The 113,416-nt window shown below is 39.7% G+C and overlaps 2 protein-coding genes and 1 long non-coding RNA gene across 3 annotated transcripts; 1 reads left to right on the top strand and 2 right to left on the bottom strand.

The window, feature by feature from the left end:
* Positions 1-55,683: 55,683 nt before the first annotated feature.
* Positions 55,684-59,606, top strand: LOC130914405 (ribonuclease P protein subunit p25-like protein). Its single transcript, XM_057833569.1, has one exon. It carries the CDS (start codon positions 56,336-56,338, stop codon positions 57,140-57,142), a length of 807 nt encoding a protein of 268 aa, XP_057689552.1. The 5' UTR covers positions 55,684-56,335; the 3' UTR covers positions 57,143-59,606.
* A 6,747-nt stretch (positions 59,607-66,353) lies between these two features.
* Positions 66,354-70,201, bottom strand: LOC130914416 (uncharacterized). The gene is made up of 5 exons (XR_009062911.1): positions 70,127-70,201; positions 68,889-68,978; positions 67,204-67,369; positions 66,645-66,855; positions 66,354-66,555 (listed from the first exon to the last, which is right to left on the bottom strand). It is a non-coding gene; the product is annotated as an uncharacterized LOC130914416 (long non-coding RNA).
* Positions 70,202-78,495: 8,294 nt separating this feature from the next.
* On the bottom strand, positions 78,496-113,202 carry slc12a4 (solute carrier family 12 member 4). The gene is made up of 24 exons (XM_057847161.1): positions 112,856-113,202; positions 97,440-97,534; positions 97,234-97,365; positions 95,238-95,384; positions 94,675-94,729; positions 94,437-94,567; positions 92,744-92,985; positions 92,432-92,646; positions 92,156-92,320; positions 91,230-91,328; positions 91,087-91,144; positions 90,825-90,999; positions 90,607-90,725; positions 90,083-90,181; positions 89,833-89,952; positions 89,636-89,740; positions 89,350-89,518; positions 89,088-89,283; positions 86,635-86,804; positions 86,432-86,563; positions 81,353-81,460; positions 81,091-81,281; positions 79,526-79,659; positions 78,496-79,448 (listed from the first exon to the last, which is right to left on the bottom strand). The coding sequence occupies exons 1-24, from the start codon at positions 112,983-112,985 to the stop codon at positions 79,357-79,359; spliced, it is 3,279 nt and encodes a 1,092-aa protein (XP_057703144.1). The 5' UTR covers positions 112,986-113,202; the 3' UTR covers positions 78,496-79,356.
* Between the last annotated feature and the right edge of the window lie 214 nt (positions 113,203-113,416).

The raw sequence follows: 113,416 nt of genomic DNA, 5'->3' as shown, positions 1-113,416 counted from the left end.
CTCGACCATTTACATTCTCTCTTCCTTCTCTCTCTCCAACCTTTTGTTTCCAGCCCCACATCCTCATGGCCAAATTCAGCCCGGCACAAAGGCCCGTTGCCATTTAATCGGTTTCATCAGCGTTTTTTATTAGCTAAAGAAGAATACACGGTAATTAAGGGGAGGGCTGCAAAGCGTGACGGTGAGGTGGGGAGAGAAGCTTCACTCGGCCGCTGATGTGGAACAAGACGGGAAGAAAAGGAGGAGGTGCGGGACCAAGGACAGGAGAGAAATAGCAAAGACAGCAGCTAAAAGGGCAAGAGCAAGCGATAAGGCAGGCTTGAATGGTAACAGGAAATGAAAGGCTCGGAGCATGAGGGTCACAATGATTTTTCGCTTTCCTGCACGGCACAGAGGCTGCACGTCGGCGGAATGGAAATGAGTCCTAATGTCCTGTTAATGCGGTCCGAGAAGAATCACACCACTGCCGATACGAGGCCTCGTCATCTGCCTAATCCCCTGTGTCCACTCCAATGGTCCATTCAGGACGAGTGCACAGTGAGGGCGCTATCAGAGTGTTGTTTTCATGCTAGGTGGAGTTTTATGTTCTTCACACCCTCCGAGTGATACTAATGAAGTGGATGAGAGATGCTTCTGGCACCTTAGGTGCTCAAGGGACCAATCGGATTTGACTTGGCTTCCCTTGATGTGCTTGACATCTTAAAATGCAACATTTTTATGAGGGCCATTAAACATGCAATTAGAAGTGAATTAACCTTGCAAAGGTGCTAGATTGTTGAGAATGTAGCAGGCATGCTAGAAGGGCAAAAGTCTAAGGGGCACTTTACATGGCGACTCTGCGACACAAAGATGCAATGACTGTGTTGCGGAGTGGCCTCGCGTGCATATGGTGTCGGCGAAGACGGAAGACGGAGACGAAAAATTCTGAATCCTGCCTCCAAAGTGGCAGAATTCGATTTGGGGGGATTAAAGGCTGAGTTATACTTCCGCGTCAGACCTACGCCATCAAGGAAGAACCGAGTTACGACCCTACGCCGTAGCCTGACGCGCGCCTCTCGAATTTTCTAACCTTCGCGTCCGGTAGACATGTACGACGTGGCGAAAACGGACTGTGATTGGTCCGCTCAGACTGTTGTTTCCGGTTTAGCGCCAAATCACCGCCATTGTAGAAAAGAATCAAACATTTTCTACACGCAAAAGTGGACCAAGCCGACGGGAGTATCATTGAAGAGCAAGTCTCGTCAAGACATTATTGTGATTGCCAAATGGCAAGGTCGGCGATCGGTAAAAAAAAAAAAAAAAAAAAAAAAAAAAAAAAGGAAGAACCACCGAGACGTGTGTTCGGAATCGAGTGGCCACAAACTGCCGACTTTTTATCACTTTATGTCGTATTTTTGGTTAGTGCACTTCATCATTTATTGTGTACATATGTTTGCTGTGATTCTGTGACTTATTTACGTGTCACACTTCAAGTATATGAAGAATAAAGCACAGATTTGGTGTCAAAAGAGTTGTTTTGATCTTTAATTTTCAATAACACACAGTTCACACACGATACATCATCACTGATTGAGAGTGCCTCGGTGCTATTTATGATAACGTTAAAATCAAGGCTCCGAACGCAGTTTGGGAAGTTCCATGGACGCCAGAAATCAGCTATGGCTTCCCACTGGCTGGTTGTAGGACACGGCAAACAAATCGGGCTGGAGGGCTTTGCAGACCTTGAACGAAGTGCTCGACGCCAGTTTGAAGCTAGCCGCCACAGCTAGCCGCCACAGCTAGCTCTCTCCACCCAAGTCTAAAACTCTCTGTGCGGCATCAAAAGTCGGCCAGACCGCCTCGAAACCGTCTTCTGCGTCACCTGCCCCTCAACATTTGTATGTTCAATATTTATTCAGTGTTGATGAGCAGAATATTTACTTTCCAGAGTTCCATCTTGCATTGTTTATTTTTTCTTCGACTAGCGGATGTCAACAAGCATGCCCCAAAACCGTACAAACATAACGCCACATCCCTCTAGTGGCTTGGCGGTGAATTACAGAGCAACTCGTTCCCTCACCGCAGAACTATCGAATGTCGAATGACGCCGTAGTCGCTGCGCCGTCACCGCAACGCAGGAGTATAACTCAGGCTTAAGGAGGGGGGCTATCTCCGCATGCATATCAAAGGCGCGCCGATAACGTTAGCACTCGTTCACGTCACATTGGGCGGGCGCAGCGGTGCTACTAAACATTAAAAACAGCAAATATGGCGGAATTTTGGCTTTAATTTACTTTTTTAATATTTTTTAATTAAATATGTTGAATGTTTCAATTTTTGTGCCTTTTTGAACAAAACAAAAATGCCATCGCTTTGAGTGGGCGGGCATATTTTTTTCCGGGCTGAGGAACTTTGGTGGGGTCAAAGTGCATCATTCGCTGTTGCCTTGTAAATCTGCACTGCCCCCTAGGGCCTGGCATGAATACTAAATCGTTTTCATGCGGAATTGCAACATTGTTCGAATGGAGACGGGCCCATATAAATGCAAACATGAAATTTTTCGTCTTCTCGGAGAGTCACCATGTAAACGGCTTGCCTGGCACGGCCAGACGGTTCTCCCTGTATTTTTCAAACACTGCGAGAATAGTCTGGGACCCAGCCCATTAACGGCCTCTCGAGCACGGACAAAATCAACCGTCCAATCAGATTAGTTTATTTGCATGACGTGTTCTTAGCGAGCAACGTCACACTTCCGCGTCCGAAGTCGTCTCCACAACAACACAGATGGCGAACAGGAGAGCCGAGAATATGTTCCAATCCACGGAAAATCAGTTTTAAATTACCTAAAACACATCGACACAAGTCCATGATAACAGTCTGTCTCGCGCTAGCCATGTTAAATAAACTCCGCTCTCCTCGTATGTTTAGTTCCGCGCGCAAGTCTCTCGTCCTGCCCTCGCTGCTTTACTAACGTCACGTCCGCCCCTCGCTGATTGGTCCACTCCGCCGTCTGTTTGCTGTGGGTTGCTCCGCCCTGGAAATTGTATCCGCTCAATGGTGGCCAGACTCAATAGCTAGAACAGCGGTGAGTCTGGTGTACCAGGATAGTAAACGGCCCCTTAATTGGGATTTTGATCATAATTATTCAAATTAATAGAAAAATGCTGGGAACGTATTTTCTTTTAATATATTTTACATTTCTGTACAAAAATATACTTGACTTTAGTAAAGGTCAGATGAATTAAGCCAAATCTCTAATTCACATTTGGATGTATAGCATTTATTGTCTATGTAGTTGCTCACTGTCAATGACTTTTTATAAATATGTGGCTGAAATTTATGGATTGCTTTACATTTTCTCATTCTTTTTTTCGGACACTGTTGCCCACTTTGCCTCTGTGAAATCATCCCGGCACTAACAAAGGCAAAGACCAGACTCAAAGTAAATACAGTATCCGCATAACTGTGCTTATATTAATTTTCTGCTGAAACAGCCAGTGGCCAGCGAGCAGAAGTTTGCCTAGAGCTGAAATATCAATTATAGTTTTCTCCTTGGCAGAGAGTGCAAAGCTTTAATCTTTGCACGGCCAATCAAAATGTTGCCGAGACTTAACTAAAAATGGGCAGCGGGTGTGTGGTGGAAGTAGGTCTGTTGAAGGGATGATGGGGCTGTTGGCCTTACGATAAAAGAGAAACAGTTCCAACAAGTTTTGATAAAAAAGTACAACACATGAAAAGGAAGGAATCCCAGTACTACAACTTTGGGTTAGGTCTAAACACGACCAGAAGCCGGGACTACTACACTGCCACTATACAATATGATATCTGACATTTGCTAATATAGGCCAATACACCTATGCGCAATATGGTACATATTGAATTTTTGTACCCTACATGTATGATGCCTGTTAGTACATCGCTGGCACATTTGTTTTGTGGGACAGTCTAAATGTAATTGCACTGAATAAAATGTTAAACTAAATCAACACAGGACACTAATTTAGTTGAATATATATTCCAGATGTGAATACCTGGGGAAAATGGCTAAACTGTCATCTCTAATCCCTGTTTCATACCAGGCACGTCGGCAATTGCGACACGTCAATGCACCGTTGAGGCTCACCCCCTATTTCAACTGGATGCGTTTTGTGAGCAGAGTGTGTATGGAGTGGCTCGATCGGTTTACGCAAGGATTGCAAGATCGAGCGAGAGTCCGAGAGTAGCGGGTATTTGAAGACAGCAATAAAACAACCATTTGCCTTTCAGACCCAGTGTGCTGGTCAGCTTTGTCTGGAAGAAATAAGGAAAATGAAGAATCACGTATTTCCAAAATCAAATGTCTCAATTAATCTTTTTTTTTTCTGTTTGTTTGTTTTGACGTCAGAATGAGTTGGTTTACTATTCTACACTATTGGAAGGAAGTGTATTTCCACTGAGAACAACAACAACAACAAAAATTATCATAGCAAGTCGAAATTATCAGAAAGCGGCAATAAGAGGTTTCAATTGGATAGCAATCAAATTGTTCGTATCCAAAAAAATAAATCTTATGGTGCATATTGAGATTAGGGATGCCTTTTTTCAAATGAATTAACATCCAAGAGTTAATTTCACACAAACCCTTTCAAATGAAGATCGAGGATAAGTGTAGAAGCAAACTGGGTTTACGCATATATTATAAGATAAAACGTCCACCAGATTCTTCTGCTGAGCAGCAGCAGCAGGCTTCCTGGCTGGCATGTGAAGACTGTAATTTTCCGCCACACTTCCCCTGCTGTTTCTTCCTTCTCCTCGCTCTGTGGGCCAGGGTGTGAAGATAGCGAGCAGAGAACAAGGTACGGGCCTCGCTACCTACACTCCCGCCTCTGCCTGTGATTGTTAATGCAGCAGCAGACGGCGTGGCCAACAGGTTAAAGTGGAAATCGGCACGTGTGCTAAATAAGATCATTCATGGCATCTTTGAAGACAGATAGATGGCGCCGTGTGGCGTTCACGCATACGTACACGTTTCTTCAAACATGCCACAGAGTAATGCACATACAAGGGTATGACTTAAGTGTAGTGCAAAACTGCAGTTTTTAAACCAAATGAGAACAAATCAATTTATTATATTTGCTTTAGTGGGCGACAAATAAATAATGTGGTGGTCCAGATTTGGACAACTTACAGTAATACAATTACACATACACTGTTCATTTTAGTATAACAAAGGGTAATGAAGCATTAAATTCTGAGCATCCCAGCGTCAGCATCGTGAAGCACCGCCCACCTCACTATTAAGTTGACTGGTAGTGTGACAAAATATCTAAATGGTGATATGTATTGATATTGTCCATCGCAAAAGGTTATCTATACGCTCATGCCAAGAATCGAGATATCATTTTAAAAAGGTGTCAATGTCAAAAAAAAAAAAAAAAGTTGCTACCAAAATCTTCCACCATAATGGTGTCTCACTTAACTCTATGGGTGCCATTGATGGCACTTGACACCTAGTCTGCTAAGACTGCGTGGGCGAATGAACATTCGTTCACTCGAAACCATTCACAGTCACTCTTTCTGATTTTCTAGGCATTTACAGGTAACTTTCTTTTCATTTTAGGGCATTTACAGGTCACTCCCTGTTGAGTTTCCCGGGTCACTTCCTGTTCTATAACCTAAAAGCAACAGGAATTGACCCATAAAATGCCCCAAAAGCTTAGGTTAGAGAACAGGAAGTGACCTGGGAAATTCTAGGTTATAGAACAGGAAGTGACCTGGGAAACTCAACAGGGAGTGACCTGTAAATGCCCTAAAATGAACAGAAAGTTACCTGTAAATCGGAAAGAAACAGAAAGTTGCTGAAAATCAATAGGTGAAACACCTGAAATGGCCCAAAATGACCTTGTCGCCTGGCATTGGCTGCCACTGACAGCCATAGACGTGGGAGGGGCCCATTTGATGGGGGAGGGATTCATTCGCTACCACCCTCCTAGTTCAAATGGATTGGACGTTTACTAGTGATAAACTTACACAAGAAGGATGAAAGCTTGTTTTTCTGTTTATTAGTTGTTCGTACAATGGCCTACAATGATTTTACTGACCAATATATTGATAATCGTTGTATCGCTATATCGTGGGATTGTTATCGGCAGCTTTGTATCGCAAATTGTATCGTATCGTGAGGCACCAAGAGGTTCCCAGCCCTAAAGTTGACCAATCCGACCCAGAGAAAATAAGTTGTTCTCTTTGATGATGTGATGTTCATGGCTTAACAACCATGTTGTGCTTTTTTGTTTTGTTTCCCTCACTCTTGCTCTCTTGCCAAGTAGCTCAAACTTTATTATCTTTCTGCAAATATACCAAAAATTCTCTTTTGTACGTGTCCACAACATCAAAGTTTGTGGTCTCCAACTTAGTTTCTAAAAGATCTAACCTTGTATTTTCTTATTTTTTAATTCTAATCAACATTGCCATGTCTAAAGAAACTCAATATTTTCATTTCTACCACCTCAAACTCTGTTTCCTGTTGTCCTTTCACTTCCACTGAAAAGTACATCATCATCGTAATTATGCCCATCTCTACCACTACCACTGTCTTATAAAATTTCACCACAGACTGTTGTATCACATGAGATAAAACTTTCATCCACCCGCTACAACTTACTTTGTTTTCCACCTGCTTACCACACGGACCATTGTTCTGGACTGTTGACCCTACGTATTTAAAGTTTTCCACTCTTGCAATCTTGTCTCTCTGTTACCTCACACTTCACAACAACCCGCACCTTATTTATGCACATATATTCTGTCATACTTCAGTTCATCTCCATGCCTCTCCTCTTCAGTGCATGACTTCACCTCATCAAATATTCCTCCACCTGCTCTCTACTTTAAATACAAAGCAAGTCATCTAACAATCAACATGGTCTATCCCTACTGCAAGGGAGAAAGGTAATCCTTATACATTACCACCTACAGATCAAACTCCTCTGTTACATATAGCACACCTCACCAATTTTCTTTTTGTCTTCACTATTTGAAAACAGCGGAAGAGTGGTGAGGCATGCGGTAAAGTGCTTGCCGATAATGCATCATAAACACGAAGCAAATTGGAAAAGTCCTTAAGTTAATGTTGTTGTTTTTGTGGGCTTTAAAACAACAGCACTATAAGTGTTACACTCAACTAATTAAATCGAATCAAGTTAATTGGCATTAAGAGTGTGACTTTGCAAAGGCTAAACATAAAACGCTGTTTGTAACTAGAATCTGCACTATGTGGTAGTGTTGGGAAAAACAATATCTTTCTCTTCCATCCACGCAAATGAACATGTTGCTTCACAAATTTACAATACTGCAACCCAATGTAAGGTCTATGGAAAAGTTGCAATAGGTATTCAACCTATATGAAAAGGATTTTTTACTCCAATAGGTCAAGGCTAAAATATCACTTCCACTATTATGCATCAATTTTCTTGATTAAAATGTGAAGTTAGAATTGTTTATATGCACTATTGAAAAGAAGATATTAGGAATAAAATCTGAATTCAATGTTCTCAAATAGTTGATTACCAAGTACAATAATTGAAACAGTCAACATTTTTTATGATTTTGGATGGTCTATGAGCAGTGTTGTTAATCTTACTTTAAAAAAGTAATTAATTAGAGTTACATATTATTTCTCCCAAAAAGTAATTGCGTTAGTAACTTAGTTACCTGAATGTAAGAGTAATTAGTTACTTGGAAAAGTAACTGGTGATAATTTTCAGGGTTTTTTTTCCTCAAAAAAAAAAGCTCACACAATGTGAAGTTTAAAGGGTTTTTGGGACAATTGGCCCTAGCCCAATTCTTCACCCTAAATCTAACTAGACACAGGAGTATTGCGGATATTGCGATAACAAGATAGTAACCTTTGCTATGTGTAAGTCATTTAATGTTGTGAATAAACCGTTAAAGTTGTGAAAATTGCTCCCGTTTTTGCATGGGTTCCCTTCTGTCTATTCGACATGTGTAAGTTTTAAAACTTTTCATCATTTAAAGATAGATTTAAGTTAAGTTTTGCCGATTTAGGAGTATTTTAGATAAAAAGTTACTTAGGTTCGCTAGGATGGTTCTCTACAACAGAGCTTTCTTGAGAAGTCTACTGCTTTAAGATGGCGGCTGTTTACTAATGCATCTAGTTCTTTATTATACTTGTTGCTAATGCCGCCGTGTTTGTCATTTGCATCTAGTTCTGTATATATGTGATATCTACCGAAGCGTTATGTGGGTGTAGTTTGTATGCTTTCGGCTACAGTCAGCTATTATTGGAGCCACCTAGCATAGTAGCATCGCGTTTGCAACGGTGTCACACTCCCGTGCCTCCTCCCCACTCCTGCTCTGCTCTCTCGTCTCCGTGAGTCCATCTTTTTCAGACTTTTAGTGTGTCAGTCAACCAACATTGCAACGCATAGTAACGCACGCCTTTCCCGCCTCAGTAACGGTAACAGCGTTGCCAAGATGAGAAAAGTAATTAATTAGATTACTCACTACTGAAGAAAATAACGCCGTTAGTAACGCCATTATATTCTAACGCCATTATTAACAACACTGTCTATGAGTACAAGCTCAAAATGATCCTTATGAAATCATAAATAATCATAAATTCCCTATAGAATTCAATGCATTATTTTAAAGGCAAATGCAGTGGTACCTCGACATACGAACACCTCGACATACGATTTGACATATGACGACATGTTCGAACTACAACGATTTACAACAGTGTCACAATTTCATTGTTTTACCGCAAGATGGTACCACGGCGGATTTTTTGCGAGCGAAATCAACATTGGTTCCAAGAAGTTTAGTGCAGGTGGTGAAAAAAGGAAAAGGATAGTGCTTACTATTGAAATTAAGACGGAAATGATTGAAAAATATGAGTGTTGTGTGCTCGTCAATGAACCGGCTAGACCAAAATATGTCTACAATCTCGACGACCCTCCTTCGACCTCCGTCCGTCTTTCTTTACAAGTTAAGGTGACATTTATTATTATTGTAACATCAGCAAGGAACTCGCGAGCTTTGTCAAGTTTATAATTATTTATTTCAGAACTTCTGCAACACAACATATACAATATTATTCTAATTTAAATTCTAAATATTATTATGTTTTAATAAACCACACAATACTTTTTGTCTGTTCTTGAGGAGGCGTTACCATATTCTAGATTGTTTATCAAACAGAACCGGTTCTATCAACTATTTACCTAAATTAAGAAATTCAGTTACAACTTTGATAACCCTTGAGTACAAAGAACACAACTTACAAATGTCTTTAGTATTTTTAAAGGCTTTTTAAGGACACCTCGTATCTCACTAACAACAACATGGTGTATAGGGCGACTGGCTTAGTTGGAAGAGCGGGTGGTTAGTCAACCCAAGGGTGAGCGATTTGATCCTGGCCCCACTGGTCAATGAACCCTAAATTGCTCCCAGTAGGCATACCTTGCACGGCAACGGTACCATCTACCACCAGTGTGAAAGGGTGAATTCCAGCTTCTAAAGTGCTTTGGAAATGATGTACTGAATTTGGTACCTGGTACTAGATAAAAGTGTAGAAACAAAGAGAAAATGTAAAAACACGTTCTCTTCATTTATAATTTACAGTATAGCGATTATAATATTCATATTTGCTTCACTCCAAATGTCTCCAAACTAACTCTGAGCTCATGGTGCATGGCGCCAACGGAAATCAATGTTAAATGGGGGGTTGTTTTGTAAACAGATTATTAACGGTGTGTTGTGTGCCTATTCCACAATATTATATACCGCTATGATTTTCGATAGACACCCCCACAGCTGAAAGCACAATAGATTTTCAAGCGCAAGCTCGTGAAAGAAATCTATTGGTAATTTCAGCCTGATCAATTATCCGCTCGAGCTCGTCACATTCTCCAATGGGCTCGCACTGATGTGCGACAAAAGAAATGCCACTTACTTCAGCTGAACAGATTTTCATAGTGAAATTGTATATTTCACCTCCAAAATCCATATATGCACCTTAGCTTCATGGACCACAGCATTAGATACGCCTGTGCAATATAATGCACTCCAATACAAGAGCTGGATAAAATTCTGCCTTCATCAAGAAACTGTTGCAAGACTATGTTTTTTTTTACCTATCATGTAATTCTCTTTAATATTGTGGTTGTCATTAGTCGAGAAGCTTTGAACTGTGCTGTACTTATTTTACGCTTGCATGACATTTTTCAATGTTACTTTAAAGTGCGTACAACAGGAGAAAAAAAAGTCTTAAATAGCATTATTATGTGAATTAGAATCATATTTTGAGACGATTCGACACATACAACAATTTAGCAAAGCACAGAAGACGAGAAATTAGTCTTTCAATCTGCCGATTAGCCACGCCTACCATTATAGGGCTCTAGCGTCCCCAACAGGTGGATGACGTCAGCGGGAGAATGGGCTCATCAGTTTTACTATTTAGCCCATTGAGGGGGAATTATTCAGAACGAGGAAAACGCGACGAAGAGAACCGCAAAATGTCATTGTTTCAGTCTCTCTGCTCTAATATTTTTATAGGATATTTTTTTTATCCAAGTATTTTTTTCCCCAAGAAGCTACATAAATGGCATGGTCATGACAAATAACAGTCTTGGGCTAAATGGAAAATGAAATAATAAAAATGCATTCATTCAGGACGACATGGCAAAATTACTCCATAATGGTCAAAACTGTCGATTTCACCTTTACTGTCGCATCTCCCGAACGATATTTTATGCCACCTAAGTCGGGCTTGTGTCATTTCCCTTTCCCAGCTCCGGAGAATGTAAACAAACCAAGAGGCATGACAGCTAGCCGACATGCTAACCCGAACCAAGTGAGAGTTTCAAAGTCTTCGAAGCGGAAAATCACACATAACTAGCCCGGATCATTTCACATGACGACTGGGTTGTCAATTGTCTTCGCCGATCGGCAACCCGCCCGGCGGCGAACAAGTTAGAGCTCGTCGTTCCCCTGCTGAGGGCAGAGGGCTCGTTTGCGGGGAAGAAGCTGGACAATGACTGCCGGACAAGCCGGCTGATGTCGGAGGAGCGTGTAGCTGCCAAATGGTTAACACGAATATGGCAAAATAATGCTTTACTACACGGCAAAGTCATAAACAGCAAGAGACTCATAGGAGGGCGGCTAGAGTTGTTATGCAGCTAACATGACAATATGTGTATGAGGAGAGCTTTTTACATGCCCATAGATGATCAAACGTAAGTAATCCTTTAGTTAAAGAAAGTTTGTAGTGTTTACTTTGTAATCGCTGTATTCGCACCTACTTTTAACACAAAGTTGCAATTTCTGATCGGTTGGAAAATTTGAATTTGAAAAACACCGGGCACATGAAGAGGGCAATAAGCCGAGTATACTGCTATCCCGGCGGGGGAATGTGCGACAAGCCTCCGGTCGTCGGCCGAGGGGACAAGGAGCATGTCAGCCACAAAATGCAAGCCACCTATATATTAAAATGATCCCAGTATTTGACATAATACAAAACACGATGTTTACTCACTTCCTCGTCCCATGTTCCCACAGTAGTAGGGCTTGTTTTGGCCAATATCCACCGGTGAATGGGAACCATTTGAAACCCCAAAAAGGCTCACAGCCTGTTCATCGTACAGCAAGATTTTTCTGCAGCCGTTCGGCTGCCTTGATGCGAAAAATAAACGAATTAATCCGCAAAATCAGCTCAATCCTTAGTCCTTCTCATACAACAGTACGGCTGTATAGTGAAGAGGACTCCTTCTCCCGTACACGTCACAGCGCCCTCTTCCTCAATGCAAGACCAAAGCCGGAAGTCTGTCATTTTTGTAGTGCGGGATTCAAAAAATTAAATAAATATATCAATCGCTTCTTCACACATCCAAGTGGTCCATTTCATTCAGGAGCATAAAATACCGCGTGCATTATGAAATAAACATGCTTTTTCGTGTCACAGTCACTTTAAAATCACCTAAACAGTAAGTAAAACTTCTCTGCTCAAGATTTTGGCCCATTCCTCCATGCAGATCTCCTCTAGAGCAGTGATGTTTTGGGGCTGTCGTTGGGCAATACGGACTTTCAACTCCCTCCTCACCCCGTGGCGTCAAAATGAAAACAAGAACGGGGAGCAAAAATCCCAGAACCACACGGGGGGACCTGGTAAATGACCTACAGAGAGCTGGGACCACAGTAACAAAGGCTACTATCAGTAACACAATGCGCAGCCAAATCCTGCACTGCCAGACGTGTCCCCCTGCTGAAGAAGTACACATCCAGGCCCGTCTGCGGTTCGCTAGAGAGCATTTGGATGATCCACAAGAGGACTGGGAGAATGTGTTATAGTCAGACGAAACCAAAATAGAACTTTTTGGAAGAAACACAGGTTCTCATGTTTGGAGGCGAAAGAATACTGAATTGCTCCAGCCACTGTGAAGCATGGGGGTGGAAACATCATACTTTGGGGCTGTTTTTCTGCAAAAGGACCAGGATGACTGATCTGTGTAAAGGAAAGAATGAATGGGGCCATGTATCGAGAGATTTTGAGTGAAAATCTCCATCAGCAAGGGCACTGAAGATGAGACGTGGCTGGGTCTTTCAGCATGACAATGATCCCAAACACACAACCAGGACAACAAAGGAGTGGCTTCGTAAGAAGCATTTTAAGGTCCTGGAGTGGCCTAGCCAGTCTCCAGATCTCAACCCCATAGAAAATCTGTGGAGGGAGTTGAAAGTCCGTGTTGCCCAACGACAGCCCCAAAACATCACTGCTCTAGACGAGATCTGCATGGAGGAATGGATCAAAATAACAGCAACAGTGTGTGAAAAGCCTGTGAAGAGTTACAGAAAATGTTTGGCCTCCGTTATTGCCAACAAAGAGTACATAACATTATTGAGATGAACTTTTGGTATTGACCAAATACTTATTTTCCACCATGATTTGCAAATAAATTCTTTAAAAATCAAACAATGTGATTTTCTGGGGTTTTTTTTCCACATTCTGTCTCTCATGGTTGAGGTTTACCCATGTTGACAATTACAGGCCTCTCTAATATTTTCAAGTGGGAGAACTTGCACAATTAGTGGTTGACTAAATACTTATTTGCCCCACTGTATGTGTATGTTTTAATCTCCACAAGAAGCCCAAAGGATAGGTTTGGGATAGGGATTGGAATTTGGACTAATTTCCCTGCCGGCTAGTCTCAGATTTTATTCACGATGTGAAATAGTCTACAAGCAAAAAACCTCACTGTCTCTCCCTGGTTGCTCAGCCTGTTCACAAAGAGGTAAAGGCGAGAATACCAAAGCCCCTTTCAGACTTACAGTGGGGAGAACAAGTATTTGATACACTGCTAATGGGTTTTCCCATTGGCAGTGTATCAAATACTTGTTCTCCCCACTGTATATCATGCTAAATTCCCGTGTAATATGGTTCGAAATTTCCCCGTGTCATGGCTTTTAGACATTGGGAGATGTACCGGGAATTACCCAGGTTGGACACTTTCTGACTTGTCCCGTGTTGGCGACTCTGTGAGTGAAGAGCGAGGGACGAAATTTCATAACCCAGACATTACGTCATTTTTGGTCAGCATCGTCACCAAAATAAAAAAACACATTTCCAAAGATGGACGATGGGCTGTCTCTTACTCGGTTCCAAGATTCAGTAGCAAATTAATTTCGTTACGAGTTGAATTTTGCTACCTTTCCAGTTTGCCATGTTGATAATCGCGATGTTTGTTTACAGCTTTTCATCTTACTGCGACGACAGAGGAAAAGACGACCGCCCGCCATGATGTTTACGTCATCAGCCACGGCTGCTTTCATGCATGCCGCGTCCCGGTGAAGTCCCGGACATTATACTTGGATGCGACATGGTTGATGTCCGCGTCATCTCTGTGTCATTCGAACTGGGAAAATGCTTTCAGACATAAGGGCTACGCTTTTAAATCCCGGGAGTTTAGCATAGGTCTGAAAGGGGCTCAAGATGAACGATGCTGCTTTTAATCTACTAGTAAAATACGAAACGTTGAATTATGAGTATGCAGTTAAACGATTAGATGTAGAGTCGTGCACATCCCAAGTTTGGGAGGACCTTTGAGCCAATTTTTTAGAATTGCTTGTTGATTAATAATAAATGACAAAAGGCTATTTCTTAAGGGCACTGAAAAATGTAGGTAACTTTATACTGAAAAAAGCTACACCTGAATATTGTTGTCTATTTAATTTGACAGAGGAATATAGTTTTGTTTTACAGATTTCATAATGTCTCCTTTAAAACTAGAAGCTACCTCCTGTGTTTTTACAAGTGAGAGAGTCATGACTACGCCTGCAAGATCAGTGCTTTTGGCAGCAAAGGCAAGTAAAGAAAAAAAGGGGACGTGATTGTGTGTGTGACTGCAGAATTGTCCAAGTGTGGCGGTAGTGGTCCTCAGTCACTTTATCAGTGCCACAGCAGCACTTTTTCCTTTCATCCGTCTGCCCAGCGACGACTCCCCACCCAAACAGAGCATGGAAGAAAAAAAAAAAAAAACACTCCCTCCCTCACCAGAGGTGGCTCCAACACACACACAATGGCCCAAAACCTCTCTTTGTCTAAACACACACCTCTTTTTCCATCACTCAATCCCGTATTTGTGGATTTGCCAAGAACTGAAGAATTACCACACTTGACCTGCTCTACACATGCTCTATCTATCCACTTGCTTAACATCAGGTGTAAACACCAGGCTTAGCCTGGTTAAGATAGATTTCTTTTTTTAAATGCTTCTCAGTCAACTTCCTAGGGTGCTATTTGAACATTATGTTATGTACAGACTGTAGCAAAAAATTCAGACAGGATTCACTATATTCAGCATTGGATAATGTGGATTCACATCTTCAGATAATTATATACTGTATGTATGGAATAATCACAGAAAGTTTCTGACAGTGCGACATTTTTACATTCAACACATAATGTATGGGCTGTGAGGTCAGTCTTGAGTGTTGGACTTCACACTCGGTCTATACAGTGGCAGCATTTTTACCAAGGGGCAACCTCTGGTGTGGGAAAATGAGTCCTGGGAAATGTTTTTAAAACCTTACAGTATCGTTTGAAATTGAACAATTAATTTAGACGTGCACTTGCCTTTTTAAAGATCAGGGTCGTTTGTTTGTTTGTTGTCATTTTCCATCACGCCTGTAAAAGTGACTGAACAGTATATTTTGTGCTGAAGCTTGATTTGAAGACGATTGTGAATTAATTTTAAATTGCACTATTTTCCACAAAAATCACAATTATCTTTTCTAAAATTATTCAGCCCCAATTGAGAGGTGTGATGTCAGAGTAGTATTCTCAAGTCCCCAAAAGTCAGTATTTCATCCATTGTTCTCCCAACTATACATCTCTAGCGGGAATTTACTTTGCTGGCCCACTCAGACGTGGAACGATCGATAAGCGTTGCTTGAATTAACAATCCTGTTCATGGATGGCTGTGATCACCAGGATGCCTACTCGAGTGCTGTGTTCATGTGTCACATGGGTAAGAAGAATGTTGCATCACAAACAAGAGTGCAACTAGCAATGAATCATACTTTGGATGTGTGTAAAACATTCAGGGTACTTAATACTGGAAAACTGTAAAAATAGCCAAGGGCCACGACAAATCATCTGTTATAGTTTTACCAAAACATCCAAGAGAGTCCATAATTTGAGCGTAACAACAAAACCTAACCCTAATGTGTCATTTGGATCCAGGTACATTTCTGCATTTACACAAAAAAGTTAGAAGTAGGTGTCAGGGCTGGTGTTGTCCGAGGAATATGCCACCTTTGTAATTAACAGCCATACTTATGAGTGTAAAACATAATTCCTATTGCATCTATAATTGTCCCAGAACTCTGATACTACGAGGGTACATCAATAAGTATCTGCACTCCATTTGATAAACAACAATAATAAAAAAGTTACAGTTACATCATTTTTCAGCATAGTTACCCATTGTTGTGCAAGCTTTTTGATACCCTGGAGCGGCAAGCCACATATGCACCGGCTCCATCTGTTGATCAGTAGCGAAACAACGACCTCTTAAGTATCTTTTAGTGGATCAAAAAGATGGTAATGCGATGGGGCAAGATCAGAACTGTATGAAGGATCCTCCAACATCTTGAAATGAAGATTTTGGAGAGTATGAACAGTGTGGGCGGCGGTATGTGGATGTGCGTTGTCATGCAACAAAAGACCGCCTTGTGACATTAGTAGTGGATGTGGCTGGGCGTCCTGCTTGTTCGTCGTCCTCCACGCTTGTCTGAACACTTTGTAACTGTTTACTTCCCAAAACGCAAAGCAGAATCAGGTGACAACGCAGAAACATACCAATAGCAATAGGGGTGTAACGGTACACAAAAATATCGGTTCGGCACGTACCTCGGTTTTGAGATCACGGTTCGGTTCATTTTCGGTACAGTAAGAAAACAAAATGCAAAATATAAATGTGCTAGTTGTTTATTACAAACTTTTGTGCTTTCAACAATAGGAACATTAGCCTATACAAAGGTAGAATCCTGCTCAAAAATAGAAAATACAATATTCTGAAATGTAGATATTTTGAAAAACTAAATAAAAATAAATAACTTTGGCTAAGACTTTTTCTTTAAAAAAAAATATCTGATGTGCAAAATTGAACAGTTGCAACACTGAACAGTTACAAGTTTCTCATATTAACTTTATGACCACAGCCTCAAAAAGTAAGGCTTATTAGGGCTTCAAACGATTAAATTTTTTAATTGAGTTAATCAAATTAAAACCATCTCTAAAATATGCCATATTTTTCCGTAAATTATTTTTGGAATGGTAGATAAGACAAGACGGATATATACATTCAACATACTGTACATAAGTACTATATTTGTTGATTATAACAATACATCCACAAGATGGCATTAACATTAACATTCTTTCTGTTGAAGACATTTACTTTTTCTCTGCAAAAACAAACACACAACAGAGCCTTAGAACAGTAACAAAAACAGTATTATTTATAATGTGTGCAAAGTGTGTGTAGTGTATACATAAATGTGGCCCTCTTCCCTACTCATCCTCTAGCCAGTCGCTGAGGCAAACCAACTTATTTACATTTTCTGAGAGTTGTCCCATCTATATTATTTTTTAATTTGAATTCCCCACCCAGAGGGCCAACCTGATTTTCTTCCATGTTTACATTTAACCGTTACCCACGCTGCTCACTGCAATTCTGAGTGGTGCAACGCCTTGGCCGTTTAATTGTTATCTTTTTTGAGACAGTCAGCTGATCGTCGCGTCCACCAGCTGGCTGCCTCCCCTCCCAACGTGACTTACTCTGATTGACGCCGGACGGGCAGACGACGTCGCCACCGCTGATGGGCCACCGGAGGAAGGGTGCCAACTTCAAAAACTAGCCGCTGTCTGTCATGTATCCATTGTGCAGCGCTTTGTTTACATTTGCGGCAATAACGACACTTGCTTTACGGCAGCTAAGCCAATACAAGGTAGTTTCACTTCAATTCAATTTGATTTGTATAGCCCTAAATCACAACAAGGTTGTCTCAACGGGCTTTGCAGAGGCAATATGATACACAATCAGAAACAGCAAATGAAGCAACAAAGATGAATAAATAAAGTTCAAGTCCTGGGCATCTCCCATCCTTAGACCCTTCATGTCGGCAAGGAAAAACTCCAAAAACTCCAGAGTCTTTGGAAGAAAATGAGAAACCTTGGGGAGTACCACAGTCAGGAGGGATCCACTCCCAGGACGGATAGACAGAAAGCACCAGGACTGCTAATGGGAATTAGCAGGCGAAGTTACAGTCCGTAAAGATGCAGTGGAGTAAAGGAACAAGAAGAGGTCCATCTAGCCAGATGAGGCGGGGGTAGCAACGAGGACGAGTTTGAGCTCGCATCCCCACGTGTGTGTTGTATTGTGCCCGAGTCTTGTTAACCAGATAAAGGCAGCGTTAACAAAAGTCATCTGACCGCTCGTCATTTTACAGTCAACACTCTGAGAGTTCGCAACTTCGCATTTGACAGGCTGTTTGCTCGCCATTCATTCACCTGTGCATTTGATCGCTATTTTGTTAAACTCCCGCTTTTTCGGTGAGGTATTTTATGTTCATTCATTATTGGATCGTTTTTGTTCACCACTGTAAATAAGAGCACTGCAGCAATAGAGGTAAACTGCCGTTTTCGTTCAACCCGTTTTGTTTAGTCTAGAAACCAGGGTAGTGGCTGTCTTGTTATTTCCTTTTTACAATCAGGGTTTACTTAGCGGGTGGGGTTTAAGTGTAGTTTCTTTTGTTTGTTGTTTTGGCCTGGGCTTACGCTGAAGCCAGCTTCTTCCGCATTTTGTATATTTTGTTCATTGCGAGTTCGACTTGTGTGAATAAATTTGTGTCCACTTGCAACTTGTGTGCGTGGCTCGTTTTACATAACGCCCTTAGCTAGCCGTCCGTGGGACGTAACAGTGGGATTATGGGATGCATGAGTGGGCATTCCGCGCTTGCATTAAATGCGTCAAATATTTAAACGTGATTAATTCAAAAAATTAATTACATTCGTTAAAGCGCTAAATTTGACAGCATTTTACATTACGTCAGAAACTCGTTCGGTACGCCTCCGATCCGAAGCGAGTAACACGTACCAAAACGGTTCAATACAAATACATGTACCGTTACACCCTTAACTAACAAGGAGGGTGGTGTCATCTAGAAGCTGACAAGGCATGCAAAGCCGTTCAGCCAATATAAAAGCAACTGAAAAAATGGTGCAGATACTTATTGACTCGCCATCGTACAAAGGTGGAAATCTGTGTCAGTGCATTTTGTAAAGAGAAGTGACCCAAAAACAAGACATGACAGGACAGAAACCATGACAGGATATTTTAAAATGGGAATTGTTGGAACTTGTTCAGTCCACAGAAAACAAACTTCATAGTCTATATCAGTTGTCTCCAACCCGGTCCTCAAAGGCCCGCTGTGGGTGCAGGATTTCATTCCAACCAGACAAATGACAACACTTTTTCACCAATCTGGTGTTTTACAAGTGCAATCTGTTGATTGCAGTCAGGTGCTGCTTGTTTTGGCAGAAACCTCATTGGTTCAACTGTCTGTGCTGGATCGGCACGAGCAAAAACCACGACCCACAGCGGGCTTTTGAGGACCGGGTTGGAGACCACTGGTCTATATGACCTTACGATACTTGACCATTCATTAAAGAGGCTCTAATGTCATGTTTAAATATATTAAACTGGTATAAGCATATACCAAATGGGAGTGTGCCCTGGTTGAAGTTTGTTATCAGGGTTGTCTTTTATTTGATTGCAATCGTGTTTGCAAGTTAAATACATATAGGTAGGTTAAATAGGGCAATTACATTCCCTCTTCGTTCTTCCTCCACGTCTACTAATGTCAGGAGTGCTGAACACTGAGAAAGGTTGTATGGAGGTTCTTCCTGGTTCTAAAATATGACACATTAAACATACAGTACATAAATAAAGAATAACAGGTAGTCCCCGGGTTACGGCGTACCCTACTTACGTGATTTCTACTTTACGACACGTGTCTCGTCCGCTGTTCTTTCTCCAGTCGTTTTTTTTTTCTTCGTCCGCCAACTCTCAGAATTGATGGTAAGTACAGTATATTATTTGTCATTTAATTTTGTTATTAGGTGTCATTTTATCTAAATAGTTTATCTCTACAGTAGTTACTATGCATATCTGGTATTTCATTATACTACAGTTAATGTGCGGTCCGCTTTCCTTTGTTGCAATTGGACTTGACGACACGCCAGCCCTATTCTCTGTTCGTTTCGAGGGTTACTTTCCATATTGGGAAGCGTGGGTGAATGCCAGTTAACATTTCAAGAAGGCAGAGAAACGGTAAAAGGCGCGGGCTCGGTGATGCCCTCTCCTGTTAGCTCACTATGAGCCCGCTAGCTTATTGAGCAGCGTGCATTTTCACCACTGGACTGGTGCCACTAATAGCTGCGGTTTTCCTTGTTGAATGGCCCAAAGTTTGGACCTTATTTCCTTCCGTATTATTGTGCAGGCATTGAGGTATGTTTTTGTCAGCAAATAAAGCGGTACCTCGACATACGATCGCTTTGATACACGGTCTTTTCGACAGCCGACGTGAAATTTGACTCGCCATTAATTTTACATCCGACGACATGTTCGAAATACAATGATTTATGATAGCGCCACAGTTTCTTTGTTTTCCCGCAAGACAGACGCATGGCGGATTTTTGTGTGAGAGAAATCATCATGGGTTGGAAAAATGTTAGTGCAGGTGGTGAAAAAAAGGGAAAAGGTGAGGTTTACCATTGAAATAAGGATGGAAATGATAGAAAAATATGAAATGGTGCGCGCGTCCGTGAATTGGCTTGACAATACGGCCGGAATATGTCTACTATCTCGACGGTCCTCCTCCGACCGCCATTCGCCAGTCTTTACAAATTAAGGTGACAATTATTATTGTGGTAACATCGCTTAAAAAAATCGCCAGCTCCGTCAGGTTTTTAATCATTTATTTATGAACTTCTGCAACACAACATGCCTACTGTCTGCCACAGCTGAACAAAGTGAAAGTAAAAAGTCACTCTGTCACGTCAGCCACCTTCAGTTACACCACGCAAAACACATCCTCCACATTAGAATCCGATTCATTATTTTATTTATTACAGGTATTATGATTATTATTATTACTACTATTATCATATTAGTATTCTGATTTTTTATTCATAATTCATTTGTTTTGCTCTGTGTAATTTCTATTTGCAATAGTAACAGCCGCATTTATTAAGGATTTAGTGTAAGTTTTCGGGCTGTGGAACGAATTAATGGAATTATAATGTATTCTTACGGAAAAATCCTGCTCGACATATGACCATTTCTACTTACAAACAAGGTACTGGAACAAAATAACTTTGTATGAAGAGGTACCACTGTATGTCTCTATTGATGAACAAAAAGCACAATTCTACGCTCTTTGTCATTATTGTATTTTATTTTCTAATGGTATGTTTATAGTTTGACTGTGACAAATTAATAAATGTCAGTTTTAAGGAAGTATGGTGTGATTACCGTTACCAGGGGGAAGTAATATCTATCTATCTATCTATCTAATTTGTTACTTAATTTTTATTAATATGACTTATAATACGTTTTTGGATAGTTATTTTGAGAGGGGATAATTTGGGTACTTAAAGGGTTAATTCCAATCTATTTATAATAATTTAATGCCACTTAAAAAAAAATAGCACTCAGACCCTCCATTCACAGCACAAGACAGGTTCAACAAAAATTAAAGGGATACAGTGTTAATCTTTCCATTTTCCAAGTCGTGTACTGTAAATTTAAACCAAGACGAATTAGGCTGTAGAAAAGCTATGTGAACGTTGACCAGGGGTCACGTTAACCGGATATTTTCCGTCGTTGACCGTTTTTTTAAAACGGTGACGGAAAAAACTGACGTCCGTCCGTCATTTTGACAGGTTGCAATTCACACCCCAGACCACAGGGTGGCGATATTAATTAGCTATTGTCTCTCTTAACGCATGACGTTGTTGGCTCTTCTGTCAGAATATTGTAGCGTCACCGGGGTCTGGCGGCGGCACCGTGATTGACACATCAACGCGAGGTTCTTATTGGTGCACCCGGTGTGCCAGCGTGTCATCCAATTGATGGACAAGATTGCCGCCCAATCACATGACGCCACAACTCCGCCCCCCTGACTGGAGCCGCCATATTGTGTGTCAGCTGTTCATGTTTACCGCTACGTACATGCCTCCTATTACGGCGTGTTTTTCTGCTCGTTAATATTAATAATCAAAATGGTGAAGGCGTGTGTGGCGGTTGGTTGCTGTAACAGAAAAGATAGACGGAGAGACTTGAAGTTCTACCGTATTCTGAGAGACCCGGGAGGATGAGAGCGAGATGGACTGCTGTAATTCGACAAGAAATCTGGGCACCAAACGATCACCACAGACTATGTAGTAGTCATTTTATATCTGGTAAGATGCATTTAATATATATTTAGAAGATTTTGAGCTGACAACCACAATTAAGATCATTGTGTGACGTTGGTGATTGGGGTCTATATCGTTGCCTCTTTTTCTTTGGGGGCGGAGTTGTTGGCGGTAAGCAGAGTAAAAAGGGAGAAAAATACCACGACTCCCGTGTCTAATTTTTCGCCGCCAAGCAAGCGTTACAATATTAATTAAAAATGAATGAAAACTAAATACTATTGAATATGTCATCATTATCATTTTAAAAATTTAAGTGACCGGTAAAAATAGACTATGACCGGATTTTTATGACCCTGTCAGTCAAAATGACAGACAACGAAAATGTCTAGCGCAACCTCTGCCGTTGAAATACTTAAATCACCAATTATCCCTTTAGAAAAATAAAAATAATAACGTTTGAAAGCAAGGATGTGTCGATGGAGGTGTATGGCTTTCATTGCTATGTGCCGTTTTGGTCATCACAAGTACACCACATACCATGTTAAGTCTTTTCACATATCAAAGTCACTTAATAATTTTTAAAAAGTGTACTTAGTACCCAGTGTTACCCTTTGTGGAGGTGCATCACAGCCCAGAGAGCTAAGGGTAACTCTAAAAAGCTTTACATCTGCACATTGCTGGGTTGTAAAGAAAAAAAAAAGATTGTATGACAAATCCAGCCAAAGGAAGGGCGAGAGAAAAAGACATTAGCACAAAAAGCTTCACAGTTGACGGCTTGCAGATTCGCTGACGCCTGTAATAAAATAAGGCCATCCGGGTGTGCAAGAGTTGACATTGCGTGCAGGTGTACAGTCAGGCATCTGCATAAAGAGCCTGCGCTTATGCCAGCAGCCATCATGGCCTCAACAGATTAGAAATTGTACGCGTGTGTACGGATTCGCCGCAAATAATGAGAAACGAGTTGAGCAGTGGGGAAAAATGGGCCTTGTCAATATGTGGTGCGCGCGATGCAGCCGGCGAGCAAGAGGATTTAGGGACGAGCAAGATTGGGAGAGACAGAGGGCGAGAGAGAGAGTGAAGGGGAGGGAATCAGGGGATGACTTTGTTTTGGTTTACTGCTTATTACCATCATAATCCTTTGTCCCGTTTCCCTATTCTGCAGTCTGGGCACACCTCTCTCGCCTCTCCGTCAGTCGCTGTGATTGCCTTGTATTTAAGAAGCCTTCTGTGAGCCTCTGTTCCGACAAATGCCTTTCCAATACCAATCACAGCTGAGTGCGCCTCATTTGAATGTGTGAAAGGGGTTTTGATTCCATCAGCAAAATGTTCCTCCAAGCGCAGCACAGACCATTCAATACCAAGCCTGCAAATATTTTCACCTAGTGTATACACACATATACTGTACAGTATGTGGATGTACAGTATCGGTATATACATATATAAGGGGGTTTTGTAAGGGATTTGACTCTTCAAAGCGCATTGTTCATTAATCCCTTTTATTCCCTACATATGGCCTCATTAGCCCTTCTCCTTTATGGTGCTTGGAACTTGTCACTCCTGCACCAAATGTTAGATGAAACAAGTGCTCGAGTGATCGTAAACCTAGACAAGAATGGAAAACAGGCTAATTGTGCTCACAGTTTTACTCTTTGAGAATGTTTTGCCACCTGGCCACCAACTAATGCGTACATGTACTCGACTTTGCAAGAGCGATACCAAGAAAGGGGTGTGCAAATAGCTCCGCCTTAGCAGCTGGTTGCTGACCTTCAAACTTATCGGTGCATATCGTTTGCTTGCTTTTTGGGTCTGTAAGGGGTTGGGATAATGTATCCCAATTAAAATCTTAAGCAAATCCCATTGCTTTATTACTATGGAGCTATGGAGTTACTCAACATCATTTTGAAGAGCTTTCTAAATCCCAGTCATTTCCTTAGACCGACATGTATCAGAGAGGCACAATTAATCCTAAACTTCAGCAGTGCAGATCCTGGTTTGGGCCTTTTGATCTTTGATGTAATATCCTGTAGCAAAAAATCGAACTTGTCAATAGAAGATTGTGGTGGAGGACAGACAGGGTTGCAACTAACTTATAATCAATTAATCGAACAATAAATTAAACGATTCATTGATTGATCAGATAAATGTCACTTTTTTCAATTACCCTCACAATTTAACTTAAATGGATCACTATTACCTTCAAAAATAATATTTTGTTACAGCTTCCTGACTTAACTATAGTTGACAACTGTACTGTTTTAAGTATATAAAACTTGTTGAAATTTTCATCATAAATTGTGAGTATAAAACATTAAAATAATTTCTCTGTACACAATCAGACAAAAATCCTGTTCATTCAAATGTAAAAAAGAAATTACTGCTGATTGACATTTTTTGTCTTTGTCTTGTGGGCACTGCGCTGATATAAATTGTGTCAATGACTCATTTATTTTCTTTAAACAAACCAAACAACAAAATCGTAAAAGGAGGAGGCAGACTGTAATGAAACAGTATATTTGATCAAACTGTTGTTCATAAATACAATCCACATCAAATTTCAAAGCACACTCTCTTGTATGAATATTTACCGTATTGGCCCGAATATAAGACGGTGTTTTTTGCATTGAAATAAGACTGAAAAAGTGGGAGTCGTCTTATATTCTAGACATTATACTCATTCAAAACGCTGGATGGCGCCAGATATCATTTAAACGAATGCTAAATTTGAGGAGTAATGTTCTGTCATGACAGATCTCAGCTACTCTCAAGTTTGACTAGTTTGCATTATTTTATTGCAATGTTTTTCCTTATTCAGATTTGTTTCAAGACTAGTTACAGTTAGACCTCACTTTGATGGTTAAAGCAGTTATTGCAATGTTGTTGTTTTATCACAATAGATTAGTTTATTTACATTTCAAAAACCAGAAGCCATTCATTTACGAATGGGATTGCATTTTAGTTTACATATTTAAATGTTCAGATATTAGGGTTTGAATGAGGCAAAATAACATTCTTTTTCTCTCAAATATATCTTTATAATCATTTGTTTCAGATGTACTGTAATTATTTTCTGTATAAAAAGTAATTTGGTGTTCAAAAAGTCTTTTTTCCATCTTGAGTCTTGAAAAAGAGGGGGTTGTCTTATAATCAGAGCCGTCTTATATTCAGGCCAATACAGTAGTTTGAATGGGAGTTTGTGTTTGTGTTAGATGAATGGGTTTATGTGTGTGATTTCTTTCTGTAAAGAAATTAGACTTTACTTTTTAACAATAACTCAAGTGCTAATATCCTTCTCCAAAACGCAATACAAACGGAAACTTAAGACACTGATTAGCATCATCGCTAACTAGCTTAGCACTCCGTGTTAAGTAGTAACGTCTCATCAACAAAGAATACATACATTACCCATAAACAAGGACTGAAATGGGACTGCTCATAGCTGCCGGCAAAAATCGATTCTCAAATTATTCGGCAACTAATTTATTAATCAATTTCAATCGATTTAATCAATTAGTTGTTGCAGCCTTATTGTTGAAGATATCAAAATTCTCCTCAGACACAAAAAAATCTAAAGTAGGAATATTATCGTTAATGTCATCCTTCTCTTAGCCAACGAGAGAGAACCATGCCAAAGAGAATGTCTCTGTCTCTTTGGTGTCATGCTGATCACGAGATGTTTGTTATGTACCGTATATCATTTCCATACTACTTAACCGATCTCAAATTTAAAATGACGACCCTTTCCTTAATAATATTTGCAAAATTGTGTCAACAGTGGACTGCAGAGACATGAGGTCCTACTAGGCATGCCCAATGAGAAAGATACAAGTCAAAGTGCACTTGGTCGTAATCAGTGTGCAGGTTTTTCAAATCAACAGACCATAGTTGGAATCCAGAACAGTAGTCTTCCTCGGGGCTGGCTTGAGAGCTTAGTGCTGATCCAAATGGTCCGTTTCCTCTTGGAATCAATGATTTAATGATTTTCCGAAAAAAAAATTGATTATGGAGTCAACCAAAGCACAATTTTTCACTTTCAGTCAATCCATCTCAGGTGACGTTATAGAAGCTTGAGGCGTTTCTGGGGGTTGTTCGTCCACGAGCTTTGATTTGGGTGGTAGAGGTTAAACCTGCATTTGTAGATGAAGAGGTTAACTCTGTTTACTGGCAATGATTCTCTAAAGCTTTCTGAGACTAACTGGCAATGCAGTGTCAATGGAGGGCAATTGTTATCAGAAATATTAAAGACAAAATACAGAAACCACTAGAGGCGTGCGAAATGTCCGATTCTTAGATTATTCGCGATTCGGCCGTGGAAGATTCGAGAACGATTCACAAACATCCAAATTCCGATTATTGAATTATACTAGGTAAAGCGGAAATAAAACACAGCACGGTCTTCAGGACGCAATGAGGAATGGACTGAGAGTAAATATCATGTTGAACTCATGCCACTAGATAAAAAAAAAAATAAAACAAGAATACCTGACTGCGGCCGTCAGCCGCTACAAACAGCTCCCGGTTGCTAGTTGCAACAAACATACGGCAACATACGGCTATGGTAGATATCACATATATCTAGCACTAGATGTGAAATGACAGATGATGGCCGTGTTAGATCATATACCAGGAACTAGATAAGAAATCACAGACTTTCCCGCGCTAGTAAACAGGCGCCATCTTAAAGCAGTAGACTTCTCGAGAAGGCTCTGTTGTAGCGAACCTAATTACTTTTTATCTAAAAAAAAAAAAAAAAAAAAAAAAACAATATCGGCAAAATCTTGACTTGAATCTATCTTTAAAATAGCTTTAAAACTTTCACGTCGAAAGTAGACAGAAGAGAGATTATGGAATAACGAGAGCCATTTTAACAACGGTTGATTTACAACATTAAATTAATTGAATGTAGTTAAAAGCTGCCGATACAGAATGGGGACTTGAGTATTTTATTTACTGTTTTTAACGGTTAACTTGATACTGAAATAGTTTGTTTAGGCTGAGAGGATTTTTGAACAATTAGGGAACTAGTGTACAAAAAATTAAATGCAGGGGGGAGGAGGGGGGGTTGGTGCATCAATAATCGATTTATAATCGAATCGGAGCCTCTGAATCGTAATCGAATCGTTAGGTGCCCAAAGACTCCCACCTCTAGAAACCACAGCAAAATGTTAGAGGTGTTATGTGTTACATACCTCAGCTCTAAATGATTCTTTTATTAGGGCAGCAGTATTACCCTCAGATAGAGTTGACCAACGTCATGGAACGGATTGTTTGACCTCAGAGACTGCACTGTTGTGTGATTTCACTCTAACAATCATGGCCTGTAAAGCACAGCTCCTCAAATAAAATCTCTATAGACAAGAACTGCAGGCAAAAATTGTTGTTTCTACCCAATATTTACCTGCTGAATAATAAAGCATGATTAAATGATGATGACTGAATCCCGGTGTTTGAGATTAGTGAATTCAGTTTGGCAAAGAATGGTATAATTTCCAATTGTGGAAGGGTTAAACTACATTTCTCTCTGGGATTTAGCAGAACACACAATTTGCTTTGCCTTAGGCAAAGATTAAGATGTGTGGCAAATAGCTGCTACATTGTTTTATTCCTCTGCAGAATGTCCAGGTTGTCTAAATCTATGCAAAGTGCATTTGCTGTTCAGATGTCGCATACTGTTTTACCAAAATCTTACCAGTCTTACAAATCTTCTCTTGCTTGCTAAAAATAACCATACAATTAAAATCCAGTGCAAGGAAGTTATAAATACAGTGCATTATCCAGAGCACTATTATATTTTTTTGTAACATCAAACCAATTTCATGGATGACATGGTGAACACCCAATTTATATACCTTTAAAAGGAAACATAGGGATGAAAATGTGCTCGTGACTAATCCTAACAGCACTCTGGGGCCTGGATATGCTCAGTCTCTAAACCCTTTGGTCCACCCTAAAGACTAACGTGACAAAGGCTACTAGGGAAAATAAGAATTGTCACACCTAGTAGTGTAGTGCACTTGGAGTGTCAAGGGGTAATGTTGTGCGGGGCTAACAATACTAATGGCACTTCTTTTGCAGTATGATAATTGTCAAGAAAAAATTGCTACCTAATTTCTCCCCGTTTCTAATTATTGGGCTCTTCAGCGCTAGCAGGCAGTGGAAGCGGAGCATTGGCAGGCAATTAAACTCCTGCAATTATGCCTCTATTGTAAAATACGGCTTTACCAAGGATTTGTAGGGCACAGAGTGATTGCTCAGTGACGCATTTAAATCCGGGAGGAATCTGGTATGGACCTGTGAGAAGATCCTTTAAGTTGAGCGTTATTGTTCAGAACAGGCTGTCAACACAGCCAGAAACAACCAAAATCTACAAAGGTAGCGAAGCCTATAAAGCTCTGGACCTAATTGCAGAAGGTTCCCCAAACTGGATGAACATACTATTCTAAGTCTTGTCCACACCACACTGTTTTCTGCAAACCTACAAGACACTGGGCGTTTCGTTCATATTAAAATTGGGTTATGTGAACCCCATACCTACTATTTCGTTGGGGGGAAAAGGACAAAGAAATCAATAAAAGATGCTTTTTAGTGAATTGTAGTCTACAAAAATACTATTACTAGTGTTAGGTGGATTAATGCAAAAACAGTATTGATCAGACTATGGATATGAGTGTATTATCGATTGATGGATACAACTAATAATATGATGTACTGTATACTGTCAGACAAATATTTCACTTTTATTTGAATTCTGAATATTAAACCGGGCGGCACGGTGGCTGAGTGGTTAGCACGTCTGCCTCACAGTTCTGAGATCAAGGGTTCAATCCCGGGCTTCGGCCTTCCTGTGTGGAGTTTGCATGTTCTCCCCGTGCCTGCGTGGGTTTCCTCCGGGAACTCCGGTTTCCTCCCACATCCCAAAAACATGCATGGTAGGCTGATTGAACACTCTAAATTGTCCATAGGTGTGAGTGTGTGCGTGAATGGTTGTGTGTCTCCTTGTGCCCTGCGATTGGCTGGCAACCAATTCAGGGTGTCCCCTGCCTACTGCCCGAAGTTAGCTGGGATAGGCTCCAGCACCTCCGCGACCCTCGTGAGGAATAAGCGGCATGGAAAATGAATGAATGAATGAATGAATATTAAACCCAAAGTATTTTCACATTTGTATTGAATTTAATTAGAAAAAAAATATCCAGAGAAGTTGTATGGAAGTGATTTTTTGTTTAATTTACTGCATGTTTTGGCATTTAAGTTTTAAAGCAGTAATGTGAAGTAATTTCTTCACATGCCAAATAGGGTCACAAGTAAAGTAATTAAACATTGTCCAACAAATAAAACATGAAAAAATAATTTATATGTTGTGTATTTGACAAAATAATCGTGTTTCCGAAGTTCGAGCCTGAAAGGGGACGAACCCGGAAGTGATACGTCACACCGGGAACGCGATGGCACCTCCATACATACGGTCGCCATACAAAGCCCTTCAAACAATGATTCAAACAGCGATATAAGCAATAGATCAAGTGCAAGGGAGGAGATCCAAGTTTTTGAAGAGTTGGAGGAAGAAGAGGAGATTGGAATTTTATGTTATTAGCCAGACGCTAATCAGGATGCAAACAATGTGCCTAGACTTCCTGACATGGAATGGATACAAGACCCATCGAGATTACAACATTGGTAAGATATAGGCTGTTATTATTTTCATGATTTGAAGATGCAGATATTTGCACATAATTTTATGTTTTTGTCTATCTGATGACATTGACAAATAATAATCAGACTTCATGTTCATTTTGGCAGATCCGGCAGCTCTCGTGCATGTAAAATAATAATATAAAAACGTTGGGGGGAAAGAAGGAGATGAGTCATTGTTATATCTTGACCGAGTGACCCACACGACACCTTTATTGGCTTTTACAACTTTACTCAACGTCTTGCCAAGTGACTCTGAACAACTTTTCTCTTTTAGTGAAGGAGTAAGGCACAAACAATAACACATCTAAATGACATGCGTACACTCTACTGGTGAACTCCCGTATTACAACTAAATATTATCCACTATATCACAGTCGCCGATGGCTTTCTCCACTTTACTGTGGCAACAATAAGAAAACAAAGTCTAATGGCGTGAGGAAATGTAGTTTCTTCACACAAGCGAACAGATTACAAAGCACCACTTCAGTGTTGTCCCGAGACTACATTTCCCACCATTCACTGCGTGGCCTGCACGCTCGCTGATTCGCTGCCAGACATCAAAAGCAACACTTGTCACCTGTCAGCGGCTCTCGCGAAGCGGCGAAACACAAACTAGAAGGCTTCAAAGCGATCACCGTGAAAGAAACGGCGAACGGTACAAATGTAATGCAATGCTTGAAGCATGAAGGTGGAAATACATAATACACAAATACAAATAAATAAATAATAAATAAACAAACTCGCCGGCGGTGTGTGTCTCTTACTGCAACATGACCGTGAATTAACGCGACGCCGACCTGCTTATGTGCACATCCACACCCCTTTCCCGATTGACAGTGGATTAACCCTTTTGGACAAGATCGTAGATGACGCACAATTTAAACACGCTTAACCTAGCGAACGCAACAACAACTATGATCGGGGATAGCCTCGGCTAACGTCGCTAGCTTATACTGTTCATTCCACAACAGTTGGCAGCTCTGCTTTGACAAAGTCATCAGTCATCTATCCAAAAATCACACTTACTTTTTGGCAAATCCTTGATCATAAGCAGACCGGTTAAGGAAGCAGGCATCTTCGAAGTGTTTGCAGCAGAGAACACTACTCGATGATGGCATGAAATTCATTCGCTTCGTGCGAACGAAAGATGTCCATTTACGTGCCCTGCTATCCTTTGGCCACTCATAGAACTTTTCGTTTGAGTGAGAACAAAACACCGCCACACACCGCCGTGGCATCTTACCGAGAAGCAATGCAACAAACAATACTGTTCTATGGCGGACTTCCCTCGCACTTCCCGGTGTGACGTAATTTCCGAAGACTTCCGAAGATTGCCGAAGAAAAGCATTTTCGTTGTCAAGGGCGTTGCTATGGGTTAAACAAAGATTCTGGAAGGGTTGCGTTAAAAAAAATAACGAAAATATGCTTATAATTGTTTAGCCATTGATATTATTCAAAAACATGGTTGGCCAACCTTAGTTCACATTTCCCCTTTAAGACATGCAAAAAAAGATTAAATTTGATATCCAACTTGTGATTAACTCATTCAATGCCAGCCCAGGTACATGTAAAATATTCAGAGTATGTTATCTGGAAGTTAGTAAAATAAACACGTTTATGTGCCACTGACGGCAACAGACATCGAATCTATTTTGACTAGGTTCATACCGCAAGTCAATGCACAAGTCTGTTTTTCTGACTCGAGTGAGGCATTAACTTAACAGTCTGAATGTGACAAGTCGCATTGAAGTGGACCATTTCAAATCCGATCTGGGTCACTTTTGTCGTATGTGGTTTAAATCCGCTCAGGGGCCACATTTTTCCTATATGTGGCGGCGGTCTGAACTGTCAAGTCTCCCAAATCGGAAATTATGGAGCAATTACGTGAGCAAAGAGTGAAATCAGCACGCAAGACGGCAGCGATTTAGCTGATCAGCTGATCATTAGCGTCAACGCTTAGCTTGAACTCGGCTTTTACTACGCAGGCGGCTGGTTTGACTACAGTCATAAAAAAATACAATGAAAGATAAGCCTGATAATGCTCGGTTTCTCAAATGAGCAATATTTCAGGTTTGCTTACATGGCCGAGTCAGGACAAACTGATGCACACACATAAAACGCTTATGTGTGTGCGTCATGCACGCACAGTGTATAGTTATTTGTTTTGATGCTTCTGCAAATGCGGGTCAGTTTGCTCAGTGCGTGTCGGACTGCGAATTAGTGCGCAAACGTAATACTTGAATGGGCTCAATGGACAAGGCCAGTCTGAACAAGCACGCCAAAAAAACAGACGTAAATCAGAATTGTGCATTAAGACATGCAGTGGGAACCTAGCCGTGGACTCTGAGGGGGTGGCAACGAATGGTTGATGCAGCAGATGAGTTAAAAATAGAACTCATACTCTGGATTTTAATTAGTAATAAGGTGGGGGGGCATTAAGTCATTTGTGGTGCCTCATCTCTTACCTTAATTAAACATTGTCTGTGCTCTTAACCCTTTTTAAAGGCAAACGTTAGAGTCAAAAACTGCTAAACTGCTAAATTTCCATGTTCCTCTGTGGGACAAATGGTTTTGAGAAGTGAACAAATTGAAAAGGTTGACCAGCGCCCCGGAACGGATTGTGATCGACCTCCCGCTGTACTTGCAAAGAGAGCATTTTCAGGGTGGTAAACTCGACAGGATTATAGCATTCATGGAAGCAAGCAGCGACCTGATGCAAGTGTGTGCTCTGGGAGGTTCTGAGCGAAGAAGGAGCAGAGAAGTGAGGCCATCTGGAAAACTACAAAAAACAGGACGATCTTGATGAGAGATTAGGCAGTGGCATGGAACAAAGGGAGACCCCCTACTTTGTCTCTATTTGTCTTACACAAGTCACTGATCCGGTGCAGTGCAGTCAAAAGGCTTTTGGAGAGCCTGAGCTGGAATACTTACACCGAGGCTTGAGTGGAGGAAAAAAAAAAATCAATATCCAAGTAAATGATATGGTGTCTAAACTCAAATGGAAGACAAAAACATGGACACGGATGATTGGACGAGCAGTCAGAAGCAGTGAAGCTGCAGAATATTGAGTCGTGAATTGTTGCTATGGTGTATCAATGCACATACTGTACTCTTTACCATTGCGGTATCCTGATGATAATAATGCTTTGAATTTATATAGCGCCATTAAGAATATTCAAAAATATGCTTTACATTAAGCCACAGTTGCCCTGGAGCAGTCTGACAGAAGCAAAGCTGCCAATTTGAGCCATCGGCCCTTCTGACCAACAGCAACCAATCGTTCATGCACTATTTTCACACAGGCAAGTTAGGTGAAGTGTTTTACCCAAGGATACAAAAACAACATGCAAAAGTAATAACTGAATTTGAACCCATAATCATTTGACTGATGGACAAACTAGTTTACCACTTGCACCAACATCTCCCCATGTTCGACGTAAAAATTATTCAAAATAAATGAGTGCAACTACAAACAACCCCACCTTTGGTCTGTTCGACTGGATGTTGCAAGAGTGCAGGGTTTTTTTTTTTTTATTCCCTACTAAATCAAACCATAAGTCAGATTGAGGGCTCAGAGGCAGAGCAATCACATATCAGTCAGGTTCCCAGGTAATTAAAATTTTAAATCCTCACAGAAGAAGGGTTTGATTGAAGAGGAAACTTTTGCATGATTACAGATGATATTAAACTGTATCTAAAATGAGTAAGAAGCCACAAAGGTTCTGAGAGACAAATTGAGACCAACTGATACTTTAGAGGGGAAAAAAAAAGATTGGTCAAACAATTTTTCCATTTTGCAATGTTTTATGCCTTTGGGCCAGGTATACACTGAATATTCCTATTTGTTGTCATCCTGAATGTCGATCTTTCCATTCAGGTGTAGCATTGTTTGTCTGCAGACCTACAGTGAAGAGGCACAACACTTCTAAATTGAAAAGTTGGACGTTGGATAGTGGCTCCGAGGCATTCATTATGCCTTCTGAATTTGCCTCTGCATGGTCTATTAATTCACAATATAATTGATCAACATTTTCTATAGCGTCCATTAACTTTTAGCCTGAGGGCGAGTCAAAATAAACGCAGACACAAAAGGCCATTATCAGCTGCAGCAGTGGTTGACAATTTAAATGGGTGTCATTCATCAAGACGGCAGCAATAACAAATAAAAACATCTGCAACAGGTTTCTGCTTGGACATTTTAAAAAAAACGAAAAAAACATTCATTTAAACTCAGGGGTGAAAGTGGCTAGAATTTGTTGCTGGAACTCCCCTACATGAAGGTTGCCACGGAGCCAGAAATTTTACTTATTTATCTATTTTCCTTTAATTTTTTTTGTTTTAATTTTTTTATGGGGGGTGTCAAACATCCTAAAACTACTGAAATGCAAAGAAAACTGTTTTAGCACAGTTATTTCTATAACACATACAAAAACCTGATTTTCATTCAAAATTGGATTTCTTTCAATGATTTGCAAAATAAAAGTTAACAGCAATAACCCCAACTTTCATCTCCTAATTTTTATTTTACCTCATTTCCTCACATGCTAAATGCCAAACAGGGATTCCCCTATATTCAACAGATTGTGGCGCACCGCCACACTAAAATGAAAGCCGCCACGCCTGGCAAATGAGATGTATTTTATTTATTTATTTAAATAAAAATTTTTTTTTTTTTTTAAGGCCGCTTCAAACTAGCGGCAGCCGAGTGGGAGGAGTTCAGCGGACACCTATTCATTGTGTATTGTAGCCTAATGTTCGTAACTATGCAGGCCCCCCCTTAAGAGACGCAAGGGGAACGAGTAGGAAGAATGGGAGAACGAGCGAGATAGCGAGAGATAGCGGTCGCATGTTGTAGCAGCCCGCTGTTATTTTGTTATTGTTTTTCTTTATTATTGTTACAACAATAAAGTGGGTAAGCAAATACAGACTTCTCTCCTTCTTGCCCATATCCGCGGCATTACAATAATTTGGATCGGACTTTTCGGCGAAAGTGAGCGGTGGACGGCCGTCTTGGACGGAAAGCAAACTTTGACTAACTTGCGCTGAGAGACTGCGGAGAGGCGGGGCCCAAAATAAAGCCTTGCTCTATTTTCATTGCGTTGGTCACAGTAAACGATTTATCAGTTCAAGCAGAGTAATATGATACATATTCACGGTACAAGAACGTCGTTTCTGTGTCCATCGATTGGTAAGAAAAGGCTGTTTGTACGAGTGACGTGTGGGCGCTCCCGTCAGGGGAGACATTTCACGTGGAGTGGCTATTTTTCGGCACAACACCGGCGCGCCAACTTCAGACAATTACGGCTGACGAAACTTTGATAAATGCGCCCCCCCACCCAAATTTCGCGAGCTCTGGGACACTCGAAAAATGACTCTCATACCTCTCCTTGCTAAGTTAATGGTACCTCGACGTGCCTTTGTGTGGAAATTTAGTTTACGAACAACGGGGAAAAAACTATTCACCTTCTCACCGAATCAAGTAAAACTCTTTACACGGCTATTAGAATTCCCCCAGTGCTCTAAATGGGTCAGTTGACAGAAGGACTGTTATTGTTGTGGTAATGTAGTACTTATGAGGGTCAAATAAAAGGAAAAAGGAGGACTACGACGGTGGTCTGCAACCCGCGGCTCTCGGGCCGCATGCGGCTCTTTAGCGATGCTTCGGAGCTTTTTTTTTTTTTTTTTTAAATGGAAAAAGATGGGGGAGGGAAATATATTTTTTTGTTTTAATAGGATTTCTAGGAGGACAAACATGACACAAACATTCTTTCAATTCATTAATATTGTAATGAAGTTAAACTTGTGGTGGCATAGTACAACAGAGTAGTCACGTGGTGCGTCATTCTCTATAGGATCCACTGCAGGGAAAACAAACATTTAATCATGAAGGCTAATTACGTATTTCTATAGTAGGCTAATATAGCTAGTATCGATAATTATAAGGCTTGTAAAAGGCTTTTAATTTTTTGTGGCTCCAGACATACTGTATCAGTTTTTTTTGTGTTTTTTTGGGGGTCAAATATGGCTCTTTCAACAGTTTGGGTTGCCAACCCTGAGTCACTACGAGATGTAAGTCGTACTATTGCCACGAGAAAAAAAGTCGCATTAGTACATCGGGTAACGTAGCTGTAATCAGCTACGCATTTTACATACATGTACTGTAGCTGAGAGGTACAACATTAGCCTGGCTAATGAAATATTTCAAATATATCTTTGTTATGGTTCTTCTTGGGGGAAAAAATGAAGAAAAAAAAATTCGCTGTGGCACGACATGGTGAGGCTGTCCGACTCCGATGCAGCTCACCACCACAGCTTCAAAAAATCCTAGGGGAAACAATGCCAAATCACAATTTTTACTTCAGAACATAGCATGTATATTAAAATTGAAGTTAATGTAAACATTTACTTTTTTTAAATAAGATATAAGTAACATTCATTCAGTAAAATAAGTACAAATTATATTATGCAGAGTGAAATGGAATATTTTGAAGATCGCGCAAACATTGACTTTTTTTAAATCATAAGGAAATGAATAAGTAGCCTAACATAAATGAACAAATATATGTCCAAAGTTCACATTGACAGCTAAGATGATCTGAACCTCCCCATCAGAGCAAATAAAACTAAATATGATAAATAAGCCTCCTCTACTCTTTTCTTGCTCTTAAAGACTTGATCCATTTTATGTTGCATCGCCCTTTTTTGTCGCATCAATTCAACAACCTTTTTTTTTTTTTTTTGGTGTTCCAAAAAACATGCACATTTAACCAATCAGAGCTAACTATCTCTGCTGATCACAAGTCAGTATGTCTGCCAATTGAACAGATAAATGAGTCCAGCCGTTTTGCTTTGTTGCGTGCATTCGTACATTGACGTGACTCATCATCATCAAACTCGGATAACTGCAGCAGCTGGGGAAACCTCCATGCAGTCCGTGGAATAAAATAAATTATAAATATTGGTGGAAACGGATTACGCTACACAAGCACTTTATTATGCTTGTTGTTAACACTTGTGTAAATCTGATGTTGGTAGATTGTTTTCTTCTTGGAGATGATATGCATGTGTGGCAGCTTAGCATTTTTTTTTTTTTTTTTTTTTTTTTTAAATAGCGTTTTGACAGTTGCCATCATATTTTCGGAATCAAAGCACCGTGTACCGGAACAGCATTCCGGCTGAATCTTATACCGGAACTGCGTTCTGGCCCTGAATCTTATACTGGAACTGCATTCCTGACCGTTCTGGAAAAAAAAAAAATAAAAAAAAAATAAAATAAAATAAAACACTTATTGCAATACTGGGATATCCAGTCAATCCTTTGACATCAAACAACACTGAGGTCAAATAAACAAAACCAGATCATTTAAAGCATAAATCTTGAGTGATTCAATGATTAAAGGTGAGACATCGGCATACCTTTCAATAACTCCGTTAAGCAGAGCAAGTGTGACCGCACAACACAGCAAACATGTTTGTGATTCTTTTATGTGACACTAAAAGTGTGTGTGTGGGGGCTTAACAGTCTAAAAAACTAGCAGAGACTGTATCAAAAGCACCACTGCTGGCCGTAGCAAGGCAATCAAATTTCAACAATAAACGAACAATTTCACACAACACAGTTCCTCACAACCACTTAATAGAACAATCAATTACACTGATTATAGACCTTACCGTTAGGCAGCTGCTAAAATAAACAATGGTGTGCAAGAATTCTTATTTTCTGTCCCATAATTCCTGACAGAAATAATGTTCTTTTGCCATGTTTCGAGGCCGTCTTACATGCCTTTTCAGATCTGCTGTACATTTTCACTAGGGCTAAGATCAGTGTTTTTATGATGGACACAAAACATTATTGTAAATGTATGTGTTTACCCTCAAGCCATATTGCAAACAGTTTGACAGTATTCTATTAATTGTCCTTTTAGAAACTTAGTTAAAAAATTAGTTGCAAAGTTTCACTTTAGTGGTTGATTTTCTAACAAGCTGTTACTTTATTCAAACATAAATTGCACAGTAGTTTGTCAAGTGCACCAGATCCTGTAGCAACTCATACCACTGCCACTCTCATATTTAACATTTGGAATAGTGTTCTTGCTTGCTAGCTTGCGCCCCCCTCCCAAATGATGTTCATTATAACTAAAAAGTTCAGTTTTAGTTTCATCAGGATGTGCATTGAAAATTGAAGTCTGTGTGCATTCACAAAAGTAATCGGTTTCTTTTGGAGTAATGGCTTCTTCCTGGCAGAGTGACCTTTCAGTCCAGTATAATACTCATTTCCACAGTGGGTAATGACTCTTACTGTACAAGTACCGGTATGTATACTTTTGAGTTTGAAGCAAAGTACAGTTATAATAAAAATGAAAATATCTCAAATTTCTTGCATTTAGCATTTTTTTTTTTTTTAATGGTTGTCCCAATTGACCTTAAACAGGAAAATATTAGCATGTTAAAGTCAGTATATTTTCGGACTATTAACCATTACTCCCCCCCAAACACACACCCACACACACTTTGAACCCCGTGGCTTATAGTCCGCTTTTATACAAATAAATATATATAATTGACAGGCTAATGAGCTGCACGTGTAAATATTCCATAATACAGTGCTTTCTAAAGAGATGAAAGGTTAGGTACATGAAAATTAATTTTCATTTTCAATTCAGTTTTTCAACTTTTTCAGCTTCATGTTACAAAAAATCATTCATCACACGAAAAATAATACGCACTGTAATAGATAATTCCCGCTAACAGCAATGTAATAATGTTTTGTCTATCATTATTCTAATAAGCAGACACGGTGTGAAAATCCTGCTTAAATGTTAAATGAACAGTGTCGTTTTCACTCTACCAGTTGCGCTCAAGTAGTCATGTGATAACATCTGTAGAATCAGCTAGATCCTAACAAACTAGTTACACTTAAGCACCACTAGGGAGAGTCAAAGCATTACAAACAAAGACAGACAATCAGAGGATATGACATCAAAACTAATGTGGTGATCCATAGTAGTGCTTTGAACGAATTAGGTGATTTATATATAAAATGTGATTCATTACACGGAAAAAATCATGATACAAAAGCCACTCCTGAACGAACTGATTTTATATCTTGAGATACCATTGTATAGACAAGTTTCCTGAGCTAAATTTGGGCAGCACCATCTTGGACAATGTCTGCCTCGAACTTCCAGTTCAGAAAAAAATACATGAATTACGGTCACCGTCTGTCCCAGCGACTGCCCTTCTGCCGCCCCCGGGAGTCAGGCCGTCCATCATCAAAGTAGAACGCATGTAGTCTCGATATATGTCCATCAACGTACAAGTCAAGTTGTCTTCACACTAAACATACACACAAAAATACACACGGTCCCAGTTGAAGACTGTCAGATGAGACCAAGATTGAGCTTTTTGGCAACAAACACCCTAAGTGGGTCTGGCGTGCCACGAAAGATGCGCGTGCTGAAAAGCACCTCATACCCACTGTGAAGTATGGGGGTGGGTCAGTGATGCTGTGGGGCTGTTTCGCTTCCAAAGGCCCTGGGAACCTTTTTAGGGTGCATGGCATCATGAATGCTTTGAAATACCAGGACATTTAAATCAAAATCTGTTGCCCTCTGCCCGAAAACTGAAGATGGGTCGTCACTGGGTCTTTCAGCAAGACAATGACCCAAACATATGGCCAAATCTACACAGAAATGGTTCACCAGAGACAAAATCAAGCTCCTCCCATGGCCATCTCAGTCCCCAGACCTTGTTTTGTTGGTAAAAGGGGGTTGTACAAAGTATTTACACCAGGGGTCCTAATAATTGTGACACACATTATTTGATGTCAAATATTTTTTTCTTTATGTGGGATTTTTCCCCTCTGAATGAATGCACTTGTATTGAAGGTTGGATTTTCCTCTTTTTTCCATTAAGGTCCCATATTATTTGAATTAAAAAAAATTATAAGAAGCTAAAAAACACATCTTTTTCAGGGGTGCCAATAATTATGGAGGGCACTGTATATGTCACACAAATGACAGTATTTTTATGTTTTCCTTGTCAACATTCTGTTTCAACTTTATTACTGAGCTACAGAAAGAAAAAAAAAAGTATCCGTCCTATAATTAGAGGGAAGACAGCAACTAAACAAAAGGCATGTTTTGTTTTATTTAATTAAACCCGCCCAAGTACAAAGTCAGAGAATTGTGCTCCAGAATATTGCGATGTGCGGAGCATTCCTGAAAATATTGGTATGATGTGTGGTGATTGTAGTATTTACTGTAGGTATGCTGAAGTAATTTAAGTGTTTAAAAAATGTTTGTCCAGTGAATAAAGATTTTCTGATGGGCAAAGTTTCACAGTAGAGCACATCATTTACTGTAAATTGCAGTGTTATGTGGAAAATTCCATTAAAATCAACTCATAAAGAAAGGTGAACGAGGATTATGGAATGCAATCTGTCCACTCATACCTCTGGCTCCATCTCTTTCAAGCTGTCTTATGTTGCGTGTGTCTTCAGTGAAACTTCCAGCTTGCTGGGACACATCTGCAATGCAGTGCCGAGGGAATGGTCGCACCCGAGGGAGCAGGGATGCGTGTGTGTGTGTGAGTTGGTGAACTAGATGTGCACGTGCATGAACAGTTAAAGGGAGGTAAGAAGAAGAGATGATTGCATAGTATTAGAAGAAAAGCACAGGTAAAGAAAAATGAAAAAAATCCAGTGCACAAGCGAAAATGGAAATATGTGTTATAATTTTTGAAAAAATTTACCCATAAAAAGAACGAGAGTTAGTAAAGGAAGACCCGTGTTGCTGCGAAAAATAGGACATAGGCCACAGAAAAAGAAAAAAATGACGAAAATATTCCCGTGAATGCACTTGGTGTGGAAGGTTATGCTGCCGTATAATTTTGCAAAATGCTTTGATGTTTTATCCACTTGTACAGGTCAGCGAATTGCCCAGAAATGTATTTTCAGCGTACGTATTTTGACTGGCAAATTTATTTGCCTTGCCGAGCTATTGGCTATTTAATAGTGATCAAACCCTGCACACAAAGTAAGGGCGCTTTTGCAAAATAAATTTCTACCGATCGGCCGCTAGGGCAATAGGTTAACAAGGCTCTGAAGGCGCTTTCACACTAGCACTGTTTGGTCTGTTTTAAACAGACCAGGGTTCTTTTTCTCAGCGACTCCGCTTTGTTTTGTAAATGTGAACGCGCATCTGAATTCTAGTGCGGACCAAACAAACGAACTCCGGTCCGCTCAAAAATCGTGGGTCTTGGTCCGCTCTAAGCGCACCCTGCTTCTCTTGTGAATGCACCGAAACAGAGTACGTTTTTGCTAGTTTATGTGTAGCGTCTAACTGTGGAGCTGTGATGCTCCAGGCTGTCACACTACACGCGGTGCATCCTTGTGTGGAAGTGGAAGTACAGAGCGCACACTATTCAAAATCAACAATGGCAAGATGACCAAAGAGTAATCGTGGCAAAATGTTGTTGTGCTACGCTAAGCAGTGGCATTTGCTTGACAGAATCGGGTTATAATATGGCGGTTGTGTTTTGCATGCTGTTGCTGAACGTACCGTGTAAGAATGGCAGTGGCCGAGACAGGCTGAGCCTCTAGGAGCGGTCGTTTCGTGAGTCTCACTTCCTGGAAGTGGCGATAATTTGACAGTCCAAATAGTCACGAAAGTGAGAGCGATTCCACACCTGTGTGACTTGAGATACGACGTGGTTCCCTTTCGTGGTCCAATTTTCCCCCATGCATTTTTTATATACTCCAGTTCGCTCGGCATAGACCCTGGTCCTCTGGGTCTTGTCACACCTACGGCCCCAGCGGTCGATCGGTAGAAAATTATTCAGACAGCTTTCACCCAAGGGTTAAAAATCACTTCTCTAGCTGATCAAATTCTATAATTGAAAATAGAAATGAATAAGCTCTTTAAGGAACAACAAGGCGTAAGTATGACAAATAATTAATGAATTCTGGTGCACCCCGAGTACCAAACATTTTCAGTACAAATAAATAGAGTCAGAGTCAATAGAACTTGGTCATGGTTACAAATTATATAGCCGGGGTCCTCAATTAGCGGATCGCGGTCCATGACCGGGCCACGGCACACCTCTCTGCAGACCCAGAGAAAACGGCATTTTCCCAAAAAAAAAAAAACAAAAAAAAAAAAAAAAAAAACTTTTTTTGAACATATATTATTTGTATGAATCACTGATCTATCGCTATACGCTACTATTCTATCGCTAAATTATTTTTCATTTTTAGTCAAATATCTTCTATGTTCCCTCTTCTGTTGTCATCTCTAAGACAACGATGCGCTGATTGGCTGAGAGAGCCTGTGTGGATGCGCTGATTGATTGCGAGAGCATGCATGGATGCGCTGATTGGCTGAGAGAGCCTGCATGCTGCTAGCTAGCTAGAGTGGACGGACCACAGCAGTGTGAAACACGAGTCGGACCCAGCTCTTTGCAATCTGTTTGTTTTCTCTTTGCCACCAGTAGAAGACCAAATCTGACAAAATGGCATGCTTGAAGTTGACCAAGAGAAGAAAAGTTGACAACGAAAATTGTCGCCGTTTAAATAAGGAATGGACTGACAAATAAGCATCCATTTTACCAACTGCAAGTACCAAACCCATGTGCTTAATATGCTACAAGACAGTTGCTCTGATAAAAAGTGAAAATGTGAAACGCCATTATGTTAAAGAGCACAGCTCTTTTGAAGAGAAGTTTCCTCCTAATTCAGAACTGAGAAGGCACGAAATTAACAGGTTGAAGCAGTCATAACAAGAGTCAAGGACGGTTATCGTTAAATCTATGACACAACAACAAATTGCAACGGAGTGCTCACTCAAAGTGTCGTGGGTGTTGGCCAAACATAAGCCTTTCTTTGATGGAGAAATAATAAAAGAGTGTATGACTGAAGTGATGGCAGCAATGTTCGAAGGAAAAGGAAATGACAACAAAAATCAAATCTCACTCTCAGATTCATCAACCACAAGACACACTGAAGTACTGGCTGATGATGTGAGTAAACAGCTTTGTGACCCCCAAATCCCATTTCTCTCAGTGAGCAGTGTTTTACAGTTAAAGTTAATGTCCATAAATATTATGTTTGCACCTTAGTGACAGAGCTTGTCATTTATGTTCTCTACATGTGAACATGTACTGTACTACTTGCACATTTTCTTTTTTGTCCAGCAGTGTTTTACAGTTACAAAATGTACTGTCAATAGTTATTGTTTGCACCTGAATCACAAATCTTATCAATTATTTAGTGCACATGTGTAAACACTGAACTTGCATATTTTTTTTTTTTTTTTTTTTTTTGTAATTTTTATTTTAAGTCAAGAAAATGTTTTGTTAATGTGTTTTTATTTCATCAGAATGTGCAATGTATTTTTGTTTGTTCAAAAGAAATCCACCTTTACCACCTTCCACCTGCCTTGTACTTGACTGACATTAATAAATGGACCCATGTATGCTTGTACCAACAACAACAACAAAAATACAAGCATGTACAACCCCTGTTATATAGTCTTAAATCAAAGTATCTCTGTATATTTATGTTTCGTCATTGCTGCAAAAGTACGGTCCATTAAAATGTCCAAAAATCAAATCCAGCGACCATTTGCACCTCAAAGTGCTGTCACACACGACGGAGGAGACTCATCCGCCCCGCCTCCCGCAAAATTATTAATGGCGTCATCATTTTTCTTTTGCTCACTCTATTTCCCCTCTGATAGTGCGGCCCTGCTCGCTCGTGTTCAGCCATGTTTTTGTAATTGCTCCGATAGCCTTCCTTATGCTGAGTGTATACTTTTTTGTGTGTGCGCGCCTAACTGGAGGTTGTGTGCAAATGCAAGTGTTTGTGTGTGTGTGTGGTATGACTCCCCCTACTTACCCACTTCAACCGGGGGCCGGCTGTGAATTTGTGGGGCAGAACCAAGCTGCAGGGCGAGAACCACACGGAGCGAAAATGAGCGCCTGCAGGCCACCGTTGTTTGATGACCGTGAAAACACTTGCGGTTAACGCAAAGTGAGTGACCGGCTGTCGGGGGGGGGCATACGTGTGTGTGTTCGGGGCTGACGATGCAGCAGAGCGACTACACTCAGCAGAGTGCAAACAAACAAAAAATAGACACCTCTGCAGTTCTGTCAGAAAAACAAATCAATATATGTCAAAACGGTTAGCAATTACACCCCCTGTCGAACCCCCTTCTCTTTGAGGAAACAATAGGAGTGTGACTTATATTGTAGTCACAATAGCCAGAGAAAAATTGTTATTCCACTTGGGTTCTCAAAGTCTTGTTCATGTTAATGCCTGGTACCACTGAAGAGGTATCATGTGACTAACAGACAGATAAGAGTCTGGAGCGAAGAACAAATCCTTCTTATTGCTCTTATTTCCAGCTGAGGTGATTGAAAACCTTCTGCTTCGCTTTTTGTAGTCACTGGCCGAAAGGAGACTTCAAAGTTCCACTTTTAACCGTGACGGCATCAAGGATTGTTTCAGACTGTCAGGGGAATTTTTTTATCGAGATGATCGTTTGTTTGTTTGTTTGTTATTTAATTTGGTCCAGCTGCGACTTATGAAAGTGCGACAGAAATAAACTGAGGACTGAATGTCACAGACATGAACCAAGGTCATACCAATTGAGGTGTAAGTGTGGACGAATTGTAAAAAAATGACCATGCGTGAGTGACCAAGCGTGAGTGTCTGTTGCCGCTGACATGATCACTGTGCCCAACACTGCTGCCGCTTTTTCCCCATCATTAAATGAAGGCACTTAAAAAGAAAGGAGGTGTGAAAGGAGGGGAAAAAAAGCTCTCTTCAAAAAGGTCATTACAGAGCACTTCAATGCCATAATGGTTTTACAAAGCTAAATGAAGAAGCTAGACTAACATTTATTTATTTAACTTAAATTTTAAGGGGCGCACACTGTATATAGACATAAAAAGTTTCCCTTTAATTTTCACTGCTTAACCGATAAATACTTTTATAATAAATGCATAACACTACAAACTTAAGAATCTATATTTTATTCTATCAGTTTTGACATCAACCAGTTTACTGCTTATAAATTAGGGTAACATGTGAATTTTGTTTAATTTCTGTCGCTTTCACCTGGCACTACAACCAATCAGCAACGGATTTATTGATCGACCAATAACCTGTGAGGACATTGGCCGCCACGTAAACTGACATCCATCCGCCACTTTGTCAACAAGCCGGAGTGTATCATTTTAGCAGTGTGCAACCAGCACATACTTTATGATACATCTCAGCATGAATTTCGGGATATAAATTAAAAACAGCAGTATGAGAAGTTGTTGGCGCTCAGAAAAGACCGGAAATTGTAAAATGCCCTCCAAATTCATAGCTAATCATAGACGAGTGATGACGCACAGGCAGAGGGCAGTGTGTGTCGCTTGCCACTGCAGCTGCATCGCGCCCCGTGTCTTGGCTTTCAGCACAACAGCGACGACGTTCACATTTCACCATCGCCTCCCGTGTGTTGAGCCTCTGAGTCAGACTTACCATATTTTTTGGACTATAAGTCGCACCCGAGTATAAGTCACACCAGCCATAAAATGCCCAACAAAGATGAAAAAAAAAACCATATAAGTCGCACCGGAGTATAAGTCGCATTTTTGGGGGAAACTTACTTGATAAAATCCAATACATAGAACAGATATGTCATCTTGAAAGGCAATTTAATATAAAAATACAATAGAGAACAACATGCTGAATAAGTGTACAGTATGATATTACATGTCATCTTATATTCGCCTTCTAGACGTTATACCCATTCACGACGCTAGATGGCACCAGATATTATTGAAACGATGTTCTGTCATGACAGATCTCTGCTACTCTCAAGTTTAACCAGTTTGCATTATTTTCTTGCAATGTTTTTCCTTATTCAGATTGGTTTCAAGACTAGTTACAGTTAGACTTCACTTTGATGGTTAATGCAGTTATTGCAATTTTGTTGTTTTATCACAATAGATTGTTTTTTTTTTTTTACATTTCAAAAACCAGAAGCCATTCATTTACGAATGTGATTGCAGTTTAGTTTACATATTTAAATGTTCAGATATTAAGATTTGAATGAGGCAAAATAACATGCTTTTTCTCTCAAATATATTGTTATAATCATTTGTTTCACATGTACTGTAATTACTTTCTATATAAAAAAATAATTTTGTGTTCAAAAAGTCTTTTTTTCAAACTTGAGTCTTCAAAAAGAAGTGGTCGTCTTATAATCAAGGCCGTCTTATATTCGGGCCAATACGGTACTATTATTGTTATTCCTATTTTTATTCATATTTTTTTGTTTTGCTCTGTGTAATTGCTATTTTCAATAGTACCAACAGTATTCATTAAGGATTTAGAGTGTTTTCAGGCTGTGGAACGAATTAATGGAATATAATGTATTCTTATGGTAAAATCCTGCTCGACGTAACACTATTCGACTTATAAACAAGGTCCTGGAACTAATTAACTGCATATCTAGAGGTACCACTGAAATATTATGCCATACATCAGGGGTCCCCAACCTTTTTGGCACCACAGACTGGTGTGATTTGGGCCTTTTTTTTCACGGATTGTTGTTCTGTTGAATTTTGCACCCTCATAAAATTTTGCTCCCAAAGCTTTTGTGGCGCTGAAAAAGCCCTCTTTTATATTCATTTGGACTCTCAATGTTATCCAACTGTGCTAAAAAAACAGTTACATTAAACATACATGTGCAACACAAAAATGGCGTAAATTAATGTTTCAAGACAACGAAGTCGTTAAGTGAGAGCGGCGTGCAGTTGTTGTGTGCAACAAACATGGCAAGATGTGTCTGAAGAGAACTTTTTACATGTCCGTCCATGATCAAACGTACGTTAATATTCCTTTCTTTAAAGAACGTTTGTAGTGTTTACTTTGGAATCGCTGCATCCGCGGCCATTTTTAACGTTACGAGTATGCAAAATTTGTCAGAACACCGGCAATGTGCGTGAGAAAAATACAGCAAATATAAAATAACATTTGTTTTTAGCCCGTCGTGTTAAGTGCTTTGAAAATATGACTCACCCACGGAATCAGTGGGAGGCCTGAGCTTGCTTCGTTGAGACAAGATGGTCCCATTTAGGTGTGATGGGAGAGTGAGAGAAGCCCGCTTCACAAAGATACGCTCTTTGAAATTATAGCACGGTTTTTAGTGCTCTCGTAGCGATGTCAGGAAATTCAGGAATTACTTTAATCCAGAACCTCGGTAGAGTTGTTGTCTCAAATGTACGTTTAAGGTCACCGTCATTTGTGATCTCTACAAGCTGATCCTCCTGTTGCACAGACATGCTCGAATCACTCGGTTTATTCACAAACGGGTCAAGAATCCACTCCTTTGCAGTTCGTGGGTCTTTAGTGATTGGGAAGTATCATAGATTTTGTTTTCTTCCAGGTTGTAGGCTCATCTTCTGGCTCGTCAGGTGCCCTTTTCCCCGTAAAAAATCTGTCCAAAGACGTCTGTTTTTCAGTCATTCTCGTGTGGGGGCTAATTATTTCCGGGAACAAATGTGTTGCGCCCGCCCTACGTCATACGTTATTATTGAGGAGAAGCGCACACAGATATACAAAACAAGATGTACTGCTAGCAGTCCAATCAATGAATTTCTATGACGACATTCTATCTTGTAGTATTATATATTGAGTAGACAGGGATATGGGCATGTTAAGCCAGGGGCACAGGCCAAAGTTAATTCGGCCAGAATGCAGTTGTTAAGAAATTATTATTTCTGTGCGGCCTGGTACCAAATGCGCCAGGGACCGGTACAGGTCCGCGGCCCGGCGGTTGGGGACCCCTGCCATACATGCTTAGCGACATTTAAGTGAGCGCAATGCGTCTGAGTTTTTTAATTTTTTTTATTTTAATTAATAAAGTCTCTTTTACGAATCCTGCCACCAAGTCCCTTTTGATATCAAGGGTTTTGTACGTTTTTAGAGTTTAATGGCTGCCAGTTCTTGTGGCATTTATTAGGAAATTATAATGTCCAGGTATTCCTAATTTGGCAGTTCGATAGCTGAAAAACTGTCCTTCAAACACATTTTTGGCAACAAGAGTTCGCACTGAATTGGTTGAAAAAGCTTTTGCTTACGCTGCTCCTACTGTATCTTTAAGGTGCAAGGTTTATTTTGGTTTTATTGATGGCTATTTTGTTTTTAGTTAATTGTGTAGTTCCCCTGAAAAAGTTTTTTAATCTCTATGGGGCTTCCCGGTTAAATTAAAAATATAACTTATAGAAATACAGATCATCTGAACTCATCCGCTAGATGTTAAAAATAGACCGCTCCCAATGCATGGCTGTTAGCACATTTCTATTTTTCGATAACATGATATTATCAATTATTTTCCCACTACAATTCACATCCATTTGCACTGCATGGTGTACTACACAACCGAAATGGCTGAATTTTCATGTTGAGGTGGAGTCATGTGACAATCATAACTTTGTTGAAAAACATTTAGAGGCTGTTTGATGAGAAGGGGCAATAAGTTAAGACATTAGCTTCTTGCATTAGCCATTGATGGCAATCTACCTGTCACTTTTTGGATCTTCTGTGACTGATGTCATATTCACTTGACTACTTTCTGTGACCAGTGTCCTTTATCCAATTCTATCTGTTTGTACTGTTGGTCAAAAGGAACAGTAAGTCAAGATTGAGACTGCAATATTAGCACATCGCATCAGCCACAAAAGTGTGAGCTGCCCTCAGATTCTCACTTGACTCAGCTCAACCATGATTGCTGTCATAAACATAAGTCCATCTGTTAATACTGTTTAGAAGGGTGAAAAAAGATCACAAAATGTACTGCTTAACGCCGTAGATTACTACAGTATTTTGGCTTCCCTTTTCAGGTGAAGCTAAAGTCGCTAAAGAATGTACTGTAGTGATAAATGAGATTAACATAGCTAAACTGGCAACACTGAAATTATAAGCACCAATTCTTAAGTAAAAGCAGCATATATTTTCACATTTTCATCATAAAGAGAGTAAGAGGATTGGTTGAAATTGTGTACCAAAATTTGCAAAGGTTTGGCAAAGACTACACTATGTTGGCTGCTTGTGTGCATTTTCCTCTTAAAAATATAGTGTGCTCCCTCTAACACGGCAAGTTTGATCATCAATCACGTTCCAGACGCCACAAGCAATAAACTACATGCTATGATGATGTGGTAAATACAGATGATTAGAGAGCAGTCTTCATCATCAATTTAAGCGCTCTGTGGTTAAATTACACAGCTCTCACCTGCTGCCCTCCTACATTTGCACCAAACATAGCACCCCCTGAGCCAACCACCTCCCCCCCATTGCTATACTCGCACTCACACACGCTTTATTACGCAGTGACATTACCACATCCCCGTAGGCAGCTGTGCATCTCCGTATGACTGATGAGAGTAATTTCTCCCAAACAACAGAATGATCACTTTGGAGGCAAGCATTTAAAAACACCTCCTCCTCCTCCTGTCCTTGGTCTCGTGTCTTCTTTTCAGCCAGGAAAAAAGAGGAAACAAAAGACAGATATCTTCACCTCCAATTGAAACACAATGCAAAAGGGATTCCTTGTGTTTAAAAAAAATGCTAACGACAACATCAGCCACTTTGGGGATGAACCAGAACATCGAAACCCATTACATTAGTTTATTTCTGACCATCAGGTATTCCGATCATATTATGGCAGTTATGTTTAAGCAACTCTATGTCCAGTCTTACAAAAAGTGTGTGCAAACTACTGTATAACGCTATTTAGAATGTAATATATTGTTTTTTCTGTCATATGCACACGGTAAAGTTGTTGACTGTTACATTGGTTTTCCTCAATAGGAGTACTTCATATTTAAAAAACTGAAGTATATAAAATATATTAAGCATATGTACATTTTACAGGCTGAAGAACAGTCAAGTTGCCATTCAGATTGTTCTTGTCGTTTTTCTTTGACACCAACTTTGAAGTCTGAGTCCAATGTCATTTGTGTACTGATCATCTTTGAAACTTGGTAACAGCATGGGTCAGAATCTAACAATTCTCAAAGACGGATTTTGAGTTTTTGTATTAGAGCTGATATTTTACTTGAGGATTAATTGGTGTCATACATCTATTCAAACATTTTAAAATGTCACAGGTATGCTACAAACAATTCCAGTGAGAGCCAAGGTACAATCTGGTCTGGCCTGGATCATCGCACATTAAGGATGCTTTCACAATAGCACTGTTTGGTCCGTTTGAAACGGATCAGGGATTTTATTTATTTATTTATTTATTTTTTCAGATAGTCCGCTTTGTTTTGTAAATGTGAACGCATATCCGAACTGTAGTTCAGACCTAGCAAACGAACTCTGGTCCGCTCAAAAAACATGGGTTTGGTCTGCTTTAAGCGCACCCTGCTTCGCTTGTGAATGCTTTGCTACTTTATGTGCAGCGTCACAGCGTGGAGCTGTGATATTTCACGCTGTAATGGTACACGCAGGCAACCTTGGAAGCGGGATTACAGCGCACACGCTATTCAAAATCAACAATGGCAAGATGACAGACTATTAGCCATGGCCAAATGTTGTTATGTTGCGCTAAGCAGTTGCATTTGATACACTGAATCAGGTTCTACTGTGGCGGTTGTGTTTTGCATGCTGTTGCTGAACGGCCCATGTGAGAGTGACAGTGGCATAGACAGACAGAGCCTCTCCGGGCGGCCGTTTCGTAAGCCTCGCTCTCCTAGAAGTGGTGACAATTTGACAGTTCAAAAAGTCATGAACGTGAGAGCGATAACGCGCCTATATGACTTGGGGTACCACGTGGTTCCCTTTCATGGATTTTCTCCTATGCATTTTATACATACTCCAGTTTGCCCGGCATTTAGTCGAGAGGGAGCGACCCTGCCGTTGGCCGGGCGACGCTATGCTAAATTACGTGCAGTGTCACAGTACTACGCTGTGACGCTCCACAATCCCTCCCCTCTCAGGAGAGAGGGATTTCCTCTTCTATTTGTCCAATTAATGAGTGCGCCTTTCGTCCACATGATGCAACTCGGAAAGTTCGGCTGGAGTAGTGTGAATGCTGAACCTTTTCAACAACTCCTTTGCAAGTGTTGCTGTGAGGTAGCTCTCCAACCGGACCCTGGTTCTCTTGGTCTCGTGTAAAAGCGCCCTAAAAATTAATATGTGTATATGCATGTAGTAAATACACTGTAGACAGACAGACAGATGATTTTTTTCCAACTGTGGCAAAAGTGTAAATAGTCAAAAATATTTTCATTATTATTAGATTTTGGTATTTATTTATTTGATCCTTTTTCTAAAGCTAAATTTAGCTACTTTTAGCTAGAAATAACTAGCGTAGCATACTTGTAGACAACCAAAAGTAACCTATTACAATACTACAGAAGAGAAGTTGAGTTGTCTGGATGGTGATCGCTGAGGTACGATGGAGACCTTTCAAAGTGACAAGGTGGGTGATTCCAAAAAAGGTTAAGGGATTCCCTTATTAGCATTAATCCTGTACAACACACAAACCTGTATATTGGCCTCATATACCTGTCTGGGCAACACTCTTTACTGGGAGATATACTGAGTGGAAGGGTAGTAACAACTCGTCGGTCTCTCTCTCTCTCTCTCTCTCTCGGCCTCATAGGTTCAGCCTCAGTGGGCTGTCCTCACACATTCTCCCATCTGTCAGTCTCGCAGGGAAAAAAACAAATCCACCTGTCCACAAAGCTGATTAGGTGGACGCCAAAACTGTCTAGGCCTGTCTAGGGCTCGAGAAGCGAGTCGGGCAGCGCCACCCACTGGTGATAGATGGCCCATTAAGATTCCTATACGTCCTTCATCAATCTATCCATCAGAAGGAAAGACTGTCACCAGAGATACTTTGAGCATGGAAGTGTGCCACCATATTTAAGTATCCTTGGTCACTAGGCAAAACACCTACTTTTTGTCGTTCAGAACTATGAAAGACCCAAAATTAGCAAAGGTGGTGAAAGTACACTGTACTTAAAGGGAAAGACAACACTTTTTTCATGTCACTCCCAGCTGAATAAACACAAAAATCACAGAATTTCCTTTTTCTTATGTCTATTAGTGAAGAAAAATGCAGGGTTTTCAGGAAGTGACCACCTGACATAAGGGCAAACGTTTCGTCAATGCCCATACTATTTAGCCAATCAAATGTGAGTATACAAAATGTTAGCCTGGACTCACCGCTGTTCCAGCGATTGAGTCTGGCGACCGTTCGGAGGATCAACTTCCCAGGGCAGAGCAAGCCCCAGCAGACAGACAGCGGAGTGGACCAATCAGCGACGGGCGGACATGACGTTGGTAAAGCGACAAGAAACTAGCGCGAGTGGAGAATGGAGAAGTTATTCAACATCGCTCGCGCGAGACAGACTATTATAAATGACTTGTGTCGATGTGTTTTTGGTAATTTAAAACTGATTTTCCTGCGGATTGGAACATATTCTCGGCTCTCCCGTTCGCCATCTGTGTTGTTGTGGAGACGACTTCCGACGCGCAAGAATGACGTTGCTCGTTAAGAACACGTCACGCAAATAATCAAATCTTATTGGACAGATGATTTCATTCACCTCAAGAGGCCATTAAAGTGCCTGTGACACGAAAAAGCATGTTTATTTCATAATACACGCGGTATTTTATGCTCCTGAAGGATATGGACCGCTTGGATGTGTGTGGAAGCGATATCTATATTTATTTTTGTTTTTTTAATCCTGCGCCATGAAAATGATGGACTTCCGGCAACAGTCTCGAGTTGAGAAAGAGGGCGCTGTGACGTGTATGGAGGAAGGCGTCCTCTTCACTATGCAGGCTACTGTTGTATGAGAAGGACTAGGGATTCAGCTGATTGTGCGGATTAATACGTTTATTTTTCATATCAAACCAGCCAAACGGCTGAGGAAAAATCTTCCTGTATGAGGGAGAGGCGTGTGCGCCTTTTTGGAGTTTCAAAAGGTTCCCATTCACCGGTGGATATTGGCCAAAACAAGCCCTACTACTGTGGGACCATGGGACTTACGAGAAAGTGAGTAAACATGGTGTTTTGTATTATGTCAAATACTGGGATCATTTTAATACGGAGGTGGCTTGCATTTTGTGGCTGACAAACTCCTTGTCCCCTTGGCCGACAACCAGCGGCTTGTCGCACATCCCCCCGCCGGGTGAGCACTATACTCGGCTTTTGCATTCTGGGTGTGCCCGGTGTTCTGTCAAATTTTCCGACCGATCAGAAACTGCAACTTTGTGTTAAAAATAGCTGCGAATACAGCGATTACAAAGTAAACACTACAAACTTTCTTTAAATAAAGGACTACTTACGTTTGATCATTGATAGGCATGTAAAAAGCTCTCCTTATGCACATTAGCTGCATGTTAGCTGCACAACAACTGCAGCCGCCCTCCTCCGGGGAACGAGTTGTAAATTGCTCTCCGCCGGGCGGTTTGCCGATCGGAGAAAACAGTCGACAACCAGTGGTCATGTCAAATGATTCGGGCTAGTTATGTGTGATTTTCCACTTCGAAGACTTTGAAACATCACTTGGTTCGGGTTAGCATGTCGGCTAGCTGTCACGCCTCTTGGTTTGTTTACATTCTCCGAAGCTGGGCAAGGGAAATGACATAAGCCCGATTTAGGTGTCATAAAATATCGTTCAGGAGGTGCAGTAAAGGTGAAGTCGACAGTTTTCCATTATGGAGTAATTTTGCCATGTCATCCTGAATAAGTGCATTTTTATTATTTCATATTCCATTTAGCACAAGACTGTTATTTGTCATGACCATGCCATTTATTTAGCAATTGGGGAAAAATACTTGGATAAAAAGAATATCCCGTAAAAATATTGAAGTAGAGAGACTGAAACAATGACATTTTGCAGCTCTCTTTGTCGCGTTTTCCTCGTTGTGAATAATTCCCACTCGACGGGCTGACTGGTCCTTCTCAAGCCATTTATTTAGCTATTGGGGAAAAATACTTGGATAAAAAGAATATCCACTATCCTGTAAAAATATTGGAGTAGACAGACTGAAACAATGACATTTTGCGGCTCTCTTTGTCGCGTTTTCCTCGTTCTGAATAAGTCCCCCTCAACAGGCTGACTGGTCATTCTCAAGCCATTTATTTAGCTATTGGGGAAAAATACTTGGATAAAAAGAATATCCTGTACAATTATTGGAGTAGAGAGACTGAATTTTGCGACTCTTTTCGTTGTGTTTTCCTCGTTGTAAATAATTCCCCCTCAATGGGCTGCATACTAAATCAGATGAAATCGTGACTCCGCTGACGGCATCCACCTGTTGGGGACGCGAGAGCCCTATAATGGTAGGCGTGGCTAACCGGCAGATTAAAAGACTAATTTCTCGTCATCTGTGCTTTGCTTGCCTGGCACCGCCAGACTATTCTCCCAGAATTTTTAAAACACTGTGAGAAATAGTCTGGGGCCCAGCCCATTAACGGCCTCTCAGCAAGGTACAAAATTGTCAAATCAGATTCGTTTATTTGCGTGACGTGTTCTTAACGAGTAACGTCACTCTTGCGCACCGAAAGTCGTCTCTACTACAACACAGATGGCGAACGGGAGAGCCAAGAATATGTTCCAATCCGCGGTAAAACCAGTTTTAAATTACCAAAAACACATCGAAAAGATTACTTGTCGCTTTAACAACATCACGTCTGCCCGTCACTGATTGGTCCACTCTGCTGTCTGTTTGCTGTGGCTTGCTCCGCCCTTGGAATTTGGTCCGCTGGACAGTCGCAAGAGTCAATCGCTGGAACAGCGGTGAGTCTAGTATACCAGACAGCAATTTGCTTAATTGTTGTAATTAGTCGAATCGTCTCAAAATATGATTCTAATTCACATAATAATCCTATTTAAGACTTTTTTTCTCCTGTCGTACGCACTTTAAGGAGCTGGGTCCCAGACTATTCTCACAGTGTTTGAAAAATACAGGGAGAACAGTCTGGCCGTGCCAGGCAAACCAAATGTCCCACCCTTCCTCATTATGACATTAGTACCCAATGTCACATGCATCTGTGCTCGAGTCTGTTAGTTTGTATGTGTGTGGGTATAACGGACATCACAAAATGTCCATAAGATGTGTCTCTTTTTTAAATATTTTCTCCATTATCAAAGGGCTAAGAATGAACAGTTTTTGTACTTAAATTTGAGCAACTTCCTTTTAGATGAATGCCATTTTTACTAGGTGTTGTCTTGCGCTTTAAGGAGACCGACGAAGGCATTTACACTTAAAAGTACAAAAAAGTACAAAAAAAGTAAGCATGCTAGCATGTACTTAGAATCATTATAAGGACAAATGTATCAATCACTTGTGTTGCTAACTTGAAACATTTTAAAATAAAACTCCACTTTGAAAGTATGGTAGTTGTTTTTTTTAACATTACATCATGCTCATACAATCAAGAGTAAAAAAGGAAAAAGGAAAAGCAGTCGGAATAAAAATACTCAAGAAATGTACAAACATCGAAAAAGTCCCGCAAGGCAAGAGAATTACAGTCCAAGGGTGGCGTCACTCGACTAAAGCTCTTAATGTAGCATTATTTAAATTGTAATGGCCGTAAACAATCCCATAAATCTAAGGTTAAATGCGCCATAACTTAATGAAGCTGACTTTCAGCCTGCCCTTTTGAAGTATGTTTGCAATTACAATGCAGCTAATTTAATCCATTGTTTTGGGTAGCCATTCTTTCTTTTTTGGTATAAAAGGTCTACTGAGCTGCTATGGCACTTTTCAGATTTAATCAGTCGTGTACGTCGAACAGTGGAATGTCCTCTAAAGAGATTGACAAAGTTGTCGGGGATATGTGCGGCATTTTTTAAAGGGACAGGGTGGGCTGACATGGCAGGGGGGGTTATAATGTTCTGAATGGAAGATGAAAAGCTCTGTGCCTTTAAGAGTGCCCCCCTTTGCCTCATGCCCCCCCCCATCCCTACTCAGCCACACAAACACTCCTCCTGTGAGCATTGGCGAGGCAGCTCCTGTCCCTCATGTCTCTTTGTGGGGAGCAACAATACACTACCCGCAGCATCACTGGAGAAGATCCATAGCTCCAGGGGAGGAAAATTCCCGGGAACTCCACGTAACTCCAGTGACCAACTCGTGCCGGAGTAGAAATGGGCAAAAGTCCCAAATTAGACAGCGGAACTTGATAAGCTGGACTGAAACAAGAAGTCACTTCTTAGTTGAGAGCGACACCCAAATGGACCGGACTGCTTGAAAAAAGGTCAAGTCTTCTTTGAGCTCCTGGCAAAGTACTTATTTGGTAGATATTGTAGAAAAACTGAACTGAAACGAACAATATAGGCTATTTTCATTATCGTTATCTCTCCCTTAAGCGCTTTCCAAATGCTATGAAATGGAGACTCTCTTTAAAGAACGTCTCGAATGGTCCCGGCAGTGCTTTTGATTCAATAGCCAGGCATTTATCTTAATTCTCCAGCTCTTTCAGAGAGTCTGTATTAAAGAATGTGTTGATATAACTCTTAGGGGAGAAGAGGGGAATGTCGTTTTATGAAGTCTGTTTGTAAATCTTTACAGCTGCTTGTAGGAGTCAGAGCCATTTCACCATGACGGAAAGGTAAACAAATCTGAACTGTTGAGTGAGGTTTTAGAGGGCAGGAGCCATGTTCACAGGGGAAAATGTGGTCAGTGGTCACTTCCTCACTGGAGGTGCGTTCAAGCCCCATCAAGGACTGGAAGTGAACACATCGATTCAAATGGAGAATGGGCAACGTTTTGGGAACTTTCCTCCTTTCCAGGATCAGATCTACAACAATGCCAGCGTACCCCAATTGGAAAACAATGTTATTACGACCACATTTAAACCAACACCTGTAGTTGTGCCTCCCGCTGCACTCAAACTGGGGAAGGAAGGCTTCAAAAAAGTCTGCCGAACTGAGGAACACAGCCCCTGTCCATTCCCTGGACTGCCCACAGGCGTTCTAGAGATGCGCGTGAAAGAGGGGAGTAAAATCCGCAACTTGATGGGCTTCGCGATGGCACGGATGCAAGGTGAAAAAGGATTCTGTGGTGCTGGTGAAGGTGGGCTCAGACAGGTGGTCTTCACTGGTTCAGGCCGCGCTGTCACCAAGACCATCACGTGTGCCGAGATCATGAAGCGCAAAGTGGGCTCGCTGCACCAGCTGACCAAGCTCCAATACAAGGTGGTAAAGGAGGTGTGGGAGAATACAGAAGGGGGCACGTCAGAGATGACCGTCCACAGGACGGTGCCCTCGATCAGCATCCTGCTCTCCAAAGACCCACTGGACCCTCAGGAGGCAGGCTACCAACCACCAGAGACTCTTGGCGCACTGTGGGAGAACAAAGATGGGGGCACCACACCGTCCACTTTCAAGAGACCTCCAGAAACTTTACCGTTTGACAGTTTGCCGTACTGTAAGCGTGCTTGCTCGGGCGAGGGGGTCTCTTAGACACATCTTGCGCACTGACTAGATGTCAAACAGCAGAGTTCATTTGACACTGCCCTCCACTCGAGCACAACGCCGAGACAATCAGAACAGTCAGTGGAACAGAACAGCGCTTTCTCACAAGAATTAACTACAAATTGCAGCCTGACCGGGATGTTAAGATCCTGCCTTCGGTACTTACATCTGTGAGAATTGTATCGATGCACCTGCTCTAAAACAGTAAAGCCAATTTATTTACTTTAAAGACTAAAAAAAAAAAGGAGGGGAACTGCCTCAAGACTCATAGGGTTTCCTTGATTGTTTGTTTCATGCTGAGATTACAAAGAAAAGCAGCTGAAAACTAGACTTGACAAATGCAAATCATGCCATTTGCCTTTTTTATTTGTAGCGTTGCCTATTATTTTCTCCACTAAGCTATTTTGGCTGTGTTGAATAAATATAAAAGTTGAAACTGCCAGAGGATTATTTATTTTAAAACTTGCCACTTTTATCTTTACTAACTAATTGAACCTCAGAAATCCATTATTTTAAATCTTATTTTGGACTCTAGCAGACTACAAATTGTCATTCACATGGCATTTGCTTTCCAAAGCATACAACCTCAACACAATACGAGACCTTTTACAGTTTTCTACAATGCGTCACTGTTGATGCGCATCAAATAAAGTAAACGTGCACGTTTGTGCGTCTGCATGTGTGAGGGGGGAAAAAAAACTAACAAACTGTAAACCCACTGGCAACAAATGCATATCATGCCCAATTTTGTTTGCGCCAGTATTAAATGCCATATTCTTCTGGATGCTATTTTCACTGTGTTGGATTAATATCATCATGAGAATCATAACATACAGTAGGTCAAGCTTACTATAGGATATCCATTTTAAAATGGTTTATTATAGCCTACATCTTAATGCTTTAATTATGATTAATTACAAAAGTAAAACACGCTATTTTTTTTAAATTGCAGTTAGCATTCCAAGTAAGGTGCAACCCTTGTCACTGTTTTCACAGTTCCTGTTACAACTGATTATGCTGACTGACATCCAAACATAGAGGCAAGTTTATAAAATAAATAAATGAATAAATAACAAAAAAACACTAAAGACGTTTATTACATTCCAGTTGAGGTCAAATGCAACATTAAACACATATATCAGACCGTTACACATATGTTAATTTTCCGACTGTACCTGCTAGCTTAATGCTAATATAGAGCGTAATACACTATTCAAGCTAATGAAAATTAGCATCAATTCACCCTATTTAACGTTCAAAAGAATAAATATTACCACACAAACAAACTTCACCACTCACAGGCATATGCTTTTTGTACACTGACAAAAACAAGTTATTAAGTTATATCAACCAGAGAAAGAAGAGTTTTTTTCACTAATGTAACAAATCAGGCACTTCTCTGCAAAGTGCTGCCTCCCAGTGGCCAAGAGGCGCAGAAACTCAAGGCTGCCATTTGTATAGATAAACTGCAAATTTATGGGAATTTCATATTCTTTTTAAAAATATATACACCTCCTAAAAAGACCCTAAATTGTGATCCATAGTTTTTATTATTATTATTTTTATTTTATTTTTTTTAACTACTTAGTAATTCTGTTTTTGGAGGGTAAAAACGTCCTGCAATGGTACTTTATTTATGTAACTTACTTCTAAAATTTGGTCAGGAATATTTTATGATTATTTTTCATCTGATTAATTGTATTTGTTAAGCGTTAATAATAATTATGCCTGAGTATATTTGATTCAATCGTTTACAAAAATCTATTTCAATTTTCAAAAAATAGTTTTTTGGGGGGGACATGTGATTAAAATGTGATTAATCAAAAATATGAAGTTGCTAATTAATTCATTTTTTTATTTTTCACAATTACCAACACTAATATAAACACATGCCATGACTGAATTATAATTTGGACAACTGGCTGACCACAGTTTGTCCACCAGAAGATGTTTTTTTTCATAAAGCAAAATGCAACATCGATTACTTTTCTACAACGGGAGCTTGCTTTTGAAATAAATGTGCTTCACTATTTATTCATTTATGTCAAAAGAGTGTGTAAGTGTGCCTGTATGAGTGTGAGTGAGTGTGGTTGTATGATAAACAACTAAAAGCCACTGATGACAAAAGCAAATCACTCCACTGTGCATTTTTATTTGTCTCAGTATTAAATGTTATTTCCGCCCCTTATGGAAAACGCTGTGCTGTATTTATCTCCACTCGGCTGAATGTGCAAAGCCATGATTGAAAAGAAAACCGGCGTGCCGATTCTTTCTGATAAGAGCGACGGCGGTAAACTTTTTGGACGTGGCATGAAAAAAAGCTGATTTAATGACAAAGCTGTTGATAAGGCACGGCTCCCCAACCCGCCCCAGCCTGGCAGAGGAGCCTGGGGGTTGGTGGGGGTGCAGAAATACAGGCAGCGATTATCATTAAGATAACAACATAACATCGCACAACACAGTAGAGGAAAGGATTAAAACTAGGGTTGACAGTGGCTCACACTGCACTCTTCCTGAAAAGTATGTAACACATTATTCCCTCCCAAACACCAGCATATTTACTTAACTCTGTTAAGGTGTATTTTAATTATAATTCTTGAAAATCTGCCTTAAACAAAAACAATTGATTCTGAAAGGGAGATTTTATCCTAATCAACGAGTTATTTTTCTACTTAATCTACCGTGTCTTTTGGGGATAATAGCCTAGACAAGTAGAAGCGTGTCTGAAGCCGTTTGCCATTGATCTTAATGAAAATCTGCAAACGCAGATGTCAGCATCCTTAAGTAAATTAATCAAAGTGACTCCGCGTAACTGCGGCGACAAATCTGTTCTGCATACAGAAAGAAAGTCACAGCGTTTTGCAAGGGGTTCGTCTTTCAAAGCCCCACATCACATTTCAAGGAGTGGTCAGCGGTCACCCAAACAGTCGAAGAGCAAAACATAATGATTAACCTCCTGGCAAATCCATTTGAAAAAAATGTTCTGGTGAAAGGTTCAATAAGAAATGCTGCTACTGCAAGACCCTATGTGAAAAGCAGAACGGCGTGTCCTCAAAACTACGCAGAAGGTTATCGCTCCAGGGTCACCCGTTATCAAGCAGGTAACAGCGTTCATCCCAGAGCCTATAGGATAGTCGCCGAGCAATGCAGGTCAAAAAGATATTCCCTAATCGACCTGCATCTGCTATCTGGGAATTCTGGTGGGCTGAGTGTAGAGTATGGAAGGGTGGGGGTAATTAGGAGTAACAGTGGAGTGAGAGCACAGATAAAACATAGTGACAAAATTATTATCCTGGAGCCAAATCCAATGTGGCTGGAAAGAAATAGCCGAGGTTTCACCAAAGCAGCAATGTGGACAAGGTTATTCACACAACCTAGAGTCTATTATAGCTATATTATTTGTTCTCAGAGAGGCAGTCAACATAGATTTCGGGGAGATGCCTCCACCTAAAACACAATATGTTAGTATATTTTGAAAAACTACACAGAGATTTTGAAGCAGGTCAATAATTTGTTTTTAAGTGAACTGGATTTAAAAAAAAAATTAAAAAAACACTTTCAATACACGCAAAGTATGTTTTTTTTTATAACATGTACGATACTTTTTATTTTTTTAAAGGTCTTTAAACACCCATTCATAACAATAGAAACACATTTAAACTAGGGCTGTCAAACAATTTAAATTTTTAATTGAGTTAATTACAGCTTAAAAATTAATTAATCATAATTAATTGCAATTCAAACCATCTATAAAATATGCCATATTTTTCTGTAAATTATTGTTGGAATGAAAAGATAAGACACAAGACGGGTATATACATTCAACATACGGTACATAAGTACTGTATTTGTTTATTATAACACAAAATCAACAAGATGGCATTAACATTATTAATCTTCTCTTAAAACGATCCATGGATAGAAAAACGTGTAGTTCTTAGAGATAAATGTTAGTACAAGTTATAGCAATTTTATATTAAAACCCCTCTTAATTTTTTCGTTTTATTAAAATTTGTAAAATTTTCAATCAAAAAATAAAATAGTAGCTCACCATTGTTGATGTCATTACACCATGCTCACTCCCCAAACCCATAAAATCATTTGGACCCAAGCGCCAGCAGAGGGCGCCAAACAACAAAAAACAAGTAACAAGTAACAAGCGGACATTACACTGCTGTCATTTTAATCTGAGCGGGGCATGTGCGTTAATTGCGTCAAATATTTTAACGTGATTAATTTTAAAAATTAATTACCGCCCGTTAACGCGATAATTTTGACAGCCCTAATTTAAACACATATTGATGAAGAGCTAAAGCAATGGATAACACAAATATTGCACACACAGTATCTCAATAATAATGTATTAAAGCAGTCAAAATAGAGTGGAATCATATTTCATATGAAGGCTACAGTATATATACAGTGGAAACACTGCCGAAGTCAGCATTTTTAAAGAATAACGAGACCCCAGGTGTTTTTTTCTTTCTTTCTTTTTTTTATAAAGCAAGAATACATTGAATTTACCATGCACTAGTCAAATCACAGATTAATATTGCATTCATGGAATACGAATGAAATGGAATAATTCATCAATATAGGGAGGAATCAGCTTTAGGCCGGAACTGGCATTGACATAGAATCTACCTCTCCTAATACAGGTCTCAATTTCAAAACTTTACTATGCAGTATTCCAAATGTCTTGTCAAAATGTTGGTTATATATTCAATGTATGGTTCATTTTGGTGCTGCGTCACCAGTAGGTGAATGGCGAGATAGTGTAAAGCGCTTTGAGCGCCTTGAAAGGTGGAAAAGTGCTATAAAAGTATAACACCATTTACCATTTCAAATATTCATTATAACTTAACCCTTTAACACCTAAGCCTATTTTGGCCGAATTTGCATACCTTTGATGTTGCCTTTATATTTCAAAGAAAAAACTGTTCACAATGGCCAAGTTGGGTCCCTTTTTTCAGGATACCTTGAACTTCATGTCCAAACTGTTGTTTTCTTCACTGACCAACTTTAATCCGCATTTTGGACCCAAAAAGACAAAAAAATCCCAAAATCTTTTTTCAAAATTTGTAATGTTGAAGTCCCACTGACAACCAAACATGCTCGACCAACCGTTTTGAAGCTTGATATAATTTATTTAACTTGCTAGGATAAACATTCAATAGAAAAAAATAAGATTGAATAGTTTTATGTTTGACAATTCAACACAAACAGCAGCTATGGTCATAGGCGTTTTTGGCCTTCACACATACTATGGTCAAAACATGTTATATACAGTGCAAAATAGTGAGAAAAAATATATATATATTATCCAACACAGAAAGGGTTTGGAGGAAATCTCTTTGTGAAGTTAGGTATTGTACCCATCACCTTATCAAAGGTATATATGTACATGCAATCAAGCTTCTCAAACACACATCTATATAAAAATTGAAAAGATTCATCGTGAACAAAAAATAACAAACATTGAAAAAAAGTATTTTCAAAAATATTGACAAGTAGTTCAGTTCAATTCAATTTTTAGGCATGCGACCCAAGAAAGTTTTTTTTTTTTTTGTGCACTCAATAAAGTTTGTTTTTGAACATGTCACTAAGCTGCATCACATACAACGTCACAAAGCCTACTCATCCGCCGCTGGCACGCTGCTGTCACTTCTACTCGCCGAGACGCGGACTGATCCGAGGAAAACAATGACAAATACAGCTAATCCTATTCCTTGATTTAATGAAATAATGCATTCGCTTGCGCTAAATTTAGTTTTCGATTCATTCTGCACGTTTCAAAGTCGCTAGCTCAATCCAACCGGCCGTTGCTTGCTACGCATGTCTCCTTTCCCTTAGTTGGCGCCTGCTCGTCAATTTATTAAAAATGTTCACATTAGGTTCGTCCTTCTTGACATTACAACGGCTCTTGGGATATGTAGTCTTTTGTGCTGCTTTCGGTTTTGAAAAAAGGACAAGAAATGATGGAAATATGGAGATAGACACATGGTCCATGCAGCGTTTTAATGCATATTTATGAGTGCAATAAAACTATAAAACTCAAATGACATTATCTCCCATTTTACTTGGTTGATTGACTTCAAATAAAAACTGGTGTGGACATCAACTTCCGTACTTTCAAACGAGAGCAACCAGGGGCACGTGGGTGATGTAATTACAGCGTTACGAGGCTTCAAAGATGATATGCGTAAACGTGTCGTCTCCGACATGTTCGGAGTTAAAGGGTTAACTCACCATGGATGAGCATTCAGGTAAAAATTCTAGATTGGCATTCATGTCATACAGGGAACACTTATCGTGAATGACTCTGCTTTGCAAACAGTACAGGTAGTCCCCAGGTTACGATGTACCCGGCTTACGTTGTTTATTTTTTTTTTCAACATTTTGTATCCAGTTGTTTTTTTGTTTTGTTTTGTTTTTTTGCGCGTAAATAGTACCTTATTGTACCTCACAGTATCTTATTATTTTTACTTCATTTTAATAATATGACTGTTGTTCTGCCCTTTGGCAAAATTTGATTATAACGTAACTTTTGTTTTGTGATGCATGCTTTTATTTTGGCACATGAAGCGTAGGGCAGGTAGTACTTCCACATGTGAGTAAGAGCGCATGGACACACGAAGAACAACATATTTGCGCACACGGAGAGGAGCGCATTTGCTCCAACAAAAAGTCATGCAGCAGCGTGAAAGACAGAAAGGAAAGATCACAGCTTAGCCCGCTTTCTAGCTAGGTTTTAGCGCCCAAGGTCTTGACGAGGACAGTACAATGATTTGAGGTGTGCGAAATTTCCGATTCTTAGATTATTCACGATTCGGCCGTGGAAGATTCGAGAACGATTCACAAACATCCAAATTCCAATAATTGAAATACTGTATGTCAAGTAAAGCGGAACAAAAACACAGTCAGCGCGGTCTTCGGGACGCAATGAGGAACGGACCGAGAGTAAACATCATGCTTGTCAATACCTGAGTAATGGCTCAACTAATGCCGCTAGATAAAAAAAACACACAAAAAAAACAATAATACCTGACTGCTGCCAGCAGCCGCTACAAACTACGTCCACATAATGCTATGGTAGATAACACATGTATACAGAACTAGATACGAAATGACAGACTCAGCGGCGTTAGCAGGACATGTATAGAAAACTAGATGCGAAATGACAGACTCGCCGGCGTTAGTAAACAGCCTCCATCTTAAAGCTGTAGACTTTTCTGGGAGGCTGTTGTAGAATCTAACGTTTTATCTAAAATACTCCTAAATCGGCAAAATCTTGACTCAACTTTTTTTTTTTTTTTTTTTTTTTTTAACTTGACTATCTTTAAAACAGTTTTAAAACTTTCACATGTTGAAAGTAGACAGAACGGAAATTATGGAATAACGGGAGCAATTTTAACAAGTGTAATAGTTGATTCACAACATTAAATTTTTTGAATGTAGTTTAAAGCTGCTGATACAGAATGGAGACTTGAGTATTTTATTTAGCCTGAGAGGCTTTTTGTACAATTGTTGTAACTAATGTACGAAACATTAAAAACAGCTAATAGCTTTTTTTGGGGGGGTGGGGGGTCATCAATAATCTATTTATAATCGAATCGTAGCCTCTGAATCGTAATCGAATCGTTAGGTGCCCAAAGATTCCCACCTCTAACAATGGTGTATCTACATGTTTTTGGATAGTCATTCTGACATTTAGTGGATTTTTAGGCAAGGCAAGGCAAATTTATTTATATAGCACAATTCAACACAAGGCAATTCAAAGTGCTTTACATCACATGAAGATCATAAAAATCACATTTAAATCAATACAACGTAAAAACCAAGACAAAAGATCGCATTTAATCACAAATAGAATAAAAATAAATGAATAAAAATAAAACAAAAATATAACAAAAACTACTACTAATAATAATAATTGAAATCAGCAATGGAGATAAGCACAAGAGAAATAGAAAGCAGGTAGATTGAAATATATAGCCAGTTATGGATATGCAGTGCTAAACAAAAGCGTTTTTAGCCCTGATTTAAAACAGCTAACAGTTTGAGCATACTTCAGACGTTCAGGTAACTTGTTCCAGAGGTGAGGAGCATAATAACTAAATGCTGCCTCACCCTGCTTGGTTCTTGTTCTTGGAACATGCAGAAGACCGGTTCCAGACGACCTTAGGGGTCTAGATGTCTCATAGGAATCTAACAAGTCAAGCATGTATTTTGGTCCAAGGCCATTAAGTGTTTTGTAGACGAGCAGTAGTATTTTATAGTCTATCCTTTGACTCACTGGAAGCCAGTGTAGCGATTTCAAAACCGGTGTAATGTGATCCAGCTTCCTTGTATTTGTGAGGACTCTGGCTACAGCATTCTGTACTAGCTGCAGCTTCCTGACTGATTTTTTATCAAGACCCGTAAATATAACGTTGCAATAGTCCAATCTGCTGAAAATGAATGCATGCATAAGTTTTTCCATGTCTTGTTGAGTCAAAAGCCCCTTAATTCTGGTTATATTTTTTAGGTGGTAATAAGCGGATTTAGTGACGGACTTTAGATGGCTATCAAATTTTAGGTCTGAGTCAATAATTACGCCAAGGTTTCTGACTTGATTTGTAGCTGTAAGTGACATTGTGCTAAGTTGCCTGCTTATCTTTGACCTTTCCTTTTTTGGCCCATAAATGATCACCTCTGTCTTCTCCACATTTAACTGGAGAAAATTCTGGCACATCCATTCATTGATTTGATGAATGCATTTACTCAGGGAGACTAAGGGGCTATAATCATGTGGGGACACAGAAATGTACAGTTGTGTCATCTGCATAGGCGTGATAGGAGAAGTCATACTGTTCCATTATCTGAGCTAACTGAAGCATATAGATGTTAAATAAGAGAGGTCCAAGAATTGACCCTTGAGGGACTCCACACGTACGTAGGGATACTTGAAGGTAACCCTGGGCGATAAAACAATAACGATAATTATCGCCATATAATTTTGTCAACATAAATAATAAAACTGTAATTACACCACCCAAACTAGGGGTTCCCCTAGCATTTTTTTTAAGCTGTGATTGTGGTGGGCTGCATCGGAGTCAGACAGCGTGCCGTGGCAGAATTGTTTCGTATCATGACAAAAGAGATTTTTTTTTCAACAACATTTTTTTTTTCCCCCAAGGAGAACCATAACAAAGACCTATTTGCAAAGTTGGCATCCTGCCTGCATTTTATTTTGATTTTTCTTAAAACAATGTGAGGGCTCTTTTATAAGGGAAATCAGCAATCGGTGGTCCCATTTATAGTCAATGTGAGGAATGTTTCCAGTCCCCCTGCAGCCGGTTCCTCAGGTCTGTCTTCACCTACACAACACACTGCAGTCGGTTCCTCAGGTCTGTCTTCACCTACACAACACAACAATAAATAAATTTAAAAAAAAAATAATTAAAATAATTAAAAAAGAGAGAGAGAGATCTAGGAAATGAAGACATACAAGCATCTCTAAGTGACATTGTATAGTTCTGTACATTGTACAGTTGACCAAATATCTTTCTGTGTTCATTGCATAGAACTCTCCCACAGTTCACTGTTGAGATGGGCACTGTCAACGCAATGGCCGACTGTTGGCTCAAGCAAGGGTAGAGCCCTCCCCATTCATCCGTCAGTGATGCCATCTTTGCCATCAAGCTGACTTGGTCCATATTCTGAAACACATTAAATGGATTAGCCATTAGGACTAATCTGTTTCAATCCAATATTTTCACAGATTATAATAAATCAAATCAATTTAAGTTAAAACTTTAACTTAAAAGTTAAAAAGTTAAAAGTTTTTTTGTGGGAGTTAATTTATGATTGTTTTAAAGTTACTCCGTAGTGCAAACTGATATTAAAACAAAAATAACAATAATGATTTGTTATAATGAGATGAAAAATGTTCATTTTGCCATCTGATTTACAATAAACAATAAACATTTTTCAACACTGGAGCTTTAGTTAAAACAATACAACTATGATTATTAAAAAATAACAGTTGCACAATTCTTCATACTCACCTTGATTTGTGCAGTACAGCCAGAGCTTGAACTTTGACATTTCTGTCCATGTTGCGTCCCAGCCAGATTCCCTGTTGGCTTGGTTCTCCTTCCCTGTACTTAGTGTGCCTTCCTGATTTGCATCCCCAGCAGTGATCTTGCCTCATTCAGTTTTTAAAAATGTTATCTCAACAAGAAAATACAAGGCTTGCCATAACCATTGGGTTATTTCTACTCCTTGGAATGTGAGAGCTAAATACATTCAGAATCTGGGAGCATCAGCATCACGTTCCAAAATATTTAATTGGCACGCTAACTGAACGTGACAGTCTACATCACCACAATAATAGCCTTTTTGTTACATGACCCTCCTCTTCATGAACTTTTCTTTTTCCAAAATACTTCAAAATACACATCTGAAATTAAAACGGGTGACGTCAGCAACAAACAAATGCTATGCTAAGACGCGACGATCCAGGTTAAAGACGCCATAAAGAACTTAAACGATGTCAATGTTAAGTTCATTTTTATTGTCTTGAACCACAATTACATTGTTAAGTTGACAAATTTTTCTGCGGATTTTAACCCTGTTATCCCTATTTTCAACTCCACGCCGACGAACTCAGGCGCAAGTTAAGAAAAGGAAAACGGATGTGATTTTTAAAATAAGGCGTGTAAAGGAACAATTTGTATTTCACGTGCTATTTCAGACGATGTACGGCAAATAGTGCGCAAATAATCAGCTATATAATATATATTCATTTTTAATTATACAAATTATAAATTAGAATGCATTTTAATATCTTTAAAAAAATTCTCATTTGCAATACGTGGCGGCTTTTATTTTGGTGTGGCAGCGCACCACGATCTTTCCTATGCATGGGAAATCCTGCAAACACCGGGAGGCACTGATGTGACGTGAACGCTTACTCTGAGAGGGTATTTAGTACAACAAAGAACATAATAACCTGTCACAGAGCATTATTAAAGCTTGATACTTTGGATCGACTTCTTTTTCTGGCCTTTAACCTTTAAAGCAATGGCTGTCTTGTTTACTTGTAACATTTTCTTTAGTCTATTTATTTTGTTGACATTGTCAGACACCTTAAGACTTCATTCACAAAAGGCTTTAACATGTTGTTGAGTGTAAATTCATATTAGTTTGTCTATTTATGGTTATTTAATTTTTGGGGGATGAATGCCTACCTCAGATTTTGTGCAATGTACCTCAGATTTTGTGCAATGTTGTGCGTTTTGATTACCTTTTGTGCAATTTTCTGGATTTTGTTAACTTTTAATTTTTTGCAAAGTTCCTCATATTTGTGAGATACTATGTAGAATTTGTCAACATGCATTTTTGTTCTGACATTAAAGATAAAGAGCATCTGGTTTTGTCAACATTCACTCAGGGGCAAATATCTGACTTCAAATTTTGAAAGACAAAAGATGTGCTATTTATCGTGATAATTATCAATAGACTGATAAGAAAATCTTTATCGTGACAACAATTTTGTCATATCGCCTAGGCCAACTTAAAAGGTTAATTTTGATTTACACGGAAATTCGGATTACGTCGCCAGCGTAGGAACGAAACTGCCGGGTCTACCAATGTCGTGAGTGATATTAAGGCGTCATTGCCCCAATTCTTACATATGATTAGACACAAACAAGTTCTCTATTAAACATCAGTGCAAGTGTTCACTTACCACGGTGTTTCCTTGACTGTTCTTTCCTGTCCTCCCTCGACTTGTTCTGTTGGTTAGTTGCTGCATCCTGTCCTCACAGCATGTTTCCCTCTGTTCAGAGAAAAAAAAACTATCACTATACAGTAAAAACAACATAAAGCAGAAGTCTACCAACTTCAGAGATGTATTTATTTTACTTTTTTTTAATGAAGAAGTTCGTTTTAATCTAGAAGTACTAAGTATTGCAGCAATCAGAATGCTGCGTTTCATATTTTGAACCGTTTGCTTGGCTAAATAACACTGACCAGCTTGACCTCGCTGGAACAATACACTACAATAATTTTTAAAAAATTAACTGAAACTGTTTACGAATGACCAAGCGAAAATTTATTGGGAGCAAATGCATGTATAGGGCATTTTCGAATGGGGAATGCTTATGCTTTGAATGCCAATGAGTTCATTTTGAAAGTTAACATAATGAAAGTGTCGGTACTCTTTCTCTAGGCCGCCGCCTCGGATGAGAGTGAGGTCTCGCGGATGGCGTGGGAGTTCGCTATCTGGCAGCCTCCAGATGGCTCCGTCTTCTCTTATCTAGAAGAATGGGGTGCTGCCTCAATTTTTCAAGCCGTCTTATCTGGGAATCCTTTTAAATTTAATATTTACCAAGGCCTGTGTTTTGTGGCGGAGTGGAGTCGACATTGCTCTCGTCAGTTGGGTGCTGTTGTTTTTATTTTCACGTTCAACTCGTCAAGTGTTGGAGTACAGTGATTGATTATATGACAGAGACGTGAGAATGGAAGTGGGCGAAATGCTGAACAAAATAAATAAGGCAAAATATTCCATTAACATCTCTGCATCGGACACAAACAGAAGGAGCATAACAACTAAATGTTTTAAAATAAGTGTTACTTTTATAAAATCCACTTCCTTCAAACCATGCTGAATTTACAGTTAGACATTTAGCCAAAAATGCATCAAAACATTTCCTTTCAAAATAAGGCAAAGAACAACTGGAAAGCTAATGTTCTGTCCTACTGGAAAGCTAATGATCTGTCCTGGGGTTGTCTTATGCTTTTTTAGCATGTGCTAGGTTCTGTGCCAATGGCTATATGAAGAGCTTGGCTGAACTATAACGTGGGTAGAGTTAAACATGTGCAAAGCAAAGGTAAATCTTTAAAGTCTGCTTACAAAAACTTTGTCAGTGTAGCGTTAAGACAGTGCCAAAGAGAATCAAATGCATTATTTATGTGTGGGGTTACCAAATGATGAAAAGTTCAGGTGTATGCAGATTTTTCAATTTCCAAGTTCCAACTTCCAACTGTGAGATCTTCTTCGTGTGGGTTTTTAGTTGGCGTTTGGCTGGCTAACCAACATTTATGCGCTTTAGCGCCATCTACTGGACTGGGATGTTGAACATGTGACAGATCTAACTGAATATACTAGTAAATATTTTTTTATTTCAATAAATAAACTAAGTCTGGAAAATTGCTGTTGCTCTAGTCCAAACAAAAATGCTCAATTCTGAAAGCAAGTTTATTTTTGCTTCTTTTTTTTTTTTTTTTTTTAACTCTTGTAATATACCATAATATCTAGAAGGTGCTTCCCTATTTCATAAAACATGGATGGGTGGATGGATGGATGGATGGATGGATGGATGGATGGATGGATGGATGGATGGATGGATGGATGGATGGATGGATGGATGGATGGATGGATGGATGGATGGATGGATGGATGGATGGATGGATGGATGGATGGATGGATGGATGGATGGATGGATGGATGGATGGATGGATGGATGGATGGATGGATGGATGGATGGATGGATGGAATTCAGTGCAGAATGGTCACTCTCCTTGATTCCTTTCCATCTTTTGAAACATCTTCTTCTGTAATTCATATAATTGTCTTTTACATTGTCATTTGCATTCCAGTTTTTTTGCTCAATTTCATCAAGTTTTTTTTTTTCTCTTTTTTTATATTCAAATTGACCGGTGCTCAATGCGATTTTAAGGGTAATCATCTCCCACATGAGCAGTACTGTATACCAAATAAAGCGTACATTCAATCCTTTATTACCGATCCTGCATATTTTGTGTTGTCCGCTGTTAGACCTGGCAAATGGACTAAACCAAACCATTCAATTACAAACATAAATTGGGTTGTACCATTTTCGGACAGGAAATATGAGTACAGTATTATTTTTGTTCAGGTTGTGAAATCAAACCAACAAAAAATATTAGTTTGAACTCTTTGGAGATTCTGAAAACATGCCTTGGTATGTAATGTTGCTTTGGTTAGCAACATAAATGACTCTAACGTCCATGTGAACTCATGAAAATAATTAATCTCTTTATTTTGCTCTCTGTGGATAAAGGCATTTGTTGAAGCGCAGAAAGTGACAGCAATGTTTGTTACTTTAACAAAACATCCAGTGGATTTTTTTATAATCTCCGTCTGGAATCAAATGGATTACAGTAATCCCTCAATTATTGAGGATTTTATGAGGACACTTAAACAGCCAATGAAACGCCTTATTGCAATGTAGGAACTATTGGCATGAACCAGCAGTTCCTCCTTGGCAAAGTGTCCATGGACGTTCATTTCATTTTGAATTAAAAATAAATAAAATAATAAAGCCCCATGTTGGATTAATCAGTGCGTCCGAGGATGTAATTGCAGTGCTGGAGTCAAAAGCTGTAAGAGCAGATAATGAACACATGGCCATGACTGCCAACATCCAGGGCAGAAGAAATGACAAGTTACAAAACTGTAACTTCAGCGTTATTTAAAGCCTTCCTAGAAAATGAGGACACTTTGTAATTACTTCGAACAACAGGCCTTTCTCCCTTTTTCTTTTTTTTTTTTCTTTTTTTTTTTAAATAAAAGCAGGCTTTACATTATACTCACTTTTGATGTTTCACGTTATTATATACCACTGCTATAAATGTTAAATGTAAGAGATCTAATCTCGAGATTACCCCCTTTTTTTGGACAATAAATAATTGTTTTACCTTCTTCAAGATACACACATACAGCTGTGTATATACTTGTTTATGGCTGTGTAGAGTAAAAAATAAATAAATAAACAGAAATCAGAAGAGTGAATGACATTTTTTTTTTTTTAAATAAAGGCAGAGAAAGATAGATGGACAGAAGAATACTGTCAAATGTGGGTTATTTCCATGGCAAAATATGACAGTTGTACATTGCTGCCATCTAGAGGAAACAAATTAAAAATTAAATCAAATTAAATGCTTGGCAGGATTTTATTTTTGAACCTCGATGTCAAAATATTCACAGCAAAATCCATAATTTATGATGAATACTGCAGATAAAATTTGAATTATTCAAATACAATAAAGTTGTCTCACTTTCCAACAGAGGTGGGTAGAGTAGCCAAAAAAATTTACTCAAGTAAGAGTAGCATTACTTCAAAATAATATTACTCAAGTAAAATTAAAAAGTATTCCTTGAAGTGGGCAAAAACACTTCCTCCACTCTCACCATCAACACCGGGGCCCCTCAAGGGTGTGTCCTGAGCCCTCTGCTTTACACCCTGTACACTCATGACTGCTCCGCCTCCTCTGCATCCAACCTCATCGTCAAGTTTGCCGACGACACCACAGTGCTCGGACTCATCTCCAACGACGATGAAACGGACTACAGAAGAGAGGTGCAACATCTGGAGTCATGGTGTCACAAAAACAACTTGGCTCTAAACACAAAGAAAACCAAGGAGATCGTGGTGGATTTCCGTAAGGGGAGTCACATCATCCATCAGCCTCTTACTATCGGCAACGATGTGGTGGAGAGGGTGAGAAGCTTCAAATTCCTGGGGGTAACAGTGACTGAGGACCTGTCCTGGGGGGACCACATCTCCACAGCGGTGGGCAAGGCACAACAACGCCTCTATTACCTGAGGAAGCTGAAGAGCACTAACATCCCCAGACCACTGATGGTGAACTTTTACAACTGTGCCATCAGCAGTGTTCTGACATACGGATTTTTAGTGTGGTTTTCCAGCTGCACTAAGGCAGACCAGCAGGCGCTCCAGCGCGTGGTGAAAGCTGCCGGGAGAATCATAGGAATGACTCTCCCTGAGATCAGCACCATCTACTCCACTCGCTGTTTGAGAAGAGTGCACAACATCCTGCGAGACCAGCACCATCCTGCTCACAGTCTTTTCCTCCTGCTGCCCTCAGGGAGAAGGTACAGGTCCATACAGGCCAGAACATCACGACTGTCCAACAGTCTGTACCCACAGGCTGTGAGGCTACTGAACTCTGCCCCTCTCCCCTCTCTGCACCCCTCTTACGGACAATAATCCACATCCACCAACAACAATAACTCTGAGCTGGTTTGCATTGTTGCAGTATGTCACTATCCACTATTTCCTCCTCCCTGACACTTACCCATTGGTTGACAACCAGTAGGCTGTACTTGATTATACTTGATTAACTTATCTGGGTTTTGCACTGATTTTTGCCTGTTTTCAACTGGTATATTTTTGCTCTGCACTTTAGTACTGACACGACCTCATGCTGCTGTTGAATCTTTGCTGTACATATGTCCAAAACTGTGTCAATGTTTACACTTGGTACTGATGGGTATTTATTTTATGGGTTTGCACTTTGCACTTTACCAACTTAGCTGTATGAGCTGGATGGATGCTCCAAACAAAGTTTCGTTGTGCTTTCTTTGTAACAATGACAATAAATATTCTGAATCTGAATCTTTGAAAACAAATACTCAAGTAATGAGTAACATTTTGAGTAACTTCTTACAATGTTTGATTATTTATATACAGTATATATATATGTGTGTGTATATGGCAGAAAACACTAAGGTGACTTGAAGTTCCGCTCTGAGACCCCCAATTTGGCCAACATTCAAAATTGTCCGATATGCATATGTGATACATCATTGTAAAGCTTAAAATGTCAATTTTCGGGGGAAAAACAGTTTTGAACTGGAGGGCATTTAAAAAAAATAAATAAATAAACAGCAAAACCCTATCTGGAGGCGAGAGCACGCGAGAGCAGAATTACAGACGCCATGACTTTAATGAGATATTATCACGTACTTACCTTGTTTCGATCCAACAATTCCATGTAGCATGTATCACTGAGTGTTGAGACACAGCTGTGAATGGCCACAGCTGGATTTTTTGGGGATTTTAAGGGTGAAACAGGGTAATATAACAGGGGTCGCGATGCAGAAATCACAGACATCGAGGAGTGGTTGAGAGTTTTTTTTTTTTATATATATATATATATTTACCCCTTTTAAAATGTTTTGTTTGTTTGTTTTCAATTTTTCTTTGTTTGGATTGAGTATTAATCATCTAACATATCAGAGAAAATGTGACAGTAAGAAAAAACATTTAGAATTAAGCAATAGTTATGAGGTAGATATCCGTGACTTTTTTGCAGACAGCATTTTTTTTCATTGTGACATAATTTGTTTAAAAGTTTAAAATATGTGAGTAAATAATTTTTTTAAGTCTTTTTTTTTTTTTTTTTTTTTAATGAAATATGAGACATCAATTAATGATTCTAAGCTAAAAACGACAGACATTTTGAATAAGAAATATCACTAATTACCTTCCTTTTATGGCTGGGTTGAAACAAAAGCGGTTGCACGACGTCTGTAAACAGGGTTTTTCACCGCAGTTTCTTTTAAAGAGGAGTGCAAGAGGAGAAACTGCTTTTTCGGTCTTGTCTGTCTTTTCCGCCATATATACTGTATATAAATCATGGTATATTCTTTTTTCTCAGCACAACTTCGATTTGAACTGTTATGATTATACTGTATTATAACCTATTACATAACCATATTTGGCAAAATTGATGACACAAAAATCCTCGAATTTAAAGAAGAACAACAATATGAAACATCACCTGTCCAAAGAGCAGGAGTGCCTTCTAGTGGAGAAAAAACATCATTAACTCAGATTGGTATAATGGAGTCATGTGGTCATTGTTTAGATGTCTCATTGGTGTAACTGAGACAGCCACTGTCAGCATCTCTAGCAATAGTAAAGTCAATATCTAGAATAAAGACAAAAAATGTAACGACTCTAGTGTAGCCCAAAGTAGTGGAGTAAGAATAGTGTTTCTTCACACATCTACTCAAGTAAAAACTATTGTATGGTAAAACTACTCTAAGTATATTTTTCTCAATAAGTAACTCAAGTAAATCTGAGTAAATGTAACGTGTTACTACCCACCTCTGCTTCCCAAGAATTTTGCACATCATTCAAGTGATCCTAAGAGCATCTTTGTTTGCTGCTTGAGGATTAATATTAAGGGTGAATTCAGAATAGGAATTGCTATGGTTGAATGTTAGGTTTTGCTGTAGTCTGAGCAATGCAGTCCAACAGCAATGAGCAGGACAATTGGCCACTTTCCCCAAATTATTGTGGGATAACGAGGAAGTCACCAATAAATGAAAGCTGAAGTGTAGATACATATTTGAGAGGCTGTTGGCTCCTTCCATGAAGTGCACTCCTATACTTTGAAAAGCGCCACTCTCTAAACTTCCACAGGTACAGTACATAAAGTAGCATACATGAAATAGATTCAGCTAATTAAGCAAAACAGGAAAGGTTTGTCAGCAGTTGTACGAGAATACCCAGAAACAATTTCTCAGAAAAGCTCATTAGGTATGACTTTTTTTTTTTTTTTTTAATTAAGTTATTTCTGAAAATTGTGACACTGTATATTAAAATTTTAAACAGTACAACTAGTTACCAACAGACATCCACTTTAAAAAATTAGTTGCAGAAACCCACACCGCTCCGGAGTACAGTTGCCATTTCCAAATAGGTTGGGCTTCTATTGCCGCCAATGCCAACCAGTGAGGTCATTTGCACACTCCTTTACATGTTCAAATACTTGTACAAACAGTAACTAATGTAACTAAAAAGACTGAACCAAACCACAACCATAGACTTCATAATTATATTGACGGGACAGATTCCCCAGACAGTGTGACACGCCGTCCAACACTCCGCTTCACTTGTTCGCAGTCGGTCCAAGTTCTTCTCAAACACATGCAGAGACCCAACTCCGGATTTAGGTTGAAAAAGTACAAAAGCTGTACCACCCACAAACAGGAAGGGTCGTCTCAGGAGTGATTTGTTCGAGAATTCAAAATAATTATGATATTTTTCGTACTATGCATGCATTTTAAAATGTGAAAAAAAAATCATTGTGAGAAATTAGCCACTGCAGCATTGGCGTTATACTTTGCAATATTTGCATAAAATAAATGCCAACTGCCCGTTTTTTGCTTTTAACCAAGAATCAAGACTGTTTTATATCCATATCGATAAAGAATTCCGGGATTTAAGCATTTATTCACAAGAATTTCAACGTAAAAAGCTCTTTGAGGTGATAAGGCAGTGCCACAGTTGCTTAAAGACTAGCAGCACATTCAACATATTCACGTAATATACAGTGCCTTGCAAAAGTATTCAGCCCCCTTGAATCTTGCAACCTTTCGCCACATTACAGGCTTCAAACATAAAGTTATGAAATTTAATTTTTTTGTCAAGAATCAACAACAAGTGGGACACAATCGTGAAGTGGAACAACATTTATTGGATAATTTAAACTTTTTTAACAAATAAAAAACTGAAAAGTGGGGCGTGCAATATTATTCGGCCCCTTTACTTTCAGTGCAGCAAAGTCACTCCAAAAGTTCAGTGAGGATCTCTGAATGATCCAATGTTGTCCTAAATGACCGATGATGATAAATAGAATCCACCTGTGTGTAATCAAGTCTCCGTATAAATGCACCTGCTCTGTGATAGTCTCAGGGTTCTGTTTAAAGTGCAGAGAGCATTATGAAAACCAAGGAACACACCAGGCAGGTCCGAGATACTGTTGTGGAGAAGTTTAAAGCCGGATTTGGATACAAAAAGATTTCCCAAGCTTTAAACATCTCAAGGAGCACTGTGCAAGCCATCATATTGAAATGGAAGGAGCATCAGACCACTGCAAATCTACCAAGACCCGGCCGTCCTTCCAAACTTTCTTCTCAAACAAGGAGAAAACTGATCAGAGATGCAGCCAAGAGGCCCATGATCACTCTGGATGAACTGCAGAGATCTACAGCTGAGGTGGGAGAGTCTGTCCATAGGACAACAATCAGTCGTACACTGCACAAATCTGGCCTTTATGGAAGAGTGGCAAGAAGAAAGCCATTTCTCAAAGATATCCATAAAAAGTCTCGTTTAAAGTTTGCCACAAGCCACCTGGGAGACACACCAAACATGTGGAAGAAGGTGCTCTGGTCAGATGAAACCAAAATTGAACTTTTTGGCCACAATGCAAAACGATATGTTTGGCGTAAAAGCAACACAGCTCATCACCCTGAACACACCATCCCCACTGTCAAACATGGTGGTGGCAGCATCATGGTTTGGGCCTGTTTTTCTTCAGCAGGGACAGGGAAGATGGTTAAAACTGACGGGAAGATGGATGCAGCCAAATACAGGAACATTCTGGAAGAAACCCTGTTGGTATCTGCACAAGACCTGAGACTGGGACGGAGATTTATCTTCCAACAGGACAATGATCCAAAACATAAAGCCAAATCTACAATGGAATGGTTCAAAAATAAACGTATCCAGGTGTTAGAATGGCCAAGTCAAAGTCCAGACCTGAATCCAATCGAGAATCTGTGGAAAGAGCTGAAGACTGCTGTTCACAAACACTCTCCATCCAACCTCACTGAGCTCGAGCTGTTTTGCAAGGAAGAATGGGCAAGAATGTCAGTCTCTCGATGTGCAAAACTGATAGAAACATACCCCAAGCGACTTGCAGCTGTAATTGGAGCAAAAGGTGGCGCTACAAAGTATTAACGCAAGGGGGCCGAATAATATTGCACGCCCCACTTTTCAGTTTTTTATTTGTTAAAAAAGTTTAAATTATCCAATAAATTTTGTTCCACTTCACGATTGTGTCCCACTTGTTGTTGATTCTTGACAAAAAATTAAAATGTTATATCTTTATGTTTGAAGCCTGAAATGTGGCGAAAGGTTGCAAGGTTCAAGGGGGCCGAATACTTTTGCAAGGCACTGTAAATGCTAACTGCCTGTTTTTTTTTTTGCTTTTAACCAAGAATTGAGACTGTTTAACGTCCATATCTATAAATAATTCAGGGATTTAAGCATTTATTGACAAGAATGTCAACGTAAAAAGCTCTTTGAGGTGATAAGGCGGCGCCACAGTGGCTTAAAGACCAGCAGCGCATTTGACATATTTAGATCAAATAAATGCTAACTGCCCATTTTTTTTGTTTTGTTTTTGCTTTTAACAAAGAATCGAGACTGTTTTACGTCCATATCTATAAAGAATTCAGGGATTTAAGCACTTATTCACAAGAATTTTCAGCGTAAAAAGCTCTTTGTCGGTGTTTCCACTCGGTCAGTTTTGACGGAGATGGGCCCCCTCATTCGGCCCCGCGGCCCGTCATTACATTACTAAGTCTATGCCACAACCACCACTAGCCAAAAGGAGACATATAAGCACACACAGACAACGTACGTACAAAGTGCAAAAATTACAAAGTATCAGAGCACAAAATGATTTTGTAATAAAATAATTTATTGAAGGGAATGAAGTCATAGAAATTCACTTCTTAGTATCTGGGACATTTTGCAATTTAGCATAAGAAAAAAAATACCAAGCACTGCCATCATTAATTTTCTATAAAAAAGTATCTACATTGGTGGCTATTGCTTGACAGTGATACCAACCCATTCTTTTTAACTAGTTACAAATAAAATTATTTAAAAAAATAATAATAATAATAGTAATAATAATAAATGGGCTAAGTTGCTTCTACTTGAACTCATCTTTTTTAAACTAAACAAACTTTAAACTACAGTAGATCTCATTCAGGACTCCTAGCATTGTTCTGACATTGCACAAATTGTCACCTTTAATCCCTTTAAAGCAAACTGTTCATTCATTAAAAAACAAAAGGCCCAGTGGCTCCCTACTTTTTTGCACATTATCTTAGAAAACCAAATGACAGAAAATGAAGTGTACAAACAAGAAAAATGTTTTTTTTCTCTCTAAAAAAAAAAAAAACATGCAAAATTAATACTAGTCTTTAGCTGATAGCCAGTAACAAAGGGGCAACTTGAAATATGTCAAATAAATAAATAAATAAAGTGCACCCCCTCCTGAATCCCATTCTATCAAATTGTGCCTACAAGCTTAGTGTACAATACACCAGGATGGGGAACTTACAACCTGTAGGTAGTATGTCAGCTGGCTAACCATCATGTGGTCTTCAGAGGACTGAAATGACTCCTGATAGAAAAAAAAAGATTCCCCACCCCAGCTCTAAATACACGGTTTGATAATGTTAGACATGGTCTTATATGACGACACCAAATTCTAATGAACTCCGAGCAGCTAAAGCCTGTGATAAAGGTGGAATGTTGAAGAATCGCTGCGGTCCATTCTGGTCACGAGTAGATGGTAATGACCTCTCGCCCGCCTCCACGCACTAGCAGAACTCGTTCTAAACCTTCGGTCAAAACCTCCAAAAACTCCATGTCTAAAGGGGAGAAAAGTGAAGGAAAAAAAAACAAAAACACTAAAATGATGTTTGTAGTCATTAGAGTGTAAGGATACAGTTCTCGTCTCCGTCCGTATCGCGAGGTGGTCCCGGCATGTTAAGGAGGACCAGCCGTGCATCGTGGGACCTGTTGACGATCACCTCATTCAGCTTCACGGCCGTGTGCATACGCCGTACGTTGGACTGGTCCCTATAGTACAAAATGTAAATCAAACATGCAATTGATGCTTCAAAACAAAAACCATCCAAAACCCTCACTTTTTTTTTTTTTTTAATTACAATGCTGATATACATGTTTCGATTTCTTCCAAAAAATGATTACAATTGCAAATGCTTTGGTAGTAATATCTTCATTTATTTTGCTTGCAATGACAAAACACATAAGAGAATGGGAAAAAAACTGGCAATAACTAAATCAGACTTGCAGCCAGTTAAAATGGATTCAAGTTGACTCAACCTCTGTCCCGTGTCCTTGTGTGTACCGCATTGAGCATGGAGAAAAGAAAGAAGACCAAAGAACTGTCTGAAAACTGTGTCATCAATAAACGTAAAGCTCATGGCACTGTGGCTAACCTCCCTAGATGTGGACGGAGGACAAAAATTGAAGAGAGATTTCAGCGAAAGATTGTGTGGATGGTGGATAAAGAACCTCGACTAGCATCCAAACAAGTTCAAGCTGTCCTGCAGTCCGAGAGTACAACAGTGCCAACCCGCACTATCTGTCGGCGTCTGAATAAAAAGGGACTCTATGGTAGGATACCCAGGAAGACCCCACTTCTGACCCGGAGACATAAAAAAGTTTGCCAAAACTTACCCGAGAAAGTCAAAAACGTTTTAGAAGACAAAAGTAGAGCTTTTTGGGAAAAGCCATCAACATAGAGTTTACATAGGGAAAAAAACCGAGGCCTTCAAAGAAAAAAACATAGTCCCCAGAGTCGGTCCCATGATGTTTTGGGGTCGCTTTGCTGCCTCTAGCACTGGACTGCTTGACCATGTGCATGGCATTATCAAGTCTGAAGACTACCAACAAATTTTGCACCATAAAGCCCAGTGTGAGAAAGTTGGGTCTCCCTCAGGGGTCATAGGTCTTCCAGCAGGACAATGACCCAAAACACACTTCAAAAGGTACAAGAAAATGGTTTGAGAGAAAGCAATAGAGACTTCTTAAGTCGCCAGCAATGAGTCCAGACCTGAATTCCATTGAACACCTGTGGAGGGATCTGAAAATGGCAGTTTGGAGAAGGCACTCTTCAAATTTCAGAGACCTGGAGCAGTTGGCCAAACAAGAATGGTCTAAAATTCCAGCAGAGCATTGTAAGAATCTCATTGATGGGTACCGGAAGCGGTTGTTCGCAGTAATTTTGTCTAAAGGTTGTGTTACCAAGTATTAGGCTGAGGGTTCCAATACTTTTGTCCAATCATTTTCTGGGAGAAATTGAGCATTATCTGACAGAATTGCAGGGGTGCCAATACTTTTGGCAAGCACTGTATGAGGTGACTTTATACCAAAGTTATTTTTTCCTTAGCTACTTACAGTATGCTCAGATATCACTTTTAGTTACTTTCTTCAAGGACTCTCATCAACTCCCATCACCCCCCAAAAAATATTTGAGAGACTCACGGTTTAAGGCTGATGAGCTCTCTGAAGTTTTCAGGTGCATTGTTTTTATTCCTCCTCTCGGCCTCAGACTTCTCCATTGTCCACGTCATCTGAACATTCTCAGGCAGCGGACTGTCCAACGTGTCCTCCTCTTCGTCTGAGTACAAACTTCCCATTCGCACCAGCGAGTGTCTGTCCTTCACAAGTTGGGCCTGTGAAAAGAAAAAAGGGATTAAACAATTCCAAATGGACCCTTCATGAGTCATTTTAAAGTGCGCCTTACCTCTCTCTGCCTCTCTGCGCCGGACAGTCTCATCTGCCTTAGCATCTGAGATCTTTGCTCCATCATAAGGGTTCGCTCATAAGTGTACGCCGAGATGTCACTGTCATGCTAAAATACATGGGTGCATTCCTGTTAAAGCAGTACTCTTCATACAGCTCTTAAAAATGGTACCTAGTTTGATTGTTTTAATGCACCATATGTTTATTTTAGACCAATAGATAATATTGTACCCCTCAATAAAAGCTAAGGTAAGTAAATCCAACATTTTTTTTCAAGAACACATTGGATTTGCCACACTTGCCTGAACATGGTATTCTCTTCATATCATGTTTTATGGAATAAGAGTTAAAACAAATGAATTTATTTTAATCCTTCATGCTGGGCAATATCTCCCCCTGTTGGCAACTGCAATAAATGTCAGAAAACATTTTAACGGACTCCCCGTGTCTGTTGCAAGACAAACTAACAGATTGGCTAACCAAATTTATGATCCAACAACCAACATAATCCTACTTAACAAACAAAATATCTAACTAACCAACCAACCAACCAACCAACCAACCAACTTACTGACCCAACCTGATTAAAAGATTCAATAACCCACATAACTGAATAACAAGGGCATCCGTGGCGCATGCTGGCCTTTCAATGAGGGGAAGCTCAAAGGGTGTCCGCCTGTGAATGCTTTGTGATGGTGGAGAGGCTCAGCGGCACCCACTGCTTGGCAGAGAAAGAAACTAGAGTGCCAGAAGTCAAGTTTCCAAACACAAGTAGCTACAACAGAAAAAAAAAAACCCACCAGAAATAGAGAGCCGATTTTTTGCTAGTCATTTTTAACAAAGTAAGCGTCGCTAGAACGATTATGAAAGTCTTTGTTTCAACTCAGAACAACGAAATGAATATTGGAAAAATGCTTCCCGTGGTTATTAATATGACATGATCACTGATTCTTTCATTTCACTCGCAATCAAAAAGCCTCAGACAGATCATCCAATCATCATGCAGAGAAGAAGAGTGTCCGGGCCAGCTGAAACCCCTCCCATTGCCCCAAGGGCGTAGGTTTGATCTCAAAATTGGTAGGGACGCTATAACAGCATAACCTGCATGTACACTTTTTGCTGGGGACGGGACATTAATAAGACCAAACAGATTGGGTACATTTCTCAGAAAATGGCTGGTTCCTACATAAAAAAAGTTAACTTTATTTTCAGAGGGAGAAAGTCATTTTTCAAAATGCTTGCTTCATATTAAGGAAATTTAGAGTTTTTGTGATTTTAAAGTTTTTTTTTTTTTGGGGGGGGGGGGGGGGGTAAAATGTACATAGGCTGCATTGATAAGCCTGAACGATATATCGTTTAGACATCGCCATCGCGATGTGTGTGTGCGCGATAGTCCCATCGCAAGCACGTGCGATAGTTTTTGTTTTTTTTTATCCACATACGCCTCACTTTCTGGTCTGCGCACAGCCTCCTACCCTCCTTCTCCCAGCCTTTTGATCCTTTCAGTCACTGCGCACAACGATGGCTTTGATCTGGCCAAAGAAGCAGACTTCACACGGGCATCTGTCAATCATCGTTTAACTTCTTAAACAGTTGCAAGGAAGCCGCGCTGGAGTGAATGTGTGTACTGCGGGGACGTTGGAGACATTTAAATGCCAGAAGTGATCATGAGGAGTTTGAAATTTCTACATGTCACTTCAACGGTCACAGCTAAAGTAGATAAACAGAAGCATTTAATAAAGCCAAGCATTTATCTGCTACAGTACTTTATTCTTGTTCAAAAATGATTTGGTTGGACAGTTATGTTTAAAACTTATCATAATTATGACATTTGAAGTGCTTAAAAACCATTTATTTATACACATTTTTAAAATCACTTTGAGGGGAAAAGTGAGAAAAAAACATGTCTTTTATGTATCTCTTTCCAATGCTAAATCTGAATAAATACATTGGGCACAAAAAACACACACACACACACAAAAAAAAAAAAAAAAAAAATGGGGGGGTGCGCTACTTCGCAGTTTTTCACTTATCGCGGCAGGTTCTGGTCCTCATTAACCGCGAAAAACAAGGGATGACTGTACACTGTGGTGATGGTGAGTCATCTAAAGTCTTTCCAAACAGCTATTTAAGTCATCTTCTGAAAATTTCTTGAAAAAAAAAAAATATACATTTTTTTTTAATATCGCAATATAATATCGCAATATATCGCAAATCCCCAAAAAATCGCAGCAATAGTTTTTTCGTTCAGGCCTAGGCTGCAAATAAAAACGTGTTTTTCTTAAATGATGTAGAAAATAAATACATTTTAATTAATGAATAAACGCACAAAATGCACAGTTCAATTAAAGGGGATGTTTCGGCAAAGGGGGTGTGAGACATCAATAGAACCGTTATGCGCCAAGATAACAAATATTGATAAAGTTAACAAAAAAATCAATCACATTAATGAGCAATTATCGAAAATAGATCGAAAATGACGAACACTACCGAAAGTGTTCCGGAAACAGCCGAATGGGGCGGCGACGTCACGACAAGTGATTGAAAGTCGAGGCGGAGCTAGGTGCCATTGTTTTTTAACGACGAGAGAGTAGCGTTGGGGTTTGTTTGACCAAAACATCACAACAATGGTTCAAAACTGCTGTGCTATGTGGTGTACAAATAGTTGTTTATCGGAATATAGTATCCATGAGTTCCTGAACGCGAAAAAAAAAGCTGGACTACACAGAAAATGGGTAAAGTTCGTCCGTGCAAAGAGGGCTAATTTTCTAGACACAGCCTCCGGCACGCTTTTCTGTGGTGCGCATTTTCCAACTGAAAGCTTCTCGAACTATGGACAAGAGAAATCGGGTTTTGCTAAAAGATTGCTGCTCAAAGGAGATGCGGTACCGACCATAGATGCACAGCCACCTAAATGTCCCGAGATATCGAGAGAGACGATGACTGCTAAAGGAGGCTAAAGCTACGCAAAGAAGGGAGCAGCCAAGCTTGAAATGGCCAGAGTGAGTACTCTTTTATAATTAATAAAAAAAAATGTCACGCCTTTGGATACAGGACTCGACACATGTATAAATGATCGTTCGTAAAATATATAGAACAAATCCTCTGATCCCGTTCATATTTGTGTCTGTTGGCAGAGCGAAAAGCTATGATAGCGCAATAAATTATAATTATTCTATGCATTCCTTTATTTTGCAGTCACGGTGTATCAGCTTCACAAAAAGAAATGCTAAACAAATCATTGGTGTTTCCCACACGATCTGCTGCCGATGTTTCATCAGTGTCATTGCTCCCCTCAATGACCGTTTCATTACGCTGCATTGGCGTTCGTTTGGGCTCAAATTGGTCACCTATAACACCGATTAAAGCTTTGCAACTCTCCTCGTCACCATTAGATGAACATTCGTTACGTCCTTCTACGTCGGATTCGTCGCTGAAACTAGAAACGAAATTGACTGCCATCATCGCCGCCATTCAGTATTAAAGCACTGAGCCTTTTTCTTGTTGAAGAAACAGCCCTCACTGCCAACTCTGAATTCTCTTTTATTGACAACGAGCGGTGTTTCTTCATGAGGGAACCTGGAATATGTGCAGGACGAACACAATGCATCAGCATAAACAGCTCAAAACACCCCTAATTCTCCCCACACTAGAAGGAATTATATTGATGCAGACAGGCGCTGCCCCCCTAGTGGCCGGTGGCACTCTCTTCACTTGACGTGACGTCACGCACACAATCTGCCAGATCTCGGGCGCCGGTCGTTTTAGCTTGACAATCGAGCCAAATTTCTCTCATTTTCTTGTGTGTAATTACACGAAGTGGCATGATATGAATACAAAAGGCATGCGTTTATGGATAAATGATGGAATATCAAAATTTTCCCAGGGCGCTACATCCCCTTTAACATTAACGGTACAAAACATACAGGAAGACACCTCTCTAAGCAGCTTCCAACTCGAGTTTTACAGGTTAGCAAGTTCACACAGTTTAATGTTATGCAAACTCTGATGCTGGTTGGGCTTTTAGTAGCAAAATTATTAGTGGTGTGTTCCCCACCTCCACAACATTGACATATTTTTACCTTACTTACAGTGGCTGCTGCTGGCCGGGGGGGGAAAAAAAACAAACTTGTAATATCCCTCCTCTTCAAAGGGGGCGGAGGAGGCAGCGTATTGACATGCATTTCTGTCGGGATTGTGTGAATGTGGGGGTTCTAGTCATCAGCCAATCAAACGTGTGTATGAGGGGAAAAAATGGACCGGCACTACTAAATAGAAGGTGAAAAGGGGTAAATGTAGGTCTGAACTCAATGAAAAAAATCCAGTTAATAATGGTAGGGTCAATTCTATCCTAACAACACATGGGAAGACAATCTAAATTACCTTTACAGCTGAACTCATTGTATAATGCAAATAAGGTTGCATAAGAGTTGGTGGGGACAATTTGAGCATCCTGAAAAGTTGGTAGTGTTATGTCCCTACTGTCCCTACACAAACCTACGCCCTTGCATTGTCCATAGACCTCCAGAGATGATGGGCGGTAACCCAGTCTTTAGCTAATGACTCGTCTCGTTTTTTAATGGTGGAACAATACACTCTTAACTCTCGAGATGCACAGCGTCCACACTGATTAAAGGACTGTAAACCTTTGCAAGGAATGAAAAGCAAGCCGCATCGTAAATACTTATAAGAAGCTAATTCTCAACAAAAGTTGAGCGAGTTGTAGCTCATATTTAGTAATTGACATGTACACACAGCAGTATACATTTGATCACTTATTTTTCGACATTTTAGGGGAAGCTGAGCTTCCCTTGCAGTCTTCGAGCTATCGCCTCTGCAGAGCATAAAAACTAAGAAATTGATTAATCGTTTCACCGACTGACCGACCGCCCGCCCACCCGCCCGCCTCCTAAAAACCATCTCTTTGTAATGTGCGTTATAATCAAATAGAACACTGACCCATATTTGGAAAGGAATCAACCTGTGTCAATCAAATTTATCAATAACTGTACTGTAAATATGAATCCAATTGTTTTATTGTTCACATTCTACTGTATGTCTGTAAGAAATCATCTCTTACCATCTCCACTACTTCCACTTCAGCCTCTATCCTCAGCTGGTACAGGAACGTGGCTAGATCTTTCTTCATCTGGATGCTATTGTCGTCCATCTGAGCTACAGTGAATATACGCATTTTGCATTTTCTCCACACCTAAAGAGATAAAGGCTGGAACTTTGCAAACCAAATTCTCCATCAAATTAATATAATTTCTGTTTCTGTACTTTATGTTGTTTGAGCAGGAAAGGTAGTAGCATTAGCATCCCTCCGTCATGGACGATCCACCACACATCAATGCTGCCGTCAGTGTAGCGCTCGTGGTTGCTCGGGTAGAAAGACACATTTTTGGGCACCATTAGAGCCAAGTGGGCTGCAGTGGTGCAGCGGACTGTGTCTGTGTGGAGATGAGAACATGAAAGCCATTTAGGGCCTAATTGAATCATAGCGGCCCAGGACATGAGGATGCATAGAGTCGTGATGTTCCAATAAACAGTATGTCAGGCGGCAATGATACCAGGATGTTCCAAATTGAAGTGCAACCTCATTTATTTTTTGCCTGGCCTTTAAAAGTTCCACTGAGCAGAGTGCAGTGTGGAAACAGAAAAACTACCAAATTGAACTTCACTCGTATTTAACTAGAGTTGGGCATCGTTTGAAATTGAACGATTCCATTTCCATTTTCGATTCCGGTTCTGAACGATTCTCGATTCCGATTCTTTTAAGAGGCAGGGTCAAAAAAAAAAAAAAATCAGGGTCAAAAATGTATTAGTTTGTATTAATTAGGGATGTCAAAAGTATCGCGTTAACGGGAAGTAATTATTTTTTTAATTAATCACGTTAAAATATTTGACGCAATTAACGCACATGCCCCGCTCAAACAGATTAAAATGACAGCAAAGTGCAATGTCCACTTGTTACTTGTGTTTTTTGGAGTTTTGTCGCCCTCTGCTGGCGCTTGGATGCGACTGATTTTATGGGCTTCAGCACCCATGAGCATTGTGTAATTATTGACATCAACATTGGCGGGCTACTAGTTAATTTTTTGTTTGAAAATTTTACAAATTTTATTAAAACGAAAACATTAAGAGGGGTTTTAATATAAAATTTCTATAACTTGTACTAACATTTATCTTTTAAGAACTACAACTACATGGATCGCTTTAAAAGAATGTTAATAATGTTAATCTTGTTGATTTATAATACACACAGTACTTATGTACCATATGTTGAATGTATATATCCATCTTGTGTCTTTTCTTTCCATTCCAACAATAATTTACGGAAAGATATGGCATATTTTAATCGTTTGACAGCCCTAGTATTAATGTCTTAACTTCTCGATTTTTAAAAAAATTATCTGTATTTAAAATTTATTATTATTATTTATTATAATGTATTACTAATACAATTAATATGAAATGTATAAATTATATGAACTTCTCACAGGGTTATTTTGAACTTGTATGTAAATATCAGTCTTTGAACTCGAATGTGATGAAGTTTCTTTCCACAGCAGTGCACTTTCACAAAGATGTTTATTTTTCAAAATCTCACGGGGAAAACATTTACTTATATTCTTTTGCCATACATGTACCTTAGCTGGGAGCTACAACGAAGCATTAGTATAAATTCTTCTATCAATAATAATTTGATGTAGATGAGGCAAAATAATAAGGTTTCCTTATTTGTAAAACCAATTCTGTTGTGTTTACAGGCACATGCAATGTTTATGTTGTGACAATAATCGAAAGCTTCATATGGCTGCTTCTTTCCAAATAAGCAACACAACAGATTCCAAAACAAAAATCCTTTTAATACTGCTGATTTTAGCGGGGCGTCTACTGCTTTAAGATGGTGGCTGTTTACTAATGCCAGCGAGTCTGTCATTTCGCATCTACTTCTCTTTATATCTTCTAACGCCGCCGAGTCTGTCATTTCGCATCTAGTTCTATTTACATGTGATATCGACCACAGCCCGACGTGATAATACGTTTTATTCTCATACTATTCCATCCATCCATCATCTACTGCTTAATCCAGGGTCGGGTCGCTGGGACAGCAGAAGACAGACGTAATGTATTGTTTTACTTACGTGGTTCTGACGGCGCAGCGTGTCAACTACGTAGCACTCAGCTATCTTTGCACTTGGCACTTAGGCTATACTCCATGAAGCCGGTCGTGCATATTTGAACTTGCAGCCACCTTTGCATGATATAGTTGTGTTGCAAATGTTGCACTGAGCGTACTGGTCTTTTTTTTTTTTTTTTTTTTTTTAAAGTTAAGCCAAATTTTTGAGCGCCGCCGCACCATGTCCCTGGTTATAATAAAGTTGCAATGCACAAACACGTGCTTCTTCTTCGTGGTTTTCGGAAGCATTTTTTTCCCGCTCGATGGTCAGGGCATCAAAACATGGAATCGAAATTTAAAAATTCGAAGTGTTACAACCGGGTCCCATCAGTGCTCAATGCTTGATCCCAACCCTATATTTAACATGGTCACCATGTTTCAGATATCGTTAAAAATGATAAGTGATGTTAAGGCATTATTGAATAATCCTTCAAGTTCAAAGTAAATAATGAAAAAAGTTATATATATATATTTACAGAAAAATCCCTAATTCAGAGCCAGAGGAAAACCAAGGATAAATTGTATTTCTCGGAGTGAAAATATGACTTACTAATGAAGGTCTTCCAAGCTCGAGGGTCCTCACTTTGCCTCCATCCATACGGCCATCCCATCATCACCGTGTTGTGTTTCATGCCTCCGAGACCACAGGACTGAATCAGATGGACAATCCCCTCACGAACTTTTGTTGCCACCACCACCTGACAGAAACCCTTGACTTTCTCTATGTCCATCATATTCTTGATGGTCTGGCGGGATAAATACATCAATCAATGCAATTCATAGGCATTGATAAATGCCTTCTTCTGCAGTACCTGTTCAGCTGCTTGCAGTTCCCCATAACTTTCCAAGAAATTTCCCTGGATGACTGATCCTACAATAGTCAGACCCTTTCCAGCCTTCAGCTGTGAGGCAAAGGTCAGGAGTCGGGGATATTTAATGTGGAGGTCCTCATCCAGCTTTGACAGAACCAACAGTTGGGGTCTGTTGGTCAAAGACAAGAGGGAAATAACAGAAATTACTCTTTCAAGACAACACATAATTTAATTTTACATATAGAGAGTACTGGGTGACATCTTTTCTATTGAAGCATAGCTGTACCTCCAATTCTTAGTGTGTGGGGGTCCAACTTCTAGCCGTAAAAGAGCATAGCGGGCAGCGCTAAGGGATAGTCCTCTGATGCCATCCCCCCACTCCTTTTCGGCGCTGTTTGTGTTTGTATAAATGGGAAAAGATACAGCTTTCTAATACAGCAATATAATAAGAGGATCCAAATAGCATTCAAGGTATGGACGTACCCCTGGAACTCTATGTACTTGTAAATCATCCCAGCAATGCCCATAGCTACAATAGCATAATACCAGGAGGAGATGAACATCAGGGCCACGCACATGCTCATTCCAAGGAACGATAGAGTCCTTAGGAGAAAAAATCAACAATGTTTTACAATTTTTCCAGGCACTGTTTTTGGACCCAAGCATACTAATTTATATGCTGTTAGAGTGTTTTTCCCCAAGTAGAATAAAACAATTTAGAGTTCTTCCTCACCAGTGGTAATATCTGAACCTCGGCCTCCAGTTGGGGGTGCGGAGCAGTGTTTGCACAGCGCATGCAAGGTTTACAAAGAGATAACACATCAGGAAAAACCTGCAGGAAGAAACAAAACAAGTAAGTCTAACAATAATAAACAGAGAAAATATTCAGAAACCTCTAAAATAACAAAAATTAATTTTATTTGGCACTGTTAGATTTTTAAATCTTCCCACACTGCACTTATCAATGTTACCGTCTGCATTTGTTGGGGCCAAAATGGTTCTATTGACCCACCAGACCCAACAAATGGTGTGATGGTGAATAAAAGCTTATTGTATGCAAGTTGACACCCATATTGTAAATGAAGTGGCACAATATCCCGCATCATCATCTAGACAATGTAGTTCTCTTTCCATAGTATGATGCTTTTGAACACCTTTATGTATTGTAAAAAATGTTCCACGGTACACAAGAATACATAATTTCATGATTCGCATTGATTGAATCTACTTAAGCATACATTTTTTGCATCATCTTACATAGATAGAATAGGTGCCACCATATCCAATGAGGCAATCAGGATACCAAGCTCAGCTATGAGGACAGTCAGCAATAGAGCCCATGTTGGCTCACCATTGAGCTTCCCATGACCGAACACCTAAAACCAAGCAAATAATGGGCTAAACCAAAATCTTAGATGTTTTAGTCTCTTGTACTTCTAGTAAAAATGTATAGCCCACAATTTGAAATGCCTTACTCTGAGGAAAGGGATAATATTGTCCTTGGCGATGGCTTGTAGAAGTCTGGGAGCTCCAGTGAGCGTTTGCAGACCAGCTCCCACAGTGGAGAAAAAGGAACCGATGACAATGACCCAAGGCGAGGGCCAGGAAAGAGTTCCGACCACCAAGTTGTTCCTAACTGCATCTCCAAACCTGAAAGTAGAGACTGGATGAGTTTAAAAGAGAATAATAATTTGAGCATTTCTAAATTATCTTGCTACAGAATGCAACTGGATTTACTTGTCTCTTAGGACCACTCCTTCGACGCAGGCTCCAAACAGGATAACAGAACTCAGATCTTACGACCAAAAGTTAAGGTACTTTGGATTGTCAGATATTTTGTTCACGGCCGAAATATTTGACTTGGTCATCAAAAAGGATACAAACAAGAGTTGTGGTGGTAATAGCTAAGATGGTTCCAATCGGGATGGACTTCTGAGCATCCCGGAGATCTCCGGATCTATTGGAACCTGCCATGATACCTGCCCAACAACACAAAGCCAATGTAATGGGTTATGTCAAATATTTGATAAAAACAACAGGATGGAAGAGGCACAGTTAGTCTAGTACTGGCAAAATTTCCTTACACATTGGCCTCTTCCAGTCTTTGTTACGGATCAAGTTGTATGTACAGTGATTCCTCGTTTTTTTGTGGTTAATGGGGAACAGAACCCATTGTGATAAGTGAAAAACCTCGATGTAGTGCCAGTGTGTGTTTAATGTATTTGTTCAGATTTAGCATTGGAAATAGATACATATAAGACATGTTTTTACACTTTTTTCCCCCAAAGTACAATTAAAAAAAAACTTTTATGAATATTGTATATTTTAATAAATGTCTTTTTTAAGCACTTCAAATGTAATAATTATGATACATTTTAAACATGTTACTGTCTCACTGATTTAGAATAAAGTTGAAAAATGCTTGTCTTTATTAAATGCTTCATTGAGTGAGTTCACACAAATCCGCTCAAGCGGCTCACTTACGCACAATGAGTTGCCATAGCAACTGTTTAACAAGTTAAACAATGATTGAGGCATGCGGCGCTTTGATGCTTCGGCTTCTAGGCATCTGTGGCAAGTTCAAACATTAAACGTCTGTCAATCATCGTTAACATTAATAAGCGACTCCAATGCACTGCCTGACCAACAAAGAGCAGTAGGAGGGAGAGTGAGACTACGTGGTCGGCTCGGGATGGCTCATCTGTATTTTTTTTTTAGTTTTTTTTTTTCAGATTGAAAAAAAATCCGCGATGAACTGAGGGCGCGAGGTAGCGAGGGATCACTGTAGTTTATGTTGTTTTCTTACCAGTGGCAGAAGGGAAGAAGATGCCCACCAGCAGGGTGAAGGATGTGGCAATGTCTGCGGACACATACATGCCAAAGTTCTCCACGACACTCCGGGTGTCCACTGATGCGAGCCCTTCCTTTTCCAGGATCTCCCCTTTTTGGAGGTAGTCGCCCCACATGTTGTCTAGTAGAAACAGAAAACACAGGTAGGTTTTGTTGTCAAGAATTGTTTGAATTGATAATTAACTATCGACAACTTCTTTTTACACTTTTGTACCACAATACAAAACCTTACCTCTAAATATTCCACTAGCTAGACCAGGAATACCCTGGATCTCTGTGACATTATTCTGCAGAAAATAATCATCACAATGTGCGCTGCTCAAGTTCCCCGGAATGCAGAACATGTCCCAAAGTTGACTGGGTCCTGTGATATTGCCATTGATGACAGTCTTTGCACATACATCGAAACGTTCTCTAACCAAGGTCCTGTTGCCAAGCATGCAGATCCTAGTGAAATAACAGAAAAGTGTGAAATCAGGAATCCCCCGACATTTAAATTAGTACGATACACAAGAGCCATACCAACTCTTAAACGAAAACTTACGGGAACTCTGGTGGATGAGTGACAGACTTGATTGCACCGGCATAGATGGACACAATTGAAATAATGACGCAGGCAAGGAAGAGTGAGGCCAGCTTGTTGACATATTTGACACCCACGAAAACCACTACGGCCATGAGACTTAGGCAGATGGTACCGTAGACGCGCATGTTGTTCAGCACCGCGCTGTCAGTGCCGTGGTGGTCTGTGGCATGAAAGATGGCGGCCTGTGGCACCAGATATTTCTGAGGAGAAAAAAAAATGAAACTATGTAGAAGAGTTTTTTTCCCCCATTGAAATACTCCTGATTGTTGGAGTACTTTAATTTATGAAATAATATGGTAATTTTATTTGAACACATTAATGAAACATACATATAACATTTCCAGCATCATCACCTTGTCAAGAGTCAAGAATCTGCATTGGACAAGGAGATGATGCTGGAATTTTTGTTTGGTGCCGTTCCAGTGAGATTTACAAAGATGACTGCCTGAAGAAAACATGAAAATTCCCTCAGTCTTTGATGATATGGGGCTGCATGTCAGGCAAAGGCACTGGGGAGGTGGCTGTGGTTAAATATTCAATAAATGCACAAGTTTACGTTGAAATTTTAGACAGCTTTCTTATCCCTTCAATTGAAAATATGTTTGTCATTTTCCAAGATGACAATGCATCATGCCATAGAGCTAAAACTGTTAAAGCATTCCTTGGCGAAAGACTCATCCAGTCAATGTCATGGCCAGCAAATAGCCCAGATCTCAACCTTATTGGTAACCTGAGGTGGAAATTGAAAAAAATGGTTCACAGCAAGGCTCCGACCTGCAAGGATGATATGGCAACTGCAATCAAAGAGAGTTGGCACCAAATTGATCAAGAATAATCATCAAGTCCATGCCTCAGAGACTGCAAGCTGTCATAAAAGCCAGATGTGGTGCTATTAAATACTAGAGATGTGTTTTGATTGTTATTTCTTTGTTTGTTTCTCATGATTCCGTATTTTTTTCCTCAGAATGGAGTGATTCCATATAATTTCCCTGCAATTGCTCTATAAAATTAACATTTACGGACCACCACAATGTTTTTTTATTCATTTCTTTTAGTGTTTCTGAATGCTAAAGAGTTGCACTTTTGAACTAATTCATTATTTTTTTTCAAGCTTTTTATCTGAGTTTGTTCTAAATGATACAATGTCTGAGTGAGAGCTCGTCCGAGACGGGTGATTCCATACTTTTTGCTAGGGGTTGTATATGAATAAAAACTAGAATATTAGATATTCAAAATTTGTAATGGCTTACTTTAAGTAATGAAACTTCACAACATTTATTTCGGGGGTTGCCGGATACTGGCACCTATCTTGACTGATTTTAAGGCTTACCATACCATGAACTGTTGGGCAGACAGTTGCAGGGCAAATACAGTGTAGACAATATTGGTTGGATAAAATATTGGTTGGATACAGAAGTAATAGAACATTCACCCCCCCTCATAATGTGAGCATTCTCATTCAATATGACAAGTACAATTCAGCTTTACAGATGGGGGGTCTTTAAAGTGTGATATCCATTAAGTCAACAAGATGAACAAGCCAAATTGATAATTGTGTGTTTGGAGAATGAGGAACGACAGTCATGGTTAATGCTGGCATCTTCTACTCCATCTCACATGAATATACATGTTTCCTGGACTCAAAACTCACCAGAAATATTTCAATGGCTCCAAGGATGTACATGGCAGAAGCAAAGGTGGTGCCTAGGTAGAAGCAGAGGCCAACAGCTCCTCCAAATTCGGGTCCAAGAGAACGCGAGATCATGAAGTAGGCCCCACCAGCTAACAAAAGGCAACATTGTTAGTATCTTAATGCTTCAGGATACAGTTATATGCTATTTTTACGCAAGAATATTAAGCTATCTGTTGCCATAGTGTTCACACATTACCTGGAACAACACCATTTGTTGCGATGGCACTCATCGATATGGCCGTGAGCATGGTCTGTGGAGGTAAGGGATATTGCAGTAAAAAAACAATGGGCGCGGATGTAGGGAACATCTGCATGGCACGCTAGAATCCAACAATCAAAGTGACGCTCGGCACATTGTTTTTCAACTGAATGAGCATAATCCCACTTTAGATAATCAATATACTAATGTGTCCTGGAAATACATACCACTACAATGCTGATTATGTAAGTGGTGGCAGTAGGTAATGGAGAAGCTATGAAGTAAGTCAAAGTATTATGCTACTATAAACTGCATTACTGAATATATTGTTAAATAAATACCACTCGAATAGAGTTTTGGATTGAAATAGTGTAATTTTTTAATATGTGTTTTGGATTGGTCCACTGTACCTAATTTTCTGGCCAGTGACTGGATACTATTGACTCACACTCAGTAGGCACAGGCTCATGACCCACATTAGTCATGAAATCCACCCAGTATATTAGCCTAGTTCGGTCGCGTCCATACGCTTGTGTGCGTGTGTGTATATGCGTACTAACACATGTGCAGCACATGATGACAATTAGCAGGGACTGCATGATGCCCGCCACCCCGACAATCCACGTCAGCCGCAGGAAGAGGATGACCCCAAAAATGTTCTGCAAGCATGGCAAGTAGACGCCCATCAGAGTGCCCATGTCAGGGGACTGGGGAGGAAGAGAGAGATGGGAGTGATTATTGAGCAATTCAGGAAACAGCAGTGCTGATGGTCAGAATTGATCGGTGTACTCTTTAAAGGTCACTGCAGCATGTTACAGCTCTTGCGTGACTAATGGAACCTGTACAACCATCCATTTTTTCTGCTGATTGGCCAAATTAGGCTCATAGGTGAGATGCAGATTATCCCAACTGAATTTGGTGTATTAAAAAATAGCTTTTACAGCCACATTCAAAACTAAATAAGTAGTATGACACCAAAAAGCATGTTTATTTCATATTTCACACGTTGTTTTATGCTCCTGAATGAAATGGACCGTTTGGATATGTGTGGAAACAATCGTTATATATTCAATTTTTGAATTCCGCGCCATGAAAATGAGTAACTTCCAGCTCCAGTCTCGGGTTTAGGACGAATGCGAATGTGACGTCACCCAGGTCAGCATCTGACAATACAGCATTGCTTTATAGCATGCAGATGGACTGCAAATTCAGCTGATTTTGCGGATTAATTTGTTTATTTTTCGCATAACTCCAGGCAAATGTGCTCAAGAAAATTGTTGTTGCACCAGGGAGAGGTGTGTGAGCCTTTTTGGGTTTCGTAAGGTTCCCATTCACTGCGGATATTGGCCACAACAAGCCCTACTACTGTAGGACCATTGGACTAATGAGGAAGTGAGTAAACATCGTATTTTGTATTATGTCAAATACTGGGGTCATGGCACACGTTTTTTAATACGGCGGTGGCTTGCATGTTGTGGCTTATGGTCCACCGAGAATGCCAGTTGGCCGACAACCGTCGGCTTGTCGCACACCCCCTCTCGGTCCTTTGCGTGCTCGCCGGGAGAGCGCTATACTTGGCTTATTGCCCTTTTCGTGTGACCGTTCTTCTGTTAAATTTTCAACCTCATCAGAAATTGCAACATGGTGTGTTAAAAATGGCTGCGAATACAGCGATTACAAAGTAAACACTACAAATATTCTTTAAATAAAGGGCTATTTACTTAGTGTTTGATCATGGATGGACATGTAGAAAAGTTCTCCTCAGACACATCCTGCCATGTTAGCTGCACGACAACTGCACGCCGCTTTCTCACTGTTTAAGTCATCGCCGTGTAATAAAGCATTATTTTACGCCATATTCGTGTTGACCATGTGGCAGCTGCGCGCTCCTCCGACGTCGGCCGGTTTGTCCAGCTGCTTCCCCGGAAAAGAGGAGCACTCCTTCCTGCAGCAGGGGAACGAGTCCGATCGGCAAAGACAATCGACAAACCCGCCGCCGTGTGATATGACCCTGGGTAGTTATGTGTGATTTTTCACTGAGAAAGCCAAGAAGAAGACTTTGAAACATCACTCGGTTCGGGTTAGCATGTCGGCTAGCTGTCACGCCTCTTGGTTTGTTTACGCTCTCCGAAGCCGGGGCAGGGAAATGACAAAAGCCGGACTAACACCGGTGGCATAGAATATAGTTTGAGAGGTGCAAGAAGTGGACAGTTTTGACACTTGTGAAAGCATAACTCTTTAACTATGAGTACAAGCAACATTATTTATTTATTTTTTTATTTTTTTTTTATATCGCTTAGAATGTTAAAATGTGACTAACGACTACTGAGTAATCTGGTAACAAATTAAATCCATTTTCATATTTTGTGGGGAAAAATGTTTGGAAATCTAAACAAATCAATCTTGAATTGGATTATGTCAGACCTTTGAGGCTCCATTGTATTAAAACCAAGCATGCTGCACAATCTGTCAACAAGTGTTCATACAAAACTTGGCTGGGAAAGCCCTACAAGTGGAAGATAATATTACCAGTCATCCTTGCACCATTGCACTGACCTTGGGAGTATTTCTCCGCGAGGCCTCTGCGCTCTCCTCCTCCTCATGCTCCTTCGCTCCCTGGGTGATATTTGTGTAGCTGACCAATCGACTGAGCAGAGATGACACTTTGGGTCGTATATCCAGCTCTTCCTGAGTGAAGAATGAGGGCAATAGTTATGCAAAATCATTGTTGTTATTTGATGGACAAAAAAAAAAATAGATACCTCAAACAAGGCCAAGTTTCTGTCATAGAAGTCATTCTTTTTCTTCTCATCAGGACTGTTGAGGAAAGGGCTGTCTTCTTTGTGATTGCCATGTCCTGCACATTAATGAAACAAACACATCCTTGGAAGTCAATAAATTTAAGCATGCACCACTAACGTTTTGCTCAAAAACATTTGTCATTTAGAGTATTTATTATTGCTCCTTCATAATCAGATTTTTATGAGAAAATGGCAGTTTTTCCCCATTGAGATAGAAACTTAATAACGCCATAATTGCTGTGATTAATTAAAATTACAATTTCCGTGACATGTTGTTCGAGTGATCTTGAAATAAAGTTTACCGATAATTGCAATAACTTCTAAGTTTTTGATTGTGCTCATCCTAATCATTTTTTTCTGATGTAACCCATCTGATTCAAACAATTTAGACTGACTAAAGTCTTTCATTCACCTCAAATCACCATACGGTTTGTCCAGAGTTTCTGCTAAACTGTTTGGCAGACATAACTAACCATAAGGCCACCTTGTAGCATGTCTAGAAATGTATGCATGCAAATGTATAAACCCAAAATGAAAATCTGCATCAGCCTTGGAAAAAAATTGTAATTTCCTGCAGCGCCAGTGGTTAATCATAAGTATGCCTTGTTCTCACTCACCTGTGCTCAGTACGGCACTGTTGCTGCTGCTGGTGTCACTGAGGCTCAGCATAGTTATGAGCGTTATTGTGCACTCTGCACTCACATCACCAACTACTATTGAGGACACCCGCTCACCCTGGGTCAACACTCACTGCGGGGCCTGATCCAACTCATAGCGCATGAAGAGGCAGTGTTCAATGATGCAGCACATAGCCTTGCGTTATCTGACATGAATTTAATGGTATTTCAGTGAGTTTCACCCGAGAAGAATAAACTTGCATAAAAGCATTCGTGGGAATTTTATCACCATTAAAATGCTTTACAGATGACTTTGACCAAGTAGATTAAAAAAATAATAACACAACACTGCGATCTAGTGTCCGTTTGGAGTAAATACATGGGCGCTAAATTCATGCTGTTTTTCAAATCCAAGTTGAAATGGATAAAACATATTTACAGAATAAAATCTATTTATTTTTAAATTTGTTTTTTAATAACCATTACAGTTTTACAGCAGCAAAACAAATGAAACAGCAAAAAAAAAAAAAAAAAAACGGCTATCATTATCTTTACAGTTTCATTCACAATATAACAAGGATACTACTGAAATTAGTCTCCAGATAACAAATTAATCATTTTAAAATGTTTTTCATTGCATGTTGATAAACATATTTGACAATAACTTTTTTATACCATAATTATATTAACAACATGTCTATATTTCTTCTCAACCAACCTCCTCCATTTCACCTTCCTCTCTCACCCTCTATTTAGAATATATAAATTAATCAATTTTAAGAGACCACTAAAATTTGTCATTTGTTGAGGTATAATTAAGCACTTTAGTACATCTCCTATGCTAGAACATTAACAGCAAGCTTGGTGTTAGATAAATACCCAGAGGTGAAAGTGTGCCGTAACGGTCCGGAACTGCGTTCCATGAAGCGATTCGGCACCGGAACGGGGCGGAAGGGTGCTTTGATCCCGAAAATATGACGGCAACTGTCAAAACCCCATGGTAAAAACAACTTGCCTGTCTGCCACACAGGCATCTCCAACACACCTTTCACATACACCATTTAAATGGGCAGCTGTGAAAGCAATTTCCCGGGTTGACTGCATAAGTGGATTTTAAGGGGGGTCAGGTCAGCCCCCCCCCCCAGCCCCCCAGTGGCCTAAAATTGTCATTGCATGTAATTGACTTTCCCATATATGATTTTAAAATGAAAAATTTCGCGGTAAAATATTGTCTGTAAAAGTTGTAAAGCGATAAAACAAAACAAAAAAATTATAATGGGTTAAAATTATTTTTCGAACAGATCATGTGACTATTGTAATGCTATGAGCAAATCGTATCTGCATGTCCGATTAGTAAAGTTTGCTCGTCACAGCACACGGAAGTCAGAGATCATTCAAGAAACCCACAAATACAAAGTAACACAACTAGCTTTGCTTAGCCAAAACCACCTGAGGAACAAAGCGGCAAGATGGATATACGTAATTTTTTCAAACCTAAGCTTTCAAAAGTGACAACAACTACTGAGCAAGAACCAGGGATGGAAAATGTGGACCATAAAAAGCCAGAGAGCACTGCCAAAATGGTGAGTGGCGTTTCAACTTGCCCCACTAAAGACGCTAATTGTACAACAAATTTTGCACCCTTATAATATTTTGCTCCCAAAGCTGTTGTGGCGGTGAATAAGCCCTCTTTTACATTCAATTGGATTCTCAATCTCATCCACAGGTGCTAAATGAACAAGCAACATTGTAAACATACATGTTCCACATGAATATTGCGTAAATTAACTACACGGTGAAGACGTAAACAGTGAGAGAGCGGTGTGGAGTTGTTTTGTGCAGCTAACATGGCAGAATGTGTCTGAGGAGAACTTTTATACATGTCCGTCCATGAGCAAGCATAAGTAAATATTCCTTTATTTAAAGAAAGTTTGTAGGGTGTAACCGCTGTTTTTGCGGGACATTTGTTTTTTTTAAAAGTTGCAATTTCTGATGGGGTGCAAAATTTGACAGAACACCCGTTAACACCGGTGGGCGTACCATAATCAATGGATGACGAAGAGTATAGCTGTCCTAAGCAGCCTGATTTAGAATTCCCCTCAAAAATGATGGGAAACAAAAGACGCTTATTTTCAACTTATTATGATAATTATTCTTGAAAGTTAATTTTTTTTGCTGAAACTTCGTTTCGGGTTCATCAACATGTTGTGCCCCCCCTGCCCCAAAAGTCAAAATCTGCCTATAGTTGACTGACACGGGGGGTGACGCGGACATTTATAGAGTCGCGTTTAAGTCCGGGACTTTCCCGGGAAGCGGTGTGCGGGCTGATGACGTAAATATCATGGTGGGCCGATCGTCACTTCCTCTTTCTTTGCAGTAAGACGAAAAGCGGTAAACAAACATCGCAATTATCAACATAGCATGCTGCAAATAGCCGAATAAAACTGCCAGGAGCCCGACCTGCAGAGAGAGCGCCGAGTGGGCAACATGGGACAAGTCTGTTAAAGACCAAATGTGAAGTAATTTCATAACATGCCAAATAGGGTCACAATTGAAGTAATTAAACATTGTCCAACAAATAAAGCATGAAAAAAATAATTTATATGTTGTATATTTGACAAAATAATCGCTTTTCCGAAGTTCGAGCCTGAAAGGGGACGAACCCGGAAGTGATACGTCACACCGAGAACAGCGATGGCAGCACTCCATATGGCCGCCATACAAAGCCCTTCAAACAATGATTCAAACAGCGATATAAGCGATAGATCGAGCGCAAGGGAGGAGATCCAAGTTTTTGAAGAGTTGGAGGAAGAAGAGGAGGTTGGAATTTTATGTTGGACCTAACATGTATTAGCCAGACGCTAATCAGGATGCAAACAATGTGCCTGGACTACCTGACATGAAATGGAGACAAGACCCATCGAGATTACAAGATTGGTAAAATACAGGCTGTTATTATTTTCATGATTTGAAGATGCAGGCATTTGCACATAATTTTATGTTTTTGTCTATCTGATGACATTGTTTAAAAAAAAAAAATCAGACTTCATGTTCATTTTGGCAGATCCGGCAGCTCTCGAGCATATAAAATAATAATATAAAAACGTTGGGGGGAAAGAAGGAGATGAGTCGTTGATGGCTCTCTCCACTTTATCGTGGCAACAATAAGAAAACAAAATAATAGCGGACTGCCGACTCCCTTCCGCCGGCAAAGTTTTGCTTCTCGCTCATCTCCCCCTCGCCTCCTACTACTCACAGCTCTCCAGTCCCAGCGTCTCTTAAACAGATCGTGCATAGTGTCTTGTTATGAGCTTTTTGTTGACAAAGGTATTGAACACACGACGTACTGACAACTTTGTTTCTTTATTAACACATGGAGCTAACAGTACGAACACAGCTTGGGGCTCTTGGCACGCTGTGTGGAGTGATAGATAGAGCCTGTACCTCTCTATCACACTCCCGCGTCACGTGACCAAAACAAGAGTAATGTTGCGTGCACTTCAGGGAGCCTCGAAAGACATTTTATCAGAATATTACACGCAGTTAGGACATTACAGTATAAAATAAAATATTCATATGCATAAATTCATTTACACAACAAATGGCAAGAATTGCATGTAGTTTATGAAAATTAACGTCATATGAAAGAGTCGGAGATTTGTTGGTGCACTGAGAAGCTGGACCAACAAATCACACTCCTGACATAAAAAAAAAAAAAAAAAAAAAAAAAAAAAATTGCGGCATCTTGGGAGCAAGCAGCCAGGATCAAACGGTATTTAAGCATGCTAAAAAGACTGTTGCATTTACTGTCTTTTTTCAAAAAGAAGAAAGATGGTTCAAAACGAGTCAGAAAAGCACATAGAAAAGAAAGAAAAAAAGGAAAGTCCCACAGCATGGCAAGTGGGCATTTGCGTTTTGTTTTCAGCACCATTTTCTGCATAATGTAATGTCCATAACTGTGTGAGGGCCCGTGAAGGGGCCATCAGACAGCAGAGTGGTGACGTTGCGGGAAGTGAGGAGAAGAGTGCGGCGTGAGAGCGAAGTTGGCGGTCGCATGTTGCAGCAGTCCGCTATTATATTTGTTTTTTAACTGTTGCCACAATAAAGTGAAGGAAGCCATCATTCACTCCTCTTCTTTCTATTTCCCTTTTCGGGCTATTACAATTTGTTCCGGGACCTGTCCACGTGCCATCATCCCTGAGCTGTCATATGTACTTTGCGTTCCGGCACTTTATGATTCACAAATTAAGCACTGTTCCACAACAGTTGGCAGCTCTGCTTTGACAAAGTCATCAGTCATCAATCCAAAAATCACACTTTTTTGCAAATCCTCATAAGCAGACCAGTTGAGGAAGCAGGCATCTTCAATGTGTTTGTAGCAGAGAACACAACTCGATGATGGCGTGAAATTCATTCGCTTAGTGCGAACAAAAGATGTCCATTTACGTGCCCTGCTATCCTTCAGCCACTCATACAACTTTTCTCTAGATTGAGAACAATACATCGCCACACACCGCCGTGGCATCTTACCGAGAAGCAATGCAACAATACTGTGTGTATGGCGGACTTCCCTCGCAGTTCTCGGTGTGACGTCATTTCCGAAGATTTCCAAAGATTGTCGAAGAAAAGCATTTTTGTTGTCAAGGGCGTTGCCATGGGTTAAACAAAGAATCTGGAAGGGTTGTGTTAAAAAAATACCGAAAATATGCTTATAATTGTTTAGCCATTGATATTATTCAAAAACATGGTTGGCCAACCTTACTTCACATTTGGTCTTTAAAGTGTCCAGCCCGCGTCATTCCCCGGATATCCCTCCAAGCGTGATAGCAATGACGCAAGTAAATCCCGCGTCACCTGGCACGGGAATTTACCGGGATTTGTGTGTGAAAGGGGCTTAAGAGGAAAACAGTCTACTAACGTCAGATTTACATGCACAAGTGTTAAAGTGCTGGTGCAGGGTCATCAGTTTTCACCTATATTTATTATTTATTTATTCCAGGGATGGCACGGAGCTCTCTGCAGCTGCTGCAGTTATAGGAGTCTGACTCGATCAGGTATGAGCAGTCGCGTCGATGTGCGCATGGACTCAGTTGTCCGTTCAATTGGCTGACATTCTAACATATGATCAGCAAAGCTCTGATAGGTACAAATGCACATGTTTTCTATAACAGCAAAAAAAGAAAAAATGAAAAAGTTTGTTGAATTACTGTGATACAAAGGGCGATGCAATAGAAAATCGATCAAATCTTTAAGAGAAAGTAAAGAGTTGAAGAGGCTTGCTTATTTATTTAATTTTACTTGCTTTGATGGGGAGTTTAAGAACATCTTCCATGTCAATGTCCACTTTCGACTTATTTTTGTTAATTTATGTTAGGCTACTTATTTATTTCCTTATAATTTAAAACAGCCAATGTGTGATCTTCAAAATATATTCCATTCCAAGATTAATTTACATCCTATGTTGTTAAGTAGTTAAAATTTAGGATTTGTATTTAGATGTGAGAAAATGAGGGAAAATAAAAATTAGGAGATATAGGTTGGGGTTACTGCTGTTGTTGTTAACTCTGTATTTTGCAAATCGTTGAAAAACACAATTTTGAATGAATATCAGTTTCTGACATTTGCCTTTTGATAGTATGTGAAATGCAATATCCTAATCCATGTGTAAAACCATTTTGTGTGTGTGTGTGTGTGTGTGTGTGTGTGCGTGCGTGTGTGTGTGTGTGTGTGTGTGTGTGCCAATAGCAGTTTTCTCTGCATTTCAATGGCTTTAGGTTGGGCTGTCAAAATTATCGCGTTAACGAGCGGCAATTAATTTTTTTAATTAATCACGTTAAAACATTTGACGCGTTTAACGCACATGCCCCGCTCAAACAGATTAAAATGACAGCACAGTGTCATGTCCACTTGTTACTTGTGTTTTTTGGTGTTTTGTCGCCCTCTGCTGGCGCTTGGGTGCGACTGATTTAATGGGTTTCAGCATCATGAGCATTGTGTAATTATTGACATCAACAATGGCGAGCTACTAGTTTATTTTTTGATTGAAAATTTTACAAATTTTATTAAAATGAAAACATTAAGAGGGGTTTTAATATAAAACATCTATAACTTGTACTAACATTTATCTTTTAAGAACTACAAGTCTTTCTATCCATGGATTGCTTTAACAGAATGTTAATAATGTTAATGCCATCTTGTTGATTTATTGTTATAATAAACAAATACAGTACTTATGTACAGTATGTTGAATGTATATATCAGTCTTATCTTTCCATTCCAACAATAATTTACAGAAAAATATGGCATATTTTAGAGATGGTTTGAATTGCGATTAATTACGATTAATTAATTTTTTAGCTGTAATTAACTCGATTAAAAATTTTAATCGTTTGACAGCCTTAGTTTTAGGGGAAAAAAATATCCGGCTCCATGGCAACCTTCATGTCAGGAAATTCCGGTAAGAAATTCTAGCCACTTTCAACCTTGTAAATACCTCTCAGAAAGTGTCAGTAATGCAGCAGCAGAATAAACATGCAAAAAGATGTCAAAATAAATTTTGCTGTCATGTGTTGAATTTTCAGTTCCAGTGTTGTACTGATGGAAACTGGTGTGGTCAAGTGTATGAAAAGTTATTGGTCAGAAAAGTCACACGGGCATAAAATGCAGAGCTGATATCCAAAATTGTCACATCCATTCCAAGTAAAGAGTACACAACTTATTATTACCTGATACAGTCAGTAATTTTTATATTATGTGTCTGCTTTGTTTTGGTAGCAAAACATGACGTTTCATTTATGTTTCGGCAACAGGCACTTCCTCAATGGTGTGTGTGTCGATTAGCTCCTTATTGAAAAATCCTATTATCTGCCAAACTTCCCCTGTAATGATTGAATTAAAGGTTTAACACTGAAAGGCAGATTAGCTCACTCTACTTCCTATTTATTTCCTACTCAGCTGCATAAATACTTGCACATTTCTTCTAATTATCAAAGCAAACTGAATTGAACTACACTGTTTAGACTCACAACTACAATCAGCTTTGATTTGAAAATAAAGTCCTGGCTCAAATTCTGGTTTCTTCAAGCCGACCGGTAAGTTCCAAATAATTTCCAGGCACCCTTGAATAAACACAGTCCCAAAAAGTGACCTCATTTTCTACTCAGAGGGAAAAAAGCTCCTTTTTGCCATATTGTTCAATTTAAAATTCACTTCTAAAAAAATGCTTGAACATCATTTAAGTCACAAGGACGGTATATTTTTGTTAGTGTTAAAATTTCAATAATAAGGGGATGACATACAGAACCTACAGTGTAAACGAGTAGACCAGTGACAAGATTGTAAAAAAGTGTTAATTAAATACTGTATTAGCCCGAATATAAGACGGCCTTGATTATAAGACGACCCCCTTTTTCAAGACTCAAGTTTGAAAAAAGACTTTTTGAACACCAAATTAATTTTTATACAGAAAATAATTACAGTACATCCGGAAAAAAATGATTATAACAATATATTCGAGAGAAAAAGCATGTTATTTTACCTCATTCAAATCTTAATATCTGACCATTTAAATATGTAAACTAAAGTGCAATCACATTTGTAAATGAATGGCTTCTGGTTTTTGAAATGTAAATAAACCAATCTATTGTGATAAAACAACAAAATTGCAATAACTGCATTAACCATCAAAGTGAAGTCTAACTGTAACTGTAGTCTTGAAACAAATCTGAATAAGGAAAAACATTGCAATAAAATAATGCAAACTGGTTAAACTAAAAAGAGTAGCTGAGATCTGTCATGACAGAACATCGCTTCAGTGGTATCTGGCGACATCTAGCATCGTGAAAGGGTATAATGTCTAGACCGTGAATATAAGACGACCCCCTCTTTTTCAGTGTTATTTCAATGCAAAAAACACAGTCTTATATTCGGACCAATACAGTATTGCCTGGACAGATAATAAAAAGTTATATGACAAAGGTACTTTGACCACAGATCATTGTTTTCTGTTTCACTTGAGTTAATATTTTAATGTTCATGATGTGTCTGTGAAACCCTTTTAGATCTTTTGGTTATTTAGGTTGTGTAAAACATACATATTCTGGATTACTGCAGAATTGTGAAATGTACAGTGTATCACAAAAGTGACTAAACCCCTCACATTTCTGCAGATATTTAAGTAAATCTTTTCATGGGACAGCACTGACAAAATGACAGTTTGACACAATGAAAAGTAGTCTGTGTGCAGCTTATTTAATAGAGTTAATTTATTTTCCCCTCAAAATACCTCAAAATATAGCCATTAATATCTAAACCCTTGGCAACAAAAGTGAGTACACCCATGAGAAACTCCAGATTGTTCCAATCCCCTAGGAAAAAACGCACATCCCTAAATGTCCATATTGAGAACTGCTTGTCATTTTCCCTCTAAAATGTCATGTGATTCGTTACAGGAGCGCTATCAGCATTGCTGCAGAGATTGAAGAGGTGGTGGGGGGGGGGGGGGGGGGGTCATTCCCACCACCATGCTTGACTGTAGGCATGACATACAGTAGTTATCTTTGTACTCCTCACCAGGTCGCCGCCACATATGCTTGAGACCATTGGAACCAAACAAATTAATCCTCGACTCATCAGACCATAGGACATGGTTCCAGTAATCCCTGTGCTTTGTTGACATGTCTTCAGCAAACTGTTTGCGAGCTTTCTTTTGTACAGTCTTCAGAAGAGGCTTCCTCCTGGGGTGACAGCCATGCAAACCAATTTGATGTAGAGTACGGCATATAGTCTGAGCACTAACAGGCTGACCCCCCCACCTCATCAATCTCTGCAGCAATGCTGACAGCACTCCTCTAACGAGTCACATGACATTTTGGAGGGAAAATGACAAGCAGTACTCAATTTGGACATTTGGGGATGTACGTAGTTCCCATGCGGTGTACTCACTTTGTTGCCAGGGGTTTAGATATTAATGGTTATATTTTGAGGGGAAAATAAATTAACTATCATATAAGCTGCACACAGACTACTTTTCATTGTGTCAAAGTGTCATTTTGTCAGTGTTGTCCCATGAAAAGGTATACTTATTATCTGCAGAAATGCGAGGGGTGTACTCACTTTTGTGATACACTGTACATGCTTTCATTTATTATCCGATTTTTGGCTAACAAACATTGCCTGAATGGATGTAATCTCTAAATGGCAATGCTCCGATATACAGGGGTTGGGCAAATAATGGAAACACCTTAAAAATCAACAAAAACTAATTTAATATGGTGCAGGTCCATCTTTTGCGGCAATTACAGCCTCAGTCCACCAAGGCATTGATTCAGCCATTCTTCAGTTAGAATACCCACTAACTCTTTTAGAGACAATGGCGGTGGAATCGACATCTTAATTGAAACTCTAAAACTGACCATGAATGCTCAATAATGTTGAGTTCTGGGGAATGTGCCTGTCATACGAGATGCTCAACTTTATTAGAATGTTCCTCATGCCTTTCTTTAACAATTATGTTCGATGATTATGATACCAAAATGTTAGGTGTTTCTATTATTTTGTCCAACCCCAGTAAGTACGCTACTGAGCAATAATGTTTGCCTATAATTTTTATTTTATATTTAATTTTTGCTCTCATGTTTTACACTGCACTGGTGTCATTCTCATGTTTATATCACAAAAAAAAAAGAATCAAAAGCAAAACATTTATGGAATTAAACCAATAGGGGTGGGAACCATGGACGTTGTTGCCGACACTCGCATCATGCAGCTGCAATCGTTCGCCCAGTGTGGCAAGTGTATGGGAGTACTCCTCTGGCTCTCCCACAATGACCACAGTGTTATGGCAGCAGCCTGTTTTTAGGCCTTACAGACCTGTGTTCATAGGCTAAGTATGACGTTCATGTGTGTCATTTCCTCCCTGGTTGCAAGTACAAGCTCACTACTCCTAAAATAAAATCCATCCTTCATAGCCCTTTTCCTTATTTGTCTACACCCTGAGCTAATTGTTAGTCCTTTAGGGCACCTACAAGGAACAAACCATTCACACTCACATTCATACCTCAGGGCAACATATTAGTCTCAAATGAACCAGACAAGCATGTTTGGGAAAGTAAGCGGAAGCTACAGTACCTGAATAAAACCTTTGCAAGCATAGGGAGATCATGCAAAGCAACACAAGAAAGCTTGAAACAAGAATCGAGGCCAGAATTTCTTGACTGTAAGCTGGATATCCTAACCGACACATCTCCTTGCTGATATTTCCGATACACAGTGCTACATAAATTACATTAACAATGAAGCATTGGGTTGGTCATAATAGGGCCGCAGGTATCGATTATTTTAATAGTCGAGTAATCTATGAGCTAGTTAGTTCGAATAATCGAGGGATCGAATCAGGAACATTAAATTAAAATACCTGAGCTTAGCCTCAAACGGTATACAGAAAAAATTTGTAAAAGAGGGTCTCAGTCCTACAAAAGAACAACTGACAACTTGCATAGCAAAAGTCCGCTATCTTAAATGGTAAAATGTTTTTTTTTTTTTTTTTTTAATTTTACAATGCTCTTACCAAACCGTTCACATATTCACACAAAAAGTAGCTACATTTTTCTATAAACTAAACTATAAATGCATTAAAAAACATTAGCGCAAACAAAAACTTACCTTATGGTGGTCTTAAGAGAGAGCAGTTGGATTCAGCCATGTTAAATGAGTTATGTTATATTCAATGTTGCCACTAGAGGGCAGTGTATCCACCCAAATCAAAAGAAATAAATGTAAACACTTTTAAAACAAGCCATTACAATGCCACTTTAATTAAATGAATACTCAAAGCAGCTAAATTTAATTCAAAGCTTTTTTCTAATCTAATTACTCAGGTTTATCGATTAATCATTGCAGCACAAGGTCATAATGTACCATAAAGCTAGCTCATGCTAACACATTCACATTAGTAGGCTAATTTCATACTTGTATGCAAAAAAATGTTGAAATTTCCTCGTCAAAGTTTGATTTTAATTGCAAACATTCTAAACACCATTAAAGTTACAGAGATCCTTACATTTTCTGTAATTTTTTACTGTAATCTGAATATGAAAGTGGTTCATCTGTTTTTGTTTGTTTGTTTGTTTTCTACTTGAATGTGACATAGGCGTTAGAAGAGCAGCCCTCTGCTAGTTTAAATCATATTTATCTAATAGGTACCAGTTTGTCAATGTAAACCAGCAATCATCACCGCACTCTAGAGTTTGTTATAGTGTGCTGCAACAATCGGTCCCCAGGCCCATCTTGTTTACGCTGTATATGCTTCCTCTAGGTAATATCATCAGAAAACATAGCATTAACTTTCATTGTTATGCTGACGACACACAAATGTTTTTATCAATTAAACCTGAGCAGATCAGGCAAGTGGATAAACTAAGCACCTGCGTCCGAGATACAGTATAAATACCTGGACGAGCACTAACTATCTTCTACTTAACCCTGAAAAGACAGAAGTCCTTATAATAGGCCCGAAAAGTGTGAGGGACTCTTTAACTGCCCAAATAGTCACTCTGGACAATGTAAATGTAGCCTCCAGTACTACAGTTAAAAACCTAGGAGTTCTATTTGACCCAGACTTATCGTTTAAAGCTCATATTAAACAAACCTGCAGAACGGCCTTTTTTCATCTGCGCAACATAGCCAAAATTAGAAATATTTTATCTAAAAACGATGCAGAAAAATTAATTCACGCGTTCGTTACATCTAGATTGGATTACTGTAACTCCCTACTTGCAGCTTGTCCTAAAAGTTCTCTAAAAGGTCTTCAGCTAGTCCAAAACGCAGCAGCAAGACTTTTAACGGGAACTAATAGAAGATAGCACATCACCCCTGTGCTCCAGGCCCTTCACTGGCTTCCAGTCAAGTTTAGAATTAAATTTAAAATCCTCCTTCTTACATTTAAGACCATTAATGGGTTGGGGCCATCTCTCACTGATGCTCTGGTTCCATATCGCCCCAACAGAACACTCCGCTCTCAGAATGCAGGTCTGCTGGTAGTTCCCAGGGTTTCTAAAAGTACTGTCGGAGCTAGAGCTTTTAGCCACCAAGCCCCTGTTTTATGGAATCAGCTTCCAGCTAATATTAAAGAAGTCGAGACAGTCTGCACATTTAAGATTAGATTAAAGACGTTCCTATTCGACAAAGCTTATGGTCAGGCTAGTTGAAGTCGGATTAGATTCACAGTTCAGTCTAAGCTGCACTAGAAGCTATCATGCTGGGGGAAGTACAACCACTGAGTTCTATCTCCTTTTTCTCACTCTACCTACCACTTGTCTTACTTTATTTCTATTTTTCAATGTTAATATCTAGTTAACTAGTCTCTTCATCACTAGTCACCCAGTGTCCCCTTTCCCCCCTCCCCTCTGGGGAGGAGCTATTTTTCAGCTGCAGCCTCCTGACTATCCAGACCCCTGGCTAGATGGACATCCTCATTGCCACCCCCGTCTCATCTGGCTAGATGGACCTCTTCTTGTTCTTTTACTCTACTGCAGGGGTCTCAAACCGATTCCACAAAGGGCCGCAGTGGGTCCTGGTCTTTGTTCCAACAGATCCAAAACAGACAGTTCAACCAATGAGGTTTCTGCTAAAGTAAGCAGCACCTGACTGCAATTAACTGATTACACTTGTTAGACACCAGATTGGTGAAAAGGGATTGTTCTCGTTTGGTTGGAATGAAATCCAGTACCCACTGCGGCCCTTTGAGGACCGGTTTGAGACCACTGCTCTACTGCATCTTTACAGACTGTAACTCCATTTGCTAATTATTTATTCATCTTTGTTTACTTATTTGTTGTTTCTGACTGTGTATCATATTGCCTCTGCAAAGCCCTTTGAGACAACCTTGTTGTGATTTAGGGTTATACAAATAAAATTGAATTGAATTGAACTACTTGTATGACAGTTAGTACATTAAAATGTTTCCAAAACATGCCTCTATACATTTTCTCAAATGTCTGGCACAAAAAACAATGACAACGGCATTCCACAGTCCACACACAAGACAGTCCTTGGCCACATGTTTTGCATTGTTGACGTTGTAGTACATCTCCATGGTTATCTTGCAAAGTGTTTACATATCCTTATTATAGCATACGCCTGTTCTCCTCATTCACCACGGTCTCACTTCCTTTTTTAACAGCATGTTGTCATCCTCGCAGCTGCCCGCAAACTAGGATGTCATTGCTCTGGGAAACTCAGTACACAGCAAAAAATTGAAGAGGGCCCTTCACAGGAACAGTGACTACAGAAGCTTTGACAAATATTGCATTTTGAGTACAATCCAATATCCTTTAAATATATATATTTTTTGTGTGATTCTGTACAAAGAAATTATCAACATATATGAAAGGTGAGTGTTCTCGTATAACCTGGGTGTTTATTTACAGCTCTTACAATGTGAGGTGTATTTAAATTGACTGGCACACTATTACTAATCAACACTACTAACAGTCTCCCCAAACCATTTTCTAAGCAGCTTGAGGTAGAACAACCAATCTCTCATCATATCCTCAGGATAAACCATCAGATAATATCTGTATTTAAAGAAACACTTTGCAACTTTTAAGTTTGGTCAATTATAGCGATGCCGGTGGAAAAAAGGGGTAGTGTTTTGCCTTAAGGAAGACTGCATTTCCCATGAGGATCATTGCAAACCCGAACAGTGTCGTAAAATCATCAAAGAATTAAAAATCAATCTCCCGGTCACCTGCAGATGGATCAAACAACATTTCTGTTTCCAGTGGCTGTGTGAAGGACGAATAGTAATAGGGAACTGAATCCAGTTGTGGCTAAACAACAGCATATGACGGTTAGAAAACGTTTGGCTAACCCCCCACCCCACCCGAACTCGTCAGTGCTGACGAGTACGGTTGGGGGGGTGGTCATGCCGGTGAATGAATGCCGAGCCAATGTTTATTTTGTATATCCTGGTAGCTCCCCGTTTTTCCCCCCTCAGACAAAACTTTTTGTCTCTTGTTGCTCTGCCATCTTTGCAGCATTCGTGCGAAAGCATTCGCTTATTTTTTAAGTTTCTTATTGTTTTCAAACAAGCATCAAAGCGACAAAAACATTTATTTTATTTTTTTATTATTTTTTTTTTTAAACCAACCTCCATTTTTAAGTCTTCAGCCTATCACAATGCACACACCAGAGACAGCTAAGGGGGTCAGTTAGTCAGTGTGTGGGTTTAAATGCGGCCTTTGGTTCTGTCTGAGTCATTCAAAAACCACACCCAATATTTTTCCTCTGAAATGTTTTCTTTCTTTTGGTCCATGTTGTAAAAATCCCACATAATCATACTCCTCTTGCCTTGCTCCTTCTCATTGTCTTGGATTCTCCTCAGTCTTTCATGTGTGAACAGAGTAGAAACACGTGAGTGACAAGCTGAGGCAGAAATGTGCTACAGTCTATTTTGGTGAAAACAAATCTCTCTCTGGAACTAATACGACAGCACCATCTTTTGTATTAGGCGCCTATCTAGGGCCTTTTTGTGGTGAGTGCCCTCAGAGACGCTTTCCCACCTCCATAACACGCTTTATGTATTTCTCAACTGTCTGTAGATTTGGGAAATTCAAAAGTTATTTGAAGAAATGAGCTTGAAAAACTTGTTTCTGACCATGGGTTCCGCCCAAACAGCTGTTTAGAAGAGTAGGCCACCATGCTGCTGTAAATGCTCCTATCATCATCAATTCCAAACTTGGAAAAAGTTGTGCATCTTACCATCAGAGCTAACAGTGTCTTGATTATCCTGCAGTCCACCGTCCCTGTGGTCCACAGTGTTGATACCCTCCAGACTGTCATAGCCAGACTGGGCTCGATCCCTCACCGGTACCACCGTAAAGTGAGGCATGTTTTCATCCCCAATTCCAGCAGAGCATAGCAAGCTAGTTGTTAGCTCCTCTTCCCACTAATGGCAACTACATTCCACTACTTTGCGCTCACTTCCTCCTGACAGGGTATGCTTGAACTGCCCGCCCACAGGCCGGCCCTCCTCCTGATCTGTTTTTGTGTGAGAAGAAGGAGAGGCCATGTTGAGGTCTTGGAAAGACACTAAACAAAAGCACCCCACCATCCCCCACACTTCTACGTCCAAGAAAAAGGAATCTCCAGAGTGGGCTGGATTATATGAAGTCATCCTCCTCTTACAAAGTTTACGGTGACCCCCACTTGGTTTGTGTGCTCATCGTGATTTCAGCCGACAGAGTCAACGTTGTGTGTTCAAGGTCCAGCCAGCCCGTGCTCTGTGGACCCTTTGATTGCTACGTGGCAGTCTGGAAAATC

This window comes from Corythoichthys intestinalis, chromosome 1, assembly GCF_030265065.1.
Source record: "Corythoichthys intestinalis isolate RoL2023-P3 chromosome 1, ASM3026506v1, whole genome shotgun sequence".
NCBI classification, from domain to species: Eukaryota; Metazoa; Chordata; class Actinopteri; order Syngnathiformes; family Syngnathidae; genus Corythoichthys; species Corythoichthys intestinalis.
This window is presented reverse-complemented; position numbering and strand designations above follow the sequence as displayed.

Coding starts and splice junctions, on each gene's coding strand:
- slc12a4 (XM_057847161.1), bottom strand. CDS start 112,985: ATGCCTCACTTTACGGTGGTACCGGTGAGGGATCGAGCCCAGTCTGGC. Junction 89,519..89,635: donor CCACACACTAAGAATTGGAG/GTACAGCTATGC, acceptor TTTGACCAACAG/ACCCCAACTGTTGGTTCTGT. Junction 79,660..81,090: donor GAGCTCATCAGCCTTAAACC/GTGAGTCTCTCA, acceptor TTTGTACTATAG/GGACCAGTCCAACGTACGGC.
- LOC130914405 (XM_057833569.1), top strand. CDS start 56,336: ATGTTCACAGGGGAAAATGTGGTCAGTGGTCACTTCCTCACTGGAGGT.